Source organism: Diadema antillarum, unplaced genomic scaffold, assembly GCF_040938485.1.
Source record: "Diadema antillarum isolate AM-2024a unplaced genomic scaffold, OU_Dant_1.0 seq00001105_RagTag, whole genome shotgun sequence".
In the NCBI taxonomy this organism is placed as follows: domain Eukaryota; kingdom Metazoa; phylum Echinodermata; class Echinoidea; order Diadematoida; family Diadematidae; genus Diadema; species Diadema antillarum.
Genome location: NW_027271921.1, coordinates 1,175,549 through 1,319,727, shown reverse-complemented (window position 1 = coordinate 1,319,727; position 144,179 = coordinate 1,175,549). Strand labels below are relative to the sequence as shown.

At 37.4% G+C, this 144,179-nt stretch overlaps 3 protein-coding genes and 2 long non-coding RNA genes across 6 annotated transcripts; 4 read left to right on the top strand and 1 right to left on the bottom strand.

Annotated features, from left to right (window-relative positions):
* Positions 1–6,988: 6,988 nt before the first annotated feature.
* LOC139743752 (uncharacterized) lies at positions 6,989–27,289 on the top strand. Its single transcript, XM_071654206.1, has 11 exons — positions 6,989–7,099; positions 9,152–9,206; positions 11,283–11,420; positions 12,142–12,263; positions 15,878–16,007; positions 17,686–17,721; positions 18,850–19,025; positions 20,485–20,538; positions 23,642–23,705; positions 24,918–25,223; positions 26,570–27,289. The coding sequence occupies exons 1-11, from the start codon at positions 6,989–6,991 to the stop codon at positions 26,920–26,922; spliced, it is 1,545 nt and encodes a 514-aa protein (XP_071510307.1). The 3' UTR covers positions 26,923–27,289.
* Positions 27,290–33,824: 6,535 nt separating this feature from the next.
* Positions 33,825–38,541, top strand: LOC139743768 (uncharacterized). The gene is made up of 3 exons (XR_011711785.1): positions 33,825–33,960; positions 36,108–36,162; positions 38,442–38,541. It is a non-coding gene; the product is annotated as an uncharacterized lncRNA (long non-coding RNA).
* Positions 38,542–38,606: 65 nt separating this feature from the next.
* LOC139743767 (uncharacterized) lies at positions 38,607–54,136 on the top strand. 2 transcript variants are annotated; one of them, XM_071654220.1, is made up of 8 exons: positions 38,607–38,621; positions 40,044–40,165; positions 42,085–42,214; positions 42,910–42,945; positions 43,474–43,645; positions 44,907–44,960; positions 47,083–47,146; positions 53,204–54,136. In XM_071654220.1, the coding sequence occupies exons 5-8, from the start codon at positions 43,475–43,477 to the stop codon at positions 53,587–53,589; spliced, it is 675 nt and encodes a 224-aa protein (XP_071510321.1). In that variant the 5' UTR covers positions 38,607–38,621; positions 40,044–40,165; positions 42,085–42,214; positions 42,910–42,945; position 43,474; the 3' UTR covers positions 53,590–54,136. The 2 variants fall into 2 exon arrangements, with proteins under 2 accessions (XP_071510321.1, XP_071510320.1); XM_071654219.1 differs by having other exon boundaries at positions 43,467–43,645.
* A 29,774-nt stretch (positions 54,137–83,910) lies between these two features.
* On the top strand, positions 83,911–137,650 carry LOC139743751 (uncharacterized). The gene is made up of 11 exons (XM_071654205.1): positions 83,911–84,171; positions 99,569–99,623; positions 121,676–121,813; positions 122,094–122,215; positions 124,752–124,881; positions 127,613–127,648; positions 128,625–128,800; positions 130,939–130,992; positions 133,490–133,553; positions 135,371–135,646; positions 137,307–137,650. The coding sequence occupies exons 1-11, from the start codon at positions 84,046–84,048 to the stop codon at positions 137,648–137,650; spliced, it is 1,521 nt and encodes a 506-aa protein (XP_071510306.1). The 5' UTR covers positions 83,911–84,045.
* On the bottom strand, positions 106,961–109,513 carry LOC139743766 (uncharacterized). The gene is made up of 4 exons (XR_011711784.1): positions 109,366–109,513; positions 108,420–108,567; positions 107,644–107,747; positions 106,961–107,258 (listed from the first exon to the last, which is right to left on the bottom strand). It is a non-coding gene; the product is annotated as an uncharacterized lncRNA (long non-coding RNA).
* Positions 137,651–144,179: the final 6,529 nt, after the last annotated feature.

Here is a 144,179-nt window from a genome sequence, read left to right as displayed (position 1 = left end):
ATTTGGGGAGTTTTGTAAAAGGTATCCCCTACCTTTAAGGAAGTCGTTAAGGTGACAGTTTTAAAGAGAAGGAAAACCAGAGTTTGTTTTGAAACGCGTTGAATTTTGTGGTGGATTTATTAATTTGATAATCTCTACAAGCCGAGAATGAACCGGATGCCTGAAGTACGAATACGCTTTGGATTTCTCTGCTTTATATTTTTGCTGGTATGGTACATGATGTGTAGATTAGCTGTCCCCTGTCCTATAGACTCTGTATGCAATGAACATGAGAGTATATGCGGAACGTGTTTCGAAAATGAAAGCAGGAATTGGCTTATTGTATAATGAACTGAAGAAAGGAAGAACTCGCATGAGTATTTCAACAACACGGAAGTGTATTCTCTCCCATTTTCTAACAATGCTTTGTCAACGACAAGTCAAGAGAAAATGTGCTTTTCAAAATAATACAGAGAAATTTTGCCAAGATGAAATTCTTTCAAATTTCCTCGACCTTCACTGATGTTATATTCTTACTCCTGTGCGTTCATTTAATTCACGTTATGATAATAAATCATGTTTGGGTAAATCTCCCACTGATGGTCATTGCATCATGATTCCCGGCAGTACCTATATGGTGTTCTATCAAGGGAGACATCGCATACGTCGATTGGTATGGAGGATTTGTTCTTCTTATGTAACAGCATATTATGCATTGATAAAGAAGGAAAAATCGGTGATGAAAACATCAACTAATTTGTGGCAACTGCATATTTTGTCATTTTGTAATGATGCTTGATATACAAATCTCCAGATATTATTCAAACTACAACTTTGTGAAGTCCAACAATTCTATTTTTTTTTTTTTGGTAACCATTTCATAGATGATATCTTACTTCCGATGTGACGATAAAGGTACACAAGATTAATAGTGATGATCATGTTTAGCCGGTGAGGATGCAAATTAACGATACACATTGATGTGGGGGCATTAGCAGGAGGGGCGGATCCAGGAATTCTGTAAAGGGGGGGGGGGGGGGCTGACTAATATTTCTGGTGCCACTTCCGGATTTCGTTTCATTTTTTTCTTTTCATTTCTTTTGTTTTTAACGAAAAATAAAGGGGGCGTGCGCCGGTTGCGCCCCCCTCTGGATCCGCCACTGATCAAGAATCTTTGGAAGTCTGACACACCCGAGGCGATGTACAGCCGCGGATGTTCGGACTGTTTTGGATAACTTATATGCCCGAACAGGCTGATGTGTATATAGTATATGTTTATAGAACGATGGGGTAAATTCTTCTTGTCTCAACCAATTATTACTGACTATGATAATAATAACAATAATAACAATAATAATAATAATAATAATGATAATAGCAATAATGATAGCAATGATAATCTTTTTTATTATAGGTTTTCCCGGTCAATTTCATACTTTTGTCACTCAAATTCATTAATGTGCATTCAAATTCACGCAGCGCACGCACGCGATAATATTCGGGCATTCAAATTCAGAATCCGAGTGATCAATTTCATTTATGGGCATTCTATTTCGTTTTCGTGAAATCAAATTCACGATTGGGCATTCAATTTCAAAATGCGAGCACCAACTTTCCTACTCGTGCATTCAAATTCATGCGATAGTCACGTGATAGTCCCAAAGAGCTTGTTTGGAGCGTTCAAATTCATTTTTAGGCGATCAAGTTCCTACTTCGTGCAATCAATTTAACGAGGAAAATGGAGTAGACTTTTAAGAAAGAGAAAAGGGCCAACACAACCAATAAAGGCTTGCATATAGTGTAATTATGATTGTTTACAGGTTCTACATTGTTCTCTGTTCATGTATTCTTTGTTTTCCATCTCAATAAGTTTCAAATTGCAATGTCCAATCAGCAGTGCATCCAAACAATACAACGACTAGTAATCATATTTCTTGGTGATACTGCATGCTGACAACGCCCCAACACCAACCACATAATCATGATAATCACAATTCATCAATTTAAAGACAAACTGACACACAATGGGCTCACATAGTCCCGCAAAAGTAAATCAATAAGACAGCAATACACAACAAACAACACGTATAAAAAGTATCAGTTTCAATAGAGTCGAAATTGTTTTTTTTTTCCTCGAAAGTGTCAACCAACCCTCCGTATTATGCTCGTCTGTAGGCCTATACAGTGCCTAATTTTTGTTTGTTTGTTTCATTTTTCATCGAAGAAGATGGCTGGATAACCCATATTCAGCTGCAAATGCTGGTCTTCCATAATATGGGGTCGAGTTTGATGTTCTGCTCTTTGCGATGAATAAATGAAGTGGGATCTTTTACGTGCATGAGTTGTGACTCTCTTACACATGGGACCTCCATTTTATGTCCAATCCGAGGGACATGTGCGTGTATATTCCTATTTGCTAAGCGCGAGTTCAAAATTGTCAATGAACAGGTGGACCTCTACTGCAAAATAAATAATCATCATAAATCCCAATATATTCAAAGCCAAATGAGAAACACATGCATACACGACCCCAAACTAACAAAATTCAGGACTTCATTTAAATTGAATGCAGTTATTTGGAACATGGTTGCCTATTCACGAATTTGAATGACCGACGAGATTCCGTCGCCAGCTTGACATGAATTTGACTGCTCATTGATGAAATGCGTGCTCCTCTCTTAAATTTGAATGCTCCGATAGTGAATTTGAATGTTCCGATAGTGAATTTGAATGCTCCGATAGTGAATTTGAATGCTCCGATAGTGAATTTTAACGCTCGGATAGTGAATTCGAATGACCGGATTTTGAATTTGATTGCTGATTCAGTGCTGCGAGCGTGGAATGCGTGAAATCGAATGCTCGGAATAGGAACTTGAATGACAAAAGTATGAAATTGACCGGGAAAACCTATATTAATGGTATCTTTATTCAACAAATCATTGATCGCAGCCAGAAGCTGAATTACAAATGATTTTACAAAAATGAACAATATATACATACACAGTATTACATAAATATACGAATGTAAAACTACAAAATCAAAATAACACACAGGCTCATACAAAACAAGAACCATTCAACAACAACAAAAAGAAATCCTCAGGCACTGCATACATACGAAAATATGAGAGTTTGAATTGACGTGGACATCTGACCTTAAAAGTTTCTAAATCACTGTCAATTAGTACATAGTAATTATAATAATAATAGCAATAATAATAGTAATAATGATAATAACAGTAATAATAGAAATAATAATAATATAATTTACTACATAGATATTACATGAAATATAGTTGGCCTAATCATCACAATGTGTTCTAAAAATAATGACAGCAGTATGATGTAAATGTCCCTGCCCCCCCCCCCCCCCTCAAGTGGTCATCCGTACCGCATGCGCGTTCCCGATTTTTCGGGAAAGGGGTATATTTTTGGGCCTCAGCTCGGGGGGAAAAATCCCCCAAAATTCCTTAAAATAGGTGGTCTTTTATCATTTCCCCCGAAATATTTCTAATAAGGGGTACTTCCCAACAAAATCTTTCTGATATGTCCATCTGTAGAAATCCCAGCCTGGACCCTGAGTGAAGGCAAAGTGCTGGAAGAAATAGGCCTACATCTTCTCTGGCAGGTTCTCTGGTACATTCCGCATGAGAACGTCTCTAAATAATTATTCCTGTCCATGCAAGTGCTGAAATTGTTGACACTCTTTACCCCAGCACTCTTCTTTCATTCAAGGGGTAATTTTGTTAGTTCCCTTCCAAATGCATGTGATAGGGGGCAATTCTGCTGGCCTCATTTCCAAAACCCTAAAATAGGGGGTAATTTCTTTTTTTTTATGGCTCCCCTTCCAAAAGCCTTTGATAGGGGCCAAAATCCTAACCCCATCTCCCTCCGAATAGGGGTATTTCTAGGAATCTAGAACAAGCATAGAATTATGTGTATGGTTGACTGCCTGAGTGAGGGTGGGGTAATGTATAACATGATGATTGTAAAATCAGATTTAGGTATAAAAGCAGTGGTCGCGCCGGTATAACGTTGTGAAGTATCAATTGTAACGTGTTTGATCACCCATAGCATTATAAGGAATTCTCGCTTCAACCATTCTGATGGAGGAATTTTCTTATCTGACCACAGTGGAAATGAAAGAAAAAAACACACACACTCACGCAGTTGCGCTGGTAGTAAGCCCTATATTGCCAGGAACCTTTGGTAGGGAAGGCTCTGGGGAATCCCTGATCAGAATAAAAGGAAATGGGATAAAAAAGGAAAGTACAGTAGCATTGTAGGCCCCATAATGCAGCATAAGTCCCATGACTGATCATCAGTAGCTATATATATATATTCGATCCTTTTTTATTAATGATTGACTTGCTCAGTGAGTGATATATATTGCTAGCTAGGGCTGAGTGTGTGCTTCACATATCAATAGGCATATGTGTATATACATATGTGTGTGTGTGTGTGTGTGTGTGTGCGTGTGTGTATGTACATGTATGTATGTATATACCTGCATTTATATCACACATACACACAGATGATCATAGTAGATACATGTAAACTTCTAATTGCGATGGCGTTAGTGTTAGTTTGTATAGGAGTGCATTGCAAGAGCTATACACAGCAGTGATTGGATGGCGTACAAACAAGCCTCTCGGAAGCGGGAAAGGGAACTACAATGAGAAAAACTATGAAATAAAAACCTCTCTCATATTGTATTTTGATATCATGAACATCCTGCATACACAGAAACGGAACAAACGGGATAAGGTTTCCGATTATGGTTAGAGTGACTCCCCAATATCGATTACAACTTCAAACAAACAAACAAACAAGCACTCTAATTAATTCTCTACAAGGTGTGCCACCTAACTTCCTTGTGCGGGTATATCCATCAATGGAGTTCCGTGTCATTCAGTGTAACAGGAAGAAAGAGCTGTTCAGTTCCAAGGTATTCCCCAAACTACATGATTGTACCCACCAAGAGACATACTTCAAATGTACAGGTAAATGAAAGCAATCATCAATTCCGTCTCATCTCGCAAACCATAAACAATGGACATGTCTACATGTGTATTCCGAACAAGTCGAGAGTGAAAGATGTAAAGTAAAGTTGTTTTATGGATTACCAAGATGGTTGTCTACAGAAGGGATAGGCTAATGGACTGATTGGGGGGGGGGGGACTGTATTGGAAATCATCTCATGTTGAAACGCTGATTTCTAATACAAGAAAATTACTTCCAATGTAGATGAGTTTCTACTCTAAAGAAAATTACTTGTATAGCAAAAAATATAGATATCCTACTATATCATTAGAACTAACGGTAGACATGCCAGTAAAGAGGTGGGGGGGGGGGGGGGGGGGACAGGGTGTTCGAACACCCCACCGCCTGCGCTTAAAAAAGTAAAAACAACTTTCAAGAGATCCAAATGCAACAAAAGATTTGATATTATAGAATACTTATGATTTCAGAATTGTTTGTTTGTTTGTTTGTTTGTTTCGTTTCGTTTCGTTTCGTTTTCATCTGAGAAGATGTCTGAATAGCCCATCATTCTGCAGCTGCAATAGCTGGTCTTCCATGGGTTCCAGTTGGATGTATAAAGTCTAGATCTACATGATAAAAATATAATGTAGGTGAAGCTTTCTCACGTGTGCGTGCTGAAGCCTGAGAAAGAGTAATGGGGGGGGGGGGACTCGGGAATGTTTATTTATTTATTCATTTATTCAGTTTTCTTTACCCAGGGTAGCCCCATCAGTGGTTTAAACACTGTTATCCTAGGGGGCCCTGCAACAGAATGACAAAATATAACAGTTCAACAAACACAAAATAACAAATCAAGGACATTCCTTTTTACATCATAACATCAGCACAATATCAATATTCTCTCTCTAAAAAAAATCGAGTGAAAATTTTCACTCTAAAAAGAGTGAATTCAAAAAAGAGTGAATTTCGAGTGAAATTGGAGTGAATTTTGAGTGAAAATGCTCATTTTCACTCATTTTGGAGTGACGTCAGGGATCACTCGAAGATTTTGGAGTGATCCCTGACGTCACTCCAAAATGAGTGAAAATGAGCATTTTCACTCAAAATTCACTCCAATTTCACTCGAAATTCACTCTTTTTTGTATTCACTCTTTTTAGAGTGAAAATTTTCACTCGATGTTTTTTTTTTCATTTATATATACCCGGGTATATATAAATGAAAAAAATGCAAAGTTAATCGATGACGATAATAATACACAAACTCATATTATTTGAAAAAAAATACCTTAACATTAAACAGGAATATAAAAAATACCCGAATTCTACCAAATTCTACGAATTTGTTGTCATCATCAAAACGAAACTTATCGCAATATACTGCGTCTATAAACATATGACATAATATTTCATGTTAACATTATTTTGGCCTTCCTGTGTCGGTAACCCAAACCAGCTGTATGTAAAGTGATATCTCATACATACAGATACCCTGATTTTCCAGGTATTGCAAGGAATATTCTGGAAATTGATTCTCGAATAGCAAAATGGGTTCACTTTCGGAGCAATGAACAGATCGAAAACTGCGAACCAAAATAAACCAACGAAATGGTGTCTTATACATGGTTTTATAATAGTTTTACTATGGTACAGTCAAGAGAGTGTGAAAAAAAACAGAGCCTGATTAAAACAAACAGACAAACAAACAAACAATTTTTTTTTTCAATAGCCAGTGCTGAACTCATATTCAGCTATACCCACGCTGCGCTGTTACGACTTCCTTGAGGGATTTTTAACCATATACGACTAGATAATTGTGCGCATGACGTGGACCTCAAACATAGTCAACGGAAGGGAGCGAAAGACACTACTCATGATCCCGCAGTAACTGTCCACTTCAATATCGTTCGGAATACATTTTAAGGGAGTGGATGCATAAGGCCTATACATATATTATTCACTCTTTTTTAACCTTTAACCAAACCCTTTTTACGGATTTTAGTGGCCGAGCGAGTCATTGTCAGGAAAAATGGCTGTAACAAGAGGATACTTTGCTACTTCAATGCTGGTGCTGTTGGCTACAGCGCGTTTGGCTGTAACCAGCGGCAACGTCTTTCCTATCTGTACCAGTACGTGCGAGGTAAGTTTTCACAAAGCAGCTGCTCGCAGTCGTGTTTGCGTAGTTTGACTTCACGACATTATCAGTAGCTATATACGAAACCTACGTTGGCTACTGGATCTTGGAACATGCCTTTCATTATTAATAAACCTACTGTTAAAGTTGACGTTACGTGTAGTTATGCGATGTATAATGTCTAAAAGCACCAGTATAATTTCCTGGATATGCATTCATCCAGCAATGACAATCATTAGAGAGTTATATCAAAACAATATTGAAGGATATAATATTGTAAGGAAGGGAAATGAGTTGATCTAAGGCCAAGTAAAGTTTTGATAGTTTGTTTGTTGTTGTTTTTGCATGGTTTGTTAATTCTTGTTTTCTTTTTTGTTGCTATATACAATTTTTCAAAATGCGGATAAAGATAGGCCCTATTAAAGAAATTATGTTCCTCACACCCGTCCGCACCCTGTTTGGAATGTCACGTTGACATTCTAATAGTCACTACTCTTTGGCGGCAAAAAACAAAGAACAACATTGAATAATGTACACAAGAAATCTATTTGGTACGTATACATGTCCATGAGATGTAAGCAGAGATACTTTTCAAAGGATACAAGGGCAAATGGAGAGGAAATGATAAGATGTCTATGATAAATTATGAAAATAATATTCAATTAGAAAGTGAAAACAGACATCAGTTGGGAGGGGATTGGCACTCATGATACAGAAAAAGGACTTGCACTACCGTATACCTTAGATAATAACGATATTCATCTGGTTCGGCGGGGCCTTTACATTGAAAACAAAAAGAATACTTACGAGTTTACGAGTTGTTATTTGCGTTGTGATTAGATGCGTACGATTTGCGATTTTCGTATTGCGAAACCCCTGTTTTACGAAATGCGTCATTTTTCTTATGGGTATCTATTTTACATTTCGTGTTGATTTTATGATCTGCCTTCTTTTTAAGAAATGCGGTTCTCCTTTCTTTGAGAGCAAGTGAACTTTAACAAATTGCAGGAATCAAACATATTGAATATGGAGTTATGGCTGTTCAAGATGAGAAAATGATTTTCTGCTATTGCTGTTTGTCCATATACTCACACGAAATATTCATTGTGCTTTCCTCTGCGCATTTAAGCCATCCAACAGTGACAATGTAATAGTACCATGTCCTGTCATTCTTGCTGCAAGCAGAATAACGGATTTAGGTCCACACATTTCAAGAACTTAAAACGAACGAAAAATGAACGTGTTCCATATCATACATGGGCTGATAACTATAAGAGCTGTCTCGATCACTCGACGAATGAGTGTACATGTCATAGGTCAAGAGACTTCAGGGCATCTCCTTGGTTACAACACAATACGAAAAACATACTCCAGTGTCCCTATTTCAAGTCAGATAACGAGTAGGTTTAGACTCAAAGGGTATTTGCCAGTGAGAGTAATAAAGTTTCATTTTAATGTTATCACCGGTCTAATCATCATCCAAATGTAGATTTTCATGGCATTTTCTTTGAAAAAAAAATGCACCAAAGAGGCCCATAAAGGTCGATCAATATATTACAACTAAATTGCTATTTTGTGTCAGGCGTAACTGTGATAATTAGCATTTATATGTTTAGGTGAAGTGTCGTATCACACAGCATGGAGCGGAAGGTATGTTCCACATTTGTATTGATAATTTCAATATCTTTGATAGGTGTCGTTTTATTTTAATCTCAAAAATGGACTGATCTTCGGAAAATTTATACCTGAACTAAACAATGTTGCCTCCGTTAAAAAAAAAAAAAGAGGGGGAAGGGCAGGACTTTATCTCCATGACATAAATCTGAGGTGGAAATTGCCAACTTTGTTTTGCCGACTCCGTGGGTTTTGATGGCTTATTCTATCACATGGGGAAAAAAATATCGTAATACAAGTCGCCATTATGCTTACGAATATGGCATACAGCATGAGATTACCCACATCATTTGTGTGATGTAGATTAGACCTGTGTACAGTTATATGTAGGCCTAATTAATTTGTAATGACCTATTTTTGTTCTGATTATCACATTCATTTCAGGACCCGGTTGCCAATGAACTAAATTCAGGCACAGTTCCATGTAGCATCACTCCAAGTAAGTTAAAAAAAAAGTGTAGACCTATAATTGTCACATTAGGTGCGGTCACACTGGCAAAACTTCGAGATCTTGAAGATCGCAATCTTTAACTTCTCGATCTTTTACCAATATGACCACGGTAGGCACCCACTACTGTCACTCTAGACCCCGTACCACTTGGAAATCTCCGATGCCGCAGGTAAAAATGTCAGGGGGTAAAGTGTCAAGGGTTAAATGTCATGGGTAAAAAGTATTATAAATATTTCATTGTCAAAACTATTAAAGGGCCTAAGTTGAATCGTTATTACCATGACTATTGTTATCATTGTAATAATTCTTGTATTGTCATCATTATTAGGCCTACTATCATTATAAGATTGCTTCAATTTACATCATAACCACGAACATAATAATCAACTAAAATCCATCAAGTCTGCAGATCGCTTCACTATTTAGATTTAAAACTAAACACAAGCGCTTCAGGACGGGAAGAGAAATACACCTTTTTATATTCGTTGGAGTATAGGCAAACCCTTGTATAATATTCAAAGAAGCTACAACATATAGTTACATGAATATGAGGTTAGGTCCTATCAGCCACTGTGAAATACAAACAAACAAATAAAACATCCTCTTGTTTTTTATCACAATCACATAATGCCGGGAGGGCAGCATGTCAGAAATTGCGGTGGGAAGGTCAAGATTCTCACATTACAGGTGAAAGTGAAGATCTTGCCGTCTATCAAAACGTGCGATTGCTATTGGGAAACGATAATTCGGATCGCACAGCGAGATTCTTGACCAAATTTAGGGTATCTCTTTCAAGTAGCTGGTGGGCAGTCCTGATTTATGTGGAAGAAGTTAATTGTCTTCATTCCATTTTTTTTTTTTACAGCTGATAACTTAAACCTGAAATATTCAATTTTGTATGAAACTAAATTCAATCATAATCTCAATCGTCAGTCATAATTCATCTAAACCCTTTACTCTGTAAGGCCTACTTCTTGTCCTTACCCCAAAGGGGGTTCTGCTTTTCAAACGAAACAGGAAGTAGACTTCATGGTGGAAAATCTCGGGAGAAACGGGGACTCTGGTGAAGTTTAAGAATGGCTGAAAACGGCGTGTACCATTTCTTCATAATCGACATATATTTTCAACAGTTTTCAACAATTTCAACAGTTGTATCCCTGCTTAACCAAGAGTACTTTTATGTGGGAAGCATAGAGGGACTCTTGCGTAAGTTTTAAGAATTGCTCGAAATGTTTTGTATTATTACTTGATCATAATGATACGTGAATTCCAACCAGAAATCTTGATCAAGATCACTTTCACATGCCATCCAATTTTATCCGTTTATGTTGAGTGTAAGAAGTTCATACATTAGAAATCACTTTTACCTGTAACGTGCAGTTGCTTTTTAGGTCTTTATAACTGACATTTCACATAAGATATTAATACCTCTGACATTCATACCACTACATTTTAACATACATTCTAACCTAGTACTTTTTTTTAAAATCGTGACCTTTCCATCCCCTCGTCATTTCTACCCCGGACATTCTAGCCTTAAACACTGGCTTTTTACCACCTCCCCCGAGACAATGTACATATGACATTTTTACCTTTGATAATATTATCCCTGACGTTTTTACCGCTGACATCCCCCACGTCGTTCTCCCCTTACATTTTTACCCATGGCTCCCCCCCCCCGACATTTTCGTTGTGACATTTTTACCCTTGACATGATTTACTCTTGACATTTTTTTTTTCTCTCGACAATTTTTTTTTTTCTCTCCTGGCATTTAAACGATAAAAAATTCACCCTTGTTGTAATTACCCCTGGCACTTTTTCTTTATGCTGATTTTTTTTTTTTAAAATCCGAACCTGTCAATTCATCTTATTGGTATTAATTCACGGTTTCTTACTATTTTCAACCATGAATGCTTTCTCATCGCTGTCCCTTGTCCAATCGTTCTTGGTGTGACCCCTTTTCCAGTTTCATTGTGAGAATTGAACATAAAGTTGACGAATGAATGGCACCTCCCTGTTGATACAGAACACATCTTCTTTTTTTCAATTCTTAATTCCTTCAGCTTGCGCATCTGGCAGTCCTGTGCCTCTTGCCGGAGCCCCGGGAAGCCCGAGAAATGTCACTCTTCAGTCCGATGCTACACCCGGGCCTGATAACCGCTACTACCTCAGCATTACTTCTCAGTGGTATGCCTCAGAGGGTAGGTCGGCTATCGAAAACGGGCTCCTTGTTGATTGGTCAATACAGCAAAAGTGCAGGCAGCTTCAACAACAAACTGGTGTACTTTAAATTATCTATGTGCAAATGCTGTCTATTTTCAAAACAGTGATGTTAATGACAGTCACATTTACGATGTAGTTGAGGCAATTCTGTCTTTCCATGATTTAATATCCCATTGGTTTGTACAATAAGAAATAATCATGTAAAGCAATATTGTTTACGCCTATATAGAAAAAAAAAGAAGTTTTATCATAAATACCATTATAACCCCATTTTCTCCTGAAAGAGTCACTCTTTGTAAAAATCATAATATACGCAGTACCAATGTAATTTAACACACAAAGTTTTATTTCTTCATAGTATTCGTTCTTTCATTAATCGATTTCATCGATTCTTATGATGAATACTGTTTAGGTTAGTATAAGACTTGTGAGGTAATAACATTATCACTTTGTAAAAACATTCCAAAGCGAGGAAAAAGTTGTGATTCTCTAGCTTTCATTGTATTTCATTGGATTTAAATGAAACTTGTACAATTCTTTTCATTTGATTTGTTTCATTTGTTTGATTTGATTCATTTGCTTGTAGCCCTATATGTTATTCTGTGCAACTGAAATAGAGAGTGTGCAGAGGTATGACTTTTCTAAGGACGTTTTCCACTGCTAAAACTCGGTGATTGTTGTCCACTCTCTGTCCAGCAGATCGCATTAGCGAGTTGACCGGCTTCGAGGTGAATGTCCTATGTCTGGATTCGGGCTGCTCGTCGAGTGAGTCGTGCTTCACTATGAGTTTCAACCGAACTTTGACACCGGCGGATGCAGGGGTAAGTATATCATGTGGCCACATGTGACCATTCTTGACGCGCGTGAACCATTGTCACAAATCGTGCTAAGCTGTGAACAGCCATCAAATTGCACGAGCAGTGGATTTTTATATATTCATCAATTCATTCATTTAATTATCTATATATTTATTTACCTATTTATTCATTTATTTATTTATCTATCTATCTATCCATCTATCTATCTGTCTATCTATCTATCAATTTATGGATTTTTTTTTTGTTGCTTAATTACGGTAATGGTGAGAGAAACTATACACATGTAGCCAACTTATCAAGTTTCTAGCTGGTAAGTAACCGTGTATAGTTTGCTTTATGCGAGTGAATACTGTGCAAGGACAATGTATACCTCCCTTTTTCGAAGTCAGCTGCTCCTTTCCTTGTTCAAGCCTCTCTTTCTCCCTAAGGAGGGAGAGGTGTGTTTGGAATAAGAATGAATGTATGAAGATTCAACGTATGTGCTAATTGTTAAGTGTATTTGTGTATTATTGAATGCATCGTATGTATTTTTTCTTTATGTATGTAGGCCTAATTTCACATCATGACGGTGGGTTGACATCATTTGTACAAAATATTGCACATGCCAGTGGAGTGTGAATGTACCCTGGATTTTTCAAAGACGAGCCAAAGTGTTATTGTAGGAGTGAAATATATTGATATACCAGGGTGTATATGACATCCCGAAACATTATACATTTTACGAGGTATTTTTGCGAGGCAATTATAGAGTTGGTATATTGCAGGGTCGTGGAGTTCAGCAGGCGACATGACAGCATATCACGAGCATCCGGGTTTTTACATATACAGTGGACTCCCGTTATAACGAAATCCTCGGGACCGGCAGTTTTCTTTCGTTATGTCGGAATTTTGTTATAACGGAACAAATAAACAATAGAAATACATAGAGTCGATGACATTGCAGCCAAAATTTTTACTTCGTTATAACAAGAATTTTGTTATAAGCGTGTTCGATATACGGGAGTGCACTGTAAAACAGGGGGTGGGAAGAGAAGGAGTGGAATATCTCTTCCCACCTCCCTGCTTTACATGTAAACATTCCGATCGACCACGAAGAGAAAACATTCAAGGAGGTCGCTGCGTGTCGATTACACGCACCGCAGAAGAACACCGATAAATCAACTCATACAAGGTCGACCACTTCCAGCAGCACTTTGCGTCAAACAACGACTAGTCCATTTTTGTGCTAGGAACTGCACAGTAGCCATCAGTTATTACAACTCTCCAAATTGAAGCAGAAGCAAAAATAAAGTGTAAAAGCGTTCAGATGTTTGAAGTTCGCCTGTTACAACTACATATGTATCATTGAAGTTGGAGTTGAATGATATACAGTGAGGAACAATTTTTTAATTATTCGACATGTTGGTGATGATCTACAGGTAGTCAAATATGGCTTGTTCTATATTATAGTGTATAGCCGTATTCACATGTTTTTAAATTTACCTAGGGGATAGGTAATAATTATGACATTGACTGGCTTTGAGGGAGATACCAGATAAATATTGCCCGCACTGAAAGAATATTGCCCTCGTCTTCGACTCGGGCAATATTTTCTGGTATCTCCCTCGAGGCCACTCAATATTATATAAATATCACAAAATAGAATATAATGATAGAACCTGAGTTTGATATCGTTCTTGCTGTCTGCAACTTGGATGAACTCTTTGGTAATATTTTGTGATATCATTGTCTTAAACCAGATTGCATATGATACCGCAATTTTTTTTTTTCAATCTGCGGCATTTGACTTTGGAGGTGCTCATGCACATATGCATATAACACAATAAATAAAAAAAAATGATGAAAAGAAAAATCCATTATGACTCAGAGTATGTCTTAGACTGAAATATTGTTCAATGTTGCACTAAATGTAACAACAATTCCGTCATGATAACACGCAAACCTGGAAAAATGCAACTTTCATCGTTATCATTGAAGTTAATGTGCTCAGTCATGCATGGTATTTATCAACACAATTAGGTACTGATGGAAAGTAAAAGAGCTCACCTTTCCTCACAACCAACAGTGTGCTCTTCATAAAGTTGACAATTACGAAATAGCAGCATCCTAAATTTGGATTGCCTTTCTTTTGATACGCACTGTATATGAAGAGCTTGCTAAAAATGGTGGATTTAGCGCCTTCTTCAAAGCAAGCTCTTCATATACACGTACGGTTTGATAGCTTTGCAGTTGCTTCAACATCTTTATGCCGAAAAAGGAACACTTCAGTGAGCCATGGTTCCATGTAAGAGATATTTGTTACAAGGAAACTCAAAGTACTTACACGTATCTTCTCATCAAAACTTTCTACCACATTTGATCACTTTCCACTTGATACGTTTGGGATTCAGATTTCAACTTCCCTAAGTGCTCTTTGTGCAGATGTACAATCTGATAAAATTTCATATTCTGAAGTGCCTTGTGATTACATTATTTTGTCCAAGGTATATCAAAGCATCTCTTTAATCTTAGAAGCCCATAAGCTTTGATATTTCAAAAGTCTTAGGATAATTTCACATCGGGACAAAAATACCTCATACCAATCACCATAACATATGTGTTGTAATAAAAGACCAAATGCAACATAGCTGAAGTCTAATTTTCTTTCTTTTTTGTACAGTCTCATCAGTTTCTTTCACCAGCGTTTGTGTATTTCCATCAAATCATACTTTGCGTGTCAATACATTTTATTCTGCTATAGGTCCTCACTGGGCAAGTCTACTCTCCATATGTTTTTCGATTCATGTTGGTAAAAAAAAAATGAGTATTCATATAGAAATGAATGTAGGAGGTTGTGTTTTAGAAAAGAAGAAGATGGGAATATGATGAAGAACGAGTCAGAGGAAAACAAGCTTTCTCTCTTTTTAATTTTCTCTCTTGATTTATATATCCCAAGTCTCGTGATAGTGTACTACAGTCTCAAAGAGGAATGCCCGACCAGTGAATTTTATGTACACAATATTCAGTGAAAACGTGATCCAAGTTGGACCCACCCACCCCCATAAAATTGTGAAGTTTCGTTATTATTTTTGCAGAACAGTTGCCAAGAAATTGATATAGACATTCCGCTGAGTAAACTAAGGATGTTATCAACTCACGTTTTTCCCAATGATTTCGTAATAACAATTAAAAATAGAAAAATGACGAAAAATTTGTGGGTGAGGCTATTTAGTGTAAAACATAATGTTTTCCTTGCTGAACAACTTTAGATTAATGATCAGTCGGATATATCAGACTGCAGATGGGGCACAATTGGGTTTGTACAAAAACAAAAACAAAAACAAAAACTTGAAATTTCGTGTTCGTGTCCAAACTTTACCGAAAGTTGTAAGGTGATGACATCAGCAACTCACTCATTTATATATTCACATTGACAGTTGAAGAACTGTGTTGTGAAAACAAGCGAAACTTCATCTTTTCATATACTTCCCAATGTCCATATTTACTTGTTTCAAGAGCAAGGAACAACTCATTTATATGCCGCATGAGTTCTGTGTAAAGATTTACTTGATATATGCAATCATAGTAAATCCTCTTGTTTCGTTTTGGATTCTTTTTCATTGTATCACTATGTTTAGATTAAATTCTCAGTGAGATGTCTGTTTGGCAACTTTTCAATTCCTGAGAAGGAGTACTCGGTAATAGCTCGGAGCTTACCGCGAAACATCCAAGATTCAAACAGAGTGGAAGAGAGAATCAGTTTGCCAAGTGAGTAAGCGTCAATAACATCTAGCAACAACTTTCAGGCATAAGTGATTGCAATAAGAAGATAGTGATATATAAGTATAATAATAATGCACATGACAGAGTCCGCTAGTAAGATTGGACTGTTAAAAAGTTCAGGAGATTAAATGATTTTACTAACGCCCTGTATGCGTTATTTGTTGTGTAAAATGGAAAAAAATAATACTGTTCACACGATATTTTTTAGCCAATCAATTGATTAAAATCAATATCATTCTAAAATCTTGTTAGATCTCTAGAATTTTACCGGAACAGACTTCCGTTATGCTACTGTGAAAATGGTTGAAAGCACTAGTATAGTATCATTGGTATAGAGGGAAATTCTTGACCATGATTACTGTCGTGAATACAGATGATTGTGATTGTAAATTATTGTCATTGTCATTACCTTCCCTCTTCACATTTCTTCTTAACATTGGGCCTTTTATTAGAAATAGTAGTAGTAGTAGTAGTAGTAGTAGTATAGTAGTCAATCATTATTGTTATTACTACTTCTGCTATAGTTTTCGTGGTTAGAATGGTGTCATCGTTGTGTCAATGTGTTGTTGACAGTAGTTGTGAGTTATGTTTAGCTAGTCGATTGAGTATAGTGAGAATTTTCTACGTCCAGTAATCACTCGGATTATCTGTTATTTCTCTGATTCAACACACATAGTCTTGTCCAGTGGCATGTGTTACCATGCCTTTTCTCAGCTCTTCTCTTAAAGGGGCTGTACAGTACTGGTTGAGGTGGGGATTCATGTTTTTTTACGTTCCTAAGTGAGATAATGAGAAACCTCTTATGAAATATGAAAGAGCATGTAATTTTAAGAAGGATTGAACGTTTATTTGATGAAAATTGGTTCTCAAATGGCTGAGATATCCCAAAAAAGTGACTACAGACTACAGGCCACAATTTTATTAGGATCTCTTTGTTTCACCTTGTTTTGGGATATCTCGGCGACTTCAAAACCGATTTTCATCAAATAAACTTTTGATATCCCTTAGAATTGCATGCTCTTTGACATCTCATATAGTGGTCTCTGAATATCTCGCAAAATGTTAAAAGCTAAATTCTCACCTCGACCAGAACTGAATACACACCCTTTAAAAAAAAAAAAACATTTTGTAAACGTCATGAATTTTTGAACGGCAGAAGAAGAGTGTCTCTAAAAAAAAGTGTATGAAATGTCACAATAACACACTTCAGGGTTTACAAAGAAGAAGAAGAAAAAAAACTAACCCTATGCTATACTCGAGAATACGCTCCTCTTTTAAACCGAGAATAACTCTTTGATTTTTACGGGGTCCGCATAAATTCAATGGAATTCTTTTGTATTGTTTCCCCTCCATCACAAAGAAATTTCCGATGTTATTGTTCCGATGAAAAGTCTGAACTACTTAACTCTACAATATCAGCTCCTATGAAGAGGAATTTGATTTTTTTTTTTTTTTTTTTTGCACTGAAAAAGGGACACAAGAACTTTCAATCCTCGTCTTACGCAGATATGCGTCTTGGCTGATCACAAATGTGAGGGCTGTTGATGAGTGTATGTCATGTCATACATATTATGCCCTATATATTCACCCCAATATGATCTCTTTATTAATCGGTTTGTCAGTATCCATGCTTACTATCTCACCCTTTCCTTCTGTCCATCAGGTTGTAGCGAAGATGGTAGAGTTGCATTGTGTCGTGGTGAGTTGATGATTTTAGCAATGTCTTGACATGTTTAAGTTGGCTTTGGTAGATAATGGTAGAATAAGATTACACAAACAAATTGGCGAAGTTTTACTAATATTAGACCTGAAATCAGAAAACATTGGTATCTATAATATATATAAACAAATTATATTTCATGCGATCTATAAGAGCAAGTATAATCACAACTGCATCTATGCAAATGAATGAGAGAAATCATGATGTCATATCCTCACGAATCTCCTATTGACTCCCGATAACTTAAATCTTAAAACTATTATCCTCTTTCTATTTTTATTGCTGGCAAACCGAAAAATCAAGCTTCTATTGCATCAAATTTCATTGTATTGAAATTGCTTTACGAGAATGACTCTTCGGAAGAAAGGGATTGCATGATGTGAAATCGGAGACCGAAAACATACCTATATCTTTCTTTGTACGCAGAAACCAATGAGGAAGCTGTGACGACAATCATAATTTCATGTCTTTTTCTAGATTGCGTATTTGGGTGTGACCAATTAAAAGCTCTGTTAGATGACAACATCTGAACCTTAAAAATTCTGTGGGTATCTAGTTTTGTAACCAATTTTTATGAAACTTCCGTTTGTCTGTTTGTTTTAGTCACTGCTCTATCGATTATCTGAGCCACCATTGTTCTGGAGTGAAGTTATACTATTTAACGCCCTTTCAGCATTGAATCACGCATGCAGGTTTTTTTTTTCTCTCTCTCTCTCTCTCTGCAGGATGTTGTCCAGATTGTTACTTTGCTAATAAAAGTTTGGTCTAGTCAAATTAAGAATCAACAATCTATGAAATTAAGATAAACAAGCATTGAATCTATGAAAAACTAATAGGGCTTCCATGTGCAAGGGTATGAGAATTAGGCATAACGCTTTGGCTACATACATATAGTCGTCTACAGATTTGAAATCGTTGAATGACAGTCGTAAATTCAAATCGTAATTTGATAAGTAAAATGTTCATTTTGATGTTCATGAGGAAGTGTGCCACATACTGTCAAAAGTATAATTTCCAACTACATTCGGAAATTTTGTATTGCGCAAAATACGATGTTTTGACTTATTGTTAGGATAATTACACGTACTACTTTGTTGTAATCTGCAGTGTCCATGGTAGATTGGGAGCTGAAAAAGCCGGAGATCTTCCTGCTAGGACCACGAACTGTAGTCGTCAATACGCGGGCAGCCGCTGAAGACCGGGATTATCTTGATGTGCGATACGAGGTGTACCTCCAGAATAGCTACACATATGAGCCAATTGGCCCTGAGTATACCAACATTGTGAGTGCGATGTAATGTAATGTAATGAAAAGGATGTTTGTTCATCAATGAAGTTGGTGAGAGTGTTACAGACAATTCAAACAATGGAGTGTCACTAATACACTCAGCAAAAAAAGAGAAGAAAGAAAGAAAGTAAACACTTTTTTTTTCATAGAACAGTTTGATAGAAATCAATGTATCGTAATCATACCATATCAAAGGTTATTTAATTGACTATTAACCCAGTAGGTCAATATACAAGGGGAAACTTTACGCATGAGTGAACACATTTGTTTTGGTCCTCCAAGGCACAAAAGTAGAAATTGCAAAGATTGACATATTGTCTTTCATATGCAAATTCCCTTCAAGATTACAATAACACAAGACCAGTTTAACATAATGAGAGACTTGAATTAATAAACTTCCATTCTCTTTATCTCTTTATAACCTCAAACAAAGGCAAATTGTTCAACTTGTTCAGGGGAAATAAACATTTTCAGTCAACTCAAACCGCAAATGACATAGGGAATATATAAGGGAACAAAGATGATTAAAGGAACAGAATATCATTTTTTTTTGGGTACAGTTCGTTATTCCGAAGGTTCGTTGATTCAAAAAAAAAATGATGTAATGATCTTTTTTTTTTAAGGTTTTTTTTTTTGGTGAACAGAAATTAAATATTGTTCGTTTTTCCGAAGGTTTGTTATTCTGAAGGTTTGTTAATCCGAAAAACGTTATTTCAATTTCAGATAAACAAATCTTCAGAATATCGAGCATCATTTATCATTTTTTTTTCTTTATTGGCCCATAATTAAATGCAGTGGCACTGCCACACAAGGGGAAGGATCGCAACAGACACACTTCGACCTCCCTCTACTAACCTTGTTTGACACAGATCAACATGTAACTTCACAATGATAATTGGGCATTTATGGGAGTTGGAAAAAATCTTACATGTTTGTTTTAATGATCCCTGTTGCTTCTGAAATATGGCTTGCCATAGTTTTTACATAGTAGATATCACATATGTTAGAATATTGCAGCGTGTGAAAATAGTGTATTCATATATTCCACGCTCCACTATTAAAGCTATTACAAAGATAATAACGTCACCATGTTGAAAATTTTGAATGAATTCTTGCGAAATTCACTGGAAGTAGCTCAGCACTACAAGTGACAAATAACGGCAATATAAGTTTGTGCTTTTACAGTAATTGGGAAGAATTTATGCAATTTTCTGTCAGAAAGCTGGGGCATATCACCCTTGTCGATAAAAAGTCAAGGGAATATGAATGGAACGTGAAATGTTCCTTACACTTCGCTGATGTCCTCAAATAATATTGCTGCATTCACTCAATCATTCAATCATCATGCATATCTGTGGATTTTTTTCCCCTTAAATGAAGGTGATTTGGGAGATAATTCAATGTGGATGTCATGATGCGACATCTAATCAAAACACAACTCTACTTCATTTCAGAGTCATGATGTGGCGAAATTCGATGACGTTCCTAATGGCAACTACCGTGCTTTGGTAATATCTGTCGTTCATTTGAATTGAAAAGCAAATCCTGTAGGCTGGATGTGCTTCCTGTTAGATTTAGTTGGAAATTGTTTTACATGTTTGTTTCGGTGTCAATTTAAAAAGATTATATTTCTGAGCTGCGAAACCACTTACCTAAAAGGAAACCAAAACCCAAAGAGCAATTTCAAAAAAAAAAAAAAATTTTTGAATGAAAATTACACATTCCTTCAGCTTGTTATTCACATAATGTTAAAGGCATTATCATTCCCTCTGCTTTTTGAAAGAGGTATTAGTCAAGTGCTCCTTCATTAAGGTAGAAAAGTGAAAGTATGTTGAATTTTCTTTACATTTTCTTTATATTGTTGTCCACACATGATGTCATAAACTGAAGTAATCTCCTCAATATAGTTATTACAACACCAAAACTTTAAAAATTCATAACTTTTGCATCGATTGTCCACTTTTTCTCAAACTTTCACTGATGTGTTCTAATAATGTAGCTGCTTTCACTCAGTCCACATTGTTCTTTGGGTTTGGCTTTCCTTCAAGGACCTCTGAGTTGATTCTTGTACCTAAGAAAGCTACAGACATTGAATCTGTCATGTACGCCTGTGTATTCTTTGTGATTTTTATTTCTTTTTAGATATTATGTGTGTCTACTGAGAAATTCACAGATTCAACCTGTATATTCATGCACTTGTCCATATATCTATGGGAAGTATTCTTCTTTTTTTTCAGGGGTACTGAGCCTCTGAGCCTCTTTAGGTTGTCGGACTCAGAAGCATGCAACATGCAGTATTTGCGTAGTGTGTGCGTGTGTGGTGGGGGGGGGGGGGAGGAAGGGGAGGGGAGATAACGTGACGTATAGAATCAATGTGTAAATTCCAGGTGAGTTTATTGTCAAGAATCAAACGTATAAGAACTTGATTGAAGGAATTTCCTCTTTGATTGTGTCGTCGCGGAAAATATTTCTTCGTAGATTTTCCAGGGAGTTTAATACTGAAAAACATATATATATTTTTTTTCCAAATTTATTGACAGTTCATAAGCTCTTGTCCACTGAAGTAAATTCATCAATTCAGTTTTTCAGGTATCACTTGATACATTATCAGGATCAGAATTGAGTTAAAATCCTAATCGTTGGAAGGGGGAGGCAAAGCCCGTCAAATCAAGGAATGTTTACAAATCTTCTTCTCTATAGAACCAGACGGATGATCAGCGAGTGCTATGAATAATTATAAGATAGGTGGCTGTGGTTTTAAATGGGAAGGCTAGTATCCGATCAGTGGGAATCAGTGGGAATGCTGAGGGATGATTGTTCCAATCCTTGTGGGATTCATTGAAGAGTACATTCTACTGTTGTGTGAAAATGATTTGCTTCAGAACGGTCTCATAATCAAGTAATGTGAAGATTAATGCCCCGTCACTGACCAGGCACGCTTACCTGGAAACATTAAACTGCACATTACGTGAATAATGAGACCATTCTAAAGCAAATAATTTTCACTCAACAATAGATATATAATGTCCTCTTAAATGAATCCCACAAGGATTGGAACAATCATTCTTCAGCATTACCACTGATTCCCACTGATCAGTTACTAGCCATCCTCTTTAAGGTGTTTTTTTTTTTCAAGGCAGATGATAAGGATATGGGCCGGGGTAATCAAGATGGTGCCCAATTTTCACATTCTCAATTTTATAAACAAAGCGCGAGGTCTCATTTACACCAAAATTGACAGATATTTTATTTATAGAGAGTAGAATATACGGTATCAGTATGAACGGGCACCATTTCCCGTTTGGGGCCCCACATGCACAATGCCTTTTTTTCGGGGGGAAGGGGACGGACAAAGCCATCAAATTAAAGAGTCTTTACAAATACTTTCTCTACAACCAGACTTGATAACCTGAAAGATAATGCTAGAGTGACTTTAGTTTCAAGTTTGTTCATGGCAGATTCGAGACAGTGGGGGGGGGGGGGGTGGGGGGGAGAGGTGGAGGGGACAACTTGGAGCCTAACTTTCACAGTTTCATCTTCTTCTTGAAAACAGATGCTGAAGTTTGTCACCAAACCTGACAAGCATTACTACTAGGGTAACAGTATATACTTATAAAATGCAAATGGGCACCATGCCACCACCCTGATGGTGTCTCCAGGGAAACCAAGAACCCCCATATTTGAAAATCTTTGAAAATCTTTGAAAAAAATCACTTTATAACCAGAAATACTATATTTCATTTCATTTCATTTCATTTCATTTCATTTCATTTCATTTCATTTCATTTCATTTCATTTCATTTCATTTCATTTCATTTCATTTCATTTCATTTTATTTCATTTCATTTCATTTCATTTCATTTCATTTCATTTCATTTCATTTCATTTGGGTAAATACATTAGCGAGTGTTCTTTCAAGGTTATCTATGGTAGATCCAGTGGTCTGGCCTGCACTGAGTTGGGTGTGGGGCCAGCTTTTTACACACAGTACTTGGCAGGTATTTTTGTCAGTGTGTCTTGGACGCAATGCCCCATGGAGACCCTCAAAGCTCCTTCCTCCCAAATTTGCCATGTTCTTAGGTAACTGTCTGCAAGAATGTGTTGAAGGTGAACTTTCGATACTTGATCAGGTGAGACTTGCAGGTCTCTTTTCTTGTATACCTCGCCCAGGTATGCTATATGAGAAAGAGATGCACTGTATCTTACTTTTGGGTATTTTTTTTCTCTTTCCGTTGGTGCGATGTTTACGTTAAACAGTGAAATTTACATTATTTTCCAGTTCTGTCATTAATCATCCATATCCAGTAACACTTCACTTTTGAATGTCTTTACCAAAAAGGTTTGCACTGAACATAAATTCATATCCTCTCGCATTTTGATAAATATCAGGAGGACATTTTGTGCTGCCTCTCCCCTCATCCCCCTTTTCCATTTTCTTTTTAAAGAGAGGGCATTGTCGAGATGATGATCATGGCTGCAATGTTTCATGGGGATTTGAAATTCCTGACAATGTGCTTCCTTGTCTCCCTCTTTTTCATACATTCACATACACTCTCTTACACACTCAAACACTCACAACACATATACACACACACTCACACACGTGGACAGATGAGGGTGAGCGAATGCGATGATTGCACATTATATACGTCGTCGACAACCATCACGATACCAGGTGAGATTATTTTTTTTCTATTTATATATTTTATTAAATCAAATCAAATCAAGATCACATTATTTACACACAATTGGCAACAATTTGAAAAGTGACAAGCGAAAAGCTATGGTCACAAAGGTTAGTACGAACGATGCGTTCGTACGAATGTCACTGTTCGTACGAATTCTTTAGTTCGTGCGGCCGCCTTACGAAGAGAGGGTTTTGTACGAAGTTAAAAAAAAAATCTTGGACAAGACCATCGACCAGGCTATGAACTTACGAACGGTCTACGAACGCTGTTTTCGTACGGCCTTCTTAAGAAGATCTTACAAAATTGTCTGAAAATCGTTCGTACGGCGTTCGTAACAGTTGTAATGGTATTTGTGACCGAGCCAAAACATTTGGGGGAAATCATACACATAACAACTCTTTACCTCTGGAGACACCAGGGTGAAGACCATTCCATGGTGACTAAATGACACATAATTATTTAAACTCATATGAGTTATGAACATGACATACACTGTTTATATTTTGAGTGCACTGATAGAGAGATAGTACATGTATCAGGGTACTGCCACTAGCAACAAGAATCTTGATAAGTACACTGATCACAAAGTTTTAATTACATGTATCAGAAATCAAACCTCTATTCTCTAAAATGAATCGGAAGCGTATTTCTTTTCTTGATACAAGGTGAGAATGATCTTCATTCAAAGGCTTAATCATTCCCTTATGATGAAGAATGTATATAGGGCCTGTAGTAAATGAAAAGCTGTCGCCACCTTATATTTCATAGCTACCGCCCCCCCCCCCGCACACATTACACCCCAGAAAGGCCTGTATAAGACCTTAATCTCGAAAGCTATTTTTGATGGATAGTTATCTTTGATGCTGAAGTTTTGAGTCAAACACAAAGTTTCCTTTCATAAGATATTTATTTCAGTGATATTGCGCCATCTAATCAGTTTTTCTATTAGCTATTGCGTTCCATGAAAGTGTGCAACTGGTGATGATTGAGACTTTATTATCAAATTTCGAACAATACTGCAATTCTGACAGTCATAGCATGGCTAATGTGTGGCGATTTGAGATAAACCAACCTTTAATCACCCAGAATGTGTTCCTTTTACTCTACTTTCTCAAAGAAGTAGGGGAAAAAAATAGCTACTGACTAGTGAGTTTGTTTCTCGGCTGTCTTCCTCCTTTTCTCTACCTTAACCCGGCCAGCTCTGCTATATGGACCCACTCTTCGTGAATCCTCCTCTCCGCCGCCTAGTACTACCACAACTCACACCTCACAAACACCTAGAGAGGACACCAGCTACAACATTCCTTCGCCGCCAGGGTTTGCACTCATTCTGTACGTGATTGGCGGATGCCTCGGTGGGATTTTGCTGGTCCTGACAGTGACAGCCATGGCCTGCAGTAAGAAATTTCATGATGCATGCTGCGGCGTTGTGATAGGCAGACGTAACGGTCCAGTAATCGAGCCCTCGATTAGATCAAGCATCCACAGCAACAACGGACGCTACGGTAAGTGTCAAACTGATGGCTGTAGCTGTGCATCCGGTTCCTGAAGGGTTGGTACAGTTTCTGTTGAGATGGGACTTCAGGTTTCCAACGATTTTTGATGATGACTTTTTGAGATAATGAGAAACCTCTCATGTAATATGAAAGAGTATATAATTCTGAAAGCAATTCGAAGTTTCTTTGCAGAAAGTTGGTTTTGAAATGGCTGAGATATCCAAAACAAAGCGATTCTAATAAAAAATGGGACCCACCTAAAGGATCGCTTTGTTGTACTTTATTTTGGAATAACTCAGCCATTTCAAAATCGATTTTCATCAAGCAAATTTTGAATGCCTCCTATGGTAGAATTGTATGCTCTTTCATATTTCGTAAAGTCATTTTTAAGTATAAAGCGTTAAAAGCTGAATCATCATCTCAACCGATACTAGGGCCTATGCCATCCCTTTAATTGATTTTCACACGCTGTTCAGTTTTATACAGACACTCAAAGAGAAGGGTGATACGTGGGTGATGACTCGTAATCATAAAGTTTATGCAAATCCTTCTCTGCGATCAGCCTTTCTTGAAAATACTGTAACAATAAAACAAGACAATAACAGCAATAGCAATAATGCACTCCTTAACAAAGCTAAATCTTCTGAATTTGTGATCAAATTGCACACTTCCTAGATTTGTTCACGAATCCTTTGAGAAGATTCCTTAACTACCCCCTCTCTCCCGCTAGTTAATTCATATGCATGGACAATTGACTAAATTGCTTTGTGTCCATCTGGACAAAGTTTATGGTCAACTTATGAAAGTTCAACATATTTGGTAAATATGTCAAAATATTAAACGGATTTTAGTGAGCTTAGGATGTATTTTAATGATTGTTGGTTTTGTCATTATTCAGGATTTGGATCGGATTGCCGAAAATACCAAGTTTCATGTTTTTAACTCATGAGAACCTTTAGAAAGTCATTTCAGATCGCAGGAAAGAGTGAACATTGTTCAAAAGCCTGTTTCCGTTAGAGGCCTGTGGTTTTTCACAAAAAGATTGACAATGGATTGAATTATGGGATTAAAATGAAAAGTGCACGTGAGAATCATGTCCATCACCATTTTATCATATCAGATTGATTCTTCTGGTATGATTCGCTAAATCCTATCGCTTTCCGAATTGTCATTTGTGATTGCAAAGTATAGTATTGTACATTTTTTGTCAGTTTCTATGTCATTTTTTCTGTTGGAGGTCCTTTTTAAATAGAACTCTGGCTGACTGACTGTCACTGCCAAGGCTGATGTAAATGCAGGTATTGTAATTGTAACTTGTTCGTGGCCAATATGTTTCTAATTTTCTTGCATTACAGAGTTAGCAACCGACACTGGCTCTATGTATATTGAAAAGCTTTCCAACAGTCACCATGACTACTATATGGACTCCTCGGTAGTGGACAACCCATCCATGATCCCACAGACAGCACACGAAGACTGGAAGCACAATGAAAAAAATCTTCTCAGAGAGAGCAATCGCTACGCTGAGATGATCGGCCAGGGCAGGGGAGACAGCATCAGTACCACGGCCTTGGATATCCAGTCCACCGTCACCGTACCATCCTCCGTCCAGATGGACTCTGGTTTCAGGACATGCTCGGACATTGCGGAAGAGGATGGAGAAAGGGTATTGTCGTTAGCCCTGACCGACATCGGTGAGAGTGTATAGCCGTTCGATGGGGTCCGTCGCATGCATCTGAGCACAACCAAGTACGCTGTGAGGCTATCTTATTTGTGCGGCAGAGTGGCTTTTATTCAGGTGAATTTGAAACATGGTGTTCAGAGACTGTGCGATTAAGGTGTTAGCCTCTTTGTCTACATGCATCTCGGCTTCAAACGGAGGTACGGATAATATTCCGAATCTTTGCAAGACGGTTAGTGATCAACGTCCTTGGACAAAGACGCATTTACCAAAGATGTTGTTTCTAATCCTGGATGTAAGAATGTGTGCCTGGTGAAGCAATGCTGGGCTACACCCTCTATTGATAGCGCAACAGATATTTTCAAAATACTCTGATTTTCTAAAGAGGAGTGATAACCGGCCGTCTGATGATATGCCTACATCATTATAATTATCATCATCATGCGCCACAACGTCATGTTTATTGGTTTTTCTTGATGTGGCGTGATGTCATGAATTAGAGATACTGTAATGAGATAGACTTTGGGACTGTATGATAATATGAAGAGCTTCCTTGTGTCCAGTCAAATCTCATCAAAAGAATTCGGCTGTTTGGGAATTCAAGAGATAAAAAGTGCTGACATTTTTAGGATATAGTTCTGGTTTATCGTAATTGCAGTCAGTTAGGCTCAAAGATCACTTGTGTGAGCCCCTATGTTAACAGGTTGAAAAATAGTATAATTGACCGATATTGTGTGATCTTTCTGTAGGCCGTATGTGCTAGGAACTTCAAACACACATGTGGATGTATGGATTCAGCAGTGCTATTTTCTCTCTTTTTTTTTGAAAGGGGTAGGGGGAGGGGTGACCATGAGCAAATTTCGTGGCCCTTCAGTAGGTGGTTTGCATCTGAACACTCCTTTTTTCACTTCGTACATCTGCACATAGTTTGTAATATATTGTTTCAACTAATCATGAAATGCAAATTTTACAAATAACGTACGGTAAGTCTGCAATAAAAGGTAGCTAACGTAACACTTTCCATAGCATATCAAAGCCAAGAAATGACTGATGGTTATTATTGGTTGAAGAGTTAACATTAAATGTAAAGTTCCGAAATCTTATACAAAAGGGTCTAGTTATATGCCAATATATATATATATATATATATATATATATATATATATATAGTGAGAACTTTGAGCAAAGAAAATGGGTTTTCATCGGGATTCGAACCCGAGACCTCCGGATTACTAGACCGGTGCTCTACCGACTGAGCTATTGAAAGCCCTAGATCGGTGTTCGTCCCGGTCTAGTAATCCGGAGGTCTCGGGTTCGAATCCCGATGTAAACCCATTTTCTTTGCTCAAAGTTCTCACTATCTATCATTATTTGTTTCTGGTCAGTTTTCCCTTTCCTGTTTCAAAATATATTACAAAAAGCTGCATCGCTTCGGCGATCCCTCGCATTTATTCCAAAGTTGATTTACATCCTTTGGGTTTATGTCAGGTTAATGTGTGTGTGTGTGTGTGGCACACATACACACACTATAGCTTCTGACCACACGAGCAAAGAGAATTAAGGGTTTGGGACGAACACCGATCTAGGGCTTTCAATAGCTCAGTCGGTAGAGCACCGGTCTAGTAATCCGGAGGTCTCGGGTTCGAATCCCGATGAAAACCCATTTTCTTTGCTCAAAGTACTCATTATTTATTATTATTTGTTTCTGGTCAGTTTTCCCTTTCCTGTTTCAATATATCAATATATATATATATATATATATATATATACAGCATACATATATATATACATGTATATACATAGTACAACTGGCAAACTGATTTATTTGTCTTTCAATTTTATATACAAGCACATATCCTTTTTTAAATTGTATATTAATGTTTATTCTACATCTTGGAAACAGAGAATGAAAGTACTATTGTTGTTGTTGTTTTTGTTTTGTCGTTTCGTGCCTAGATTTGAAGGTTATTATTCAAGAAACCTAGATTTAATTTTCTCACTCGTTTGTTTGTTCATAGTTATCATCACTTATCCTAGGGTAGAAACATACTGCATTTATTTTGTAAACATTTGTCTTTTCTTTTGAAGGATGATGTACAGCTGCCTTCGTCAAATATAAATGTCATGAATACTGAAAAGAAAGAGAAAGTTAATTAGATGGAATTTGAATTTTGACAAATTTTCTGAGGACGGTGATACTGTTTACAACCACATAGATATTATACAAGCTAGTTATAACGAAAATTTCATGCCCCCAAAGCCTTCCTCTGTTCACATGCAACTATTCGCTAAACAATAAAACCAGCAAACAACGATCAAAATACATGTTAATCAAATATGTCATTTTCCTAATCTTATGCCTTGCGCTTGTGGAGTGTGCTTGAATAGATATAGTTTTTACCTCCGCCAGTATAGATGAAACCTAGAGCTGGCGGAGGTTATCTTTTCGGATCCGTGTGTATGTCTGTCTGCTACGTCTGTCTGTATGTCTGTTTGTCTGTCTGTCTGTTCGTGAAGTCAAGAACGAATAAACAATTTTTAAACAAAATTAACTTGGTCTGTACATAATGAAGTATGAAAGAAACAATTTATATTTGGGGTCATGAGGTCAATGGTCATAGGGTCATAAATGGCATAAAATAACTTTAATCTCCCAATATCTCAAGAACGGTTAAACAAACTCGCAAACTGTATTCCAAATGACGCAAGAAAGAAACAATTCAATGTGAGGGTCATGAGGTCAAAAGTCAAAGGTCATAGGGTCATTAAGGACGAGAAATAAGCTGAATCTCTCAATAACTCAAGAACAGATGATTTGATTTTGAGCAAACTTGCAGGAAGTGTGTTCATAATGAAATAAGAAGGAAATATTTAAATTTGATCAGGGGCCATAGGGCATAGGGTTTATAAAGGACATATTAAAAGCTTAATTTCCCATTAACTTAAGAACGGATGATCAGATTTTCTTCAGAATTACAGGGCTTCTTCAAAATGAAGTTAGAAAAAAACAGTACAATTTAAGGGTCATGATGGCAAAGATCAAAGGTCGTAGGGGATCATAAAGGACATAAAATAAGCTTAATCTCCCAATTACTCAACAATGGATGATCTGATTTTCACTAAATGTATTGTGTAGATGTCCCTTTACCTCTATGTCTGTGTTGAAGATACCGCCTACAAAATGGCGATGTTTTAATCATGACTGCTTGGCGGAGGTCTGCTCTCTCGGAGTGCACCTCTACATGTATAGTTGATGTTTATAACTTCCCTAGATTTTACGTCTACACATGTATGTTTCGATGTACTGCTGAATAGAGATGCATAAATTACGATCATAAATCGACGTCTATAATCTGTCGTGACATAGGTCCTACCTCTTTTAAAGTTTACAATTCGTTATTCCGAAGATTCGTTAATCCGAAAAAAAAAAAAGGTTTGTTATTCCGAAGTTTATTTCATCTGAAAATGAAATAAGATTCGTTATTTCGAAGGTTTGTTAATCCGAAAATTCATGAAGGTTCGCTTTTTTTGCTGTTCATTATTCCGAAAAAGAATTAGGGTCTATTATAATACGAAGGCGTCAGTACGCACATTCTTTTTTTTTCGGATTAACAGGTTACCCTTATTTCATTTCGGATTAACGAACATCTAGGTGCAGGGAAGTGTGTTTCGGAATAACAAAACTTATTCCATTTTTGGATTAAAGGACCTTTAGAGTAACGAACATCAGTCAATATTTCAACTACACTTCCGCAGATGTTTCGCAGTGTGTTCGTTATTCCAAAGGTTCGTTAATCCGAAAATGAAATAAGGTTCGTAATTCCAATAGTTCATCAGCAAGCACCGTGTTTTCGTATTCGGATTAACGAACCTTCGGACGAACAAACCTTCTTTTTTCATTTTCGAATTGCATTGATCCAAGCTTGCACATTCTTAAACTCAGTAAACTCAGTGTTCATCGCATTATTTGAATTCAAAAAAATACAAAGAATTTTGGAGATGAATGATAACTGAGAATCAGATGAAATAATCACGTTTACTCAACAAATCAAGCACTTGTGTGAAACCAATCTTTCAAGAATTTTGGAAAGAGATGACAAAAGAGAAATTGGACCATATACTATAAGTACTCTTTCAGACCCTTTAATTTAAAAAAGGACATGCATTGAAGATTTGTTTTTTCTGAATTTTCGAGAACAATTCCATGCAATAGGGATAAACTGAAAATGTGTGTTAAGGGAGATACAGTATCATTGACTACATTTATTTCTAAATGTGATACCGTCATATCTACCTTTTTCAGATTTCAAATTTAGGATAATATTCTTAAATTCTTATTCTGTCACAATCATAACTGAGGGTTTGAATCTGTCGAGTAATATAAAATTAAGTGTCTGAATCAGAATCGTTGTCTGCCAGACTTTGTCCAATATCACCAAGAAGACTATGAAATTCTTCTGCAATCTTTTAAGGGTCATTAATTTGGATATCGTCATATACTCAAATTGCGTTTAGGAGGGTCAATGTCTTTCCTAGATTTTGGCTCACTGTTGATACGTATTCCTGACACCGTCTTCGTATAAATCAAACTGTCTATATGGTAAAATGATGTAACTTGGATAATCATCTGGATTTAGTACAAATATTGCGACAACGAGTAAAGCAACATTTATTAAATGGAATATAAAATCATTCTTACGATATTCACGAAAAATGTAGATTCAAGTAGATATATAATTTGAAAGTTAACCCTGGAATTGCTTTATGATACAAGCACGACTGCTTCTGCAATGGAGTATTGTTATCATAATCTGATACATAAACTGAAATTCTGATGATGTCAGTGTTCGTTTGTTTAGGAATGTGTGGCCTATATGGTATAGCGACCGATGAAGTTCCTTCTCCTTCAGTTCCACCATGGAAGAAAGAGATTTCAGATTAGTTCCAAGTTATTCCCGATGCCACATTATAAAACACGATGCATGAATAGGAACAGTGAAAGTGTTTATACATGTGTATTCTGAACAAGACATAGTAAAGAAAGTTATTGGGCACTCGTCACGATCACGACACCCGCAAGTCATACAGCATGATGTCCATGAATCATACATGATGTCCACGAATGAATCATGATGTCCACGAATGATACAACCAACGAGTTATACAGCTCACGAGTCATACAGTTCACTATAACTATATAGACACTAAGTGAACAATTAGGTCCAGGAGCTCTACATACATTTGTCATAATGTAAAATAGGCTCATGAGGTAGACATTAGGCAAAACTAAGATTCACGAACTAGAAACTAAGCAAATAATTAAGGCCCACTGGGGCTCCACACTATATAGGCAAAAAAAAAAAAGAAATCCCACAAGCTCTTGGACCCCCCCCCCCCCCCATTAATGTCTAACTCGTGGACCGTATAGCTCGTGGAATGACTATCATTGACTTAGGTTCAGAGTAGAAAAGAAACAGCATTGGAAATCATCTGATGTGGAAATATTTGATATCTCATTAATGAGAATTATAGAGCCATATTTAAACATAAGATACCCTTTGTAACATAGGCTCCCTATTCATGCTGTAATATCTCATAGGCATACATAACATACAAATATATGACATTGTATGACGTAATACACACATATAGGTCTAATAATACAGATCAAATTACCCATATAGGTCTACACATGTGGTACTAGGTATCTATTATATTGTTTTATGGAATATATTCAACACATTATGGTTGGGTATAGCAGTTTTCACGTCTTCATATTACATGACAGGCAATTGTATGAGGGGAGTGATTAAGAATTAGAAAGAGATAGCAAAGGATCATGGGAAGGGATCCGAGAGGTCTGAGGAAGCGTTATCAATTCAATGAACGTATTTAATGTCCTGTGTCTATGAACAGACAGCATTTCATATTACATGTACTGCTACTGGCCTTCTTGTGTTTAACGGAAATGCGACAATGGGCATTGATTATTTCCTCTATCTACTTGCTTCCGCAGGTTTTGCATGAAATATTTTAGAAATTGGTTGACTCTTTAAAGGGGAAGGCTAGTAACTGATCAATGGGAATCAGTGGAAATGCTGGGAGATGATTGTTCCAATCCTTATGGGATTCATTCAAGAGTTCATTGTATATCTATTGTTGTGTGAAAATGATTTGCTTCAGAACGGTCTCATATTCAAGTAATGTGCAGATTAATGCTCCGTCACTGACCAGGGACGCTAACCTGGAAGCATTAAACTGCACATTACTTGAATATGTGACCGTTCTGAAGCAAATCATTTTCACACAACAATAGATATACAATGAACTCTTGAATGAATCCCATAAGGATTGGAACAATCATCTCCCAGCATTTCCACTGATTCCCACTGATCAGTTACTAGCCTTCCCCTTTCCAGCACATGCAAAAGGAAGCATTTCCGATTCTCTGAGGAAAAATCATTCGCTTTGGAAGCGATAAAAGATCAAAAGAGCAAACCAAAAACAGACCAGCTAAACATTGTATCATGTGTGGTTTATAGAAAAGTCAAGAGAGTGTGGAAAAAATATCATCAACGGATCCGGACCAAAAGAAAAAAAAAAAAAGAAAGAAAAAAAACCAGAGATTGATTTTTTTTTTTTTTTTTTTTTTTTTTTTTTTTTTTAACAGCCAGCGTTAAAGTCAGGTGACAACTCGGCTGTATGGACTTTCATTTATGGCCGGTGGCATTGCGTGCGTAACGTGATATCAAGATTTCACTTTGTTACCTCATTGGAGAAAAGTAACAGCTACCTAATCTCGTCTAATTGTCCACTTCAAGAGATGGCAACATGAGAAACTACATGGACTAGATTGTAGCCATAAATGTTTTGGGCCTTTCATCAAACCCTTTTTTAGATTTGTGTGTGTGTGTGTGTGTGTGGGCGGTCGGGTCATTGTCAGGAAAGATGCCAGCAAGAAGAAGATACGCTGCTAGTTCGATGTTTTCACTGCTGCTGTTGGCTACAGCGCGTTTAGCTGTATACAGCAGCGACGTCTTTCCTATCTGTACCAGTTTGTGCGAGGTAAGTTTCCAAAAAAAAAAAAACAGCTGCTTGAGAGATTATGATTGTTTGCATGGTTCGACATTGGCCAAGTTTGATTCAGCCACAACCTTATTTGCGTTGGCTGCTCGATCGTCGATAGAGCATTGCTACTGTTACAGTTGACGTTGCATGTATAATGAAAAACATCAAAAGTCACCATCAGTATCAATTGCTGGGAATGCATTCATCTGTAGGGATTGTTTGTCAGTCATTAATGAGTTATATTTAAGAATATAAAAAGGAAATATGCATTGCAATGAATTAGGGAACAATTAAGAGTGTCTGAGTTGATTTAAGGGCAAGTAGAGGTTTATATTATTGTTATCATTATTATCATCATTATCATCATCATAATTCATTATTATTATTATTATTATTATCATCATCATCACTTTAATACTATAATAATAGCAATAATAATAATAATGATAACAATAACAATTATTATTATTATTATTATTATCACTACTACTACTATTACTATTATCATTATCATTATTATTCTTTACAATTTTCAAATTGCGGGTGAATATATCAAAATATCGATTGTCCTTCTCATCCTCATCCACACCCTTTTTGAGTAGTCATATCGACTTTTTGATAATCATACTTTTAGAGGAGCGAAAAAAAAATCTGAGTTTCACCGATCGATCGTAAAGTCAAGCATGCATTGCATTTAATTTCAGAATCTCCTCATGTCCGATGATATATATACGTGTACCGCGTATGCATCGTTGTACAGCAAGAAAGATGTACTATACACTCAGCGAACCTCGTCTAATACAAACAATAATATACTCATATAACGAGAACAAGTGGACTTCAACAAATCGCAGAAATCAAATGGATCGAGTTACGGCTGTTTCTGGTGGGAAACTGGTTTACTGCGCGTTTGTTATTTCAAACTCTATGCTCACTTCCGACTTCCATGGTACTTTCCTCTGCACATCTAAATCATTCAGCAATGACAATGTAGAAACAATTGTCATGTCGTGTAATTTGCTGCGCAGAATGACATACATGTATGTACACATTTGAAGAACTTGAAATGATCGAAGTGACAAATGAGCACGTTCATATACATGGGCTTCTAACTAAAACAACAGCAGACGCGAATCGGAACATTGCTGATTCGTCCACTTGTAAAGTGCACATTAATCTGCTATTTAAACCTTCTCCTTCCAACATATAAAGGTTGATATGTAAGAATTTTGGCAATGAAACCTCTGACTGCCATTAAAAATGTTGAGACCATGTTTTACGGTATGCGTCTTCATGCCTGCGTCAGAGCTGTTTATTTCAATTGACGATGAGTGTACATGTCATAGGTCAAGAGACTTCGGGGCATCGCCTTGGTAACAACACGGTACGAAAAACATACTCCAGCGTCTCTATTTCAAGTCAGATAATGCGTCTAGGCTTAGACTCAAAAAGGCATTTTCTTGCGAATGTAAGCTACTGTTTCATCTTACTATTATCATCAACCAAATGTAATTTTTCATGGCATATTTTTTTTATTTACCCCTAAAATGGCCAAGGCTGATCAAAACGTTACCCCTTAATTTCTCTTTTGAGTTGTAGTAAGAGTTGTAATGATTAGCATGTTGATAAAATTAGAGTAAAGAATTAATGTTGTCATAGTTTGTAACAGATGGTGTAGTGTATCATTAAACATCTCAAGACTTATAATGTAAGATTAAAGATTTTTGAACTCTAAAAAACGAAAAATATTTGATTCACGTTTTAATTTTAAATACTGTCATTCACTTGACAAGTGGACTCATCCTTGGAAAATTAAGAACTCCAGTGATATTGTCTCCCTGAAAGGTACCGTAGGTTATATATCTCCGCTACATTTTTAAGGTGGAAATTCTTAACTTTGCTCTTGGAAAGAGATTATAATGATCATTTCTCATTCCGTTCTTGATTCTTGCTCGTTTATTCAATCAAGTGCAAAAAAAGTCGTGCAAGTCACCATTTTCAAAACATTATGCTTACGAAATGCATATACAGTATGGAATTGATCATGTCATTTGTGTGTAGTTTATAGTTAAGGGCTATACATATTTTTATATCTGATGAATTTGCAATAAGCTATTTTGCTCTTATTATCAAATTCATTTCAGGACCCAGCAGCCAATCAACCCAATTCAGGGACAGTTCCGTGTATCATTACTCTACGTAAGTTATAAATGTGTCAGTATTTGTGACATGGTATCCCCTTCCATATGGAAATTTTCGGTGCCAGTAAAAATTATCAGCGGTGAAAAAGTCACGCGTTGAAATATCAGTGTATACATCGAGGATAACAGTGGCAAGGGTAGGATGTCAGGCGTTAAAATGTGAGCGATAAAATTGTCACGGGTATGATAAATGTCAGAGGAAAAATGTTAGTGGTAAAAAATGTCGCTGAAAATGTCAGCATTAAAGATGTCAAAAGTAAAAATGTCAATGGTTAAGTCAGGGGTAAAAATTTCAGGGATTGAAATGTCAGAGGTTAAAATGTTAGGAGTAAAAATATCACAAGCAAAGATGTCAAGGGTAAATATATGATTCTATGCATAAGATGCACTGCACGTATGCTAATTGCAGAACAGCAAAACAAAATTATAAAAAGCAGCTTTCAACATTCTGTTTCGTTGTGATGAGCCTCGTGTAGAGACCTTGTATTTATTTTCATTTCTCGACCCGCTATCTCGTTTATACATGTTGTATACAATATGATGGAGACAATTAACGGTTTTTCCTTATTTCTTCCCCTTTTTTCGGGGTGCGATTAGTCGTGATACCAAAATTCCTTCTTGTCGGCCCCCATTCTGATTTGTGGAATCATTCGTTATCTAAATCTGTTTGACCTTTAAGAACGGATCTAAACCATGCTCGGTTAGGCCTACAGTTCGCAATTCCGAAGGTTTGTTTGTTCACACTTTTCCGGGTTTTTTTTCGGATTAAAGAACATTTGGGATAAACAAACCTTATTTCATTTTCGCCCACTGTGCCCGATGATGCCGGAGAAAGAATCTCAGAATGTGTCAGGTTTTCGGGTAATCGGGTTGACAATGTCAACTATTCCGCCTGTACTGATCGCTCAAGATTACAAATATTTCTTAATCATCTTTACAATACAGGTATTACTATTATAATTGTCATCATTCTTCCGTTGTCAGGATTTTATGCTATCATTACGATTACTATAATTTGCATTATAAACACGAACATTTACCTAGATCATGTGAAATCCCTCAAGATTACAAATTGCTTCTCTGTTTACATTTACACCCACACAGGTACTTCAAACCAGGAAGAGAAATACACTTTTGCATAGTTGTCGGATGTGCAAAGCCCTTTATGGCGAAGAACTTATAACATTATACATATTAGTAATGGCTTTGATTTATCAGCCACTACAAAGAAGTCACATGATCTTCACGTATAAATCAAAGCCAGACGGATAGCCTGTCAATGACTGGGTTGGGGAGGTTATTTCCTGAATTGCAGATGAAAACATGAAACTCTTGTCGTCCAGCAAAATGTGCGATAGCCATTGGGAACGATAATTCTAGTCTTAAAGCCGATAGTTTACACGAACCAAACACAATGTCATATATTGCTCCTCATGTAGCTAGTCGGTAGCCTTACATTGTGTTGAAGTGGTTATTGTTTGGTCTTCAGTCCATTAAACTTGCTTACATAGCCCATTTCGTCTAATAACTTAATCATAAGCCCTTATTTGAACTAGACCATTAACTCCTATCCTAATCCCTGCATTTTCCCTAATTTAAAGCCCAATTGGAGTTCTTCAAATGGGAAATATAGATTTAATGGTGAAAAACAAAATGTCAGTTTCTTTGGGGAAGAGGGGCGAGTCGGGGCGGGTGGAACTATGCGCAAGTGAAGCTCCAGAATTGCTGAAACATCCGGTGTCATTATTTCATTGTCGACTATTACCTCTGACAATTTTACAGCTCCGTTTTATCTGACGTTTTACCCTCTACATTCTATACCCGTTACTTTCTAGCTGACATTACCTTTGACATTTTTTTCCAAGAACATTAATTTTTACATCTGGCATTCTACTCTTGACATTTCTACCGCTAATATTTTTTACTCTTGAGCTTTTTACCCCTGATATTTTCACCGTGACATTTTTACCTGCGAAATTGTACGAGTGACTTTTTACCATTGGTACTTAACTCTTGACATTTTTACCGCTGACATTTTTACCCGGAATCGGAAAATCCCATCATGGTTTTCAGATCACCAGCTCTTCCAAGGTTTCTTGTACCCATCCTCATTTACAATAGATGCTTTCTCTGACCCTTGTCCAAACTTACTCGATGTAGCTCCCTTTCCAGTTTCATATAAGAATTGAATACAAAGTTGATGAATGAACAGATGATGGATTGTTGATAAACAACACATTTTTTTTTTTTCAATACAAAAATTTTCCAATTTTCCAGCTTGCGCATTTGGCAGGACTGTGGCCACTCGTAGAGCCCCGGGAAAACCGGTCAATTTTACTCTGCAGTCTGAAGCTGAGGCTGGCCCCGATAACTTGATCTACCTCAACATTGCTGCTACGTGGTATGCCTCAAAGGGTAGGTCGGTAAATTGACAACGGACTCCTTGCTGGTAACCCAGTGAGTAGCAGACGCCTGGTTTAAATCAAAACTTAAAGGGATGGTATAGTTTTAGTTTGATCTGATTTGATTTGATTTGATTTGATTTGACTTCTGAATTTTTCACAAAGAAACAAACAAGATTTCCAATAATACTCATACTACATCCAACACAAAATGTATATGAATAATATCTAATGTACCAAAAACAAAGAATATTACTGAGGTGAGTTATAATCATACAAAAACAATTGGAAAATCATTGATTATCTAATTGAATTATTACGAACAAAATGCAGGAGACCGCCATCTTAAGATGAAGCTTGAATTTGACGACGGCCTTTGGAAATGCATATGGCTTATACCTCATTACAAATCGTATAACGAAGTGGGGGTACGTACAAAATGCATCAGTGCAAAGGCGAGTTAGGGTGCAAGTGTATATGTGCAGTTTTGTTGTTCTTTTATTTCTAATGTTATTTGGTTGAGGCCTAACTTCAGGTTTCTAACTTCTTAAGTGAAATAATGAGAAACTTCTTATGAAATATGAATGAGCATGTAATTCCAAGAGGGATTCAACTTTATTTGATGAAAACTGGTATTGAAATGGTTGGGATATCCAAAACAGAGCAATCCTAACAATAGGTAGGACATCTTTTATCAGGATCGCTTTGTTTATCTTTGTATTTGAATGTCTCAGCCATTCCAAAACGATTTCCATATAACAAACTTTGAATTCATCTTAGATTTGTATGCTCTGTATTATTTCACAAGTGGTTTCTTGGTATTTCCCAAAAAGTTAAAAGCCCAATCCTTATCCCCACCAATACTATACCATCCCTTTAATTCCGGTATAGTGATAGATCCTACAGCATTATCATGAAGAGTGCAACATGTGTCTTTATGGTTTTTGGACAGACCAATGTTACAGTGCTGACGATTGGTGAAAGGACATCGTAACGTATAGAGTTTTAATGCAGACATGCAGCTTCAACAAAAACCGGTCTACACTTTGAATTGTCATACAATGTGAAAATTATATAACCCCCTTCGCCTATAAAAGTAGTCATCTTCAGTAAGGACAATAAGCACAATACCAGAGTTGTTTGATGCACAACGTGATACTATGTCTTCTTATCATTTTTTAGTCAATTTCTATGTTAAGCAAATAAGCAAAGATTTGTGTTTATTTAAGTTAGTGGAAAACTTGTGCGGAGATGACATCATCACTGTTTAAAATACTTTAAAACATTAAAAACTATGGATAGCACTGTAATTCCATATTATCACCACATCCATATGATCTTGTAGGATATCAGTGAAACTATTACAGTTCTTTTCGATTGATTTTGCTATATTATTACATGCAATGATATGAAGCAAAGAATGGGGTATGCCTTTCCTGCTAAACCCACCTATTGTCGTTTACCCTCTGTCCAACAGTCCACATTTATAATTTGACCGGCTTTGAGGTGAAAGTCTTATGTGCGAGTTCGGCATGTGTGTCAAGTCAGTTTTGCTTCAACGTGTATTTCAACCGATCCCTGACAGCGGCAGATGCAGGGGTAAGTATAGTATGTGGCTTCGTGTAACCCTTTACATGATGCGTGTGAACCATCTTCATTAAAAACAAAACCCTGCACAGACGTCAAATTAAGAATTGTGATGGGTTATTTGCTGAATGACGGCAATGGTTTGATAAACCACACATATCAAAGGGATGGTAAAGTATTGGTGGAGATGACAATTGGGCTTTTAATTTTTTGCGAGATACTAAGAAAACACTCATAGTACAGAGCATACCATTTTAAGAGGAATTGAAAGTTTATTTAATGAAAATCGGGTTTGGAATGACTGAAACATCCAAAAACAAAGTTATAACGATCGTTATAAAGTGTGGGTCCCACACTTTATTGGAATCGCTCTTTCTTGGATATCTCAGCCATTTCAAAACCAATTTTTTTTCCAAATAAACGTTGAATTCCTCATAGAATTACATGCTCTTTCATATTTCATAAGAGGTTTCTCATTATCTCGCCAAAAATGTTAGAAACCTGAATCTAGGTCTCAACGAAAACTGTACGACCCCTTTAATGTAGGCCTACCAAGTTTATGAGGTTTTCCAACTGGTAAGTGACCGTATATAGGGAGCAGTATGTTTTTTTTTTTTGGTTGTTTTTTTTTTGTTGTGAGTGATACTAACTATGCAAATATCTCCCTTTGTCACCGTCAACAGCTCCTTTCTTGGTCCCTGCCCCTGTAGTTTCTCCCTGATTATCTCCTCCTTAATTCTCCTGGCTCAGTTACTCACCCTCCCCCCCCCCCCCCCGCCACCAATTTCTATTTGAATCTTTTACCTTATCTGGTAATCTGAAGGGAGGAGAAAGGTGTTAGGAATAGGAACGAATATGCGAAGGATGTTATAGATGGCTCTGGGTTTATTACAGAGACCAGTGAAAATGTAGAATTGAAAAAAAAATCACAAACAAATAAAAAATTTTATACGACACCTCGAAAAATTACATATCAGGAAAGTAGAATATGAACCAATAGAACAGCAGTATAATATCGTTCCCGCTTCCTGTAACGTAGATAAAATCTGAAACCAGATTGCATAATCAAGATATGTCAAAATCTTTCGATATTTGCAGTTACATACACATTCTGATGATAAAAGTGATATCAAATTTGGATAACTTACTTGATTTTATGATTCATATATCATTCTGGAAATACAAACAGGAAACACAAATGCAGGGTATGGAGAGTAATAACTAGTCTGTGAGGTGTTGTTGTCTGTGTCTGTGTATGTACAACTATTTCTCTTTACTTCAATTTGTGGTAACATAAAACACAATTCTTTAGCTGTACAATGTGCTCAACTTGAATGTTCACATCTGTAGTCACTGCTGAGATGCACAGAACATGCAATTCATTTCTGGGATCTATTAGTATGGAAAAGAGGGTTTTTAATTTGTCAGCTACTAGTATATCATCCATGTCGAACAAGGTTATACATGTTAGGGGTCATAATAGTCAAAGCTATTTCGTGTTGCAAACCAGCAAAGACCATTATCTATGACTCCCGACAGCATGACTGCCAGATCATGAACTGTAGACAAAGAAGATGTAGAAATCATGATGTTGTCAAAAATTATACATGTGATGTATGTGACTTGATCTTACTAACACAAGTAAACAAGTTTGTTCGCTGCATGGTTCTTTCTTTGATCATAGAAAATGCTATACCCTTTCAAAAACAAATATGTATACACACATATACAATATATATATATATATATATATATATATATATATATATATATACAATATATCTATGTATACATATATATATAATTTTGACTTTGATCACGTTTAAGACCATTGAATCTGTATGAAAATGCAATCAAAGCATGTCCTCATGTTTTTGTTTGTTTGTTTGTTTGTTTGTTTGTGGGTTTTTTTCGCTGTCTCTCGATGTCAGAGCAAATTTTCAGCGAGCTGTCTCTTTGGCAACTTCTCAATGCCTGACATGGAGTATTCGGTAAGAGTTCGGAGTTTACCTCACAACAACAGAGATTCAAACAGGGCTGAAGAGAGAATCACTCTGCCAAGTGAGTTAGCATGCATACGTCTTGCCACCACTTTGAGGTATAGGTGATTAAATGAGAAGAAAATGATACGTAGACCTAAGTATGTAGATGATGCACGTGACACAGGACACTTGTAAGTACTAACCACCATATCTTTGGGCTGTTAATGTTACAAAGGTTGGATTACTTTACGAACGCTCGACGAAGTAATGTGCATTATTTGTTTTGTAAAATTTAATGGTGACATGATTTAGATTTTGCAGCAGCCATTTCTGTAAGACTCCCATCACGCTCAAGCAAACTGAACCACACAAAACAACATGCGAAAAGCTTAATTTGTAATACACCTGCAGTGCAAGTTGAGCGGTCGGTCTATAATAGTTCAAAGAAAATTTGGGTTTTATACAAACCAAGAGACTGGTCATACGATAACTTTCATCCAACCACTGAGCAATATTTTGCAATTATGTTAAATTCAAAGTAGTTCACTGTAGCAGAATAAATAATAATACCACTGGCATTGTGGAACACTTGTGTACAGGGTTGAAGTAAGAGGAATAAAGCATGCAGTTGTGGAGGTAGTTTATATTAGTCACTGTCAGTGTTATTAATATGATCAACGATGTGATTGATAAATCTTGATTATGATGTCAAGTGATAATCATTACTACTGTTTTCATTTTGATGCCCTATCACGTTTCTCTTCTCGCTTTCAGGTTGTAGAGAAGAAGGAACAGTTGCACTGTGTCGTGGTGAGTTGGTGCCGAACTCATTTAAAATGCAATGTCGTCATGTTTAAGTTGTCTTTGGTATTCAAGATAGATTAAAAGTAAACGAATAGAATGACAGAAGTTTCACTAAATCTCGCGTTCGATAGCGTGACAACACTGCCCCTTCTAGTCAATTATTTTCCTTATGTCATTATTGCAACACCCTGTATACAATACTTGTCGTGGGCATGTAGATGACGATGACTATCCTGATTAGCCAGTCCCGCACACGGCATATAGAAGGATCTTTTTTATGCTCAGGAGAAATAAGTGCTAGGAGCCCACATACTTTAGGCCTGGTTTCCCCCTGACGTATACTTCAAAATTTCGGTATGCACACAAAATGATTATTTTGAGGGCCCTATACAAGAATACATCTTGTAAAGATGTTAACACATATTATGAAGAGCTTGCTTCCAAAAGGCTCTAAATCCATCATTTTTTTTAATGGACTTAGCGCCTTTTGGAAGCAAGCTCTTCATATACTTTGCTTTAATACGCAGTGTCCAGCATGGAGCATTGGGAGCCGAAACCGCGGCCGCTGGTCTCCCCGAGAGGAACAAGGACCATAGCCGTCTCCGTGAGTCCCAGGGAAGGCAGAAACTACCATGACGTGCAGTACAAGGTGTACCTCGAGAATAACCACACATATGAGATAATGGGCCCTGAGTACACCAACATTGTGAGTGCTTACCCTCTTGGCAAGTTGCAAATGTCTCAACTTCCCATGCAGAAACACTTCTGCGAGAATGACATGCGCGGGATGGATATTAATTCACCTGTATGAAAGTGTTTGGGAGTGGTTTTAATCTAAGCGCCCTAATTCTAGCAATGGAATTTCACCCGACCGAGTGCGGAGAGTTACTCGCGGGAAATTATCACTTTTTACAGCACGACGACGAAGCGTACATCATCACTTTGGTGCGGAGCGAATTTTAGTGAATTTCAGGGTTCGTTAACAGTTGCAATCAAATTCGTAAACAATTGCAGTCAAAATTTAATTCACAAACAGTTTGAATTGTCGTAAACATTTTCAACATTTCTTTGCGACAAGAAAAAAAAAATGTTTCAACATGCTTACAAATGTTTGCGAATTTGACTGCAATTGTTTACGACTTTACGCTCGCAAACATTCGCCACTCAGTGAGATAACCCCAATGTACTCAGATCTATTGAATCATAAACAAGCGCAATTTACTGGAATTATCTCAGCACAAAGAATAATTGATATCATTAAAGTTTGTACTTTAACTGTGTACAATAATTTTATACGGTATTTTTTCAAAGGAGAATGAAACCCAAATATACATGTGGATTGAGTGACTGCAGCACAATATTAGTAGAATTATACATCACTGAAGTTTATAGGAAAATAGTACAATCTTTTCAAAAGATATTAGTTTTGAAAGTTACGGTGCCGCCGTTGTCTCATGAGAACTACAACAGTTCATGACGTCAGTGCAGAACAATGCTATGAAGAAAACACTAAGAAAATTCAAGCATATTTTCTGTTTTCCAGCATTAATGGAAGAGCATTTGATTGGACCTCTGACAGACAGCAGGGGAATATAACATTATTCTTGCCATAATGTTAGTACCAAGTCAAAGGAATGTGGACTTTTAATAAAAAATGCCATTTTGTGGTATTCTCGTTTTATGTTATGATGGGAATCATCGCGCACTGATATTCATCCTAAACTGTTGCATGTCTCTTATCTAGCAATGACGGCACTGAAACTTTAAAAATTAAAACTTCTGGATGTATTGTCCTATTTCAATCCAACTTCACTGATGTGCGCTATATGAAAAATAGCTGCATTCTCTCAGTTCTCATAATGATATGGGGTTTGATCCCCTTTAAATGGAGATGATAAATGAGTTAATATCATTATGTGCATGTCATGATGCGTCATCGAATCACAATATGTCTTTTTTCATTTCAGACTCATACTGAGGCTAAATTCTACAATGTTCCTGATGGCACGTACTTTGCTTTGGTAATTCACATCGTTCATTTGATTTGAGATGCAAGTATAGGGGAGGATAGATTTACACGTACTTTCTTTTGATTCAGGGGGACTTTGATGTACATGTACTTTGTTCCGTTGAAGCTTCAAAATGAGGATATTTTTGAGCGGTGACATATTATTTCTTACAAGGGTCTTTGAGCCAAGTTTAAGCTGACACCCAAATTTCAGGAGTGGGATAAAACACGTTGGTCTTCCTAGAATGCAAGAGACATGTAAATTGTAATCTTTATACACATGGATATTGTATATTTCTTGATTTTCTTTATTTTCAACATGTGTGTTAATGGAGAAATGAATACACCTAGGTATACCAAGGAGGTACTAGGCAAGCCTAGTACCTCCTTGGGTATACGAGGCATTTCCCGCGTCTGTCCATACGGGTACACTCATTACTTATGAAACTCTGAGACTGAGAATAGGATAGATTTTCTGACCAGATCCTGGCACGCCACATGAGAAAGATGATATGTATTGATAAGTGTTTGGGCAGTTTCTCTCTTCTCGTTTGTTACAATGTTCAGTTTAGCTCACTTCAATTTATTTTCATATTCCCATGCTTCTCAAAGGAATAGCAAATTCTCGTGACAATCGTACAACAAATAAGAATACAACTTAATGTATATAACCATGTCTTTGGATTGCACGTTACAAGATAGAGAACGTACTGAACACAAAATGTTTACGGTCTGGTTATGCTACAAAGATATCTTAAAGAAGTGACGGAAATTATATGATGGGGCCTGCTTCTTAAACTACAGGTTTCTTAAACTACAAAAATTCATGGGCGTAAAAATTAAGGATAACGGATGTGATTGTCTTGACAAACTGAAATACCACAGGAAAAAAACAACAACAATGTTGAAGAATGAACTTATATAAATGTTAACCACATATTGTTTCGACCTACTAGTATCCGTTGAGTAAATTCATAGATTTCGTAATATACGATAACTTAAAAGTTCTGCATTATAAGATATTGTAATTGTCATGACGTTAACTAACGACGTACAATTCAATATTCTTTTGCTGTTCAGTCAAGTTGCTAATCATCACGGTGCCAGTACCATTTCACTTTACAATGTCTATTCTCAGCAGGTCTGCGCTGAACATAATTGTATCCCCCGAACAGAGTTCGGAGGATACTATGGATTTGGCCTCGTTGCGCCGCGTCCGCCGCGTCCGCCGCGTCCGCCGCAGAGATTTTCTTGTGAGCGCTCTACTGGCTGCAGTTCTTCGATCATCTTCAAATTTGGCATGAAGGTGTATTATGGTCAGACGACGAAGCCTATTGTTTTTGGTGATGGCGCCCTCGCTTGTTCCGTCTTTATACATGAAAGGGTAAACTTAACAGGGTCTGATTGTGTGTTCGATGCTGGCCTTGTTTCTCGACCGATTTTTTTTTCTTCAAATTTGGTATGTCAATGTATCATAGTCTAATCTATACACCTATACCTATTGATAATGCTACCCTCACTGTTTCAGCTTTTACAGGGTCAAAGGTCACCCTAATCATGTCAAAATTTGCAGAAGTGCTTATTTATGCAATAACTTGATTGTTACTCAATGGATTTTATTCAGACTTGCTAAGGAGATGTATGGGTGGTCATTCTACATGAAGGACACAACAGTTTGTGTTCACGGCGCCCTCAGTGTTTCGACTTGGATGCCAGTGCACATTTCTTGTGTGTGCTCTATTAGCCACATTTCTTATCAAATTTTCTTCAAGTTTGGCAAAAAGGTGCACTATAGTGAAATGAAGATGGCTATATTATTTTTGATGGTGGCGCCCTCACTTGTTCCGTCTTATACAACATTCTGGCCTTGAAAAGTAATCCAGATGGGGTATGGGACGGGTTCGGGGGATACATGTGCTCGATTGCGAGTGCTCTAGTTATGCTAATGCATTTTGATGAATATCATAGGGACAGTGTGTGCTGCTATTCCCCACACCACTTTCCTGACAATGTGTTTCCCTGTCTTCCTCTTTTTCGCACATTCACATGCGCTTTCTGACGCACTCGTACACTCACAACACACACACACACACACACACACACACACACACACACACACGCACACACGTGAACAGATGAAGGTGAGCGAATGCGACGACTGCACAGTATTTAAATCGTCGAATGCGATCAAGATACCAGGTGAGAACGACTTCCTTTCCGAGGCTTAATCATTCATAGAGAATGATTTCAGTGAGTGATTTCGGGGTCATCCCGCGAGACCGACATAAAAAATAGGTTCATGAGTCGTACGGCTCACGAGTCATGCAGCCGCATGACCTTCGACACTATAGGCAGGAAAGTCTCACGAGACCGACACTACAAACAAAGCCCACGAGACCGACACTACACAATAAAGGCCCACGAGACCGACAGTGTGCAAAAGAGGCCCACGAGACCGACACTACACAATAATGGCTCTCGAGACCGACAGTACGCAAAAAAAAGGGCTCACGAGAACAACAATAGGCAAAGAGAGCCCACGAGACCGACACTCGGCAAAGAAGGCTCACGAGACCTACACTAAGCAAAGAAAGCCAGCGAGACCGACACTACGCAAAGAAGGCTCACGAGACCGACAGGATGAACAGCGCCATCTACATGTCAATTACAAGTATGTACCTGTATAGGGTATTGTATGAAGGGGAAATAATATGCTGGCGGGTTCAATTTCGTCACGCTATCGAGCGACGGATTATAACTAATTGAACAGCGCCATTGTACATATCAACGAGTATGTATCTAGTATGTATTTCTACACGTGTGCCTTTTAGGGGGCAGTTCTTTTACGCTTCGGGGAGCAAAATTGTTACCACTTTTTTTTTCAAAGTATAATTGTACTCTTTATGGGCCCCCACCCCCCCCCCCCCAAAAAAAAAAAGAAAAATAAGAGGACGAGAACGATGCATGGTTCAATTTTAGATCTTTGATAATGCCATCGAGCTGTTTTTAATAGGCTTTCCCGATTTCTAGCTAGAAGATGGAAAGGATGTAAGTTCCCCCTTTTCTTTCTCGCCTTTTTTCACAAACACTCAACCATGCAAACACAGATCTTGAACGTTTCAGGGGGTGAGGGAGGGCAACTGACGGGGTAACACCATAGCAACTCTCATCTCTCAACTTCCATCTCTCATCTTCCTTATGTCATCATCCGGATACAGTACCCTATACAATTAATTGGTCTATAGGTGGCGCTCTTCATCCTGTACGTCTCGTCTGTCTTCTTTGCCTAACTGGTGTCCGTCTCATGAGCCTATTTTGCTTAGTGTCGGTTTCGTGAGCCTTCCTTGCTTAGGGTGGGATTTCACGGAGCACGCGAACGATTTGCGAAGGACGCGAATGACAAAATCCAACATTCGGAAAAGTTTTTCTCCGAATGTTTTCCGACAATGAAGCCGAAAACTATTCTTGCGCAATTTGTGCGAAGTTCCCACGACGTATGTGCGATTGTCGTGTGTATCATTGCTAAAGTACAGCATGTTACGTACACGAAGAACACGCGACGGAAATGCGAACAACGAAACATTTTCGATAATCATGGGAGAAAATGTAGCAAGGAGAGGTGGAAGCAAGAAAAAAATCAACTCAAAAAGCTTTCTTGAGTTGATTTTTTTTTCTTTCCTGTATTTCTCCTTTCTTTTTCTCTCATTTCTCTATCGTGTGTTTGCCTACATTTTTTCCCCTAGGACGTATCTCCACTAGTAAAGCATTTGTTCCTTTTTTTTTTGCAGTTCCTCCAACACATAATCTCTATAGTTCAAATGAAATTTACATACTTAAAGGGAAGGTAAACCCAAAGAACAATGTGGAGTGAGTGAAAGCAGCAACATTAGTAGAACACATCAGTGAAAGTTTGAGGAAAATCGGACAATCGATGCAAAAGTTATGAATTTTTAAAGTTTTGGTGTTGGAACCGCTGGATGAGGAGACTACTAGAGGATATGACGTATGAGTGGACAACAATACAAAGAAAATATAAAGGAAATTCAACAAAAAATCACTTTTCTAGAATTATGAAAGAGCAATGGACCAACCGCTTTCAGAAAGCAGGAAGAATAATTGCTACCCTTAACATATGTCAATATCAAGTTGATGGAATTTGTAATTTTCATGAAAAATGGATTTTTGCAGAATTGTCTTTATATTTTCTTGGTATTGTTGTCCACTCACACGTCATAACCTCTAGTAGTCTCCTCATCCAGCAGTTCCAACATCAAAACTTTAAAAATTCATAACTTTTGCATCGATTGTCCGATTTTCCTCAAACTTTCACTGATGTGTTCTACTAATGCTGCTGCTTTCACTCAATCCACATTGCTCTTGGGGTTTACCTTCCCTTTAAGATTGATTTTAAGTGTATTCTGCGATTTTTTTTTTGTATATCAAATATTCTTTCTCTTTGCTAGTCTTTAATTTCTTTCGTTACTATAGTTGTTAATATTTAATTGTTTGATGTTTAGATGTATACTACGATTTTTATTTGTAGAAAACGTACAGGGCATACATCCCTCAAACGTGCGCTAAACGTTCGCGAGAATGTCTCAAAAGGTACGCGAACAGTTCGCGATTACGTCGTAAAATGATCGGAAAAACTTCGCAGATTTCGCGTAACATACGCGAGACATTCTCCGAAGTTTCGGAGTCTGTTTGGGGTTTCACGAACATTTTGCGAACATCGCGCGTGTCTTGCGAAGGTCTTGCGCATATGACGAAGCTTTAAAGACACTTTCGAGAACAATTCACGAGCAAATCCCGACTAAGTGTGCGGAAAAGGTTCGCAAAAAATTTCAAACTTTTTTGAAATTATCGCCGAAGTAAAAACGACATTCGCGAACAATTGACGACGCTTCCGAACCCTCACGTTTGTTTGGCGATCTTTTGCAGACTAAAATGCGAATGCTGGATTTTGCCATTCGCGTCATTCGCAAATCGTTCGCGTGCTCCGTGAAATCCCACCCTTAGGGTGGGATTTCACGGAGCACGCGAACGATTTGCGAAGGACGCGAATGACAGAATCCAACATTCGGAAAAGTTTTTCTCCGAATGTGTTCCGACAATGAAGCCGAAAACTATTGCTGCGCAATTTGTGCGAAGTTTCCACGACGTTTGTGCGAATGTCGTGTGTATCATTGCTAAAGTACAGCATGTTACCTACACGAAGTACACGCGACGGAAATGCGAACGAAAAATTTTCAATAATCATGGGATAAAATGTACCCAAGGAGAGTTGGAAGCTGATTTGAGTTGATTTTTTTCTTTCCTCTATTTCTCCTTTCTTTTTCTCTCATTTTTCTATCGAGTGCTTGCCTACAGTTTTTTCCTAGGACCTATCTCCACTAGTAAAGCATTTGATTTTTTTTTTGCAGTTCCTCCAACACATAATCTCTATAATAGTTCAAATGAAATGTTGCATACTTTAGATTAATATTAAGTGTATTCTGCGATTTTCTTTTTTTTTTTGTGTATATGAAACATTTCATTCTCTTTGGTAGTCTTTAATTTCTTTTGTTACTGTAGTTGTTAATAATTGTTTGATGTTTAGATGTATGGTACGATTTTTATTTGTAGAAAACGTATAGGTCATACATCCCCAAACGTGCGCCAAACGTTCGCGAGAATGTCTCAAAAGGTACGCGAACAGTTTGCGATTACGTCGTAAAATGATCGGAAAAACTTCGCAGATTTCGCGTAACATACGCGAGACATTCTCCAAAGTTTCGGAGTCGGTTTGGGGTTTCATGAACATTTTGCGAACATCGCTCGTATCTTGCGAAGGTCTTGCGCATATGACGAGGCTTTAAAGACACTTTCAAGAACAATTCACGAGCAAATCACGACCAAGTGTGCGGAAAAGGTTCGCAAAAAATTTCAAACTTTTTTAAAATCATCGCCGAAGTAAAAACGACATTCGCGAACAACTGACGACGCTTCCGAACCCTCACGTTCGTTTGGCGATCTTTTGCAGACTAAAATACGAATGCTGAATTTTGCCATTCGCGTCCTTCGCAAATCGTTCGCGTGCTCCGTGAAATCCCACCCTTAGTGTCGAACTAATGGGCTGTATAACTCGTGGGCTTATTTTACTTGATGGCGAACTCGTGGGATTTATTTACTTAGTGTGGAACTCGTGAGCTGTATATCTAGTGGGCTGTATGACTTGTGAGCTGTATGACTCGTGGACTGCATGACTTATGAATTGAATTGAATTGAATTGATTGTTTTATTGTCCACAATGCGAATGTGGAAATGCGCCTTCCACCAGCGTTACATACAAGAGATACAAACAGATAACAATTGTTCATTGAACAACATATACGTCGCAGATTACGAATAACATGAAACATAAATGTTTTGCAATACTTGTTTCAGAAAAATGAAAATAATAACCATTATATTCATAATACATATTACATGTATCTCATTCAATTCATTCATTTAAATAAATTCTATAATCATTATACTTATTGTCAAAAATTCAACTTTCAGCAGATCTGCCACTTCTAATCCACATTTTGTTTTCACATCTATGCCTCAAGGCCATAATGCCTACCAAATTTGATTTCAATTGCTTCAAAACTGTGGAAGTTGTTCACTCCACTAAATTAAAAAAAAAAACACCATACGGTTACCATTTCAACGCTTTATTAAATACAAACACAAAGAGTGTCTTACACCTATAAATCATCATAAATACCAATTTTAGCATTGATTGCCTATATACTATGGGAGTTATTCAATCCACAAAATTTTGATAAAATTATGATTACCATGGCAACGCTTTGTCCGACAAACACAAAAATTACGTGTTCCACATCTATACCTCAAGGCCATAATGCCTACCAAATTATGGGCTGTATAACTCGTGGGTGTCCATCTCGTTATGTGCACCCAGCTAATTTTGCCTAGACGTTGAAACATTTCAGCAAAGAAAAGCAAAAAAATAGTATGTTCTCTTTCATAAGATGCATGCTCTAGTGAGAGTGCATCATCGACGAGTTACATATTTCGTAAGGATCCATGAATCTCTACCATATATCTTAAGTTTGCCGCTGGTGGCTGTTCAGATTTTATTGCCAAATTCTCTGCCTTTAGCTGATTTCTTTGATCGATTGATTGATTGAGCTATTTAGTTTACTTCAGAATTTCTTTTGTATGTATTGGCTGTAAATATATTGGTCAAGCCACGTGGAAGCTTTTCTTGTATACTCAAGAACAGCTCTTGCCATGAATGTATGTCGACAGTTTACGGTACATCAGGGCATCTCGTGATTAATAGTTGAACAGCTCGTCTTGAATGAAAGAACTACACAGATTCCATGTCAGCTGCACAGTTACGAATCTACCCTCAAGTTTGCCTAAGTATACTCTTCAATTTACCCATCATGTTCTGAGGTAGTATTTGAGTGGGCAACTCTGAAATTCTGTGGCATATCCTACAGTGGAGAAAGATTGGATGGAACGAGTTGAATCTATTAAATCTGCACAAAATCAGGGAAGAAATGGTACAAAATATGTAACAATTTAGAGATCTCCATCAGCTTTAGTCTCCCTAAAACGTGTTCCTGATACCTTTAAGAAAGCTTTTTAAAATTCTGAAACAGGAGCAATTTTGCATGTGCAATAAAGGCCTCGTATCAGATTATATATAATATATATATATATATATGTATATATATATATATATATATATATATATATATATATATGTTCATCTTGGAATTTTCCACGTGTTGGATCCATGGCGTACTTGAGACTCTTTCTTCTAATAATTATATATATATATATATATATATATATATATATAATATATATATATATATATATATATATGTATATATATGTACAGGTGTCTTCATGCAATCTCCACCTGTTACGTCTTCCCTGTCCAGAAATCTCCCAGCAAAAAGAAACAAGCAAACAAACAAATAAACAACCTCCGTAAGTGCAATAGCAGTTTTCTTGCATAACAAATGTAAGAAATTATCTGTGACACACGTAAAAATCTAAGAAAGGAACACCTCATCAGAAAATGCTCTGTCATTGTGCTATGTTTTCATAATTGTAACTTCCTATAAGATTTCTTCAGTTGCAATTATCTAACAATCCTTTATGAAATAACGTCGGGAAAAAAAGTCACCGTACCATGTGGTGGGTTTAATACCTCTCACTGTCTCCTATTCTTCTGTGCCTTACCCCCAGCTCCGGAACCATCTCTTCCTGAAATCACCCTCACTTCTTTGCCGCCACCCAATACTACCACAACCGACACCTCGCAAACACTTACAACTACCACAATCTACCGTAACACCTTGCAAACACTTGCAACTACCACAACTTACATCTCGCAAACACTTACAGAGGATAGCGGGAGCCGAGATTCTACGGCGTCGAGATCTGTTCTCATTCGGAACGTGGTTGGCGGATGCCTTGGAGGGATTTTGATACTAGTAGTGCTTGTGATCTCGGTTGTGATCTGCAGAAATAAATTTAAGACTGCATGCTGTAGCGTTGTGAAAGACAAGAGTGTAAATGACCCAGAGATCAACCTCTCGACCAGATCCCTCGTCGATAGCAACAACATTTAAAATGATGCAACGTTTAGTGGCAGACAGGGTGATGGTTGCAGCGGTTCATCCAGTTCTTGATTCATCAATCTTCACACTATTCTTGGTTTTACAAAGGCACATAAATCACTGATGGTTACCATCGATTGCCAATTTGACACAAACTTCAAAGTTTCTTTAGTTATATGTTGTGTTCTGTTCAGTAAATATTGTTAATTTCTTATCTTTGGTTAAAATTGTCGAAACGCTTTCAGCCTATATGGAAAAGGCGCTATACAAATATTGGGTGTTATTTAATACCTAAATAGATCCTTGTCATTTGATTGGTTGTTTGATATTGATAATTTGTCCCATTTTAATATTACGTCATTATTCGTGCAATTGTGGCTCCCTTAACCGTGCAATCTTGGATCCACGCGATTTGCTTCATTGCACGCATGCCGAGAGATCGGAACACTACGTACGTAAAACTCTTGCGTCTTACAAAAGAGGAAATCCACCCTAAAATAAATGAACATCAGAAGAAAGAGAAAAACATTCCCTCAGAACGTTACAAATATGACAAAAATCGGAAAAGAAATAAGGAAGATACGACATTTTGAAATGTCACATTTTTTCCGAAATATTTCTCGGCCAGTCTTTATGAATGTTCAAATCATCAAGTCATGTCATGCTCTCACAATTTCTTATTCATTTCATACACAGAAATGACACAAAAACTTATATTTCAGCTGTATAGATAAAAAAAAAAGAACTTGTCGTAAAAGCTCCCAAAAGAAAAAAGAACAAATGTTAACTCCGACATGTCTTGGTGGGATCATGCTTTTATTTGTATTTGCCAAAAATAACGATTTTCGGAATTTCATATATAACGTATATAACCAAGTATTAGAATAAGCATTCATGTTTATGCAACAGCTCCCGTGTTTTATTTATGACCTGAGGATTTTTTTCCAAAGTATGGTGGAGAGAGAAATTAGGAAGTGATGGGTGTGGGGAATGGAAGTTGTTGGCAAATTGGAATACGTTTACATAATTTAGGTCCATTACTTTTATCAACAAGCACATACATTGTTCATTTTTAAAATGTATAGATAAGCTGTGTAATGTAAGATTTGTGTATGCCCCAAAGCCATGCTGCTTCTTTATCAATAAACTAATTACGTACTAAGAAGTATTCCTCGTCAGCCTTAGTTGCAACCAGTGGCGTATCTAGGGGGGGGGCAAGGGGGGCACGTGCCCCGGGCGCCACTCCTTGGGGGCGCAAAAAAAAAGAAGAAAAAAGAAAAAAGGAAGAAAAAAGGAAAAAAGAAAAAGAAAAAAAAGAAGAAGTAGTAGAAGAAGAAGAAGAAACAACTCACCGGAAGGGGGGGGGGGAGGGGGGGGGGGGGAGGAAGAATGGTGTGGGGGGGGGGCAGAAAATCAAATCAAAAAAGATAAAAACAAAACATAATGATGACTCGGACAAAATGACAATGTTTATTGTGTTCACACAAGAATTCCATGTTATGTAAGCTGAAATACAACAATTTTCGGCTCGCTCGCTGCGCTCGCTCTCTAAATTTTATATAGAAGAAGAAGGTGAGAACAAAATGTGATGATGGCGCGGACAAAATGACAATGTCTATTGTGTTCACACATGTCATTTTATGTTAAGGAGGCAAAATGTTTCACGGAGCAGCGGCTGCAATTTCTTTCGTTCTGAAGCGATCGCCAATTGGATCAAAAGGAGGCGCCAACGGTTTCAAAAATACGGGGGGGGGGGCGCCAAAAAAATCAAACAAGATAAGAACAAAACGTAATGATGACGTGGAAATATACACATTTCGGCTCACTCACTCGTACTAATTTAGAGTATTTCTTCAAGTCCTCAGTTTGTTGGTAAAATCGTTATCTATAAGGCCGTCACTATATCTTGATTAGAATTGTAAGATTTGATAAGCAAAAAATGACAAGAGTTCAATGTTTTGTAAGCTGAAATACAAAAATTTTCGGCTCGCTCGCTGCGCTCGCTCGTCTCGCCAAAATTTATCAAAACAAAAAGGAGATAAAAACAAAACGTAATGATGGCGCAGAAATATACAAATTTCGGCTCACTCACTCGTACAAATTTAGAGTATTTTTTCAAGTCTTCAGTTTGTTGGTAAAAATCGTTATCTATAAGGCCGTCACTATATCTTGATTAGAATTGTAAGATTTGATAAGTAAAAAATGACAAGAGTTCCATGCTTTGTAAGCTGAAATACAAAAATTTTCTGCTCGCTCGCTGCGCTCGCCCGCCAAAATTTATCAAAACAAAAAGGAGATGAGAACAAAACGTCATGATGACGCGGAAATATACAAATTTCGGCTCACTCGCGCGTACATGGGGGACATTTCATGAAGCAATTTGTCAGATATCTCGTCTGACAAACTGTTAAAAGCTACTGAAATCCTTGCTTCTGATTGGCTGAGAGCAAATTTTGTCCGACAAGTTGTCGGACAAAATGCTTCATGAAATGCCCCCCTGATTTAGAATATTTTTTAAAGTACTCAGTTTCTTGGTATAGATAAATCGTTATCTATAAGGCCGTCACTATCTTGATTAGAATTGTAAGATGTGATAAGCAAAAAATGACAAGAATTACATGTTTTGTCAGCTGAAATACAAAAATTTTCGGCTCGCTCGCTGCGCTCGCTCGCCAAAATTTATCAAAATTCATTACATTTAAATCACTTTCAAAAGACCCCTTTTAAGGGCTTGAAAAGCATATCATGTGGACTTTGCTTAAAGTCCCTACCGGGACCGGGTTGGGGTTGAACGCTAGTCTTTTTCAGAAATTAGGGACGCAATTTTCGCGCTTGCCCCGGGCGCCGTTTTCCCTAGATACGCCATTGGTTGCAACATCGATATTCTGATGAATAATCAAAGTAACTTTTCGTACCATAGTCCATGTCATGGTCATGTTGTCTCTCACTTTCCAGAATCTTCCTGAAACTAAAATGATCTGATTCAAACATGGATATATTCCCAGTGACATAATTCCAGTATATAATCTTCATACGGATAACAAGAATTTGACCGATGTTGATGCAAGTATGATACCACTCGGAAAATGATCCCGTCCGATATGCGACAAGAACATATTTCGTGGTACATATCCGTTTACAGGATTTTCATGTCTGGTCAAAATGAATGGCCACAAAAATTTTGTATAATACTTTACACCCCTGATCACTCTCTGCAACATGAGAGGAAATTCATACCTTTTTGATTTTAAAGAAATGTACTTGTTTTACTGATGTCAGTATTGTCTTGCTAATTAAAAGTTGTGAAAATAAAATACCGCTGTGTAATAGCAATAATATCCATCTTATTGTTATTTATTTGTGTGTGTCAATGAATTGTTTCATATCTGGTCTGAAACATCGTGCCTTCTCGTTTATCTATACGAAAATGCAGGGACTACAACATTTCATAAAATGTGACTGAGTTTTCAATTTTCAGAGGCACACGTATTGCTTTGATGTGTCACTCTGAAACATTCTCTTTCAGCAAGATCCTATTCATAAGAGTTTGAACTTTTCTCACCTAATATGATATTCCAAATTTACCCATTATCGCAAATAATCTTTTTCTTTTTCTAACTACAGGCTTTATGTAGAGTTTGTGGTAATCTTTTGCAAAATACTTTTTGTTCCGATTCCCTGTAAATAGTCTCTCATGTCATGAAACCTTAAGAGAAGTGCTTAAAAGATAACCTGTCTACAATAGAGTCATTAAAGAATAAGAGGTTGACCAATTATGTTGCACCATTGCTCTCGCTATGCCTGTATCAACCAAGGTTAAAAAAGTGAGATATAGTGAATAGTAAAAGAACGTATAAAGAAACATACAAACACGCGCTCACACAGCAAGGGAAATGCGTGTTGATAGCATAGGCCTACGTGAAGTAATGGGTTATTAATTTTATTAAACCGTTGCCAGGAAAATCATGCTTTAGTGCAGACCGTCTATACTTTCTGAATATGGTGATAATTGTATGGATGATAATCCTCATTGATTGTGTGGATCATCTACCTTCACTTCTTTCTTCAAGAGCTGTGTCATGAAGTCCCATATATACGAAAATTATGATGGCATGCAAGGCAAATTTAATTGATCTAATGAACGGATATATTTTAGAATAATAATTTTGATATCGAACTCTGGGCGGATATCCTCTTCCAAACCCTCCCCAGCTACGTCTCCCTCCATAGGTTAATTGCACTTTTTTTTTAATAAGGCAGTTTCCAAAATATTTCGTCAAAATGTTAACAAGATCATTTCATTTTAATTCCAAGCAAAAAACTTCCTGTAAAAGTTTCCTCGAGAAGACACCCCACCTCATCCTATGTACAACCTGCACCTCTCCCTACTCGAGTGCTCAGACCTGTGTGTTGATATAGGGATTGATCATTATCCAAACATTCCACCAAACGTGTACGCCAGAATGTTGAATTTCAGTTATAAAAATGCAAAATTTCCCTTGTGTTGGAGGGGGAGACCCCTATCACACCCTTCCCCGCTCGGTTCCCCTCCGTATACTAGACTTAGTAGGCCTACACTGTTTTGATGAACAAATTTCCGGATATTCCATCGAAAGTGTGCACAAGAGCGATAAATCTCAATCTAAAAATCGAAATTCCTTGCTATAGACCGAGACACTTAGGGGCAATTTTCAAAATATTTCGCGAAAAGTGCTCACCAGAACGTTATATTTTAATGCTAAATATGCCAATACTCCGTCATGCGGGTCGGGAGGTTCCCCTTCCACGTTCTATCCCACTCTGTCCACCTCCATAGACTGTAGTCACAGTGATGACGCACATTTTGGAGGAGGTGACAGATACTCACATTCCCATGAATATTTGGTTCTATTGCTTTTTTTGGTGGAAAAAGATATTCAAATTATTTCACCAATAAAGTGTGCACAAGATCGCTCAATATCATTGTGAAAATTGCAAACTGTCCCTCGTGCGGAGGGGAATACCCCCTCCCACACCCCTCCCCCCGCTGGCTCGGCTCCCTCCCATATCGAAAACGGATCCCGATGTTTGTTCAGGGTCATCCCACGAGCATGAAACCCACGATTCACCACGCAAAAAAGTCCCACACGAGCTCGACAGTGCGCAAAATAAGATTCATGAGTCTGACACTAATAGGTAAACAAGACCCACGAGTTCGACACGTGAGGGGGAAATGACCCACGTGTCCGACGCCGCTTACCTGGTGACTATTACACATGTCATTAAGTCCATGATGAAATGTCGGTTTCGTGGGTCTTTATTGCTTATAAGTGTCGGACTTGTGTGACCGTGAGCGGGTCTATTTTATTTGAGGTCGAACTAATGGACCTTGTTCAGCACTGTAGCGTCTAGTTCGTGGGCTGTACATGACTCGTGAGCTGTATAACTCCAGGGCTGTAGGACTTGTGGGCAGTATGACTCGTGGGTTGTATGACTCAGCTGTATGTGCTGTTGAATCGTTATCGGACTCGTGACGTGCGCCCGTTTGTACGTGTGTTTGGATGATAACTATACGCGTTTGTCCGAGTGTATGGTCTGTGTGTTTGTTCGTGTGTGTGTGTGTGTGTGTGTGTGTATGTGTGTGTGTGTGTGTGTCTGTCTGTGTCTGTCTGTCTGTCAGTTTGTATGTCAGTGGGTAAGTGGGTATGTGTGTGTATGTGGTTGTTTCAACATAGGCCTACATTATGACCGCGTCTATGGACTGCAAATCACCCCCCTCCGGTTTGATTACTAGCTTGTCTATATACGCCACTGTTAAAGGTAGGAGATACCTTTTACAGACCTCCCAAAATGCAGCAAAACATTAAATATGAACCTCAGGGGACTTGCTTAGGCCACTGCTTCGAAATTTAGAAGTCAACCGTTATCTAAAATTTGAATAATGCACAAAACTCAACTACTCAGTAGTTCTGTGTGTCAGCCACACTTAAGCCTTTTTGTTGCATTCTTCTGTATTTGTGATCTATAAACACAAATCTAAAAGTACTAGAGTTGATGTAGTAACTCATGGGCGTCACGAGGGGGGGTGCGCTGGGTGCGAACGCACCCCCCTTCAGACCCTAAAAAAAAAAAAAAAAAAAAAAAAAAAAAAAAAAAAAAAAAAAAAAAAATCAGTCTGCGAGCAACCTCAACGCCGGACGCTAAATATAATTGTTTTTTATTATTATTTTTATCATTTTTTTTTAATTTTTCACCAGGGACAAAAACAAAACAAAACAAACACACACACACACACACACACAAATCGCACCCGGGCTCTGGCAGCACTGATGTTCCTTTACCGTGTTTACTATCTATCGACCGTACTGTATCCGTACGGTATTTCACTCATTGTGCAACGGATTATTGAATTTCAATTCTGAAAATGCAAAAGCTCCGTCGCGTGAGAGGGGGATACTCAGTGGCGTAACTACGGGGGGGGGGGGCGGCATGGGGGGCAAGTGCCCCCCCCCCCCATCCGCTGGTAAAACAACAACAACAACGAAACAAAAAAAAAATACTTACCAAAACCGTAATTTAAGGGATAGTAAACTGCTTTTGAAATCGACATGAAAAGGTGATCACGAAATAAGATATTTTTCTAAGATTTCTTTTAACCATAATTTAAGAGGCGTATAGTGTGAAACATTGTTCAAAAAGCCCGGAGCCGACAAAAGATACTGATTCAGCGTGATTCCTGGTTGGCATTCTGAATATAATCAGGATGTGCGCAGTGTATCAAAGCTAGATTATTAATTTTGCAGTGTTGTTTTACATACTAGTCTATATTAAAATGCCTTGCATTGGCAATAATAAGACTTGACCTCTTACAAAGGTTGTTTCCTAACTTTCCCATGTACATGTATATAAAACACATACAACACACACACACACAAACACAAACAATTAGGGGATGCTCTAAAGTGCAGATTTTGGACATCTTTCAGCTGCTTGGTCACTTCGACGCCCCCCTCGATGGTCATCCCCCCCCCCCCCCCCAATCATGAAAATAAACCGACATCATTGACTATATACCAGTGGCGGATCCAGGGAAGGGGACGCACCGGGCGTCCCCACCCCCTCTTAATTTCCAAAGCGAAAAAAATATAGCTATACAAACGGCAGTTTTGGGACTGTAAAATGATAAAATTTTCTAGCTCGCTCGCTCCGCTCGCTCGCATTTAGTCACTATGCCATTCTACTGATGTTACTGCCAGTAATTGCTAGTAGTTGCTCCCGGTGCGCCCCCTTAATTTCCAAAGCGAAAAAACATAGCTACAAACGGCAGTTTTTAGATTGTAGAAATGTCAAAATTTTCAAGCTCGCTCGCATTTAATCGTTATGCCATTGTAATGATGTTACAGCCAGTAATTGCTATAAAGTAGTTGCGTCCGGTGCCCCCCCCCCCCTTAATTTCCAAAGCGAAAAAATAAAGCTAATACGAGCGGCAGTTTTTTGACTGTAAAATGTCACAATTTTCAAGCTCGCTCGCTTCACTCGCTCGCATTCAATCGTTATACCATTCTCCTTATGCTATTGCCAATAATTGGCAGCAGTTGTTCCCGTTGCACCCCTCCCCTTAATTTTCAAACCTAAAAAATATAGGTACCAAACGGCAGTTTTTGGACTGTAAATGTCAAAATTTTCAAGCTCGCTCGCATTTAATTGTTAGGCCTATGTTATTCTCCTGATGTTGCTGCCAGTAATTTCCAGCAGTTGCGCCCAGTGCCCCCCTTAATTTCCAAAGCGAAAAATATAGCTACAAATGGCAGTTTGGGGACTAAAATATGTCAAAATTTTCAATCTCGCTCGCTTCGCTCGCTCGCATTACAACTATGCCATTCTCCTGATGTCACTGCCAGTAATTGCCAGCAGTTGCGTCCGGTGCGCCCCCCCCCCTTAATTTCCAAAGCGAAAAAATATAGCTACGAGCGGCAGTTTTTTGACTGTAAAATGTCACAATTTTCAAGCTCACTCGCTTCACTCGTTCGCATTCAATCGTTATGCCATTCTCCTTATGTTATTGCCAATAAATGGCAGCAGTTGCGCCCGTTGCGGCCCCCCCTTAATTTCCAAAGCGAAAAAATATAGGTACCAAACGGCAGTTTTTGGACTGTAAAATGTCAAAATGTTCAAGCTCGCTCGCTCCGCTCGCTCGCATTTAATTGTTATGTCATTATCCTGATGTTGCTGCCAGTAATTTCCAGCAGTTGCGCCCAGTGCCCCCCTTAATTTTCAAAGCGAAAAATATAGCTACAAATGGCAGTTTTGGGACTAACATATGTCAAAATTTTCAATCTCGCTCGCTTCGCTCACTCGCATTTAATCGTTATGCCATTCTCCTGATGTTACTGCCAGTAATTGCCGGCAGTTGCGTCCGGTGCGCCCCCTCCCCTTAATTTCCAAAGCGAAAAAATATAGCTACGAGCGGCAGTTTTTTGACTGTAAAATGTCACAATTTTCAAGCTAGCTCGCTTCACTCGCTCGCATTCAATCGTTATGCCATTCTCCTTATGTTATTGCCAATAATTGGCAGCAGTTGCGCCCCATTGAGCCCCTCCTCTTAATTTCCAAAGCGAAAAAATATAGGTACCAAACGGCAGTTTTTGGACTATAAAATGTCCAAATGTTCAAGCTCACTCGCTCCGCTCTGTCGCATGTAATTGTTATGTTATTCTCCTGATGTTGCTGCCAGTAATTTCCAGCAGTTGCACCCAGTGCCCCCCTTAATTTCCAAAGCGAAAAATATAGCTACAAATGGCAGTTGGGGACTAAAATATGTCAAAATGTTCAAGCTCGCTCGCTTCGCTCGCTCGCATTTAATCGTTATGCCATTCTCCTGATGTTACTGCCAGTAATTGCAGCAGGCAGCAGTTGGGCCCAGTGCCCCCCCCCCCCTAATTTCCAAAGCTAAAAAATATACCAGCACCTGCAAACGGCAGTTTTGGGACTGTAAAATGTCAAAATGTCCCTCCCTCGCCGAGGATCTCACACCGTCACATAATGTACCCCCGCATAGTCCTTCATAGCGAAGATTCGTGTATGTATACAATCACATTATGAACAATGTATAGTGTTGAGTAAGATTTATGTAAATGTACATGATGACACAGGAACCAATAAATCTGATTTAAAAAAAATCTCAGAGGTCTCTTAAGTGTCCAAACGCACCCTCCTTGGAAAAAAGCTGGTGACGCCCCTGTAACTAATAGAGTGTGTGGTAAGAATGTATATAGAAATGTTTGTAAGTGTTGACGAACTTTCTTCACAAAATATACATGATGGACACACATGCAGTACATGGGTCTGCAAAGGTAGCCTAGTAATGTACTGGAATTTACGGTGAGCCCCGAAAACAATTCATTTCAAAATCTAACCGTCAAAAAAATGTACTAAATGTTACCTTCCACTTTCAATACTTTATGGGAGTTTCTGAAATGATATTCTCTTCAACATACCACTGTATTTATACAACTCTTCATTTAAGGCGTGCAAATGGGATTCCCTACCTTTAATGGTCATGGACAGACCTAAGCAGGACCTAAGGTAACAATAGAACATTAATAGCATTCTCCGAAAAGGATTGTCGACCTTTCGCTGAGATTCACTTTCATAGTCATTCTCCTCCTGGTAGGTTTCGATTTCACTTTTGGCGAGAGACGGAAACGTGTGAAAATGAGATAACCAACAATTCAGTATGGGGGGGGGGTGGAGGAGGACGTATGGTGTGGCAGGAAAAAACTAGGAAAAATGGTCTTTTTGTACGATTCGAGAGATTTATTGCCATGAGAGATATCTATATCGGAGAGTAGGAGACGTGTAAAGCAAAATAATTAGAAAAAATGGACAAGTAAGAAGGACACGTAAAAAGGACAAGTAATATAGCGAGTATGTATAGACTGCGTATTGATGATTCACAGTATTCATTTTATAATTATATTGCACACAATGTATCTAAAAAATGGAACATAAAGAATAGGACCGCGTGAGAGACGTGTATATACAAATGAGAAAAAAAACAATGGTGTTATAGCGAGTATATAGAATTCATATTTATGATTCACAGCAGTTATATGGCGCCATTTACGGTTTTTTTAACATACAAATGCATTTTTCAGAAAGTCAGACATTTAATACATGACCAACGAAGTACTGATCAAATATACAGAAAATACGTAATTATGTATTATTATGTAGCCGCCTATTCTTGTATTTCCATGTAATCTTATCTGCTATAGTTGGCAGTGTTTCTTTTGCTGTAGCTGGGATTATTGGAAAGCGTACTTGGGATCTTTCTGGGAATGAAAATACAATGTTTTCATTAGGGATTTCCTCTTTGACGTCGATAACTAATCAGCCTTGTCTTTATGTCATTATAATTATGTTTCGATACAGAAAAGAAAATATACGCGAACATTCCTCGTTTTACAGTAATCTGGGTGATCATACCTGAATGCGTGAGAGTTTCGCATGTGTGCTTGTGCAAATAAACACATAAAATGCACGACAAATTCGGTTTGGAAAATAGACTTAGTGTCTCTTTCAAAACCGCACCATTCCGGATTTTGGAGGGAAACAGACAAAAATTTATATCACGGTAGTTTTTTTAGTCTCGGCAAACTGATACATGTAGATAGATTCTGATACTTGATAGGCTTTAGCCAGAAATACTATTACAAATTCTGCAGATCTCCTGTGGTCTCGGGCAATTAAACATGTCTAGATTTTGAATGAAATTTCAGAAGACATCTGGCGGCAAAATAAAATTTCAGAAGACTTCTGGCGGCAAAATTGTGTATAGGCCTACTAGTAACCAATCCATAAGCCTATAACGTAACACAGCCTCCAATCTGGCGGCGTGCATGAACACGAAAGGAGATGGGACTGTTCTGAGGGTTACAGCTCGTTATTCCGAAGGTTCTTTAGTCCGAAGGTTCGTTATTCCGAAGATTCGTTATTCCGAAGGTTCGTTAATCCGAAAATGTGATAAGGTTTGTTATTCCGAAGGTTCATTAATCCGAAAATGAAATAAGGTTCGTTATTCCGAAGGTTCGTTAATCCGAAAATGAAACAAAGCTCGTTATTCCGAAGGTTCGTTACGGACCCTATTTCATTGTCGGATCAACGAACCTTGGGAATAACGAACCCTATTTCATTTTCGGATTAACGAACTTTCGGGATAACGAACCTTTTTTTCATTTTCGGATTAACGAACCTTCGGAATGACGAACCTTCAGAATAACGCCACAAAATGTTCGGATTAACGAACCCTTTTTCATTTTCTGATAAACGAACGTCTAGGTATAGGAAAATTGCGTGTTTCGGATTAACGAACCTTCGGAATAACAAGCCTTCGGAATAACGAACCATCGGAATAACGAGCCTTCGGAATCACGAACCTTCGGAAAAACGAGCCTTCGGAATAACGAACCCTCGGAATAACGAACAGCACCCGTTCTGAGAGTAACTCGTATAGCAAAATGCGAACAAAAAATACTTATGATATTGTCCCATTTGTGAATGCCCCATCACATGTTGCTATAGTCCTCTTATTAATATCCTTAAATTCATGGGCTTGGTTGTTGTCCCATAAGAACTGTAGCCTCGACAAGATTGCGAAAGGTTGCAGCAGCGAATTATGTCGCATCGGCATTCTTCCCGCTTCAGACGTGCGAATCTTCGTTTCAAGGGACATTGTTACTACGAATCTCCGAGTATCGCCTGCAGATTTAACAGGGAAGGGCGCAAAATGCTGATGGTAAAGGGACAGTGCGAATATGGATGACACCAGTTGGGACCTGTTGCATAATTTTTTTTACCCTAGAAACACTCTGGTGGGAACCAAAAACTCAGGTTGGTAAGAATCAACCATTGACTGTAACACAGGGGAAAAAAGAAACTCTGTTAAAAAGTAACCAGACATTGCCAGAGTCTTCTCAAGTAAAAAATTTTATACAACAGGCCCCAGGAATGATAGACTCATCGATTGGAACAATGAGCATGTGATTTTCAAAGAGTCATTTAGACACGCGAACGATACGAGGGAAAACTGCAAAGTTATATAAATTCCGACTTTTGTTTTGTTTTTTCCCTAAAATGGGTTGTTATGGTAGCCGCCATGTCTGGTTACCCCTCCTCCACCTCCTTCTGTGCTAGAAAGAGTCAGGTGCATCCGATTCCGTCATCCCCTTATTGAACCGCTTGTTCGGAATCCAATGTTCCTGTTGTTGAGTCTATCTAAGCAGTATACGTAGAGCTTGTATAGATATTATGTATATTGCATTGATAAAGTTTACAAAATGCTAAAAACGGAGAGATTTAATATGGAGCGGATTATCATTTTCATAATCCCTGTAAAGCTGTAATCGAATGGGTATAAGTTCCTCTTAGATTTCCGTGTGGAAAATGCGGACAAAGAATCTACGATCTTCGGCTTTGTCTTTGTCCGTAGGCCCTGGGGAATATTGACGTTCACCGTTTCAGCATCGGAGGAAGAGCTGATGGTCAGCTGCGGGATGGGATCCTTGCCTTCCTTCTTCGACTTCTTGTATTTCATTGGCATGAAGCTGGTTCAAACCTGGCATTCACTAGGACAGGGACAAGACGCAATTCTAGTAAATCCGCATTCAATCGGCAACCAACCTCGCTGCGCATTTTCTTGATAGATTCCGTTCACTGCCTTTCTAAACACTTCGTAACGTTTCCGCTCCTTCGGAAGAGGTCAAGATTTCCGCTTTCAGCTTTTGATCGAGACCAAAGTTTGGACGCGAAAATGAACTTCCTGACATCTTTTGCAACTTGTCTGCATTGTCGTGAGGACACTGTTATGACAGGATATTCGCCTCTCTGTCACACTTCCTTCTTCTTAAAGCCTGCGCAATACAATCAGCTTCACAAATGCAAGCTATGTTCATCCGGAATATTTCAGGAAAGCGCGAACCCAACAGGGATCTATACAGAAGGGAATGCGCGAAGCCACTGCGCACATTACGGGAAAGACATGGATTATTCTACAGCTTGCAACGTGTAGGGATTAACCTCAAAGTCCTGGGTGCTGTTCGTTATTCCGAAGGTTCGTTATTCCGCAGGTTCGTTACCCCGAAGGTTTATTAATCCGAAACGCACAAATTCCCTATACTTATAGAGGTTCGTTTCTCCTAAAATGAAAAAGGGTGCGTTAATTCGAACATAATGTGGAGTTATTCCGAAGGTTCGTTATTCCAAAGGTTCGTTAATCCGAAAATGAAATTCGGAATAACGAACTTTCGGAATAACGAACCTTCGGAATAACGAACTGTAACCAAAATCCCATTAGGCAACCGACCATCTCTTCCTCTGATGATGAACCGTGAATGTCAATATTCCCAAGAACCCAAAGATGAAGACACTACTGAAGATCGTAGAGCCCTTGTCGACAGTTTCCACAATTAGGAAGCGGAGGCACACCACTTGATCCATAAATAACATAATGATGATGATGATGATGATAATGCTAATAATAATAATGATTATCATTATCATTCACGATTTATATACTGCATATATAATAAATGTATGTTGAAAAATACATCTACATAATTAGTCACTAATGAGACACAACCACCAGACGCAGAGCAAGGGGGTTCCAGGCTGTGACGGATGCCTCGATGTCTGATTCGTCGTCCGGGGCTTGTAGCAGTGCCCGATTGGGAGGAGAATGAGGAGGAAGAGGAGGAGGAGGAGGAGGAGAAGGAGGAGGAGAGAGGAGGTGGAGGACAAGGAGGAGGAGGAGGAACCAACTAGACATTAAGGCATATGAGAAAAACAAACAAACAAACAAACAAACAAATAAAAAGTTGACACTGAATTCATAGATTCCTTTATTCCTCATAATGTCTGCTTTAGATGTTTGTTGAAAAGTCATCTCGATTGTCCTTTTATAGTCCATGATTTGAATTTACCACTCTGGTGTGATTTTCGTATAAGTTTCGTCCGCGCTGTCTTCAACATTTTCGCAGCATCTGGCGCCCTTTCTGATTGATTTCGACACTCACATGACTGGTATAAGCCTGCAGTCACAAAATGATAGAGATTCGTGTAGAAATGTCCAAGAAAACATGATTCGAACATTTTTTTCCAAGTCTGATGGGTAAAGAATGCCGAAATATATAGTGCTTACGCAACTTACCTCCAATATTTTGTCAGAGCTTTCCAGGACACTACTGGAATCTACTTTTATATACTGAACATGCATGTTTCCATGTTACTTTATTAACAGAGGACATTGGAGGAAAATGTGAATGTTATGCTCAGTCCAGGGAAGGTGCATTCATGTCTTTTGTCAGTCATAGATTATTATAGGTCTTCGCGCCCAATTAATTTCATATGTTTTGCATTCGATTTAATGATGCGATCATTCAAGAGTTCGAGTAATTTGGAATGATCACTGAGATCAACATTCAAAAAGGTAACTAGTTCATTCAGTTTAATTCCATCGACATGAGTTTATGAGTTTCTCAAATAAACATGTACAAAGGGCGTTCAAATTGAAAGTGAACGTGCAACGCATTCATTATCGCATCACCACCTACGTGAATCAGCGTTAGGAAAATAAGGTATAGCTATGACATTATGAACATTATGAAGTTTTGCTAACTTCGGCATAACCATAATTCTTGTACAGTGGATATGAATATGCAAATGAGTGAGATAACTATGTCATATAACCTCACAATATTTTCAATTGATCCTATACAACAAAATGACGAAAATTCAATGTTTCTGTCATTGCAGTCTGAAAAATTACATTATTCCTAGTTGAATAAGCTCAGAATAGGGATCTGTTAGATATACCAGAATTTGAGCCTCGGGCATATAACATTGCGTTTTTATGAAAAACTAAAAATTTCAAAAGTTGTGAGGGTATGACATGCTCACTTTGCCAATTGCATAATTATATTCATATTGACTTTGGTAAGAACTGTTTCCTGAAAAATTAGGTAAACTTCAGAATATCATTTCTACCTTATTTCTCATCCGATTTCGATCAAACTTTTACAGTTGAACCTATACGATTTTACTTTTTTTTATCAGATTAATCTATTTTTGGACCGGATTTCCCTTATAAGGACTTCAGGATTTAAAAATACATAGCGAACGTATATGAAATGTGGGCAGTGTTTTTCGCTGTTGCTTAATTCTTTGTAGAAACTCATTTGTTTGAATATTGGAATTAATGTACCTTGAAACTGGACAATTGCCTTATATTAGCTATAGGCTGTACATTTTTATTCATACACGACTTTAGCCGCTGCTGGAGTCGAGAGTATAGTTTATGTCAAATAGGGACATAATTATTGGGTGAAGCATTCGACAATCAGCAAGAATATAAAGAGCTAAAGCTGAGCAGATTGTGACAACTTAGAATAATATTGACATGGGGAAGTAGGAATGGAATCAAGCGTGTAAATAAGGATGGTGACATAAATATGATAAATTCTGAAATATGGCCATTCCCTAGATGTTGCATCCTGTTTGGGGTGAATTGAAAGTGGAAGAAAGGTCGACAGGAAAGAAACACAATCGATAAAAATAATGCCAACTGATTAAATAAAACTTTGAAATGAAAATGAAATTATACTATCCGATATATCACAGTTAAAAATAAGGACCAGTAGAAACACGTTTATGTTGAATGGATTCGAACGTTCAAAGTGCGTAGTTGTTTTCCTATAATTGAAATTGATAATTGGGACGAAATTGAACGTCTATCCAGCCTGCGAGAAATTGAATGCCAACTTTGAGTCGTTAAATTGAATGAATTTCTCTCTAAATTGAGTAGACACTAAAAGGAATGATGTGAAACGAAATTGAATGCTCGAAGAATTAAAATGAACCGTGAGAGTCGATTATGATAGAGCAATGACCAAAATCGCTTGAATTTGAACGCCTTTCCATTAATTCGAATACAAATCTGATAAAATTGGGCTTTAAAACCCATAGAAACCCAATACTTTACCTGTGATTGACATGTTTGTGTGGAAGTTTTTGATTTTTTTCTTCTTGTGGGCGTATCCAGTAATCTTAAAAAAAACAAACAAACAAACAAACAAACAAACACCCAAACAAACGATGATTTTAAATGGGTCTATATGGCACAAGATGCGATATCCTTTCATCCACATAAGTGATAACCAGGGTGTTGTGTATCAATGCAAGTCAACATGCATAAATTTGCCTTACATTCTAGTTCTTTGATATTGCCGCAGATACGTCCGCAGTGCTTTCCGTAAAATTCCAAGATAATCATCGGAAGTGATGCCGATCTAAAAGCATTTCCAGTTCCCTCGATGACTCTGTTAACGGGGTTTGAATAAGTTGTGTGTGTGCGTGTGCGTGCTTGTGTGAGAGCGTTTTTAAAAGTCCTTAACCGCGGAAGCATACATCGCACAGTACTGCAGTATACAGTATAATAGGTGACAAGACCGTTCTTCTGCGACAGTTGCTCCGGTCTTCATCTTCTACAGGGACTTTAGGGTTATGGTTATGGTTTAGTTTGATATGAGGATTAGGATTAGAGTTAGGATTATATGTTTGTGCATGGGAAGAATGTATAGTAACTATATTTGGCTCCCATTTCATGGGAGCGATTTATTGTCGCAGGAAGAATGTCATGGAACCACATAATGTCTTAATTATAATTGACATGAATGGGGAAGTTACTCCAAATGTCGTATGACTTCATTAACGCAGAAATTAATATGAAGGAGCACATCAGTGAAGTTTGAGGAAAATCAAGCAAGTATGGAAGATCTGTTCTTGCTTTTTTCTTAAGGACACGTCATTTAGCTTAAAACATCATTTGGCTTACCTCAATTTTATGTAGATTTATCAAATGTAGATATAGGCCTACACCTTATAGTGAAGTTTGAGGAAAATCGCTATAGGTAGGAAATAATTTACATGACGTCACAATATGACAATAAAAAAAATATAAACAGAATTTCACAAAATGTTGATTCTTTTGACGAACAGTGCACATTCGTCTGACTTTTTAAGGACATAATGTGTGTTTATAAGGCCAATATTATAGGTTTTCCCGGCCAATTTCGCACTTTTGTCAGTCCAATTCCTCATTGCAGCTTTCAGTTTAGCCAATATAGCGTAGATGATATGTTCGGTATTTCAATTTTATGATCTCTTCAGTCAAATTCATTTTTGGAGCACTCGAATTATCTTTAACCTCATTCTAGTTAACACTTTTTTTCAATTAAAAATTTCAATTAAAATTCGTAAGACAAGCACTATTTCGTTACTCGTTCATTCAGTTTAGAATGATATAGTCACGTGATCACGTATATGCTGGGCTCGTTCAATCGAATTCATTTTGGGCATCCGATTTAAAATCATCTGCAGTCACGTCATGTGTAAGCTTTGGTTTTTTCTTTAGTTTCTAAACTCTCTGTCTTCTTGAGATATACGTCTGTATCTAACTTGCGCTGTCATGACTGTAAGAAGATTAAGTTAATCTGTATAGTACTGGTACATGTAGGCCTATAATGACATGTATAATAAAAGAAAGGGAGCGTTACAGAACAACAAACTCGAGTTATCAGGTTATATAGGATCGAAAATATGTTATTTTTTTCTGCTTAACAGTAGCCTATGTAGATGAAAAAAAATCACATAGAAATACACGTGTAATGTTCTCACCTTTTCAAAAAAGAAATAACGTAACGTAAATTTGAATGAAATTGTTCGGAATTTGACTGCCCATTCGCGAAACTGAATGACTCTAAAACCCTTTTCGGCGAGTGATGGCGAATTTGAATGAACGTAGAGTACCGGCCAATTTGAATGCCTTTTTTACGTATTCCAAAGCCCACGTGCAAATTTCATTGATCGAAATGTTTAATTGAAGGCATTCAAGTTGCAATTTTCAAAGACAGACTGTGCGATAACGAGAGTTATTGCTAAATTTAATGAACCTTTTATCAATGGACTGACAAAAGAGGAAAAACCTATATCAGTCCTCCCTTCTGAAAGAAGATATTAACTGCTCTTCCGTTATGTCAAAAAGAGAAATATTGTGTTAACAATAGCAAAAGAAAATGGTGATACTCTTGTTGTGTGAATCGCATTATCCAACTGTCAAATATGATCCGAAATGGACAAGCTGAAAAAGAGTAAACACTCTGCCTATCATATAGGAACATTGGGAACATTCGAACATTAACGATAACATTTAACGGCACCACTTATATTATTGTAGTCATCACCAGAACTATAACTTGTGCCAATTATACATCGACACAGAGGGAAAAGTCAGTATTGAAACCAGCCACTAGTGCAACATGTTTTGTCATTTTATTTTTGTAACGATGTTTTATAGAGTAAAACGCGATTCAACATGTCAAGCTACACAACTTTGTGGTGCGCATGCGGCGATGTATACATCATCTCAGTGGTATCCAACGGTCGATATAGATACAAAGTATAACCTAAAATGAACACGCGATGGCACATGTTATAGTGATGATCATGTAGCCAGCGATGGTGATATTTCAAGAAGTTATTGTAGTAGGCATAATCATCACAATATCGAAAATAGTATGATTATTGTCGATGACACTAATCCTAATACTGGTAATACCAATGATTATTGAAATGAGGAGTGTTATTGCGGATATATAGAAAGTTGTGAAGACGACCACTGAAGAATAGTAATGATTGTGATGATATTGACAACAATAACCATATCCGTATAGTATATGTGATATTTTCAATTTCTTCAATGCTAAATTTCTGAAGTTCCCCATGACAGCATGTGACTGACAGGTTGATTTCAGAAGATAATTCTCGCTTCCATCATTCGGTAGAAAGGAAGTCGCTTATCTTACAATGGAAATGAAAGAATCGTAAAACTATTTGCGCTGATGGTACAATTCGGTTACATAATTAGGAATGGTATCGAGAAGCTTAATTAGGGGGAGCCCCTGATTAGAAAAGGGGGATAAACGGGACAGAAAATACTGCGGCATCGGAAGTCCAGATATACAGCATGAGTTACTGCATGGATGCAAAAGAACTTACTTTTCTACATCGTCTCGGGCATATAACCATCGTCTCGGGCATATAACATTGCGTTTTTATGAAAAACTAAGAATTTCAAAATTGTATGTACAAATTGTATAGCAAGTTGTGAGGGTATGACATGCTCGCTTTGCCAATTGCATAATTATATTCATATTGTCTCTTCAAGAACTGTTTCCTGAAAAATTAGAGTCTTCCTTATTTTTCATCCGATTTCGATCAAACTTTTACAGTTGAACTCATACGATTTTACTTTTTTTATCAGAGTAATTCATATTTGGAACGGATCTCCCTTATAAGGAATTCAGGATTTGAAAATACATAGCGAACGTATATAAAATATGGGCAGTGTTTTTCACTGTTGCTTAATTCTTTGTAGAAACTCATTTGTTTGAATATTGGAATTAATGTACCTTGAAACTGGACAATTGCCTTATATTAGCTGTAGGCAGTACATTTTTATTCATACACGACTTTAGCCGCTGCTGGAGTCGAGAGTATAGTATATGTCAAATAGGGACATAATTATTGGGTGAAGCATTCGACAATCAGCAAGAATATAAAGAGCTAAAGCTGAGCAGATTGTGACAACTTAGAATAATATTGACATGGGGAAGTAGGAATGGAATCAAGCGTGTAAATAAGGATGGTGACATAAATATGATAAATTCTGAAATATGGCCATTCCCTAGATGTTGCATCCTGTTTGGGGTGAACTGAAAGTGGAAGAAAGGTCGACAGGAAAGAAACACATTCGATGAAAATAATGCCAACTGATTAAATGAAACTTTGAGATGAAAATGAAATCATACTATCAGATAAATACAGTGAAAAGATGAAACAGAAAAAAAAAATACAAAAACAAATGAGTAGAAACACGTTTATGTTGACTGAATTCGAACGTTCAAAGTGCGAAGTTGTGTTCCTATAATGAAATTGAAATTGATATTTGGGACGAAATTGAACGTCTATCCAGCCTGCGAGAAGTTGAATGCCAACTTTGAGTCGTTAAATTAAATCAATTTCTCCCTAAATTGAGTAGACTCTAAAAGGAATGATGTGAAACGAAATTGAATGCTCGAAGAATTAAAATGAACCGCGAGAATCGATTATAATAGAGCAATGACCAAAATTGCTTGAATTTGAACCCCTTTTCATTAATTCGAATACAAATCTTGATGAAATTGGGCGTTAAGACTCATAGAAGTCCAATACAGCAGCACTTTACCAGTGATTGACAAATACTGACAGAATGTTTGTATGGAAGTTTTTGATTTTTGTTTCTTCTTGTGGGCGTAATCAGTAATCTTTAAAAAAAAAAACCCCACACACACACACACACACACACACGCACCAAACAAACAAACGATGATTTCAAATAGGCCTATATGGCACAAGAAGCGATATCCTTCCATCCACATTTAGTGATAATCAGGGTGTTGTGTATCAATGCAAGTCAACATGCACTTGTCTTGCATTATAGTCCTTTAATGTCGCCTCAGATACTTCCGCAGCAGACCGTAAAATTCCAAGATAATCATCGGAAGTGATGCCAATCTAAAAGCATTTCCGGTTCCCTCGATGATCCTGTTAACGGGGTTTAAACAAGCTGTGTGTGTGTGTGTGTGTGTGTGTGTGTGTGTGTGTGTGTGTGTGTGAGCGTTTTTAGAAGTCCTGCAGTACAATTATACAAAGGTGACACGACCTTTGCTCCTGCGACATCACTTTCTCCGGACTTATGCTTAGACAAGTTTTAGGGTTAGGGTTATGGGTTGAGTTTGATGTGAGGATTAGGATTAGGGCTATTATAGGGTTATGTTTGCGCATGGGAAGAATTCGTCGCGTGCAGATATTTCATGGGAGCGATTTATTGTCGCAGGAGCAGTGCTCTGAAACCATATGGTCCTTATTCCAGCTACACAACTTCGTGGTGCGCATGCAGCGACGTTTCATCATCTCAGTGGTATATATCCAACGGTCGATGTAACTGTAACCTGAAATGAGCACGCGATGGCACATGGTAGTTATGATCATGTTTAGCCGGCGAGGATGCTACTTCAACTTAATCATTGTAGTAGGCTTATTTATCACAATAATCGAAAATAGTGAGGAAATAAAGATGACACTAACAATGGTAATAACAATGAATTTTCAATTCAATTCAATTCAAAGTTTATTTCATTTTTCGACAAAACATATAATTACACTTCTTTTACAACAGAGAATAAGGTAAAAAGGACAATATGCAATGAAAAGAGTGTACAATAATTGAGGACCTTATAGTAATTATACATTGTAGAAAAAAAGAAACAGAAGTGGTCGAAATGAAGTACATGTATAACCTTGCTTAAAGTGCGAAAAATGGAGAGACCCACTAAAAAGACAGAGCTTGTAGAATGTGGGCCCCTCTGGAAAAAAAAAAACATCAATCGGGATGGGAAGATTAATTGGAGCATCATAAATACAAATTATTGAAATGAGATGGAAAATGGAGTGTTATTGCGGATAGAAAGTTGTGAAGACGACCACTGAGGAATAGTAATATTGTCATTGTGATGATATTGACAACAATAACCATATCCATATTAATGTGATATTTGCAATTTCTTCAATTGCTGAATTTCTTAAAGGAACTGTACAGTACTGGTTGAGGTGGGGATTCATGTTTTGAACATTCTAAAGTGAGATAATGAGAAACCTCTTATGAAATAATCATGAAAGAGCATGTAATCTTAAATCTTAGATAATGTAATCTTTTTTACATAAGTCCTCCTTCTAATTATGTTCCTGTCTGTGTTCTAAATATAACGATGTGTTTATTCTCTCTTTCTCCTGCATTCTTACCAACATAATTACGTATAAAAAATGTTTTGCATTATATTCAATCCAGCTTGTATTTCATCATTTATTTTACATTATGGAATCTAGATTGCTTGCGTCCACGATGGCACATGCTGTAGTTTTTCCCCTTTTTCCCCTTTTTTTCTCTTTTTTCTCTTTTTTTTCTCCTTTTCTTTCTTTTTCCCTTCCCAATCATCTTGATGTCAGTTGACATCAGGTCGTTTTATTCTGTTTTTATATTGCTGTCTTGTGTATTTTCTGAGGGTCCCATATCGTACAAGCTCTGCTTCTTAGTGGGACCCTCCACTTCCATCCTCATCCTTAGTTGACTTGTATTATACGCTTTATGTATATATTAACAAAGATGTAATTGCATCTACTTCTCATTTTCATATGTACCTTGTCAAATTATGTTCTGCAAGTATTACAAATATGTGTCCTGTACATATGCAATGTATATAATTTCTTTGTTTATTTGATGGAAGTGAAAATAAAGTTGAATCTTGAATCTTGAATCTTGGAAAAAGGATTCAACGTTTATTTGATGAAAATTGGTTTTCAAATGGCTGAGATATCCCCTCCAAAAAGTTGATAATTATAAAAGGCGACAGGCCACGCCTTTCATTGGGATCTCTTTGTTTCACCTTGTTTTCCGATATCTCAGCCATTTCAAAACCGATTTTCATCAAATAAACTTTTGATACCCCTTAGAATTGTATGCTCTTTGACACCTCATAGAGTGCTTTATAATTCTGACTATCTCGCAAAACGTTAAAAGCTATCCTCACCTAAACTAGAACTGTACACATCCTTTAAATTCCCCATGATAACATGGGACTGACAGGTTGATTTCAGAAAATAATTCTCGCTTCCATCATTCTGTGGGAAGGAAGTCGCTTATCTTACAATGGAAATGAAAGAATCGTGACACTATTTGCGCTGGTCATTAATGCGGTTACATAATTAGGAATGGTATCGAGAAGCATAGGGGGAGTCCCTGATTAGAAAGGGAGAGAAACGGGACAGAAAATACTGCAGCATTGGAAGTCCAGATATACAGCATGAGTTACTGCATGGATGCAAAAGAACTTACTTTTCTATCGTCCCATGACTGGTCATCAGTATCATTTGGATCATCCATATTGATGACTGGCTGACTCGCTAATGACTGATAGAACATGAATGATTATTATGATGAACTTGTTATTCATCTGGTTTATGTTTGTTTGTTTGTGTGTGTGTGTGTGTGTGTGTGTGCCTGTGTGTGCATGTTTCGGTTACTTTGGCCTCGTTCTCAGTGTGGATTGGAAAACACGAAAGAAAGACAGTTTTTAACTTTTGATAAAGTTAAACCCATCTCTCTAATCAAATGTTTCATGCGTCAATCATTCGATCTTGATCATTTTTATTGAACGTTTTTTTTTTAAATCGACAGTGTTGATTCTCGTTTAGGAGGTTACTCTTGATTTGTTTTTATGCTTATTCAACAATCTAAATTCAATGGAGAACAGTAGTTTGTAATTTCAATACTATAGAGATAAAGAAGGAGAAATCTGTCTTTGCATTGTTGTTTTAGGTAATAAAAAGATATAGTAATACAACAATAGCAATAACGTGCAATGTATGCTCAATCATCTACTTTACTCGATTATGGAACGACAATATTAAATCATCCCGAGTACCGCTTTGTTTCACCGAGACCTCAGGCCGAGGTGAAATAGAACTATATAATGCGTGAGGGATAATGGTATTTGGAGTTCTATAATCCAGTACAATTTATAGATACATATGCATCAGTAGAACGTGCACTGTAATTGTAGGTCTATAGACCCTCTTATCCACTAAATCTACTACTGATTTTGTTTATATCACATGGGTCTACATAAGATACACAAGTTTCTTAACACATTTATTATACTGAGTATACAAAATGAACTAAAAAATCAAATTGCCAGCTCTTAAAGGGATGGTATAGTATTGGTGGAGATGAGGATTGGGCTTTTAACTTTTTGCGAGATACCAAGAAACCACTTATGAAATAGTACAGGGCATATCACTTTAAGAGGTATTCAAAGTTTATTTGATGAAAATTAGTTTGGAATGGCCGAGACATCCAAAAAAAAAAAGAGAGTAAAACAAAGCGATCATAATAAAAGGTGGGTGCCTTTCAAATATATGTGGGAAATAGTTTTCATTATAGTTATAAATAAAGTGTCTTAAATCAAACAGATACAAATCTTTATTTTTCAAATTTTATGTTACAAAAATAGCGGGTCAGTATGGGACAAAAAGCCAGTATGACATCTAATACGTAGTGATTTCTTTTGTAATAAAAGTAGTTTATCTGAAAGTGTTCTGTAAGCATGTATTTCCCCACTCGAGAATACCATGATTTAGATATGGCAATATTAGGGATGAATTATGTAAGCAGGGGCGATAAAGGAAAACAAAATTTAAGCTTATTGATTATACCAATCTTACATGAAATGATTTTACATATACTGTCAATATAAAATTTCCATGAAAGCTTATTATCAACAGTTATTCCAAGAAATTTAACATGGGAAACATTTTCGAGTGGAGTACCATCAAAAACAATATCAACAGGTAATACCTCAGCAGGATTGCTGAAAATCATACATTTTGTTTTTTGACAATTAAGAGATAGCTTATTGCTTTTATCCATTGGGCATCATTTTCTAATTCTGAATTTATTGTATTTACAAGAGTAAGAGGATTACTGTGTGAAAAAATAAATTTGAGTCATCTGCAAAGAGAATAAAAGAAAGAACATCTGATGATGAATTACAAAAATCATTTATGTTAACAATAAAAAAGTGGACCTAAAAAATTTCCCTGGGATCCCCTAATTTTCCAAATGGCGAGCACTGCAGTTCCTACTCGTGCATTCAAATTTACGAGATAGTCCCGATGAGCTTGTTTCGGGCGTCCAATTTCATTTTCAGATGATCAATTTCTTTTTTTTTTGTTCAATTAATTCAATGAAGGAAATAGAATACTTCTTTTGAAGAATGATGGGGTAATGGGACGAGGATGGGGCTGAAAGGGAAGAAAGTTTCTTATAAAACAAGCAGAGAGGTATACACAACCCAGGCTTATTATTTGAATATTTAAAAATAATCAAAGTTTCTGCATTGTTCTGTTTTCATACATGTATGATTATTCTTGGTTCTTCACAAAACAAAAACAAAAAACCGGACACCACCCCAATAGCCACACAATGCATAAAGACAAACTGTCTGACACACATTGAACTCACGTGATAGTCCCGCAAAAGGAAACCAATTTAGGATATCAATAAACAACAAACAAAAACTATATACAGTGTTCCTATCAGTTTCAGGTGTCAATCAGCCTCCCAAATTATGCTCGTTGGATTTTTGATTTGATTTATCATTAAAAAAGCAAAGATGTGTGCGTGTGTGTGTGTATGTGTGTGATCGTGTGTGCGAGTGAAAAATAAAAACAAAAACAAAACGAAAACAAAACTGACAGAGCATAATTACAAAGTACAACACAATCATATTGATTTCCTTTATCTTTTTCTTTTCTTTTCAATAGCAATCGCTGATCAAGTTAAAGGGATGTCATAATCTTGGCTGAGGTGAAAATCCAGCTTTTACCTTTTTGCGAGATACGAAGATAGGCTACCACTATGAAATGTCAAAAAGCGCACAATACTAAAGAGGAATTCAGTGTTTACTTGATGAAAATCAGTTTGGGAATGACTGAGATATCCAAAAACAAAACTAAAGTGAAACGAAGCAATCCTAACCTAACAAAAGGGGGTCCCACCTTTTATAGGATCACTCTGTTTTGGATATCTCAGCCATTTCAAAACCAGTTGTCATCAAATAAACGTTAAATTCCCTTTGAAATTACATGTCTTTCATATTTCATAAGATATTTTTTATTATCTCAACGAAAATGTTAGAAACCTGGAGTTACGTCTCAACCAAAACTATACGATTCCTTTGATATTAACACTGGATTTCCCGTGCCAAAATCAGTGTAGCCTAAACCGAAATATTCACACGATCACGCGATGCAATCTATCCAATCACAACGTATACCTGATATATTTACTATAAAAGACTGTTGCATCGCCTTGATATGAAATTTATATAAAAATATAAACGTTATTTCGGTAGCAAAAAACATCCACTATATAGTTTGTTTGGAATGATTCCAGAAATGTAAGTATCAAACAAACAGGCGTCAATTGGAATGAGATGGGATAGATGATCGTATTCAGTCTCTACACGAGAGAATTGTCTGAATTTGAAAGCATGGTTGTTATTGTGTGTGTGTGTGTGTGTGTGTGTGTGTGTGTGTGTGTGTGTGTTGAACAGGTTCAGCTGTAGTAGAGGTATCTCCGAAACATATAAATGAATGTATTTTAATATACAGAAAAAAAAGTAAAATGTATACATAATTAATCTTACTGATTTGAGTCTTTTGCAATTTATAGCAAATAATTAGAAATTGTTGCAAGAGTTTTGTTTTTGTTTGTTTCCAAAGCTTGTTTATTTTTAAGAAGTGAAATCATAGTATACAATACTGTACAGCATATTATTACATAAAATGAAGTAACATAATTATATAGTGTGCAGTAATGTAAAATGAACAAATATAATTCAGTTGAAAGAGTTATGAAGAAAACTAAAATATGTTATCAATAATTGATGTAAGTTCTGATTCATCCAGGTAACGTTCAGTAAAGGTACAGAATCAAATCATAGCATCTGGACTTACTGTTTTACATTCCGACAATGATTTCAAGTCCGATCTTTGACGCTGCATCAATGACTGACTCCGAACAATAACGTCGGGCTGCAGTGCGTCTGCGCCGATAGGCAAGACATTTTTCCCGCAATCACATCAGACGAGCTGATGACACGTCCAGGATCAGACGTGAAACCGTTCTCGGAATTAAGGACTATAGTAAATCCAGATGCAATGATGTAATTTTGTACCTTTATTAAGATATATTATACAAATTTTTCGTATTGCCCTCTCTTGATGACTGATTTCGATGCTGATGTTAAAGACTATCAACAAACAAACTTCTTGGAAGCCGCTAGAGTGGAAACGACAATGATTAAGAAAAAAATGAATAAAACCCTTAGAACTCTCAGATATCTTTTTTTCAATCAGAGCATCCTGCTTAAACAGAAAGGGAACACACGGATAGGGTTCCGATGGCACGTGACTCTTGGTAGTACAATGTCGATAATAACTTGAAACAAACAAACAAAGTAAATTGACCTCTATATACCTTCACACATCCCTGAAATATAGGCCTGTGGGCGATCGATGGATTTCCGTCTTAATCAGTGTAACAGGTAAAAGTTCAGATCAGTTCCAATATGATACCACACGATAAAAATACTGCCCATGTTGTTCAAAATGGGTTATAGCAGGGAGATGGTTATTATAGGCTATTATGTGGAAGCGTTGATGGGACTCATACGTGCATCTCTACATAATAACAAAAGAGTAAAGAATGTAAATTAGTTTTATTCAATTGAATTAAATTCAGTTCAATTCAATTCAATTCAATTCAATTCAATTCAATTCAATTCAATTCAATTCATTGATAATCATAAAAATAGAAATATATACAGTGTAAAGCGAGTTCACAAAGAAAGCCAAAGGCTTGAGACAAGTGATCCCCTTTGTGGAGTTGGATACATAAGAAGTTTTATGGATCATCATGATGGTTATCTTGTATATAGGAAAAGCATGTTATATAGACATGAAAAACTAATCGATTATGATTGGAAAAGAAACTGATTTGAAAGTCAATGGATGGGATATCATCGATATCTCATAAAAGAAAACGATACACCGGTAGCCATATATCATACTGATATTATGTAGGCCTATAAATGAATGCCTATACACCGTCCTGATATACACATGACATTGTGTGTGCGTTTGTGTGTTCCGTGTATAGGAGATATGAATATTGATGAGATATCTGAGATAAGGGCATGTATATGGCCAACATAGTTGGAGCGACTGCAACTGTTATTAATAAATTTCAATATATTAGGTTTTCTCTGTCAATTTCATACTTTCGTTATTCCAATTCATGGATGTGTATTGAAATTCACATATAGCGCAGGCAAAATATTGGGGCATTCAAATTCAGAATCCCAGTGATCGAATGGAGCAGCTATTTCCTTTCCGTCAAATCAAAATCACGCATGCGTTCAATAATTTCAAGAATTAAAGATTCAAATCTATTTCACTTCCATCAAGTAAACAAACCAATGTATGCGCACAGGATAGTTATAATAATCGCAGAATGTGATTGATATAACAAAGTACATGACCTATGAAAATGAGTAACAGATGAAAAAATAACCCACAATTATATTTTTTGATATATACATAAAGCATGTAATGCAAGTTAACTAAGGATGGGGATGAAATGGAAGGTCCCACTAAGAAGCAAAGCTTGTACGATATGGGACCCTCAGAAAATACACAAAACAGCTATATTAAACAAAATTAAACGAACCAATGTCAACTGACACGAAATCAAAATGATTGGGAAGGGAAAAAAGAAAGAAAAAAGACAAAAAAAAAAAGAAGACAAAAAAAAAAGAGGAAACTACAACACGTGCCATATAGTGGACGCTAGCAAACTGGATTCCATATGATGTAAGAGTAATGATAAAATACAACCTGGATTGAATAGAATGCAGGAGAAGGAGAGAATAGACACATTGGTATAGCAGATAGCAGATACATCTGAGGAGGACTTGCGTTTAACAAACTATTATTATCTGATTTAAAAAAATGAATACATAATTGCTTGATGTTAAAAAAAAATGATGACTTAACTGAGATGATAAAGCGGACCTAACTCAGTTGGATGTTGTAAGATTTCAATAAAACAATTTGAATTTATTCTTAAAAGAGTTCAAAGTTTGAGCTGTTATAATACTATTATGAAATGAATTCCAACACTGATAGGCCCATCGTAGATGAATGTGTTCCGTGCCAGCAAAGTTCTCAAAAATTGCAAATGAAAATCATTCGATCGTCTTTTTTGTTGGATAATTATGACACGGATTGATTTCTTCGAAACATTGTTTCAGATATATGTGGGAAATCGTTTTTATTATAAATTAACTGTCCTAAATCAAACAGATACAAATCTTTAATTTTCAAATTTTATGCTAAAAAAATTGCGGGTCAGTATGGGACAAAAAATGTAATAAAAGTAGTTTATCTAAAAGTCTTCTGTGTGTATTTCCCCAGGCGAAAATACCATAATTTAGATATGGCAATATTAGGGATGAATAATGTAAGAAGGGACGATAAAGGAAAACAAAATTTAAAGGGTGTGTACAGTTCTGGTCGAGGTGTGGATTTAGCTTTTAACGTTTTGCGAGATATTCAGAAACCACTAGGCCTATGTCAAAGAGCATGCAATTCTAAGGGGTATCAAAAGTTTATTTGATGAAAATCGGTTTTGAAATGGCTGAGATATCCAAAAGCAAGGTGAAAAAAAAAGAGATCCTAATAAATGGCGTGGCCTGTCGCCTTTTATTATTATCACTTTTTTGGATATCTCAGCCATTTGAAAACCAATTTTCATCAAATAAACATTGAATCCTTCTTAAACTTACATGCTCTTTCATGTTTCATAAGAGGTTTCTCATCACCTCACTTAGGAATGTTCAAAACATGAATCCCCACCTCAACCAGTACTGTACAGTCCCTTTAAGCTTATCTTTTTCTTTTCTTTTTTTTTTCAATAGCAATCGCTGATCAAGTTAAAGGGATGTCATATAGTATTGGTTGAGGTGAAAATCCAGCTCACTGCTTTTACCTTTTTGCGAGATACGAAGATAGGCTACCACTTATGAAATGTCAAAAAAATATCCAATACTAAGAGGAATTCAATGTTTATTTGATGAAAATCAGTTTGGGGACGACTGAGATATCTAAAAACAAAACTAAAGTGAAACAAAGCAATCCTAACCTAATGAAAGTGGGTCCCATCTTTTATTGGGATGATGGGATTTTTTTTTTTTTTTTGGATATCCCGGCAATATCAGAAACAATTTTCATCAAATAAACTTTGAATTCCTCGTATGCCTTTTCATATTTCACGAAAGGCTTCTGATTATCTTAAAAGAAAAAAAAAATCATCATGGAATAATAACGTTGTTAACCTCAAGCCCCATCTCAACCGAAACTATTCATCCCTGTAATATTCTAGCCTGTGTAATACGAGTGTGCTGCAGTGTGAACGCAGTCAAGTCCTGACTGGTGGCCCTGGTGGTTATGGTGGTGAACGCATCTACTTGGACTTGGCAGTGGGTGTAGGGCAAAGAGTACTGGTCACAGGATCGCCGGATCTCGGGATCTCGCAGAATTGTCCACTTCCGGAGATGTCCATATCGCAGACCAGGGACTGGAGAGTATTGACTTTTCATCAAACCTGTTCAACATAGGATTTTTGTAGCCGGTCCGGTCGGGTCATTGTCAGGAAAAATGCCAGCAAGAAGAAGATACGCTGCTAGTTCATCAGTGCTTTCACTGCTGCTGTTGGTGTTGGCTACAGCGCGTGTGGCTGTAACCAGCCGCGACCTCTTCCCTATCTGTACCAGTATGTGCGAGGTAGGTTTTCGAAAGCAGCTGCTCGAGTGATGTTTGCAATGCATTGTTCGACATTCGCCAAGTTTTATTTAGAACGTCTAGACGTTATTTGCGTTGGCTGTTCGATTGTAGATCATGACTTTCACTTATGATTAATATTGCAATTAGGATGCCTATCATAATCTACAGATTAGTGAAGGACGTGGGATAAACCAGAACAGAAGGAAAAATGCATCTTCACCTTTGTTGTACCTTTTGTGCTGTGTTGTGTAAAGAGAATATGAGAATGGTAGTATATTACACTGTATATACCAGACATTTATAATGTGCCAAAGAAGGAAAATGTGTGATATAGGCCTACACACAATATTGACAATTTTGTTTGTTTTTCATCTCATCCACTGCAATGACTTCATCTCCCATCATGAGCAATCTATCATCTTTGCAGTCTCACAGTCTAATTCAATTATAAGGAAAAACTTCATAAGGCCCATTCTCAGTAAAAGCGTTCAAATACGGAATTTTGGTGTCGCCGACATTCCATGACAGTTTGCGGTTCCCTGAAACCTATTAGATACTATTTAAATGTTTATAATATATCACGAGGACTTTATTTGTTAAAAATAAACACGATCAAATGCGGTTGTCTGCCTTTTTGTATAAAATTTTGCTGTTAAACTTCGTTAAGACCCCCAAAACGCAGTGTCGCCGGCTATTTCAGAATTATGTTTTATTGCTCCTCTCCGTCCACAAACATACTTTCCAAATATCATTTTCATGGACGATGAGCATATCATATGTGCTAATCACAATACTCAAAAAGTTCCAAAATTTTTATTGACTTCTTTTTTTATAGCCTTTTGAAACCTGTCGCCAAATTCACCGCCAGATACGTTACCAGTTTCTTTAGTGTTACAGCATTGCGAAAATAACAAGACTATGCGATGACCCTGTGTATATGAAACCCTGAGGATATACTTCATACACAGCAAGTACTTAGATTTTTTGTGCAACAGCTCTTTATTGAGAATACGGTACAATGTTTGAAATATCGGTTTTCTACACTTTTATTTGGACAGATACGTTACATACTTTTCACGCCACCCACGGCGACAGACATTGCAATGTCAGACAAATTGTATATTATACATTACTCCTCGGAATGACGCATCGATTCAACATTAAAGTTTAGTACAAGTGAGAAATATTTGGTAGATATCGCTCTCATAATACTATGATCGACCATATACGTTACCACAGATACGTTACCCCAGATACATGACCGAATTTTGCTCATTGGTCTTGTGCTTTCTGGGGATCAAATCTGGTCAAAATTCATCCCTACACATTACATGCTTCGTTTTGTTGGACCTCAGGATTATATTCTTACACCAAAAGGACAGAGAGGTGAAAAAGAGCAACACTTCCACATGATTTTTCTTTGTGCGTCAGTGTCTCACAACTTAATGCCAAGTTTTCCGACAGATACGTTACCACATAATCAAAATGCTGAAAAGAAATTGTAAATGTTTTTACAAACAAATTGTTGTGTGCTCATAAACTCCAAAGTTCTATTCTATAAAACCCAGCCACTTTCATATTCTATGCAACAACTTTGAACGTTTATTTTACAAGACGAAGCTAAGATTCAGCATATCAGTTTTTTGCTTTTCAGATTTAGCAGATACGTTACGTATAATTCAGGGCACCCACGGTGACAAATAATGTTATGTAAAACAAAGTGTTCATAAAACAATTCTGCATAGAATGACGCTTCCATAAAAAATTAAAGTTATGTTCAAATGAAGAATATTCAGCAGAAATTGCTCTGTAACTTCACCGACAGATTCATTTACGGTACGCCAGATACGTTACCAAACTTTGAAAGAGTAAAAAGTAGTTTATGAAACGCTTCCGAGAAAAGTTTCAGTGTTCTGTTGCATACTTATTCTAGTGTTTTTCAACATATGAAGAACTACTCAAGATTCATTGATAAGTTGAACAATTATTTATTCATTTTCATTAAAAGGGATGAGCCAAATACGTTACCATAGGTCAAACAACTGTTTAAGCATATCGAGTTCATAGAGACTGTACCTACTTCCTTCTAAGTGCCTGCAAAAATATATTTTTTCAACCTTGTTTGCATTATCCATCAAAACTTAATGAATATTTATAGTCAGATGGATAAACACATTCAGACGTAAGATGAGAATATTCTGTGAATGAAGAACTCAGCTTTCACATTTAGGGCTCTTTTCCACCACATTTCATAGTTTAAATATTACGTACAATGTTTAAAATGGTTAATTTGGGCTTACATAATTCATTTTATACATCAATTTATGAGGTAAATAATTAAACAGGTGATATTTATTAATTCATACACAACTAAAATTATTACTTATATTTTACCAGATACGTTACCAAAGGTGATTCGATGTTTTTCAATAGTTATTTCCCCAGGAAAGCAATTCATATTTGTTTCCTGTGGAAATTCCAGATCGGATCGTTCCCTTTGCATGATTTGTGGGATTCGAAACTTTATTTGTAAGCGAAATTTGCAAAAAATACAAAGTGAATCTTAAGGTTATATTTCATTTCAGCAAAAAGCATATTTCAACCTACCACACAGAAACAATTTCTACCAATTAGCAAGGGATGACAACATCTTTACCTCTTGAAAAACCCCAATATCTTTAGGGGGGGGGGGGACAGATGTCTTTTCCTGAACAGAAATTGGATCAAAACAATAAATTCAATTCAGAGTTAGGAGTCCATTACAACATGTAAATTTGCGGTAACGTATCTGATTGGTGATCAAAAATCATATATGATGCTCTATTTCAATTCATTTTTACTCAATGAATGGCCATCATTTAGAATGTTCCACTTTTTGTTTCGTATTTGACCGGTTTTGAAGTTTCCGAAAACACATCTTTGAATGTATTACTTTGTGGTTGATTTTTCGGTTTTACTCACATGGAATTGAACACTTAATCTGAGAATGGCCCATAAATCAATGCTAAGACTTAAAGACGAATAATAATATTGATAAAATGTCATAGTAACATTTGCATACAAGCTGGAATCCCATGTCATTTCATGTATTAGCCAAACCCATAGCAGTCATATGCTGTAAAAGTAAGTCTTTTGTATCAATTCAATTCAATTCAGTTCAAGTAAGTTTATTTCACATCTCTTGGTTAATGCACAAACATATAGACATAAATAAAGAACATAACACCGAAATATACACAAAACAATTGCAAAACACAAATAGGAGCTACCATAAAATAGAAAATAGTAAAACAGTAAAAATGCAGCCAATGTGAGAAATGACAAAAGCCCTTGGCCTGTCAGAGGTCACACTCACAAGAAAATGTTTAACAAAGAAAATTCAACATGCTTTCACTTTATACTTGCATAATAGGAAAGAGCACTTGACTAACCGCTTTCAGAAAGCAGAATAATTTAATTACCGGTACTACCTTTAACATATGTCAGTATCATGTTGATGAAATGTGTAATTTTCATGAACATGATCCTTTATGCCTCCACCACGAAGTGGTGCCGGAGGCATTATGTTTTCGGGTTGTCCGTCCGTCAGTCCGTCCTTCCGTCCATCCGTAATGAATTTTGTGGACAGCGTAACTAAAAAACCTTTTGAGGTATCCTAATGAAACTTGGCATGTATGTTAATTAGAGGGTGAAGTTGTGCCTATCAACTTTTGGGTGCACATGCTCAAGGTCAAAGGTCAAAAGGTCAAGGTCAAATACATAAAATTTAACTATTTCCGCCATATCTATGCAATGCCTGAAGATATTTTCTTGAAACTTAGTGTATGCATGTATTACCCAATTAAGATTCTCTGGTGAAAGTTTGGGGTCATGAGGTCAAAGGTCAAAGGTCAAAAGGTCAAGTAAAAATATTAAAACTTTACTTTTTTCTCTGTACCTTGGAAATTGTTCAAGGTATCTTCATGGAACATCTATAGTATATTCAAGTACTGGCAATTTAGGGTTCATGGGGTCAAAGGTCAGGGGTCAAAGGTCAAGGGCAACACTTCAAAATTTTACTATTTTCCTCATGTTTATGCAATGCCAGCAGGAATATATTTTTTTTTACACTTGGTGTATGCATTTACCTAATAGAGATTCTCGGAAAGTTTTTTTTTTCTTTTTTTTGCCTCAAGGTCAAAAGGTCAAAGATCAAGTGAGAGTGCTGAACTAACTATTTCCTCCATATCTCGGAAGTGGCTCAAGTTATCTTGAAACTTACTACATATTCATGCATGTTCTGCCTGACAGTGATTATCTTATGAATTTTAGGGTCAAAGGCCAGATGAAAATGGTAACAATTTACTATTCAATACAGAAATTGCACTTTTTCTCCATACCTTGAAAATTACTCAATGCATAAACGTATGAATGGGTCAAAGTAAAGTTAAAGTCCTTAAATCCCCCAGTACATGCTCTCCTATTCATCCAATTAAACCTAGGTCAAGGAAGGTGAACATTCAACACATTTGTGACAAACTTGTCATTTTAATATTTTGCCAATTTTGTGAAAATGTAATCACACATTGTCCACATTTACTATCTAGACCTATTAGGAGAATCATGCATTATGGCGGAGGCATACCAGTCGCCATAGCGACATTTCTAGTTTTTTTAAAATTCCCTTTATATTAATTTAGTTTATTTTGTTGTGCACACATGATGTCATAACCTCCAGTAGTCTCCTCATCCAGTGGTTCCAACACCAAAACTTTGAAAATTCATAACTTTTGCATCAATTGTCCGATTTTCCTCAATCTTTCACTGATGTGTTGTACTGAAGTTGCTGCTTTCACTCAATCCATGTTTCTCTGTGGATTTTGGTTTCCCTGTATTGCATGTATTGGCCTGACAGTTTGAGATTAACATTACAAAAAGTCTACACACGAACGGTGACAAACAGATAATGAGCTATGACGTAGATCCGTCATTTGCATACCACCAATCACAGTGCATTGAGCGTTATACAAATAGTGAATGGTCACGAGTGCAATGGTACGAGATTTCGCACGAGGTGAAAGATAGAGGCGCTCTATTCAACGAGGCGAAGCCGAGTTGAATAGGGCGCCTCATCTTTCACCGAGTGCGAAATCTCGTTCCATTGCACGAGTAAAGACCATACACTATTTGATTTATACAACGTCCAAGTAGATCTTTTTGGTCTAAGTAGGCCTAGAAGTCTATATATGTATGAAAAATATAGCCATACTTACATGTGGATCCACTGCGATTTTCTTTCTGGCTTGTGCAATCAGGGCGTTTAGATACAGGTCGGTCCGGTCACAGCCTAGCGCTCATACACGTACACTACCACTACGAAGGCCTACGTACGCGCATGCATGTACCGCACACGTACACTGCGCTAGCTGCATGCGATCCTCAATATGCAACACACAGTACACGCAGTACCGTACAATTTCTCGAACCGTGGAATAGAACGAAAAAATCGAATCAAGTTGCACGCAAAAATAGAACCAAAATTGCACGGCGCGCTGAATGGAGTACTTATTGAATATCACGTGACCAACAATCCTCCAATCAAATTACAAGGATCTACTTGGACGTTGTATAATAAAGAATAATACATATTCATGATGCAATCACGCGCCGCAAATGCTACGTTGAGCTAATGTATTAATGAAATCTAAATAGTAATAAAGACGCGCGCACCTATTGTCATGTCACGAATTTGCATACGTGCTGCGTCACGATCATGTGTTGACCCGATGCGACCTCATAAGGCCAATGACATTTAGCCAATCAGCGTAGCGTATTCAAGTGAGAAGCACGCATTATAGTGTATGAACATATTGGTGGGTTATTCACTCGGGACTAAACTGACATGGTTTATGTATTGAAAAGGTACTGATGGCGAAGTTTCATGAAATTCCTCCAAACTCAGTATGAATACACGTGAGTATTTGCTGCAATTTACTAGGCAGGTGCATTGTACAAATACAACAGGTATGGCAGTAAAATAACCCTCCCAAAATGGCCTTCAGGCTCACAGTTGGCACACCACGCCGTCAATGTAAAATTGCGTGTTGTCGTAGAGCTGATTGCGTTTGAGTGAGAAATGACACCTAATTTTCAACTCGAAAGGTACCGATGTAACATTTTCACAAAACTCTACAAATGAGGTATGTAGAGCAAGCTTGAAATCTAGATTTTCATAAAAACCAGGTGCATTTAAGCAAAAAAGAGATATTCTTGGAGGTATGAGTTCGTAAAGTCGAGAGTCAGTGTAAATGTCCTATACCTGATTGTGCGCTCTGCACGGTGCATTTAAAAACGTTCGTTTCCTATGGAGGATGTCACCGCACTTTTTGTAATGAGATTTGTAGATCCTAGTTAAAAGTTGAGTTAACTGTTTAAGTGGCTCTACCCTTTATTGTGATTTCATGTTTTAAATGTTTTTCGAAGTTTTGATTAAATTCATCAGCTGCCATAGCTAGATGTAAAGGCTGCGTGTCTCAGTAGTACATCAGAAATAGGAATATAAAGAGAATAATAAACATTTATACGCTTTTTAATGAAAAGTACCCATTTTGTCAATATATAGGCCCTAACTGACATACGCGTAATAGGTAATGTCATTCTCTTGAGGAGATAAGGAAACTCAAGCTCCTTTCCATTACAGTAGTAGAAATATATCAAATGAAAATATCTGGAATTCTTGTCACGCACTGAATGGGTTCCTGTAAATCAGACTTTGGGTTGTGGGCATCAGAGGAAGAATGGGGGGGGGGGGGGTTGACAATGGATCTTCAAAATAAGACAGTGGGTCTCCAAAGGAACTAAGTCTAGAGAGGGACTTCTTAGTAAAAAATGTTGATGAAATTACTAACATGTGATGTAACATTGCATCATATGCATTTGGATAAAAGAAGGAGGAGTACCCATCGTTTTCCTCATACTGCAGTCCACAGCAAAATGTTTCAATGCTGTTTCTTAGAAGATAGATCAGTTATTTGCAGACTCCCAGAATTGTGGAGACACTTGAAGTACTAAATGTATACATTTGAGTTGAAGTACAAAATGTATAGCATGTACCACATGTACACTAGATTAAACTGTTGCATGATTTGATTGTGTACATGTACCACGATTTAGCAAACTGGCTATGCTTCATTAAGGTCACCTCGTTTGCCTTTCTCAAAATATTGTTATGTTATTTTAAATGCAATGCATGGATGATTTTGTTTTCCAAACATTCCTCCAATATTATCACTGGTATGATGGTCATTATATTGAGCTGTCAAAATTACTCTCCACACTTTCATGCTATGCCTCCAGCCTTGGCAGCTAAATATCGTGCCACGGGAAAGTGCAGAGGAAATGTTGTGGAAATTAAAGAATGATTGGCAGTAAACCAGTCACACATGTGCCTCCTTTTCCTAACACATTTGTGTCAGATTGCTGCTTGTTGGCATGGTGGTGCTCTTGGAAAAGGATAACATCATACTGGTTGAAAATTTGCTGACAAGATCGAGAAGATTATGATATGTTTTGGTAATTTGCCCATTGTATACTGACGCAGCTGATAGGGATCATAAATTTACAAGTTGGTGGTGTTCTTTTTCTCAATTTGTGAGCTATAGAAGAGAGCACTTCCTCAAAGCTGAGTTAATTTAGGATCGATATGTTTTGATCACAAGGGTCGCAGGTTCAGGAGGTCAAAGGTCATGGTCTCTTCCTATCTTCAAGCATCATGTTCACTTGTTAGCTGCAACCAAAGTTTCTCCATGCAAGATTATACTGCTTGCAACACTACATTGTATTACTTGGAGAAAAGAGACCAGCCAAAACCAGGAACTTACATGTATTGCCTTTAGCAAAGTGTGCCATTAAAACCATCAGCAATTAACACTTTGCAGAGTCAGAAAGATAAGAAGAACAGGTTTAATCTGTGATGAAATAAGTGGGATCTTTAATTAGTCTATGTCACACATTGCTCTAATTTCACCACAGAATGACATAATATAACCACCTTTTTTTTTTACTTTGTAATAGACCATTGTAATTTATCACAATTTATGGATGTGTCTTTTCCTATAGCCTAGTAAAAAAGTATTTCATTCATCACCTGCTCCCTCCCATTAAAGAGGAAGTCCACCCCAAATATAAATAAACTTCAAAAGAAAGAGAACAATTTTCCCTACAGAATGAAACAAAAATGACAAAAATTGGATAAGAAATAAGGAAGATATGACATTTTGAAATTTGACATTTTTTCAAAAAACATTTCTTGACCAGTCCTTATGAATATTCAAATCAGCAAGTTGACGATGTCATGCTCTCACAGTTTCTTATTCATTTCATGACAGAAATGACAAAATCAGCTGTATGAATATAAAACTTGTCTTAAAACCACCCAAAATAAAAAAGAAAAAATGTTAACTCTGATACATCTTGGTATGGGAACATGGTTTTACTTGATAAGCTAAAAATAATTTCTCTGAATTTCATGTATGTATAACATAAAAATTGTGAGGCTGTCCGGAGGCTGTCCACCGTGAACATTGCGTCTTAACAGACACAATCTTCTCTGGAGAATAATCTTTGACAGCAGACTGAGGCTTCCCCGAGGCTACCCTGCATTTTGTGGCCTGTTATGACGGGGTTGAATAAATGTTGTCAGTCTGCCAAGTTTCTCGAGATGTTCAAGGATATATATACATAGTCTTATTGTGAAGGATATTGAGAAGAATGAAGGGGTTGAATTTTTTTTTTAATGCCATGTACATGTAACTACGGATATCAATATTTGCAATAGAAATATTTACATTTCTTGACTCAGTGTTTGTGTTTTTTTAATGGAAAAGAATTAAAAAGGGGTAGCTCTGCCGAGTTTGGAATTTGAGCCAAGATGGTTTTGCAGAAAACTTGAACCTCTTTTGTGAAATTTAGTCAATTTTTTCTGATGTACTAATGTAATTAACATCCAACTTATCTCTGCTTTTCCCCACATTGTGGGTAATTGAGTTATCAAAGATTATGACATATCTTATCTTTTTTTAAAGAAATATTATTCAAACTTGATGCATATTTTGTTTTGCTTTGACTATGATCATGTGAGCATTTGGCAGAAATGTCTTTGAAAACATGGTCTTATGTGGTGCTACATTTAAGCGCTTGCCCGGTGGCAGGGGACAAGTGAAAATCAAAGTTGGGCTTCAAGTGTTTTGTAACAAGGAGAAAAAATACTAACCTGAATTGGTCAAGCAAACATTTTTTAAACTACCACTAAGTTTTCACTCAACCCCCCTTAAACCCATGAAGTCAGAGGCCCAAAGATAATGATTATTTAATGATGCAGCATGCATTAATTTCTTTTCAGCAACTTTCCAATGCCTATGTGAAGAAGCCCCGGTGCAATGCAACGCCATCTCTCGATTGAACCAATTTGTTACTCCAATGTGTTTACATGTGAATCATTGTGTGCTGTTCATTGAAAATATTGCATTTCATCACGCCCTTGACTAACAAGTGGTTTTATACCATTTTTTTTTTTTTTTTGGCTTTCTTTTAAGGCAAGTAAAATTCATGTTCAGGCAAGTGTGTTCTGCAACAATTTGAGAATCTGCTTGCCTGACCAAGCAAGTGGTAAATAAGAAGTTAAAATAGCACCCCCTGACTACTGGTGTGAATGAAAAAAAATCCAGATTAATGTGACTTTGCTTTCTATAAAAGTGATTATGAAAGTGATGTCAAGTGTTCCAGTTACAACATGCAGTGCATTAGCCGCTACTGCCATAAAAAAAGCGAGTTATTGCACTATTGCCTATTGCACCATCGTGAATTTAATGACAAGAATAGCTCTTGTCATTCTTGCAATATGAACTTCACTCTCGTTTTTTTTTTTAGTAGCTTGTACACACTCATAAATAGATACTAGAATGATATATGAATGTACCCTTATATTTTTTCAATGTCACTTGTTCTCATTACTTTTTCCCCATGTCATTCACTTTGGACTTTACTCATATTTCAGATTGAGGCCTCAGCACTCTTAGAATATTTGTAGGAATGTGCCTGACACAAAAAAAGCAACAACATACAAATTTTTAACTTAATACTACAACAGCTTTCCAAAGATTGTTTGCTCTCCAACAAGGAAGTAAATTGAAACTTTTTTGTTTTGCTTTCAAATTATCAGATTATAAGAAATAGTTTGAGGAACATCCGCATTAGATATTGGGGTAGGAATAAATATGTAAAAAAATAAGGCAAGTGAGGCTACCTTTCACATGGCTGGATTTCTTGTGTATTTTTTCCCCTTTGCAGTCCTGTTTATCTTCATAGGGCCTGGTTACTAATTGTTTGTTGATTGAGGTCATCACTGCCATTCGATTCCAGATTTCACTTATGGTGTCTTCTTGTGTGGGCGAGTGGATAGGCCTACATGTGCACATGGTGTGCATCTGTGGCTATGTTGAACGGTTAATGGATCTATGAAAGCAGGAAACTGAACTCATCAAATGCAGTTTTGTGTCATTCACAATATGCATGCCATAGTTGTTTTTTTTTTTAAATGTATAGACTGCTTTGTGGTTTATGACTGCTAATTTTATACACAGGATCATTCAATGGCTTTTCCCTCATTATCTCAGACTAAAGCAATGGTGCATAGTATCTGCCAACAATGCAGTCTGATTTTGCCTAGCAGATTATAATCAACTCATTACAATACTGGATGTGGGATACTGTGTTAAATCTGTAAGGGCATGTACCATATTAAAACCTAATAGGCTGTATGAATAAAAATTGCGCTTTGAGATTTTTCACCATGCCCCATTTTCTCGTCAATGCAGAATGATTTTACCCTATCTGTTTTGCTGCTCTGTAGGTGGGTCTTCATCAGCTCGAGCTTGATAAATAGCGCGCTTGTGGGGGATCAGAGAAATAAGCCCGAAGTCAGCTGTAATGTGCAATTGCATCTTCACTATCTTGAGCGTCAAGCACGGTGGGGTTTATAAATTGTGGCACATGCGCACTTTAGACTAATGGCACCCGCGAGAACACACTCCGACCTGACTGCCTACGTTCCTGCGTGGTGCGCAACGCATGCAGTGCCGATGGTTAAGCTCGAGCTGATGACGATGCGTCAAGGTTATATAGCGTGCTTAATTCAAATTAGCTGGCTATTCCGCAAATAAGTCCAAAATTTCTCTGGTTTATTTTCCAATCGGAATAGCGCGCTATTTTGGTCTTCATTGCAAAATTAGGGGGCTATTTTCTGATCAGGATTATTCTTTGGATAAGAAATAGCGGGCTAATTTTCAAGCTCAAGCTGATGAAGACCCACCTTAAGTTCACCAAATGGTACAGATGTCTGGATTGTTAATGAATAGAGATTACCGTAAAATCCCCCAATCCCCGTCATGATTTTTGAAGTGTCATCATTATCTGAACTTCAATAGCCTGTCAAGTTTGGATGGATGGTACTGAGTGCTGATGAAAGAGCTTAGCAATTTAAGAAAAGTGCCTGAGCAGATAAAGGATTTACATACAAATGTATATAATGTGGCCATTTCCCTTTAGTACTATAATATGTACTTGAGGTACTTCTTGAGAAGTGTGGTTTGTCATCCACAGTGAAATAATCTGTGGAATCTGAATCTACTCTTCTTGAAACCCAGGACATCATACCTGTATACTTGCCAAGTTGGAAACAAGCTTTTATCCACTGATAGGGTTCATTACTCTCTTGTTGGAGTCATATTCCACAATGACTCCAGGGGGGCCCAACTCACCCCCAGTAAGGGATCTTTAAAGATTTTCTCTAGAACCAGAAATGATAGAGCTAAGTTAGTACAATGAGTCAATATAATTGATGACTATTGTTTCAGATTTGTTCATGGCAGACTCGGGGGGGGGGGGGGGGGGGGGGGGGAGTGGGATGGGATGGGTCCAAATGGGGACTTAAATTGTACATGTTCATATTCTTATTGAAAACCCCTTGATGAATGTTCACCAAACTTGGCAGGTAGTATGCCAGGGGGTTAACACTCAATTTGTTCAACCGGGCACCATGCTCCCCTTAGGGGCCCCTAGGGGGCCCAATCCCCCCCCCCCCCCAACATGAAGGAATATTTACAAATCTTCTTCTAGGACCAGAAGTGCAGATGTCTCACCTTGTTCGTTGATGACTTTAGCTCCAAGTTTTTCATTGTACATTCAGGGCTACCTCCTCCCACCCATATTGGAGTTGGGGGTGGGGGGGGGGGAGGGATTCATATGCAGACCTTAATTGTCCTAAATTAAGGATAAATAATAATATTGTTCTCTAGAATCAGAAGTGATAGAGCTTTAAGTCTTTTTTTTTTTCTTCCAAAATGCATAGTTCAACCTTCTATGAAGTACAATGTACTTGGCAGGTATTTTTACCAGTGTGATGGATGCAAATGGACACCATACCTCAAGCTCACAAAGGTACCCCCACCCCAAGTTTCCAATATTCTCAGGTAAAAGTCTCCAAAAGTGCATGGAAGGTGAACTTGCAATGCTCAGGAGAACGCAAGACCCCCGGGTCTCTTGTATGCTTCAAAAGCGTAGGCCCTTAGTAAATCTTCCGTTCTATGTCCCTCAAATACCATGTAGTGATGTTTTTGATGGTTTCGATCTGGTGATCTGATCATAGCTCATGCTACAAGTATACATGGAGCAAATTTGGCAGTGTCCACAGAATCGGACCCACCTGTATATCGTAAACAAGTGCAACAAACTGTAATTGCGTGTGCATGTGTGTGGTGTAGAAAGGTTAACCGTGAAATTAAAGTCGGTGTTCTAAAGGTCGGAACACTCTACCAAATTAATGGGAGAGTGAGAAGCACGGCCACTCCGTCAGAAGTGGCAAGTTTTGGTTGTTACCACTACAAGTTGCCATCAGTTACAATATTAACCCATATTAAAGACGAGCATCGAGAGTATACTTGGGCATGTGTCTATGGGAAATGCGTGTTATAACAAAATCAGCCCGTCCTCAATGGGTTAACATGACCATCAAGTAGTCTGTGGACAAGCAGTTGTGTCATCAGTGCATGGCCAAAAAAAATATGTTACATATTTGCATTATAGTAGGAGGATGAGGAACAGTGGTTAGATGTTACCTGATTCATCAGTTGGCAACCTCAATATTGTATGCACTATAAAAGGATGTTTATAAATGAGCCACACTACAGATGATGAACTAGTTGTACACGTGCCAGATGTGTTACATTAGTAGTTGGCTGTCAAATCAAGAAATCCTGTCACAAACTAGTAATATATAGTATATAGTGTTTGTGCAGCCTCATTCATTGGACTTCTCCCCCCTATGGTGTGACTAGGTCAGTACATATACATTGCACATGTAGATCATGCCAGTGTAACACCTGGGGCGATCTGCGGTATCTTATGAACATCATCTGATACACGCAAAAACACCTGCATTGCCAGAACGCGATACACAATCTCTGTTTCTGTCCCTAGGCAACCACAACTCAGAAAAATGGAGAAGTGGTCTTTAACAAATGCAGCCAGGGATTAAACATAACTGGAGTTGCGGCTGTTCCGGATGGGAAATCGGTTTCCTGCAATTGTTCCTCACTCACACCAAACTTTCGTGTTGTTTTCCTCTGCATTTTTAACTTATGTTTTTCAGCAGCAACAGTGCAGTTGTGACATTTGCTCCAAGCAAAGTTGAATGCATTTAAAAAACTTGAAATGAAGCAAGGGAATGACCATGTTCACACACCGACTTGTAACTAGAACAACTACAGGCAGGAATCAGAACTGTAACAGTGGCATTCAGTTCAGATTGTCTGCAAATTGACAGAATGTGTTGCCTTTGGAAGACAGGGTCTACAGCTGGATATCTTACTTAGTGGTAACTGTTAATTTATGAACATAGCAAATTATAACGAATACTGGTATAAGGTTTCATCAGGGTTTATGAGCAGTTGCAATCAAATTTGCGAAACTCAATTTTGATTGTCATAAAGAAATTTTGAGCGTGTTCAAATTTCTTTGTGACAAGAAAATTGTTTGCAAATTAAAGATTACAACTCTTTCTTAGCTTGATTTCGACTGTTTACAAACCCTGACAAAACTGATAATTTGCTGCATTCACAATCATATGCCACTCAGTAATATATCCACTTAATGTTACCTGAGAAAATGAGTTTGACTGTACACTGAAAATGTGCTCACATACACAATTCACCATTTATACTTATGAGTATCTTTCTCCTTTCAGTATAAAGCTAAACAAGCTTTTTTATTTATGTTTTTGGCAGTGACATTGTTTATTTCATGATGTGTTAACTTGAAATTCAATGCCCATTTATCAAAAAAAGAAAAAAAAGAAAGGCATAGTAAGTGCTCACAAGTTCAGTCCACGTTTTACGAGGTAAGCATGTTTCAGGCACATGTCAGAGCTGTTTCTTTCACTTAACACTAACAGCGAGTGTGGATGTCAAAGGTCAAGGGAGTCCTAGGCATCTACTTGGAAACAAGATGACATAAAAACACACCCCCAATGTCTCTATTTCAAGTCAGTTAATGCATTTAAACTTAGCCTCAAAAGCCACTTTCTTCCCAGTATAGATTTTGAGGTTTCATTTTAATCATATCATCATCCAATGTAATATTTTTTATGCCATCTTCTTTTAACATTTCCCCCAAAGTGGTCTAACCTGTTTAAAGACATTACATCAAAATTGTTGTTTTGTATTATCAGTAGATTTGATGATTAGCATGTTGATGAAATAAGAGTAAAATTTATGATTGTGTTATCAAAGTTTATGACAGATAGTGAAGTGTATCATGTTGTATGTAAGGTAAAATTTTAACTTTACTTACTTTACTTTACTTTTAGTTTTCCAGAACAATGGTTTAGGTCAGAGCCTCTCCATTACCAATATATAGCCTGAGTTAATCTCATTCAAATATGTTTTGTATTTTAAAGGAAGAAAAGCAAGTGTAATGTATCTTTAGATCTACAAATTATACTGTATGTACAATTAAGTGAGTTTATATCACAAGATGACTGATCCTCAGGAAATAAACTTAAAAGAAAAGCCCACACGGCATAATAGAAATATCGCCATTTCATATCACCAATGTGCAAAATTGCTAACTTTTCTCATGAAAAGTGATAAAATACATATCAAAATCTATTTCTCATTCCATTGCCATGGTTCTTGATCACTGATGCAACCACACACAGATTTTCTTACAAGTTGCTAATTTTGAAAATGTTATGCTTGCAAAATATAGGGTACAGGATTTGTGTTGTCCTGTGTTCCATAGTGTAAGCCTGTACATTAATTTATAATGGAAAGATCAATTTTTGCTTTCATGAAATTCATTTCAGGACCCAGCAGCCAATGCCCCCAATTCAAGGACAGTTCCGTGTATCATTACTCCAAGTAAGTTACTTGAGTATATTTGTACACTATGATATGCTCTAGGCCTATCAATACGGTATACAAATGATGCATATATAGGACAGAGTGGATCGGTGAGAATTGGGTGTGTGACTTTAACTTTTTTAGAACTGTTTAAACCAACGAGCGCAGGGAGTGAGTTTTAGAGCGGTTACACACGGTCAAAAATTCATCATTTGAATGATGATTCCAGTGAAAAATAATTCTAATGACGAATTTTTAGCATGTGTGGAAGCAAATTAGAATCACGAATGCTAATCACAATCACGAATTCAAATTCTAGTCCGGAGGTGAATTCCAGTGAAGTTTCACTCAAATTACGGTGCAAAATTTGCATGTGTAATGCTTGACCTCCAAAACATCTTTTGAGGGGCGGAGCTTACGTGACCTTTCAAACACCTCCGAGCTGAGGCTGAGCTGAGTTGAGCCAGCTAGTATGAAAGCACGCGCTATAGAACCTCGTTGTTTTGATTGACATGTCACCAAGGATTATGTAACGCCTTCGCTCGAGAATTCGAATTCTAATCACAGTTTTCGAGCGAGCGTGTGTAAGGTCCGTAATTCTAAAGACGAATTGCAATCATCATTACAATGATGATTCAAGTTACAGAATTTTCTCTCGTGTGTAACCGGTCTTAGACTCTTCCGAAGTTAAATGAGAGCATCCAATTCTCCCTGATCCATGAAATTGGCCTGTGCATCGTTTGTGTTATAAAATGGGCCCGTAAATTCTTGAAATACAACCATTTTCCCCATCATGAGTCAGGTACACCTACAACACTATACAACTTGTACAAGACTTGAGCCATGCGTTCAGATTTTACCGGACGCATTGCTTAGTGTGGATCAGTAAAATCAGTGCATGACAATTGACCATTCAGATTGCAGAGATTCTAAAGCCCATATTTTATAATGTATATCAATAGGCCTAGAGCATGGACACATGATGGGGAAAATGGTTGTATTTCTAGAATTTATGGGCCCATTTTATAACACAAATGATGCACAGGCCAATTTCATGGATCAGTGAGAATTGGATGCTCTTGTTTGACTTTGGAACAGTCCAAAACCCACTCACTGCACTTGCATTAAACAGTTCCAAAGTTAAACTCATGCATCCAATTCTCACCGATCCACTCTGTCCTGTGCATCATTTGTATAATAATCGCTGTTGTCACATTGCAATTTGTGTTTTGTTTTTTGTTTTTTATTTGATCAATATGAATTCTTTATCCTCATATCGCTGGTGTTTTCACGAACCGGCACAGCCGGCCCCGGAGCCGCGAAAGTAAGTTTCGAGATAATCGCGTTTGAAGTTTTTGCCTTTGCAAAATCCATGATTGCGCCTATATTTCACGTCCAGTTACCTAAATATCACACTGCACGACAGATTAGGAGTTGTTTGTGTGTTTCATGTTCTTGGTTCATTGTGAAAAACAAAAGTTTCGTTGAAATATCGGGCAAAGTCCGTCGTACCGGTTCGTGAAAACACAAAAACACGTAAACAACGCTTCCAATATTTTCACGAACCGGCACCGTCGGCCGTGCCGCTTCGATTCTTCGCGCATGGTGCGGATTTCATTTTTCACGAAGTGACACCATCGGCGCGCACGCGCTGCGCGTTAGGTTATCTTCATCATTTCTCATAGCCGCGCGCGCACATAATCGAGCGCGCGCATTAGCGATGCTCCTTTGTATACTAGTGATATGAATTGGGTATCAAGATTTTGTTTGATACTTTTTTTTTTCTTTCCCCCTTCTAAATCTCTCATCCATTCGCAGAAAGGCATTATTATTGAGTTGTTCTTCATTATATTACACATTGATCATTGCTCTCAGCTCATTGCATCGGTCTTTCTGCACATTATTTCGAATCATAATTTTCAAGATTCACTCTCTTCCTCGGAGCATTACTGTATCTCGTGCTATAACCACGAAGCATGTTGTTTTCGAATATGAAATGTAATCAGTTTGCTCTATTGCTTTGTGAATGTGTCATTCTTGTAAAGAAAATAATTCTGTGCTGGTAATACTCTCTTTCACTCTCTTTTCCACCCTTTCTTTCGCTTTCTTTCTCTCTCTCCCTCACACACACGCAAACACACACATACACACAAACAAACACACAATCCCTCTCTCTATTTATTTCCTACACGTGACACCTTACAAAACTTTTTAAATTACATAAAAACTAAATGAGCTTTACTTGGGTATCTTTTCTCATTCATAGATTTATTACCACGTGTGTACACGAGTTTTAGATATGGCTTTTCAATAAACTATACGTGGATCATACTACTCATATAATGCAGATTCCAACTTGAATGAAGTTAAGGTACAGTACATTACCTTTCATTTATTTTTCAGATGTAACGAAGGTTTCTGTTATGTTCTAACATTTATACCAAGCTCTGTATGTATCATCCACCTTGATGATATCTATATTTCATGGCATTCAGGGTACTACAATATTTTTTTTTTTTTTTGTAGATTCAAAAATGTTATTCAGACGTATGAGACTAGACTGACTCTTGCCTTTAAAGCCCCAAAATCTTACAAAATAATGACCAAAATGTTCCACCTCCTTCCATATGCCATCACCTAACTTCAACCTGGTCAAATGCTGTTTACCAAACATTGACTTTATAATCAAACTAGAATTTGATGATATGAATACAAGTACATAATTACAAAGACACTAGCTGATTTGGTATGGATAACCTTCTTCATATTAAAGGCAATACAATCTCGTAGACAGTGACTGAACTAATTGATGTTTAAATTGCTGTGACAGTTCACAAAGTGTATTATAAATCTTCTGCAAACAGTCTTGATCTTCCCTCATTTTGTAAAAGTTTGTAAGCACTCATATTATGCACAGTATGTGCCTGAAATTTTATTCATTACCATACCATGTTATTTTGCAAGATATAAAAATCCTCATGTTTCCCTTTCTTTTCTCTCACTGCTAGAGGATACCATATACAAAGTTCCTTATCTAAGCTCAGTAAGAAGTGGCTATCAGATCTGCATTTACTCATTATTGTTTCAAAAGTAAAACCCACAAAAATATACAATATACAATATAAAAAGACATAGATAATGATGTCTAGGCCATAATTTCTGATGTGGACACAGACTGCAATAATATGGCTATGTATTGCAGTACATCTATCATCCAAGAAAACATTTTCTGTCAAAGTTTATTAGGCATTTTTAGTTGCAGAGAGAGAGCAAGCAGAGGAAATGTAAGCATCCGATTTTTTATATCCCTCTTGCAGTCTACTAATACCTTTCTAACTTGCACAACTTGACTTGACTTGGTCCTGACTTTAGTTTATGTCTGCTGTGGGTGTCACAGGTGCTGGGGTAGGCATAATTCAAAAATACTGAAAATTGTTTATGGGTTTGGCCTAATGATGGCTGAGCTAAGGGAGACAAAATGAATAGTGTGATGGGAGAGCTGGTTCATAAACAAAGTAAAAGAAGAGACATCTATATGGTATTTGACATTGCTATGGTTTTGTTGTGAAAAGCACTGTTTAAAGTCAGAGAGGGGAAGCATAATACAGTGGAAATTGAGGATGGCATCATTGTGACAAAGCATGGTTATCAAGAGTAATGTCAGTGAATAAGGTGACAGTGAGAGATACAGTATGTAGGATTAATGTCCCTTAATATCTCCTTGATTCTTTCACATACAATATTTTGAAAATTTGAGACTTTACTGATAAACGCACAACAGTACTTCATTGTTTCTTAATGTGACATGTTGATCGTGTCATTAATTACTTTGTGGATTGTCAGTCAAACAGATACAGAGATTACAAGCTATTCCAAACTCTGCTGCAAGAGTAGTGTCCAAATTAAAAAAAAAATGAACAAAAATTTCACCAGTGCTAAGAAGCTTGCACTAGCTTCCAGTCAAAATTCATACACAGATCAAAATGTTGATATTAACTTTTGAATCCACACTATTTGAAAGAACTACTTTCAATAGGAAATACACCAGAGAGAAACCTTCGTTCAAAAGGTAATGACTTATTTGTTATCCTGAATAAAAAAGCGATGGCATACATTTGCTCGTAATGTCTCTACCATTACAGTCTAAACGTGAAAAAAGGTATCATTGTAATTGCAATTGTATGTTTTTGTTCAATCATTTCTATCCTTGAGCACAAAAGGCATAATACAGAATGTTTCCATATACTATATATTAAAGCACTGTTGATTATTATAATTATTACTATTTTTACCCACGCCGATGAAAATCGGCAGGGGGTTATGTAAAGGGTTCCGTATGTTTGTTTGTTTGTTTGTTTGTTTGTTTGTTTGTTTGTGTGTTTGTTTGTTTGTTTGTTTGTTTGTTTGTTTGTGTACAAGATAACAAGAGAACGGGTAAACGGATTTGCACGAAATGTTCAGGGGATGTCTGGATAATGACAGGAAAGAATCGATTAGATTTTGGTGATAATCGGTTGACCCTTGCAAATTCTGTGCGACCTTTAAGTTTTGACCCCATGGTATAGTGACCACTCCGAAAATTTCCCGTTTCTCACTTTGCGATTTTCCGCTACCACACGAAAACATAAACTCCCAAACGATCGGACTTCGCTGCTCAAATGTTCGTAAGAATTCCGAAATTTACGTTTAGGCCTATTTGAAGGACTATGTCCTTCTGGATTTATGAAAGTTCGTTCTCCGTCGTCACAAACTGGCCTGTATTTTGATGATTTTTCAAATTAAAATTGATTGTTTTTTTCGTTGGAGGAGCATTTGCTCGGTCGCAGTCACACTGCACGATATGCGCGCTCAATGTCAATGCGTGTGCAAGGCCGCTGAAAATGCATCGCGCTCTACCCTGTTGGTGCAAAATAGCATCGGGGATGTTGCGGCGCTCGTTGGTGACCGAATACTGTTGCAGTAGACATTTGCATTTAACCCTTGCATTGAATAATTCCCGTAGACACTAATCATAGGGGTAATTGCCTAGGGGGTACGTAAATTTTGTTTTTCTTTTGCGCTTTTGTGGATACCATCAAAGATCGTACACTCATACGACCTTTGATATCAACACACTCTCGGCTTGCTATAAGCAAAATATCCCGCAAGAAAACGGCGTATTTCTCGATTTTTAGCGCTTTTTCGGCGACCCGTCGCGTAGACAATACTCTTAAAACTGGACTTAATTCGCGCGCGCTTGGAAAAGTTCCGAATCTGCACTTTTGACGGTGGAATTTGGGATTTTCGATGGATTTTTGGAGGAGACTAAAGGACTTTCCTGTGGTGAAAGAGTGTTGCCGTATGTGAAATGATGTGATTTGCGTGTGATGTGACTGTAGAACCAAAGATCGTACACTTCAGTGTACGATCTTTGGTAGAACGCACTGGCTGGTGATAAAGGACACTGGCAATTAAGTGACCGAATTCTGGTAGATGACCGAATGCACAGTATGTTTACCCCGACTTTGTACAAGGCGTGGGTCTGCCGCCTTTGACGGCCCCTCTCTAGTTATTGTTATGATTATGAATATGATGATGATTATTACCATTATTACCCACGCCGATGAAAATCGGCAGGGGGTTATGTAAAGGGTTCCGTATGTTTGTTTGTTTGTTTGTTTGTTTGTTTGTTTTTTTGTTTTTTTGTTTGTTTGTTTGTTTGTTTGTTTGTTTGTTTGTTTGTATGTTTGTTTGTTTGTTTGTTTGTTTGTTTGTTTGTTTGTGTACAAGATAACAAGAGAACGGGAAAACGGATTTGCACGAAATGTTCAGGGAATGTTTGGATAATGACAGGAAAGAATCGATTAGATTTTGGTGATAATCGGTTGACCCTTGCAAATTCTGTGTGACCTTGAAGTTTTGACCCCATGGTATAGTGACCATTCCGAAAATTTCCCGTTTCTCACTTTGCGATTTTCCGCTACCATACGAAGACATAAACTCCCCAACGATCCGACTTCGCTGCTCAAATGTTCGTAAGAATTCCGAAATTTACGTTTAGGCCTATTTGAGGGACTATGTCCTTCTAGATTTATGAAAGTTCGTTCTCCGTCATCACAAACTGGCCCGTATTTTGATGATTTTTCAAATCAACATTGATTGTTTTTTTCGTTGGAGGAGCATTTTGCTCGGTCGCAGTCACACTGCACGATATGCGCGCTCAATGTCAATGCGTGTGCAAGGCCGCTGAAAATGCATCGCGCTCTACACTGTTGGTGCAAAATTGCACCGGGGACGTTGCGGCGCTCGTTGGTGGGCTAATACTGGTGCAGTAGACATTTGCATTCAACCCTTGCATTGAATAATTCCCGTAGACACTAATCATAGGGGTAATTGCCTAGGGGGTACGTAAATTTTGTTTTTCTTTTTTGCTTTTGTGGATACCATCAAAGATCGTACACTCATACGACCTTTGATATTTGATGATTTTTCAAATTAACATTGATTGTTTTTTTCGTTGGAGGAGCATTTTGCTCGGTCGCAGTCACACTGCACGATATGCGTGCTCAATGTCAATGCGTGTGCAAGGCCGCTGAAAATGCATCGCGCTCTACACTGTTGGTGCAAAATTGCACCGGGGACGTTGCGGCGCTCGTTGGTGGCCGAATACTGGTGCAGTAGACATTTGCATTCAACCCTTGCATTGAATAATTCCCGTAGACACTAATCATAGGGGTAATTGCCTAGGGGGTACGTAAATTTTGTTTTTCTTTTTTGCTTTTGTGGATACCATCAAAGATCGTACACTCATACGACCTTTGATATCATCACACTCTCGGCTTGCTATAATCAAAATATCCCGCAAGAAAACGGCGTATTTCTCGATTTTTAGCGCTTTTTCCGCGACCCGTCGCGTAGACAATACTCTTAAAACTGGACTTAATTCGCGCGCGCTTGGAAAAGTTCCGATTCTGCACTTTTGACGGTGGAATTTGGGATTTTCGATGGATTTTTGGAGGAGACTTAAGGACTTTCCTGTACGTGAATGAGTGTTAATACCGTATGTGTAATTATGTGATTTGCGTGTGATGTGACTGTAGAACCAAAGATCGTACACTTCAGTGTACGATCTTTGGTAGAACTCACTGGCTGGTGATAAAGCACACTGGCAATTAAGTGGCCGAATTCTGGTAGATGACCGAATGCACATTATGTTTACCCCGACTTTGTACTTAGGCGTGGGTCTGCCGCCTTTGACGGCCCCTCTCTAGTTATTATTATTATTATTATTATTATTATTTTTATTGTTATTGTTATTATTATTATCATTATTAAAAATGATGTCCTACTTTATGACACCACTACCCCCCCTCCCCCATTTCTGCACACATACAAACCCAAAGTCATTAAATAGAAAATCAAGAAGAACATCGAAATAATGTTCTGCTAGAACCTGCCTGTCCATTCATAGAGCACACACTCTTGTGAAAAGTTTGATGCTGCTGTGTGGAGCAACTCTGTGATTGTGGTGAAATATTGTTATGATCTCCTTCCACAATGATCCCATGGCTTGGATTTTAGTGCAGATGTTCAGCTCAGCCACCCTAGTCATTTGTAGCTGTTTCGGGTTTCTCTTGGCTTTCTCCAGTAGACAGTTGTTATCTGCTTCTCTCCCTATGCAAAGAGGAACAATTGTTTTTCACAGACAATGTTACTTCTCCATTGCAGAGGAGAATGATGACATTTGATACAACAGTCATAACATACTTCTTAATTAATTTTACACATTTCTAAAACTACACCGATTTCCCTAAGAAAATAATTATATGATAATGTTCCTTTCATATCAACACTTTGGTAATGTTTTACTCAAAAGTGCTAATACATCTTTTTTTTTTTATCATAAAGTTTAAATCAATGTGATAATGTGCATAACAAGACTGTAGTAGGATTACACCTAATTGTCCATTGACACTGGATTTTCTTAGTCATTGTCTATGACAAAATAATACCAAATACTACATGAAAAGGTGTTATGCTGTTTATTGATCTTGCTCACCTTTAGCATGGTGCACAATGTAACCTTTGAGTGCAGTAAGAAGAGGATGCTACGCCAGACGAAATGGTAAATGAACATATTGTTGACTAGAATCAGGAGCAGAACTAAAGTAAAGAATAAAGAAAGCAGGACATCACAAGTGAAAATCAGTGACACAGTCAATTCCATGTAAGTAATGTCTCAGACATTTGACTTCTGAGTGAACAAAGAAAAAAACACATTGACATGAGTAAAACTATAAATGTATATTGAGACAGTTCATTTTCATCGTCTCTGCCATGAATTTGTCATACAGTATGTGCCATTGACTTTTGCAAAGTTGATGGTATCTCATATCAGTACAGAGTGTGTATGCTGTTCTTCCTCATCTCCCTTGTTCCCCCCCCCCCATAAAAAATAAAAACACAACAATAATCAAACTAACAATAAAAAACTACAGTTACAACAGTCCTGAAAGATACATGACACTGAAGAAATGCACACTGCTACCACATCAAAATCAGACTGAGGGACAACATTGCCTTTATACCAAAATGCAACATGACTACAGATAATTAGATGTCAAAATGTTGTATTCCATGTTATGTCAGTGCTTCACATTCATAAAACTACAAATACAGTTGTAATTAAAGAAAGAGTAAGACAAAACAATCATTTCAGTATGTGGCAAATCATATGAGGAATATTATTATTACTAGTAGTGTGCCTGCACTGTCTATTACACACTGGTCTGTCTAATTTACTCTAAGTCCTTGACAGATAGCAATGTAACTTACGGTTCTTGTTCAAGCTTGAGATGATAGGAGAAATCTGCAGGAATGTGGTATGGAGTACAATACTGTAAAGTAGCCCATCATCGAAGGACAGCACTCATTTCATTCCAGTCTGCAAGTTGTCGGGTTGTCCACACAAATGCCTCAATATCTGTTTGTAATGGAAGATGAATAAAAGATGTCAGTCACATGAAACTCCATCACTACCAGTTCTGTAAGATCATAAAATTGATGCACAGATTTGCAAAACATCACACTGCCCCCCCCCCCCCCCCCATCCCTTTCAGGTCTATATTCTACAGCTTACCAGAATCTGAAGTTTATGAACGTCTCTCTGGTTTAATTTTACATTTTGCCTAGCTCTGAATCCCTAGCCTCCATCCCCCCCCCCCCCCCCAAAAAAAAAAAAAAACCCTCTGTGTTTCAAAGAACCATAGATTGTAGAAAATCAAAACAAACAAAATGAAAAATCGCAAACTAAGGCAAAAGTACTTGCCACGTATAGGCCAATTACGTCTACATTGAGGCTTTTAGGCTCATAATATAGCATGATAGAACAATTTATGAATTCATGTGCTGAGCATAAACGTTGCACAGGAGTTTTTTTTTTTTTTTTTTTCTTGTTGTCTATCCATTATTCCAAATCAAATTTGCTGGTACGGTATTCTTGACAACATTATCAAACTCTTCATTGTTGTTGGTAACGCCTAAATTAGACAGGGAGGTGGGAAGAGGACCTCCCTGATTTAACGTTAGACTTTTAGCAGAAGTAACTCTAAAATCATTTTTTTTTTTCATGGAGAATTCAAAGGTAATCAAAACAATTATTTTAGTATGTGGCAAATCATATTAGTAATATTATTATTACTAGTAGAGTGCCTGCACTGTCTATTACACACTGGTCTGTCTAATTTACTCTAAATCCTTGACAGATAGCAATGTAACTTACGGGTCTTGTTCAAGCTTGAGATGATAGGAGAAATCTGCAGGAATGCGGTATGGAGTACAATACTGTAAAGTAGCCCATCATCGAAGGACAGCACTCATTTCATTCCAATCTGCAAGTTGTTGGGTTGTCCACACAAAGGCCTCAATATCTGTTTGTAATGGAAGATGAATGAAAGATGTCAGTCACATGAAACTCCATCACTACCAGTTCTGTAAGATCATAAAATTGATGCACAGATTTGCAAAACATCACACTGCCCCCCCCCCCCCCCCCCCATCCCTTTCAGGTCTATATTCTACGGCTTACCAGAATCTGAAGTTTATGAACAATGAACATCTCTTTGGTTTAATTTTACAATTTGCCCAGCTCCGAATCCCCAGCCTCCACCCCCCCCTCCCCCCCAAAAAAACCCTTAGTGTTTCAAAGAACCATAGATTGTAGAAAATCAAAACAAACAAAACGAAAAATTGCAAACTAAGGCAAAAGTACTTGCCACGTATAGGCCAATTACGACCACATTGAGACTTTTAGGCTCATAATATAGCATGATAGAACAATTTATGAATTCAGGTGCTGAGCATAAACGTTGCATTTTGCTTGTTGTCTATCCAAATCAAATTTGCTGTTACGGTATTTTTGACAACATTATCAAAGTCTCCATTGTTTTTGGTAACGCCTGAATTTAGACAGGGAGGTGGGAAGAGGACCTCCCTGATTTAACGTTAGACTTTTAGCAGAAGTAACTCTAAAATCATTTTTTTTTTTTTCATTGAGAATTCAAAGGTAGTCAGTGAAATAACATCACTTTTAGAGTAACCTGGACAGGTAACCTGGACAGGTCAAGAACACTATTAACATTGTAACACTGTTAACTATCTTAATTAGATGTTGAAGTTGTAGGCCTAGATATAGACTCCCTTAAATGGATCTAAATTCCTGGAAGATTCAGACATAATCAAGTAAGATAAGAGAGTTAAATCAGTCTACCTGCCACCTGGGAAGTAGGTCGTTGCATTACATATTTGAGCTCGTAATACAGGAAACAATAAAACTTCACAATATATCACCAGTTAGTGCGTTTAAGATTCGATGCAAATGTGAGACGTGTTCATTTGACTTTAGTTCGAATCACTTTCCCTGCCTATTCTCCACTTACACTGAATAATAGATGTGGGACTGCACACGTAGATAACGAACCTAGGACAGCACCAAACGAAGTCAATGTGATCTGCAAGAATACATATTTATGCTGTTTTGATATTCTAATTCCTCATTCATAAATCTACATTCAAGAATGTGAAAAATGAATAATTAAAGTGCCAATACAGAGTGAAATGTAACTTTACCGATTTCATCTGTCTAGCTTCCGTTGCTCTGGGCGCAGCCATTTTACACGCGCGCGTACGAGGACGTTTGGCAGATGAATGACTTATGATGACGTCCGGCGTAAACGCACCGTCAACCCGCGATCGTGCCACTTCGTGAAAATCGTAGACCGACCAGTCGAAGTTGTCACGAAGTGACACGGTCGTTATTATTACGTAATTATTTGAGATTGAGGTTCAAAAATTTGTCAGGTTGTAGATCTCGGTATTTACTATCATAATATTCAAAAATCTTAAAATCGAAAATTTACTCGATTTTGGCCGGTCGTGCCACTTCGTGAAAACACCGACGATATGTTTAATGAAACTTTGTACAATCACACATTTTAAATCTTAATTTGTGACCGTGCACCTCAAAACGAACATAAAGTCGCACACACTGATTTTGTGTGAGGACTGAAAATAAGTGAAATGGGTCAACCTAGCCGAACTTGACTTTTTCATATTTTCTGAAAGAGCGGGTCTTCTTTCACATTATGCTAAAATTTGGTATCATAAAACGGGCAGGAAAGTGTGTTTTTTTTTAGCAGTTTATCTCGAACATTTTTGGTAGAATAGTGTGATTAGGTGTGTCTCTAGAATCCCTTTTTCATTTCTGAAAAACCTTGCCACACTCTTCACTTTCAACTCTAATAACTTTTGAAAGGATAGTGCTACTGCTTTGAAAGTTGGCATTAATTATGGACAGATTGTGTTAATGAGGCATGCTTAATTTCAGTTTAATCTAATAATCCCTTCATTGTTGTTACTCTGGTGGTTTACTTCCTGTTTTTTGTCCCATTCATCGCACAGCCAGCACGGTTTGGTAAAGATCAAGCGCTTGAATAGACACTGTACTTCGGAGCCTCTTTTCTCAGTTCACACTTTTCCTGAGTTTGTGCTTTCTTTCCAATATTTAGATAGGTTAGGAGAGTCCATTTGATTTGAATTATACATCATTTTAAAGCTTAAAGTATGCTCTTTCAGAATATGGTCTTAACTAAAAATTCATGTCTGGCGACTTTTTGTTTGTTTTGAGGTGCAGGGTCACATTTACAGATTGTGTTTGAATGCATTCATTACGCTGAGATAGATGAACACCTGTGTTGTCAATATTATTAGTGCATAAATTCTTTTCATATACCCTGTATCTTGTGTCTTGAGCTTACAGCATATTATGCTTCATTATCTTTGCTTTCTTTGTCACAAAGTCTTTAAAGTAACATTTTTGTCCCAACATCATTTTTTCACCAATAATCGCATCACCCACATGTCCGCATTTTTCAGTTAGAAGGGTCTGTGGGAAGGTAGGCCTTGTGACGTGTTATATGTGACAAGATTTTATTATCGTTATGTAACCAGATTGCGCACCGAACACACTCTCATCATACTATACAGCCATATTCCAACTTCCTGAGCTATGACTCCACTCGATTTACTAATAACAGTCATTGACAATTGAATATAACGTTCAATTATTAATATACACGTTTTATTGTCGTGTACATTATGTATCACACGCAGGTGATAATTATGGGGTGCTTTCAACAGAATTATTGATTAATCAGTGAGTTGATTATACAACTCTCAATGAGAATATAACAGCATCACCTGTATCTGCTCAAACAAAGGTTTTAAACTGGAGGGGACATAATAGTTATATTAAGAGATGTAAAGGAGCGGCAATTACAAATAGGCAAACAAGGTACGAACCACCGTGACAGTCCAAGTAGAGTCCCAGGTCGCCTTGGTGAAATATGTTACATGCCACTCTCTAAGGGGGCCTCGATCGCGATCGTGAACTGCGGTGCGCACTGCCACCGACGAGCTCCGGGTCGAGATGCTGACGTGTACTATCTGGAATGGGCGTTCGCCGTCTGGTTGTCGTCTGGAACTCACAAAGCGTTGACACTAATGCGATGTTAATGATGCGATCCCATCTTAGAGATTCACATTCACGCTAATTTGTCGTGAGCTGGAGTTGGATAAAATTCACCCTCAGTCATTGACGGCGGGGTTGACGAATGAGAGGAGCTGCGAGTCGATCTCTGATGCAATAGCCTCAGCGTCCACATATGTGACAGGAAGGCAACTCCTCCTCCATAATAATTGTTCCAAAACTATTTAAAACGTTGCTGGAACTGAGCACCTCACCGACGTGGTGTAATATATATGAACTCCAAGAATTATAACAAAACTGCCTCAACTAGGAATGGAATTGACACTGTAAAATTGCATCTCCTTTTTGTAGTGGGCGCAGGAGAGCGATGTTCTTATGTTCATCTCCTGTGGAGGTGGAGGAGCCAGAGTGAGAGTTAGAGCTATGTCCATGGTTAATGTTGGGAAAAGGGGCTACGTGGCAAGTATTATGGGATAAGCCTACGTGTACCTTTTTACATAACCATGGTCAAAAGACTGGTCAGCAAAAATTACCTCTTTTGTTTCTTTTTGCCATCGGGAGAGCGTCCAGAGAGAGTAACATGATTATAATAACGATTGAAATAGCTCCCTCTCTCGGCCGGGGACTTATTGTCAAACTAATGGGGTATGTGCTGCTACAGGTCCATACCAGATCATTTTGTTTATAATAGTTTTGTGTGCCATCTTGATTGAAAATCTACCATGTTCATATAGTGGTCATCCACCACTATAATGAATGAATGATTGCATTTGTGTGTGTGTGCTTTCCTTTCGGAATGGAATGTAAAATTTTACAGGACCTACACTGTGATGAGGGCTGAGATTCTTAGTTGGATAATTCCACTGGTTATATTAGTCCATGGGCCAAGACCAGATTTTTGCGATTTTGGTACCACTTAAAGGGACAATCTCTGCTTATTGCATTTTGAAATGGTATGTATCTGTAGGTAATATTTTGCTATGATAGCAATTCCAGAGAAGTAGCTTAGTCTCAGTATCAGCCGTTAACCCTCATAACTCCAAATACCTTTTTTAAGCTCGGTAAACCATGGTGGGCACAATCCGCTCCCTCTATAATTTCAATATTTTCTATCAATTGCTCTGAAATGTGGCACAAATGTAAATCAAGACATACTCTACAAAATGGCACCATCAAAACCTTTCTTGGAAACCACAAAGGGGGAGCAATTTGTCAAAATACAAAGAAAACAAAGAGAATTCCATTAAATGATATCAAATTAACTAATTTTAAGACATATGTCGGCAAGTTAAGGCAAAATTGCAGCTAGTTTTTGCTGTTGATTTCTATCTAGACATATTTAGACACATTTGAACTTCATTTTAACCTTTTCGGAGCATTTACAGGTCCAAATCTTTAAAAAATAGTGTTTACCACAGAAAAAAAAATCAGGACAAAACACAAGAGGGCGCTGTAGCTTTTTCAAACATAATTGAATACTTCCTTTAAAAGTATAAAATTTTATTATTTTATGTTGTGAATACATACAATGATAAGTAACAAGAAACTAAAAAAGGATCAAAATGTGAAACGGAACTTGCTTATGTTTATTTGTTGCCATGGTAACGAAAATACTTTAACACTAATTAAACATATCTTATACAATGTATATGCGTAATAAGTTTCGGGAAACGACGTCAAATTTGGAGGTGATCAGACAAGATTTCAAACTTATAGTGAGCAAAATCTAATTATATTTTTCAGTATCAGCGGAGCACCTCCCTCTCAAAATTTTTTGCTATTTTGGAGATAATAATTCATCCACTGTCACATAAACAAATTCGAGGGCATCCCCATTCCACACACGCGACCTGTTGCATTCTTCGTGTTCTTAGAGTTGTTATTCAACTATGCGATCAACACTTTGGGGAATATTTAGGGGAAAATAGTGAAAAAAAACACACACCGGCATTTCAAAGGACACTATCAATGGCGAAGTTGTATCTGTCACCTTTTGTTAAAATTATGATTACTATATTCGTAATCAAATAATTCTGTACTACTCCAAATAATCAGAGCCACTATCATCACCAACATTTCGATATCATTTTGACATAGACACCTCAACAAACAACTCCCAAGTACCAACATGCCAATAGTGAGATATCTACATATTCAGCAAAATTAAGAGCACAACGAGAGATAGCAAAACATCCTTCTTAATACTAATAATTCTGCAAAACGGGTGAGTTAATTTACTAAATATACGAAACACTAATTCAGAGCAAATTTACTTCGACACTTAATGGAAAGGATAAAGTGACAGGAAATAGGATAGATCGTGCCATGATAATCATACCAAAAGATATACGAAAAACGAACATTAATTCTAATTCAAACAAACTAATGAGCAAACACAAAATAGGCATGCAGATGTATACTATTATTATGGGCGTTAATCGAAAAGAGAGAGTTTCGGGGCGGCTTTGTTCTTCTGTTTTGTTTTTATTGGTCACCGCCATGCAACTTCAGAAAGTCAGCAAGCCTCGATATAACTGGAGAGTATAGCAAATGTCCGCAAATGCAAATAGAGCTATGTCGACGTAGCAAATTAGTGTTTGTTGCAGAGTGTTTGTCAGAATTTTCAGAGCAATTGCATTTTGGTGGAGTTTTATAAGTCTGGAACAGGGAAGAATGATTATAACGATCCTCTCTGACACAAGGTACAAAAAAAAATCCCAGTAGATACCGAGAAACAAATAAAATTGCTAAATCGATATTACATTGCTCCTTGCCATGCGTCATGCTAGAATAACCAAGTTCCGAGAAGCACAATTAACAACCCCTATCCCCCTAAAAATGATAATTTCTTTAATTGTTGAATGGCTTACTCAATATCTGATAAGTCATTTGAAAATGTGATGTCCAAGTAAAAAAAGAAAGTCTGGTTTTGGGGTAAAAGTCTAGGAATGGGAATGGGCAAAACCCTCCAATTCCCTTGCTGTATACAACCCTTGGGGTACGACCGCGGTCATTTGCTGGTATCAAGATCTGCAAATACCTTGTTTGACGCTGTAATCTAACTAATGGAATTTACATCAGTACTCTCTTCCACTCTGTATAATCTTGTCATTTTGAACTGCCATCTTTATTGTGATTACTCCATAATTCCAATTTTCATTGTTCTTTCGAACAGGAAATTTGTTATCACTTATCTTATCAGAATAATATGTAAGCCTTGATTAAGCTATGTCTTAGATATTCATTGATACAATAGTCACTCATCCAGATGTAGCCCTTGAATTGGCTATAAAACTGTATGAAAACAACCTTGAATTGTAAGTTCTTGCTCGGCAAAAGATATGAAAATATGCACAGTGGAATGTAGCAATTTATCGTAGAAATAAATTTCCATGGGTATTTTAGCGAGAAAATGAATGGCAATGAATAATATGAAAATACCGTTTTGCGGTAACGTCTCCCATTCCATACAATTTTTCCTACATAAAGAGAGGTACATGTACCATGTAGAACAGCATTTGGATATGGCCGCGGCTGCCTTGAACGTAAACTATCACTCCACAGAGAGATACACCGTGTTCAAAACAGCGCGCTCCGTAGAGACCATGCTTTATCGTCCTGTGTATAGTCTCGGTTCAGACGCGCGGGCTGATTATTACGGCCCAGAATACATTGATTAAAGACTACATTTTTCATGACTAAGCTACTCATTTGGAATTGCTATCATAGTTTGGTACGCTTATATATCCCTAACAAACAAAACAGCACCACAAAGGTTTTGTCCCTTTTGGTGGTACCAATATCTGACCTGGCCCATGGACTATATGTACAAGATGAAATTAGCTGTCAGACAGATTTAAGCTTCCACATTCTACAGGAGCTGATTACAAGGATCCTGGCTCGGTCATAAACTTGAGTGATGAATTAGACTGTCAAGAATGGAGTTTGACTGCCAAAATAATAGCGTGTCATATTTTCTGCTGGTAGAGATCTAGACCTATACTGCAAGCGACAAGGCTGTTAACAGAGAAGAGTATACCCTGTGTATAATGCAGGTGGGTATGAGAGCCTCCTCTAAGAGGTTCTAAAAGTCTGCTTGAAAAAGCGTTCTCTTGTCTGTTCATACTGCTGGGGCTGGTTTTGCCCAAGCAGGTCCAACTGGCTCGACTGTTCGCATGGTAACTTTGTTCCCCTTAGATATACAGCACGGCCTTTTGAATTTCTTTCTTAATGGCAAATGTGATTGAGCGCAAAAGTGTGCAAGTTGTGCAGCATTTAGCAGTGGCCGTTGGTGATGGCGGCTGATTGTTTAGTTAGTTGGCAATGACCTATGACCTTCAGTTATAACTTCCAGGTCAGCAAAGAAAAGGCTTCTCAGCCCCAAAGCAATGGCAGACTCTGAAACCACCCCCTGCGGGTGATTTCAGAACCTGACCTGACCCCGGGTCCCATTTCGTAAACTTGTTATCAGCTCACAACTGCCACATTTCTATGGCAAATTTACAAATTTGCTCTCAGCCAATCAGATGCAAGGATTTCAGTATCTTATAACAACTAACATAACTTGTTTTACAAGTTCTATGAAGCAGGGCCCAGATCTCCTTTTCTGAATTCTGTCTGTTTATACATGCTGAGCTAAGAGGTTGCTCCATACAGGCTGCTAAAATGGGGTATTACTTGATATCCTGGTTGTGTCAGTGGGGCCAGCTTTCGTTGAATTGCCCAACCTTTGTATTTACAAACCAAATATAAGTACCAGGAAATATGTTTTGTACATAGAAGCAGCGCCTTCTATTTCATCTTTATGTTTACATGCTATATTTCAACATTAGGAGGGGAAGAGAGATGAGGTTCACAAAGATGAAGATGGTAGTGTGACTACACATATTAGCTTTTAAGATCACATATTCAAGTGAGGTAACAGTACCTAATGGCTCTGCATGAACTGTGTCGAAACGTATTTTGGCAGCTTCATTCATTCAGGTTGTTTCTCCATCACTGACTTATGAAAATGGATAATGATGAAAAAGAAAGGTCTTTAAAGGATAGTCATGTATATATAGAAAATCACATTTGATTTACCAAGTGAAACTTCCTTGATTCTGAAAATAGAGTTTTGATAGTATATCCTCTCCTATATTAGAAACACGGTAATGCACCAGGAGAAATACACAGCATTGTTTATTGTTTGGAATTTCGAAAGTTCTCTGTTTGTAATCATGTTTCTTATTATGATTCCAATCCTGTTTAGATCTGTGTGCTGTGCAGATGCTAAACTGAGTCTACCTGGTGATTGCAAAGAGCAATCTTACATATTTCATGAAATTATGCGCTCAACATTTTTGTCCTATTCAGCGAATGTGTGGTTATTTTAAGTGGAAGTAAATAAAGGTCTTCTATCTTTTTTCCTTTCAAGTTAGTTTTCAATGAATAGCCAAACTGTGTAGACTACTAATGCACACACAAAGACAAGCTGAACTGGATTAAAAAGCACATTAAAACTATGACTGGCCAAGTAGAAATGTGTTTAGGAGGAAGGTTTACTCTGAAAATGTACCCTGAAAATGTTGAAGTTGTGAGTCGTAAGAGGTCTTGAATCAGATCTTGTGGGTTGGGTCACTCCAAGGGGACAAACTTCTGATAAATTCCAAATATTGTGTGCAAACTAGCTTCCATTATGATGGAGCAACTATAGCTTGTTGGCAAACTCATAAAGAAATTAATGCTGATTAATATCATGATCTCCCACATGGTCAATGTTTTCTTATCATAGACAGCAGTGTTGGCATATCTGGACAAGGAAGTACATGGTTGTATCTCTGTGCAAGGAGTGACCTCATTTGACCATCTAAGCATTAGCCAATCACAGGATAAAATAATTTGAGTGCCCTCACATGAAGTGACTTTATTGCATTCCTCAAATTAGATATGATAATATATGATAGTACTACAGTGTACGGTCACAGCTATATGCCTGGATTCAAAGTGAATGTATTTTGGCTGAGAGTCAGGGATGGTTTTATATTCATTGATATTGGATTTTCAATAATTTTCATTTGCTTTAGTCAAATACTGTTAAGATCTAAGGGAACCTCTCTATTTTCTGACTGATATCTCTTTTAAAAAATGATGAAGTTCTGTCACAAGAGTTCTTTTAAACAGTCACAAATTACACAGATTTAATCTAGTTGATATATTTTTGTTAGTTTCAAAATATCTGTACTTCATCCACTGGACTCATTAATCCATATCAAGACTTTCTGCCTTGACTAAAGTGTCATTCTAACAGCAATAAAAGTGTAAAAACATCTCAAATTTTCATTTTTTCCCCAAAATACTTTGATATGCTGGTTACAACCGAATATGCACATCAGATGACAGATGAGGTGCTCATGTCATAACCTCATGTCAGTGGCATCCACTCAGCCTCACACCAATCTTTACAAAATCTCCCTGAAAATGAAACCGCAAGGAGAAACTGAAGTGTCTTATCGCATCAAATTATTTTGTCAGTGTAAATCATTAGAGTGATGATGACTGGAAGGGTGAGCAACCTTGAGCAACCTTTAACAAGGTCAAGGCTTAAGGGGCAATGATGTAAATGATAGGGTTCATGGATGGTATTAAAGGTAACAGTGTAACTTGTATGGCTACAGAGTGTCTGGAAAACTCAACAATAAGTGAACCTTCTCTTGTGGAGGCATTGACTATCTCTTGTACATATCAAAAACATATGGCAACATCTTTAGGGCATGTTTATGTTCCACTTGCAAACAATGTCACACCTATTAGATTGTTTTTCCTTTTTTTGACATGGATACACACAATGGGACAGAGCTTTGAAAGGACACACCATAAAATTATATGCTATTTAGTGAAACATTCACAGTGTATCAGTTACTTATTGCCACTGATTGGCATTTCAAGATTTACAAGGAAATATGCCGCACCTTGGACTGCGGCACAGGATGTATTGTTTATTGGTGGCCAGAAGAAAGATATGGTATATCCTGATCTGAGCTTCTCTTTAAAGCAAAAATGCCTCAGTATGGTTCTGAACCCAGTACCAGAAGGAGTCGTAATGTTTCAGCTCATAAAGTCGTCAGAGTCTGGCAGGATGGTAACAACAACAAAAAGACCAAAAAACAAAACAAAAAAAAAAACATCATATCAAACAAGCAAAAAGACAGCATATATTGAAGTATTTGCACAGTCACAGGGGGCAGAGTGGGGCAGCGTACCCACTTGTATTTGTGCTGGATTTCAAGCACCTCTCATGATTTCAGTTATCTATGTGACACAGCCTATGAGAGATGAAAGTTTATACATAGGGGAAGTGCCTGGATTACATTGAGGTCAGACCATCCTCTGTTTCAGTCGTAACACTGAGAAAGATCAACACTTCCGGTCCCATTTTCCTACAGTGTCATTGATCTCTATCACTCTCTTCTGGTGCCTACGTTGTATAAATATGGGACAGACAGATCAACATTTGATGGATAAAGATATCGTGGGTGAAAGTGATTGCATTTTGGAGCTTGATGTCAAGTGCTTTGGATGAATAGAATGACAAAATTGAAATTTGGAGAACCAATAACTGCAGAAGGTTGTAGTGTTACTATGAATACATCAAGGAATATAATAGCAGTGATGTTCCATATATTTTCAGCAGCGAATGTCCATTGCATATAATGAGTTGTCATCACAATGATGATATGATTGTTTTTTCCCTAATCTTTGTAAAGGAATGGCCACTTTTGGGTTTTTTTGAAGAAATTTATTGGCATTCTCTCTGGAACTTCTTTAGGATAACAAACTGCAGGATTTTCCCTGTAGGGGCATATCTGAGACCTCAGATCTTAGCCATAGTGCTAGAGCCACTCACACTTTCAACACTATCACATCTTCTAGGAGAGTAAAGTTCTTTCATCTCTCTCAAATTGGAAAATTAAAAATATGTATGATTTTGTGCAGAGTTATGAGTTTCAACTAATTCCATTACCAGAAAATGTTACTTCAATTCGTATGATGTACACCATATACTGTATATCCCATATATTTTGCGAGTCTAAATTTTCGCGAATCGAGACTTCCTGACGATATCACGAGTGGTTTATTCACGATCTTGGAGTCCTGTACTGAACGGAGAAATGTGTACGCATACGTCACATTCATATCAGGATCAGAGTCAATATTTTTGTGCGTTTTTAATTTCGCGAACAGCAGCTGACTCGCGAAATTCGCAAAAATAAAAACCTCACGAAATATTCGGCATATACAGTATATGCAGTAAAATGTAGATGTTCCTTTGATATTGATAAAGACAAGAGGATGATTTTTGCTGCTGCCAAATTATTCCAGGACTTGAGGATTGATGCACAGTAGAAAAAAAAAACATTGAAATAGAGCAAAGCAAATAAAAGATTTTGGGCCTTTTTGTTGTTAAAGAGAGAGGAACTAGGTACAAATGTATGTCAGCATACACCTAACCATGCAGTCTAAAGGAAATTTTGGCTCCTTATGTACATATAGCAGTTGCCCAAGTATCACTAATGGGGGGAGGGGGAAGGGTTGTTGCAGCCCCAGCATCCTAGCACTTGTCCTCCTTCTCCAGTGTAGTATATTTGTTTTATTGTAAATTGATCATATTCCAGATTCATGTTTCAGTCAAAATATCTGGATGAACTATTTATATACCAGAAATAAGGGTATTATAAATGATGTCAAAACATAGATAAGTAAATAAATGAAATTTTACCATTTTTATTCTTAAATCTGACATCATCACCTCTGATAATTTTTACCTCTGACATTCTTATCACTGACACTTGTCTCACCTGCGTAGCGGAAGCAAGATATATAGAAATAGAAATTTGAATATTGGGGAAAAGGTCAAGATGATGCTTTCTCATTTCTGTCTCTTGTCTACACCTTGATGTGGCTCCCTTTCTCTGTTTTCTGTGAATTGAATACAGAGTTGCTGAGTAAATGAACTTGTTGATGTGCAACACATCTTTCTCTTATTTCAAATAAATGTTTCCTTTAGCCTGTGCATCCGGCAGGACTGTACCCATTCGTAGCGCCCCGGGAAGTCCGGTCAATGTTACTGTTCGGTCTGACTCTGAGGCCGGCCCTGATAGCCTGACCTATCTCAACATTGCCTCTCAGTGGTACACCTCAGAGGGTAAGTCGGCTGTCGAAAATGAGCTCCTTGCTGATACTCAATGCGTATTAAAAATAATTTATTGAAAATTAAGTAGCATTCCAAATCATTCAAAACACTTTGATTCCAAAGCTTCCATAGTATTTTGTAGATGTTATTGAGTTGTTTACTACTCTTCTCATTTGATCTTGCTATGTAATACTGTAGTCAGATAAAGCAGAAAGTGGGGTTTGACTTTTTTGGGGGGATGTTCCCATGGCTTTGATAATCCAGTGATTGTTGTCTACTCTCTGTCCAATAGTCCGCATCAGCAAGTTGACCGGCTTCGAGGTGAGAGTGATATGTGCGAGTTCAGGCTGTTTGTCAGGCGAGTTTTGCTTCACCATGCATTTCAACCGATCCCTGACAGCGGCAGATGCAGGGGTGAGTATGTGGCTATACATGTAGCCTGTTATGATGCATGGAAACCATCATCCCAAAATTGTGCTAAAGTGCAAAGACATAAAACTGGAGAAATAGTTGGATTTCTAAATCACAGCTAGCGATGGTGTGATAAATGGTTTACAGTCACTTGGTCTAGTACCACTAGGTCTAATTCCCAGATTATTCGTCAAATCATCAATACCGTTATTTAAAACCTATTTGGTCTATCAATTTAGTTTAATGACCAATTAATGTGGTCTTATAACTACTTGGGCTTATAACAACATTGACATATTGTCAATTTGTGAGATGACCAATGGATTAATTTCCACCTCTTCCCCCGAAGACACAGATTTAGTAAAAATAGACCAGTTGGATAGTAGAGGAAATGGACATGGCCTAATTGGTAGGCCTACTTAGATGAGTGGTGATTAGGCAAAATGGTTATTAGGTGATCTACCCATATTTGTAGGCAAAGTAGGATTGGACTATGTGGGTTATAAAAAACCAACCACGGATTAACCAGATTGGGATTAAACCAAATGGCAGTTTACCTGATGAACTGTACAGTCACATTTTCCAGCTCACCAGGACTCAAAGCTGGTTTAGTGACTTTATAGTCTGTTTTATGCATGCATACACTTTACAAGTATCTTCCTTTCTGACAGCCAGCTGCTCCTTTCCTTGACCCCACCTCTCTTCCTCCATCATCATCTCCTCCTAATTCTCTTTCTCAGTGACGTTACCCTCATAGTTTATTAATGTTCGCCAAGGAGGTTATGTTATTGCCTTGGTTGGTTGGTTGGTTGGTTGTTTGGTTGGTTTGTCTGTGTGCACAATAACTCAAAAAGTTGTGAAGAGATTTGGATGAAACTTACAGGAAAAGTTGATAATGACACAAGGAACAGATATTTAAATTTTGGTAGTGATCCGGGTATTTTTTAAAGGAATTTTTAAAGGGATTTTTGATGTTTTGGCAGGCAGGGTCAGTGAACTTGAGAGTTCAAGCTGCTCTGCTCATAAACAAAAGGCTTCTATATTGGGAAACTGGGTGATTTTCAGCATGCATATATGAGTGGAAATCACTGATCTCTTTGGAAGAACAAGATCAGTGGTGGAAATGAGCTGCTTGGTGGAGGTCTGTGCCCTCAGAGTACCTAAGTTTCTAGTATTTATAGCGAGACTCTTTTCTGGCTTCTGCTATCTGGTAGACTGGAGGGAGGGAGAGGGGTGTTGGGAAGAAGAATGAATGTGTGAGAGATTCAGTTATAACACGATGTATTAAATTCATAACTATTACCATGGGTTTTTTACTGGTACTCTGTCAATGTAGTATAAAACTATGTACTGTAGTTTTGATATCATTTTCTTTTATGTATGGCACTGGATTGTAAATTTCTGTATTTTCATACAGACACGAATTATTCTTGAGTCTTCAGTTCAGTGATCTCATGACCCCAAATTTCCAACATCTGTTTAAACGTTGCCGTAGGCAACATCTTTGTCTTATTTCCCTTTGCACTCATCTGACAAGTTTCCTTTGGCTAGGTGCCTTCAGGCAGGCTGCCAGGTTTACATATTTCTGTTTAAAGCCTTTCCTTAACACCCTTAAGATTTGGTATTTCAAAGTTTTGCTCTCATTTCCCATCAGCGCAAAAGATTAGATTTACCTTTAAATAACATGTGTTGGAAAAGACTGGATACTGCATAACTGAAGTCCAGTCTTTTCACAGTGTAGTCACTGACAATGGTGTTTGTATGCCCCCATCTTGTCATACTTTTGTTTGTCTATATTTTTTTCTTCACTAGCTTGCCATGGTGCAAATTATTCCCACTCCTTTCGTATTGTGATTCATGTGGGTCAAAAAAAAATAGATGCAGGAATTGGAAATGAATGTAAGAGTTTTTATTAGTCAAGAATAGATGGGCATATAAACAATGAATCATTTAAAAACATTTTTTTCACACATTCTCTCTTTAAGAAGTATGACCCAAACACTGCCAAAGCTTTCCTGGACATGCTGTCAGACATGGCATACCAACACTGGTCCCTGGGGCAAAGATTCGGAAGTTAAAGTTGGCATCAATGCCAATACCTGTTAGCTTCCTGCAGCGTCTGTCCCACTGTCATGAACCTGACTATACATCCATATGAAACTGTGGCAGCTGAGTCTCAATGCAGATACATCATATTTTGCTGGCCTAGAGTATGATTATTTCATGTTGCAAACCAGCAAAGACCATCTATGACTCAGGATCACTTACTGTAGGCACAAAAACATGTAGAAATCATATTGTCAAAACTTATACATCCATATGTGATATGACTTGATCTAATGGATACACCTTCAAGTGGAAGTGTCTTATCACTGGCTCCTTCTTTATCACAAAGGCAACACTTTTAAGAACAAGAAACAATGTTGATTTTTCATGCCACGTTAGATCTGTGTGAAAGTTTACTTTATGTCAATGCAGTCATAATAATTCTCTTGTTTTGTTTTGTTTGTTTGTTTTTTCATTGTCTCCTGATGATCAGAGCAAATTTTCGGTGAGCTGTCTCTTTGGCAACTTCTCCGTGCCTAGCATGCAGTATTCGATTCTAGCTCGAAGTTTACCGCACAACATAAAGGATACAAACAGGGTTGAGAGCAAAATCACTTTGCCAAGTAAGTAAGCTTGCCATGTAACTTTGAGGTACTGGTATTAACAGTGAGAAGAAAATGATACATTAACATACAAATAATGCACATTACACAAAATATGTTAGTAAGCAAATAATCAACGTTGGTGAAGGTGATGGGACAAACTATCACTTCCGAGGCGATCTGGATGTAGTTATCTTTCCGAAGCGCAGCTGAGGAAAGATAGCGTACACATTCAGATCGCCGAGGAAGTGATAGTTTGTCTCATTGCCTGAAACTAAAAGTTGATTATTTGCTTTATATTCCACATCTTGGGTCCTAGAAATTCCCATTCTTTGCCACATCTGAAACCGTTTTAGCTGTCTTTAGGTATCATTAGGGCTTAGGCTACGTGTGCGCGTAGATGACAAAACAATGAAGTTGCTGCGCGCACCGCGCGGCACCGAAGTGAAAGTGCGTTGCACTGTGTACTATCAAGTGACCTAGGTCACCTGATAGTCCACAGTGCAACGCACTTTTATTTCGCGCGTACTCATCTTGCGTTATGACTGTGTGGACTGTGTGGAGATCAGCGAAACAAAAGGGACTATCAACATAGGAGTATAACGAACTTTTCTTCTCAGGTGATGTGATGGGCAAAACTACGCTTCATCATGTGATCAGCTCTGGACCAATCCTATTGCAACATTCTTAGTATGTGGAATATAATAAGAATTAATCACTGCTTAAAAGTTAATTGGATAATTGTACTAATGGCCGGCAAAGTACTAATACGCATGATTTGTTCTATGAAAAGGTGATATGATCAAATCCCCCAGCAGTCATTTTCACAAGATTCCCAGGCCATTGCCAAGCTCCAAGTTAACTGAAGTACATGTACAAAACAAATTTTGTTTGTGATGCACAGGCAATGCAGCTGAGCACAGATGAATTTGCTAGTATCGCCCTGTTGAAAAGTAAATTTGGCAAAAATTTGGCAAATCAGGCAAAATTAAAGGCTGTTCACATGACACTTCTTAGCCAATCATTTGATAGGAATCCGTATTACCACGTTGCAATGATGTTGTTACATGTAAATGCAAAGTACAGGTATTGAAATGTAACTGATCGTCCATATATATGCAACCTTAAACATTGTCATAACACCTGTATGTGCAGTGTCATTGGTTGAACTATTAGAGGAATAGTCATAGCAGTTGTGGAGGCATTTTATTTTTATTAGTACTAGTATTAATATTATCACAATGATAAAGATAATAAATAATTATTACCCTTACTGTTACTATATCTTCTTACTATTAAAGTTTGCCAAATTTTTGTGAACTTTTCATGGATTTATAGTTGTATTATTAGGACACTCTAACTTTGAGGTTGTTCAGGAAAAATTTGAATTTCTAAGTGTTGACCTGCTGAATGATGAAGATAGCAAGAAACAAGGAACCAAAAGCATCTGTTTCAGAAAGAAAGAGAGTAATTACACTACAACAAACAGGTAAAATAAGCAATAGACAATTTTTACAGATATTAAACATAGGTAAAAGATTTATGACTACCACCTGAGCTAGGAAGGAATTGCCTATCTTTCAGACAGGAAACGGAAGGCCAAGCAAAAGGCTTGTTGCTGCTTTTGATAAGATCAATTTGTGGTGGGAGTACTGTGTAGCTGCATTGTATGTCCTTAAATTCAAGTGGTTTAATGGCTGATAGAGTCCTTGGTAATTGTGTATGAATTCAATTCTGCACCACCATGTACACTGTACAGTATGTCCCCCAAAAAATTACAACGGGGCCCTCCGCAATGATATCTTTAAAAATAGTGAATCAATCTAAGTACAAATTCAGGGTATGAAACTTTAACTCATTGCCCATATCTTACAGAAAACCCCATTCGATTTGCTTCAGTGGTCAAAGAGAAATATGGAATTTTGTAGAGGATGTTGGGAATCTCTTCTGTCCAAATTCTGTCTATTATTCACACACAAGAGCATTGAATTGCTAAAATTGGAAGAAGCAGACTCATGACATGCTTTACATCAATCCACATTTCTCTGTGACCACTTAACCAAATTGAATGGGGTTTTCTGCAAAATAGAGCTAAGATGTTATATTTTAAGACCCTGAAGTAGCACTTAGACATGTTGATCATATTAGGTGTATCAATTCGAAAATCTGGTTGTAATTTTTGGGGCGACTTACTGCAGTATGTTCCCCAAAAAATTACAATCAGATTTTCACATTGATAATGCCCAATATGATTACATTTTTTTAATGCTACTTCAAGGTCTTAAAATATAACATTTTAGCTCTATTTTGCAGAAATCCCCATTCAATTTGGTTAAGCGGTCACAGAGAAATGTGGATTGTTGTAAAGCATGTCATGAATCGGATTCTTCTGAGTTTAGCATTTCGATGATTTTGTGTGTGAATGATAGACAGAACTTGGACAGAAGAGACTCCCAACATCCTCTACAAAATTTGGTATTTCTCTTTGACCACTGAAGCAAATCGAGTGGGGTTTTCTGTAAGATGTGGGCAATGAGTTATAGTTTCATACCCTGAATTTGTATTTAGATTGATTCACTATTTTTAAAGATATCATTGCGGAGGGCCCCGTTGTAATTTTTTTGGGGACATACTGTATATTCACCTCCATATTGTCCCTTCTACTAATCCAGATGTCAAAGTCAGTGCTTATACTCTCTCTCTCTCTCTCTCTCTCTCTCTTTCTCTCTCATGTTTCTATTCCCTCTTGTAGGTTGTACTGAAAAGGAAACAGTTGCACTTTGTCGTGGTGAGTTGACAGTAGCGTAGGTGCAAGAAGTGCAATGCCATGCCACTTTCAAGTTTGCTGTGGGAAATGAGTAAAGTTTAAACAAACAACTTGGCAGAAGTTTTAATTCAGATTCAGATTCAGATTTATTCAACACTTTCAGTAAAAAACAAACAAACAGGAGAATACAGAAAATTGACAACAACAGTTGACAAAATTGACAACAACATTTAACAAAATTCAGACGTGAAATGAAAACTTTATAACAGTCTTGCAATGTTTCATGTGATCTTATGAGTGAGTGATAACACACTAGTTGCAACCACATCTATGCACATGAAATGAGAAGTTATAGTCACACAAGTTTCCTATTAACCCACAACAATTCTTCAACCCTCTTTTTTCATTCAAATCTCACAAGTTTCAGATCTATATTGGTGCTTTCCTTATAAAGGGAAAGTAAAGATGGAAGACTTGCAGAATTGCGTCTTATGGGCAAACGTTCATAAGCTGTGTGTTTTCCCATCCATTGAAAACTACACCTTTCAGGGTTAATGATTCAGTAGGGAATGGTACACTTGTAAAATAAATAATGGCATGGAACTGTAGATAGAATGACTAGGTATACATACCAATGGTGGATCCAAGGGGGGGGGGGGGGCACCGGGCATGCGCCCCCTTATTATTTTTTTGTTAAAACAAAAGAAATAAAAAGAAAAAAATTGGGAGGGGGGAGAGTACACCACCCCTTTAATTTTGTAAAGGCACCTCCCCTTTATGGAAGTCCTGGATCCGCCCCTGCATACAACGTGACATAATGATATGCTGGTTTTATATGTCATCAGTTTCTGTGTGGTTGTGTGTGTGTGTGTGTGTGTGTGTGTGTGTGTGTGTTTGTGTGAAATTCTGGTATGCACAGAAAATGCTGTTTTGAAGGTCCTGAATACATGTAGTTAGGATGTGACTTTATATATTATCATTATCCTATAATCTACAGTGTCCATGGAACACTGGATGCCAACAAGACGGCCCATGGTCTCCCTGACAGGAACACGAACAGTGGCCGTGGCAATGTGGCCCAAAGAGGGCGTTAGCTACCTTGCCGTGCAGTACAAGGTGTACCTCCAGAATAATCACACACGTGATCTAATGGGCCCTGAGTACACCAACAATGTGAGTGTGGCAAGGTTCAAATGTTTCAACTACCCCAAAACTCTTCTGCAGGAATAAAATAGAATATGTGGACAGGGATATCAATTCACCCATGAAAATGATGAGAGTGATGGAATGAATTCATGCAATTAAATACTGTAAAAATGGAAATTTTTCATGGAATGGCAATTTTTGGCACATGTGGCAAAACATGTACATGTAGCTAGCACAAAAATTAAAAGATCTGAATTTTTTTTGCTAGTTAAATGACTGTTTAATGAGACACAGAATATTGCACAGTGTGGAAATTTGCACAAATTCCAGCCTCCAGTGTGCCATCACAAGAATAAGAAAGTTGATATCTTGGAGTTATTAAATGAATTTTGAAATACTCTCACCTATGGCATCATAAACAGCATTAAAAATCAATGGCATCAAAGTTTGTACTTTTACAGTGATAGGGAAGAAAATAGTTAAATGACTCTTTAATTGGGCACATGATATTGGACAGAGTGGAAATTTGCACAAATTCCTCCCTCCACCATGCCATCACAAGAATATAAAAGAAAGTGTATATTTTGGAGATATTCAATCAATTTTTAAATTACTCTCACCTATGGCATCATAAACAGCATGAAAAATCGATGGCATCAAAGTTTGTACTTTTACAGTGATAGGGAAGAAAATAGTTAAATGACTATTAAATTGGGCACATGATATTGGACAGCGTGGAAATTTGCACAGATTCCACCCTCCACTGTGCCATCACAAGCATATTAAATAAAATTTATATTTTGGAGATATTCAATGAATTTTTAAATTACTCTCACCTATGGCATCATAAACAGCATGAAAAATCGATGGCATCAAAGTTTGTACTTTTACAGTGATAGGGAAGAAAATAGTTAAATGACTATTAAATTGGGCACATGATATTGGACAGCGTGGAAATTTGCAGAGATTCCACCCTCCACTGTGCCATCACAAGCATATTAAATAAAGTTTATATTTTGGAGATATTCAATGAATTTTTAAATTACTCTCACCTTTGGCATCATAAACAGCATGAAAAATCGATGGCATCAAAGTTTGTACTTTTACAGTGATAGGGAAGAAAATATTTAAATGGCTATTAAATTGGGCACATGATATTGGACAGCGTGGAAATTTGCACAGATTCCACACTCCACTGTGCCATCACAAGCATATTAAATAAAGTGTATATTTTGGAGATATTCAATGAATTTTTAAATTACTCTCACCTATGGCATCATAAACAGCATGAAAAATCGATGGCATCAAAGTTTGTACTTTTACAGTGATAGGGAAGAAAATAGTTAAATGACTATTAAATTGGGCATATGATATTGGACAGCGTGGAAATTTGCACAGATTCCACCCTCCACTGTGCCATCACAAGCATATTAAATAAAGTGTATATTTTGGAGATATTCAATGAATTTTTAAATTACTCTCACCTATGGCATCATAAACAACATGAAAACTTGATGGCATCAAAGTTTGTACTTTTACAGCGATAGGGAAGAAAATATGTTCTTTAAAGGAGAATAAACCCCAAATATATATATATATATATATGGTAGACTGAGTGAATGCACTGACGGAAAGCACAAAAATCAAACAGTCCATTCAAATTGTATGAATTTTTGCTGTGATCACTGGATGAGAAGACTACAAGAATACATTATGTCAGTGCAGGACAAGGATATAAAGAAAGTATAAATAAGAATTTAACATATTTTCTGTTTATTTTCAAGCAAAATGAAAGAGAATTTAACTGACCCTCTGCCAGAAAGGCTGGAGAGGGGGATAACAATAATAATAGCAACTGTTCTGTGTGGTAATTCATGAACACATGTACTGTAATTATGTCACAGATATGTGTGAAATGAAAATTGTAGAAACTAGCAATAGTGAGTATCATGTATGCATATGAATGTTTGATTTCATTGCTAAAAAAAAAAAATTGTAAATGATGCCATTTCCACAAAATTTTCTTATGTCTTCTACTAATATTGCTGCAGTCACTCAGTCACCATGCATATCTGAGTTTCATTCCCCTTTAAATTAAGATGATAATGGAGATATGTGCCTGTCATGCAACATCTTATCACAACATGATCTTTACTTCATTTCAGACTCATACTGTGGCGAAATTCTATGATGTTCCTGATGGCACTTACTTTGCTTTGGTAATTCACACTGTTCATTTGATTGGATGTACTTTCTTTTAATTTAAGGGGATTTTAGTGTAGATTCAAAACTAGAAATGTCGCCATGGTGACTGGTATGTCTCCGCCATAATGCATGATTCTCCCAATAGGTCTAGAGTATGTCTTGACAATGTGAGATGACAGTTTCACATTATTGACAAAACAAAAAATAATAGAATTACATGTTTGTCACAGATTTGTAGAGTGTACTTTCTTTGAACTCGGTTTCATTTTGATGGGTGGCTACATTGTTTAGGAGAGCAGGTCAAAATATGAGGAAAATTGTGACATGTGAACATGTTCCCTTGACCTTTGACCCCATTGCCAAAATCTTTCCCTCCAGAATCATTGTGCGGCAATGCATGTACATACATAATTTTATGAAGTGTATGCTACCTATTAGATGATCTCCAAGGTTTGGTGAAAAAAAAGTTTATTTCTAGCATTAAATAGTAGAATTTTAGCATTTTAACCTGACCCTTGACCCCTTAATCCAAAAAGTCCCGAGAGAATCACTGTCAGGTAGTACATACATGTGTACTATTAAGTTTTATGAAGATCTTATACAACGTACCTTGAGCCATTTCTGAGATATGGAAAAAAAAAGTGAAATTTTAGCAATTTCACTTGACCTTTGACACCATGGCCCAAAACTTTCCCTTGTGAATCTTTGTCAGGTAATACATGTATTTGTGTTCTGTAAAGTTTCAAGAAAATACCTTCAGGCATTGCATAGATATGAGATACAGGTATATCAGGTAATATACAGTATGCACATATATCCACCAGTCTTTATCAGGTAATGCTTGTATACACTATACACTAAGTTTGAAGAAAATGCCTTCAGGCATTGAATAGGGGGAAAAAGTAAAATGTTGAGAATTTTACCTGACCTTTGACCTTAAGCACGTGCAACCAAAAGTTGATAGGCACAACTTTGCTCGTAAATACATGTACATACATGTATGCCAAGTTAATTCATTAGGATACTGTAGTTTTTATAAGCACTATGATTTAATGTTAAAGATATCCAAATGAAACTTGTCATAATTTTATATGTGTATAAAGTGGATGAGGCTGCAACTATCAACTTGTAGGTGTATGCACTTGAGGTCAAAGGTGAGAGGTCAAGGTCAAATTTTACAATTTCACTAATTCCCCTCCCCCCCCCCCCATGTCTGTACAATGCCAAAGGGTATTGTCATGAAACTTGAATAGCATGTATTACCAGGTACATTATAAAGGCTCTCTAGAAAACTGTTTATAGGCCATTGGGTCAAAAGTCATGGGGTCAAAGGTCAAGTAAAAAAACTAAAATTGCATGTTTTTTCATACATGTATCTCAGAAATGGCTCAAGGTATCTTCATGAAACTTAGTAGATGTAGGAACTGTGTTGCATGTATTGCTTGGCAATGATTCTCTTCTAAAGTTTTGGGTTACAAGGTCCAAAGGTCAAGAGTCAAAGGTCAGGTTAAAATAATAAAATTACACTTGTTACTGGTTAAATTACAATATTTTTTTTTCCATTAGCTTAATGTACCTTACAAATGACCCAATGTATATGCTGAATTGAACTTGGTATACAAGCATTACTGCACAATGATTTGGGAGGAAAAGATTGGGGTCATGGGATCAAAGATCAACAGAAAGTGATAAAATTTCACCAACTATTTTTGTCCTTTGAAAATGGCTCAAAGTATTGTCTTTGAGAATTTGTGTATCACCAGATGCTTACTATTTACCAGTCATGTGTAGCAATTGTCTCACATAAGCAAGATGTTGTGTAGACCTACCCTGTATTAGGAAAAATACTGTGCTATAGTGTATGTTGTAGGCATACATGTATCATTTGCCATAGCAACATTTCTAGTTTGTTTTTCACATGTGTCTATGGAGAAATATATGCAGGTACAGTGTATGAGACCTTTGCATCTGTCCATACAACTATACTTGTGAAAAAAAAAAAATTTGTCTATCCAACTTAAGAAATTCTGGGAAAGTTTCTTGATAACTGGCCCTGGTATGCTGATTGAGAAAGAGATGGGCTGATTAGTATTTTGGCATTTTTTTAAAATCATTTCTTCTCAGTTGTTGCAATGTCCAAATTAAACCATTATATTGTCATTCTTTTGTTGTTCTGTCACATATCATCCCCAACCAGTACTACTTCACTTTTGAATGTCTATTCTCATGAGGTTATAAATTGCACTGAATATATCCTCTTGGATTTTAAATCTTGGGCACAGCATGTGCTGCTTCCCCTCCCCCATTTTTTTTTCATAATTATAGACTTTATTCGTAGGACACTTGCAAGATTCTTATTGAGGCTGCAGTTGTTCATGAGGGTGAGAATATTCCTGACAATGTGTTTCTTTGTCTTCTTCTTTTTCACACATTCACATACACTGTATTACACACTCATACACTCACAACACACACACACACACACACATACACACACACACACATGGACAGATGAAGGTCAGCGAATGTGACGATTGCATGTTATTTAAGTCGTCGAATACGATCCAGATACCAGGTGAGATAACCTTCATTTAACCTGAGATATTAAGGGACAAGTTCACCTTCAATACATGTGGATTGAGTGAATGCAACAATATCAGCAGAACACATCAGTGAAAGTTTAGGGAAAATCGGACAATCCGTTCAAAAGTTATGAATTTTTAAAGTATCTGCACAGTTACTGCTGGATGAGAAGACTACTACAGTGTATGATGTCATATAAGTATAACGACGTAAAGAAAATAAAAAGAGAATTTCACAAAAATTTACTTTTTGAAAAATGTGTACATTTCCTCAACTTGTCACGGATGTATGTTAAGGGTTATATTATTCCCCTTGCCTTCTAAAAGAGGGAAGTCAAAAGACCTTTTATCAAGCGAGGAAAGTGAAAATATGTTGAATTTTCTTTATATCGTTGTACTCATGTGACATCACAAGCTAAAGTAGTCTTCTCATCCAGCCTTCAGTGAGCAGAAACTTCAAAATTTCATAACTTTTGAACGGATTGTCTGATTTTCCTCAAACTTTCACTGATCTGTTTTATTGATATTGCTGCATTCACTCAACCCACATGTCTGTGAAGGTGAACTTGTCCTTTAACCCCAGGGATCAATTTGACTCCTGATTTGAATTTGAATTGGTCTGAATTTGATTATATCGCCAAATTTTCTGCCTGTGGATGAATTGGTGACATGTTTTATGGCAAATGACAAGAGGCCAAATGAAACTGGTTTCACAAACTTCTCACTGTGTGTTGAAGAAGGAAAAGAAGAAGGAGAAGAAGAAGAAGAAAAAAAAGAAAAAGAAGAAAAAGAAGAAGAAGGAAAAAAAGAAGAAGAAGAAGAAGCATGATATTGGAAGGTCCAGGCAAAAACCTGCAATCATTGCGGTCTTCCATGAATGTATTCAAATTTAATGATTTTGCTTATATCTAGAACCAGATAATGACCATTTATTTCACTTAGAATTCTGTTTAATGCATTAGTGGTTGCTATGCTAGGTAAGCCTCCAGGAAGCTTTCCTTTAGTCAGGAACAGCTGTTTCATAAAGGTATATTGAAAATTGTGCCATATGTGTTTAAAAGGTGCATTAAGACACCTCCTGATTCTCCCCAGTCAAAAAGCTTTATATGGTGGATCCTGTTATAAAATGAAGACCTCGGGACCGGCAGTTTTTCTTTCGTTATATCAAAATTTCGATATAACCAAACAAATAAACAATAGAGTGGATAACGTTGCGGCCTGAATTATTACTTCACTGTAGCCAGAATTTCGTTATAACCGTGTTCGTTATAACAGGAGTGCACTGTATAAAAGATATACCTTATGGGACACTAACAATGATTGATAAAACTACAGATACAGCCCTAAGCCACGTTTCTTTGGTTTCAAAGTCTTGGTGGGTTAATATCTGACCCGGACTGCTCAACAGATAGGATGCTTGTACTTGAGGTGTCCTCATCCTATATCCATCTGTTATTGCATCCTTTTCCAGAAATTTCCCAGCAAAAAACAAAAAATAAAAACAAACATACGTATAAACAAACAACAATCCTCGCAGTGTTAGCTGTTTTCTTGCTTATCAGATAAGAATTTATTCTGACACATGTTCGGTTTACCATGTGAAAATCTCAGAAAGGAACACCGTATCAGAAAATGCTTGTACATTATGCCATGTTTTCATGTAGTATTAGCTTCCTAGCAATGTCACATTTACATTCATTTTACAAACAATTCTTAACTTTCTTGCATGAAGTTGAAAAAAGAAGAAGCTATATATATAGTACCAGTGGATATGTCTCAACTCTCTTCTTCTTTTGCTTTTTATCCCCAGCTCTTGAGCCAACTCTCCTGGTACCTACAACTCACACCTCACAAACACCTCGAAGGGACATTAGCAAGAAGGATCCTCCAGCATCTGGGTCTGTTCTCATTCTGTACGTGGTTGGCGGATGCCTCGGAGGGATTTTTTTAGTCCTGGTAGTCTCAATCATGGCCTGCAGTAGTAAATTTCATACTACATGCTGTAGCAGTGTGCAAGGCAAGAGTAAAACCGCAGCGATCGATCCTTCAACCAGATCAATCATCCAGAGCAACAACGGGCGCTATGGTAAGTGGCAGACTGGTGCGGATGGCTGCATCGGCGCATCAAGTTCTTAATCTAATGTCAATCTTCACATGTTTTTCGGTATTACAAAGACACTCAAAGAGAAGATTGAGTATGTGGGCGAGAATTCGCAATAATAAAGGCTCAAGTGGGATGTTGTGGTCATTCATTGTCCGGTATCCATTAACCCGTTGAGGACGGTTTGATATTGCTACAACACGCATTTCCCATAGACGCTTGCCCGAGTATACTCGGGACTCGTCCTCAACGGGTTAAACTGGAGAAATTTACACTGGATTTTTCATTAAAATAAAAATTGAATGTGAGGATCATATCAATTACAATTTCATCATCAATTCTTCTGGAGTGATTGGTTAATCGCTTTGTATATTCTTTTTATGCCTCTGCCAATGAAGTGGCCGGAGGCATTATGTTTTCAGGTCGTCCGTCCGTCCGTCCGTACGTCCGTCCGTCCATACGTCCGTCCGTACGTCCGTCCGTCCCGTTTTGTTTCTGTCGATATCTCAAGAACCGTGTGGTGGTTTTATATCAAACTTGGTATGAGGGTATATCCTGGGGGGATAATACTTTGTTTGGATTTAAGGGTCACAGGGTCAAAGGTCACAGGTTATTTTGTGAAAAAAAAAGGTTAAAAATTCATGTTTTTCTCCATATCTCGCAAATGGTTCAAGGTATCTTCATGGAACTCAGTATATATGCTTGTTCCAATGGGCAGTGATTATCTAGGGAAGTTGGGGGTCATGGTTCAAAGGTCAGGGGGTCAAAGGTCAAGGTCAACTCCTCAAAATATCACTACTTTCCTTATATTTATGCAATGCCTGAATGTTTTTGGTTTTTTTTTTAACTTGATGTATGCATGTATTACCCAATATATATTCTGTGGGAAGTTTCTTGCCAAAAGGTCAAAGGTCAAGTGAAAGTGCTGAATTGCACTTTTTCCTCCATATTTCAAAAGTAACTCAAGGTATCATCATGAAACTTACATATTTATGCATGTTCTACCTAACAGTGGTTCTCTTTGGAACTGTGAGGTCAAAGGTCAAAGGCCAGGTTTAGATAATGTTATTTTCCCATTTGATACTGAAATTATACTTTTTCTCAATACCTTGAAAATTACTCAATGCATAAACTTATAAAAGGGTCAAAAGTCAAGTAAAAATCATCAGTTCCCCAAATACCTGCACTCTGACATTTTAATCATTCATCCAATTGAACCTAGTTCTAGGAAAGTGAACATTCAGCACATTTGTGGCAAACCTGTCATTTTAATATTTTGCCAATTGTGTGAAACTGTCATCACACATTGTCAAGACATTGTACTATAGACCTATTAGGAGAACCATGCATTATGGCGGAGGCATATCAGTCGCCGTAGTGATATATCTAGTTTTTTTATGATTGCTGATAGTATAGTATATACAGTGTAAGTATACATATATATATTTATATGTATTTTGTCAGTTTAAGCCTTGTGTTTCCATGCTTAAATTGTCTTCATGGTCATCTTTGACAATAACATTTTAGAAGAACCATAACTTGCTGATTGTGACTGCCACCATTCAGCAAGCATCAAAAACTGTGCACACAACTATTATAGTTACTTGTTCATGTCCAATTTTTTCCCATTTCGTGTGTGTTACAGAGCGAACAAGCGACACGGATACTATTTATAGGCATTCCAACGGTCACTATGACTACTATCTGGACTCGGCAATGGACAACCCATCCATGATCCCCCATACAGTACATGAAGACTGGAAGCAAACTAACGGGCATCTGCTCCGAGAGAGCAATCGCTACGCTGAGATGATCGGCCAGGGCAAGGGAGACAGCATCAGTACCACGGTTCTGGATATCCAGTCCACCGTCACAGTACCATCCTCCGTCCAGATAGACTCGGGTTTTAGGTCCTACTCGGACATTGCGGAAGAGGATGGAGAAAGGGTGCTGTCATTAGCCCTTACCGACGTTGGTGAAAGTGTATAGCGCATTCGCTGGGGACCATCACAAGCATCCGAGTAGAACCGAAGACGCTGTGATGCTGTCCCATTTGTGCAGTTGAGTGGCTTTTATCAAGCACCAATCTTTCAAATGGAGGTCCTGGCCGAGTTTGATTCCTTCCAAGCGCTTGACGTCGTTGGAGAAAGATGTATTTACCCAAGATGTCCCCCTCCTCCCAGGTGTATTGATGGGTAGAGCTGGGTAAATTAGCAGGGCCCTCTGGAAAAACAGTGTTTACATTGAAGAGGCTGGCCTGGGAAAATAAGACCATATTATCAAAAAGCTGTGAGTTTTGTGAGAGAAGTGATAACTGCTCTTCTGATGCATCATCGTGTTTGTTGGTCCTGTTTCTTGATAAGGCGTGGTCTGATGATACTGGTGTGAAAAGGACTTGGGACTGGATGATATACCAGGGTAAGGAACCTCCTCCTCTCCTGTGAAATCCCATCAGAAGAGTTCAGCTCTCTGGGAATTCAAGAGTTAAAAAGTGATTAAATTTTCAAGATATCGTTCAGGTTTATTCTAAACTTAGGCTCAATGTTCTTTGCTAAGCCTCATGTTATAGATCAGTTACCATGGGGATAATGTGGAGTGGAACAGCTGCCCCAGCTCACATATATTTGAAAATCCCTGTAACAAACTGTGTACAGCTTTATCACTGAATTCTGTGCAAGTACACACTCAACTGAGAAATCTTGACTGGCGTCGACTTTGACTGATGAGTGTACGCTGTGATACACATATTCGCTGACTGTGGTGCTATTATGTGGTTTTCAAATGTACTCCGGTGTTCAGCGAATGAATCGGGCCACCCATGAATCCCCCACGCTACCAGGCCTTTAACACATTCTGAGCCAATGAGTAAAATGTGTACAAATTTCACAAACAAACCTATGGACAGGTAATGAATATGGTGTGCAGAGGGTTAACGGGCTCAAAGGATAGTAATTGACTGATATTGTGTGGTCTTTCTCCAGACTGTCTGTCCAAAGAACTTTCAACACAGGTATGGATGTATGGAATCGGCAGTTCGGATCTCTACACTTTTTTCTCACTTCCTACATGTGCACGTAGCCTGTGATATAGCGTTTCAATTAATCATGAAATTGATGAGATACATGTATGGGTCCTGTTGCAAAAAACTATGATAACTTTACAATTAATGGTAACTCTGCAATCAGTGGTACCTATCGTAGCATGATTCCAGAACCAAACAAAGCCACAAAATCACTGACGGTTATCATGGATTGAAGAGTTAGCATGTAGTGTATAAAGTTTCTGTAGTTTTATGTACTGGTAATTGGGCCCAAGTTTCATTTATGAAGTTGGGATTCCCCAAAGTTTGACGGGGCATTCATGAAAGCAGATTGAGAGAGAATATTGAGAGTGAGCGTTGTGAAGGGAAGCAGTTGGCAATGTGGTTTATTATCTCGCCTGCATAGCGAAAGTGAGACATAAGGCATCACTTTTCTGTCATTATCAGATGACAGCATCAACAATTTGGTGTACACTTTCTAACTTCCCACAGCTTTGAGCTATGACCACGAAACTCACACTACAGGTACATAACGTAAAAATGCTGGTCAAGATCAAATAAGCACAAAGCCTGACTAGTTCAAAGGCCTAATGGTCAATGAACTTTACCTGATAAGCACTTTACGTGATAGTATTGTGGTGTACTATCAGTACCTTTCCACAGCTTTGAGCTGAGACCTCCAAATTCACACAACAGGTTCATCACCCAAAGATGCTAGTCAAGTTTGAATATTGGTGAATTTTGACATGGTCAAAGGTCAAAATGTCAGTGAACTTAGTACCTTTAAAACACTAGGATCACAAATTGCGATATGCAGGCAAGATGTCGCTTGGCGTTTGCCTTGTTTGTACATATGTCTATTACTTTTATCAACAGGCACATACCTTATTTGTTTTTTTAAATTGTATATAAGGTGTGTAAAATAGAAATTACATGTATATGCCCAAAAGTCATACTGCTTCTCCCGATACATGTGTAGATATGATACATGTATATGAATTCCTCACCAGGCTGGCTGAACATTAATATTCTGATGAATATTTATAATTTTTCTTTACATTTTACATCATTTTTGTCAGGGTGACTTGCCACCCACTTTCAAAATCTTCCTGAAATTAAAATCATTATACCCCCGCCAAACAAAGTTTGAAGGGGGTATATAGGAATCAGCGGACGGTCGGGCGGTCGGGCGGTCGGGCGGTCGGTCGGGCGGGCGGTCGGGCGGGCGGTCGGTCCGTTGCAAATCTTGCGTCGCGAACTACTTCCTCAGTTTTCAACCGATTCCCATAAAACTTGGCACAGATGTGTGCCTTGGGTTGTAGATGTGCAAGACGTATTTTTTGACAGTACCCAAAAGTACGTTGCCATGGTAACGGCATATTATGGGCAAAAATGGGTACAAATCTTGCGTCGCGAACTCCTCCCACAGTTTTTGATCAATTTTTATGAAATTAGGTACAGATGTTCATCTGAATATGTTAATGTGCAAGACACATATTTCCGCAGTGGCAAAAAGTGCGTTGCCATGGTAACGGCATGTTATTGGTAAAATATAGGGCAAAATGCTTCATGGCAAAACTGCTTCATCAGTGTTCTTCCAATTCTCATGGAATTCATGTTGAATGTTTGTCTTAGGATATAGGTCAGCATGACACATTTCTTGACAGTGACAAAAAGTATGTTGCCATGGTAACAGCTCACATATTATGAGCCAAAATGATGGAAAATTTTGTGTTGCAAACTGCTTCCTCAGTTTTTGCCCAATTTCCATGAAACTTGGTACAGATGTGTGCCTTTGGTTGTAGATGTGCAAGACGCATTTTTCGACAGTACCCGAAAGTACGTTGCCATGGTAACGGCATATTAATGGCAGAAGATCAAGGAAAGATCTTGCGGATTTAACTACTTCCTCAGTTTTTTTACCAAAGCTTATGAAATGTTGTTTTGACCAAAGCTTATGAAATGTTGTTTGGCGGGGGTATAACCAGTCGCTGTAGCGACATTTCTAGTTGGCATTTGATTAAGGTCCTCCAGCAACAGTCACACACACATTTCAAGATTGTGTAGACCATGTAGATTTTTGCAGACGACCACTTACAATTGTAGCTTCCTCTTGGCAGTAGATATTCAAATAGACTACCGGTACTGTAAATGTGGATATTTTTGTAATTTGGAAATTTCAGTGCATTACATGAAATTGATGCTCAAATAAATGTACAAGCACAAGAATTTTCTTGTTTGTGTTGCTTTTTATGTAGCTCACATGAGCCAGAGGCTCAAGAGAGCTATTGCGATCATTCATAGTCATACAATTGTATGAGGAGTGGGAACGAATTGGGGGGCCACTTTTTACATGTGAGCTTCTTTTTGAAAATGCAGATGTTTCTGCCAGTGTGTTGGAATATAAATGAACACCATGCCCCCTGGAGGCCCTCAAAGCTACAATTGTACTCCCTCCAAGTTTTCTATGCTCTTAGGGTAATAGTCTGCAATAATTCATAGAAGGTAAACTTGCAATACTCGGGTGAGTGAGAGACCACCGGATCTCTTGTTTATAATGCTTTTGATTTAATAGCCAATTAACCATATGCATAGATTATTTATTAATTAATTGTAAATTCTCTTGTTTTACTTATGTAGTGTTTCTAATTTTTGCTAGGCCTGTAGGACAAGAGAGTTGGCCTTCGTAATGCAGAGCAGTTACCTTTTACTGTTGAATGTACTGTAACAAAGCCCTTGACCACTGTGGCAGTGGTGAGCGATTTGAAGCGTGCAAAATTCATCCTACAGGGTCGAGTGACAGAAAAATTCCCCATGGGAAAATTTCCACCTTTGCAGTACTTCTTCAGAAAGCTGCCATATTGCATTATCTTATCAACAGCAAAGCATGAGTGCATGCAAAGATATGAGTGATATGTCTCGGTTTGTATTTTTTCTTTTCATAAGCAATAACAAGAGGCCTGAAAAAGTTATAAACTTCCTCTCAAATATACTCTAATATGGCATAGAGTGATCAGAGGATTTGTTGGATTCTACGTTTTTGTCTTTGTTTGTGTATGTGTGTATGTATGTTTTTTGTTTGTTTGTTTTTCTGCAGAGGAATATCAGAATAGGTGTCCAAGCATTGTAATAATTATTATGCAGTATAGCGGATAGCATACCCAGACAGCAAACGGAGTGAAATAATAATGTAACACCTGGTTTACTCATGAAGTGTGTTCTGATCTTATTGTACATTGTTGCTGGTCTACATATTGTGTATTTCAGCTCAGATGAATATGGTACATGGTACACTTGCAAGAAAGCATGCCAATCGCGCTCTTTAGCTACATTTGTGCAAGTGAGCATTAGCATGGTTACAGTGTCCATCACCAGTGACCACAATGGTTATTTGATATTGAACGTCCCGCCAGTAAAAACTGATGCACTGTGTGGACCAATGAGAATGCAGAATTTTCTCTACCTTTTTGGTAATTTTTCTTGAACAAAGAGATTAAATACTACTTTATGCAAAAAGGGGTGTTTCAAATTTCCCTATTTACATGAAGTTGGCAGTGCAGCTAATTGCAAAGCAGCTGATTCTATCAAAGATTATTGTTGATTTTCCATTTAATTTTGTGCCCTGTTTTTATCCAGTATTTCTCACCCCTTATGCTCAATTGCTAGCATATATGTAATAGCACCATGTTTTTTCACCGCACTATCTTTACTTGTGTTCTGTTTGTAGGTGATGTTTATCATTTATTTCATTGTTTTTGTGATAGTTAAATCTGCATCTTGGAAGCAAAGACTGAAAGTACTATTATTTTCTTTGTGGTGTTGTTTCTTTGAAGAATAATTGATTTACAATTGTATGTGCTTTATACTTGTTTGTTACCAAGTGTAGCAAGTGTAGCAAAACCGCTGCTTTTCTTCTGTAACCAAGGATGAGGTTTACCAGTACTCCCCCGTGAGAGATGATGTTACAAAGATGGATGTCATGAATATTGAAGAAAAAAAAATAAAGTTCATTAGATGGAATTTGACACTTAGATTTTCTGTAGACAGTGATACATGTATCAGTTACAGGCACATAATTATACAGGTCGGGTGAGGTGATGATTCTATGACCTCTTAATTAGAGTCCCTCCTTTACCAGTGTGCAAGTATTCGCTGAATAATCATAATGAGACCAGCCCAGCAACAAAATGGTTTAAGTTACTCATAATCACACCACAGCATTTTGTCCTGCTGTTGATTTATGCTGGTGAAGTGTCTAAAAATGAATGGGTATTGTTGCTGTGCTTATTGTTACCTCATTTGTGTGGTAAAAGTAAAAGGAAAAACAGTTTTGTATAGAAGTTGTGTTTGTAAGTTGTATGCAAGAGTACGCACATTGTTAAAGTTGCTTTATGTCAAACAGAGCAGCTGCTTGAATGTGAAACAATTGTAAGATACAGTTGTCGCAGATGTCTGTATAATTCATCTTGACTTTTCTCATATATTTGTTTTTGGGTTTTTTTTGTGATTGTGGAACAGCATTTTCTTTTTTAGGTACATACAGTAAATACATTGTGAGGTGAAGTAAGATGTTGTGTGCTTCCTATATTGACAGGCCCCATGAACTGAGCTCTCAAGTGTACACTGTATCTGTGACATTATGTACTATACATTCATATCATTTCTATGCCAAGAAAGATATTCCTAGTATTTGCTGTCAGTTTGCGGTCAATTGTTTTGTTTTGTGTTCACTATTAGGAAGAAGTACTCCGCCATGTTGCAATACCTGTAAACAGACCACATATTCATCATATGGCCCATTAACAAACTGTAGTAGAATTTCAGCATTGTGTGGTCTGTTAAAACCGGCCAATGCTCCTTTTCATCAGTTTCCATATCTTCAGTGTGACCAAACATGGAAGAGGTAATTTCATCATCTATCTATAGCAAGACAGTCATGTGTATCTTAGCATAAGGTCATGGATTTGAAAACGTGTATACAAATGTGTTTGATTGTATGGCAAAACTATCTATGAAAGAGAAAATACATGGAGGGGATGTATATGTAGGGAAGGGTAAAACACTTTGCAGCATTTTGTTCCATTGAAAATGTTGATGATGACAACACGAGGTGTCAATATCAATGCAAACAATGAATTGTCTTGCAGCAAAGAAAGAAGAGGTAAAGTCCAACAACAACAGAAACTCATTTGCATGAAAAGTCTCATGTTACATAGATTGCTAGGGCAGGTGCTAATGGAAATTTTAAAGCAGCTGGTATGTTGTGTTTTCTGAAAAAAACAACAACAAATGTTAGACATTTTTCTTTCTTTCTTGATTTCCTTTTGTCTTTTTTTCCCCTTTATTTATATGAATTCAGTACTCCGCTATGTGGAACATTGAATAGGTAGATTAACATCCTTCATGGAACAAAAAAAAAGCATTTACCAGTACTATTCCTGATGTTAATTTCTACTTTAGTGATAATTGTGTACATTG

Excerpts from the sequence above, each read along its gene's own strand:
- LOC139743767 (XM_071654219.1), top strand. The coding sequence starts at position 42,124 with ATGCCTGACATGGAGTATTCGGTAAGAGTTCGGAGTTTACCTCACAAC. Across the intron at positions 42,215-42,909 it reads AGAGAGAATCACTCTGCCAA|GTTGTAGAGAAGAAGGAACA; the intron begins GTGAGTTAGCAT and ends TCTCGCTTTCAG. Across the intron at positions 47,147-53,203 it reads GAATGCGATCAAGATACCAG|CTCCGGAACCATCTCTTCCT; the intron begins GTGAGAACGACT and ends CCTTACCCCCAG.
- LOC139743751 (XM_071654205.1), top strand. The coding sequence starts at position 84,046 with ATGCCAGCAAGAAGAAGATACGCTGCTAGTTCATCAGTGCTTTCACTG. Across the intron at positions 130,993-133,489 it reads ATGGCACTTACTTTGCTTTG|ATGAAGGTCAGCGAATGTGA; the intron begins GTAATTCACACT and ends ACACATGGACAG. Across the intron at positions 133,554-135,370 it reads GAATACGATCCAGATACCAG|CTCTTGAGCCAACTCTCCTG; the intron begins GTGAGATAACCT and ends TTTTATCCCCAG.
- LOC139743752 (XM_071654206.1), top strand. The coding sequence starts at position 6,989 with ATGGCTGTAACAAGAGGATACTTTGCTACTTCAATGCTGGTGCTGTTG. Across the intron at positions 11,421-12,141 it reads TCAGTGGTATGCCTCAGAGG|ATCGCATTAGCGAGTTGACC; the intron begins GTAGGTCGGCTA and ends TCTGTCCAGCAG. Across the intron at positions 20,539-23,641 it reads ATGGCAACTACCGTGCTTTG|ATGAGGGTGAGCGAATGCGA; the intron begins GTAATATCTGTC and ends ACACGTGGACAG.